This window comes from Cibotium barometz, chromosome 10 (genome assembly GCF_041138505.1).
Source record: "Cibotium barometz isolate CiBa-2024 chromosome 10, ASM4113850v1, whole genome shotgun sequence".
Taxonomy (NCBI): domain Eukaryota; kingdom Viridiplantae; phylum Streptophyta; class Polypodiopsida; order Cyatheales; family Cibotiaceae; genus Cibotium; species Cibotium barometz.
In genome coordinates, this window is record NC_141055.1 from 23,551,945 (window position 1) to 23,696,123 (window position 144,179).

General features: G+C 42.2%; 1 protein-coding gene and 1 pseudogene across 3 annotated transcripts; one reads left to right on the forward strand and one right to left on the reverse strand.

Annotated features, from left to right (window-relative positions):
- The first annotated feature begins 23,642 nt into the window (after positions 1-23,642).
- Positions 23,643-101,717, forward strand: LOC147634680 (NAD(P)-binding Rossmann-fold superfamily protein). Of its 3 annotated transcripts, none has more exons than XR_015266775.1 (11): positions 23,643-23,943; positions 26,515-26,702; positions 27,417-27,483; positions 53,519-53,547; positions 54,674-54,882; positions 80,825-80,943; positions 81,039-81,155; positions 81,263-81,338; positions 81,839-81,992; positions 101,070-101,316; positions 101,350-101,717. XR_015266775.1 is itself a non-coding variant. In XM_086803820.1 (11 exons), the coding sequence occupies exons 3-11, from the start codon at positions 26,517-26,519 to the stop codon at positions 101,217-101,219; spliced, it is 1,107 nt and encodes a 368-aa protein (XP_086659946.1). In that variant the 5' UTR covers positions 23,786-23,818; positions 23,877-23,943; positions 26,515-26,516; the 3' UTR covers positions 101,220-101,717. The 3 variants fall into 3 exon arrangements, 2 of the variants coding, with proteins under 2 accessions (XP_086659947.1, XP_086659946.1); XM_086803820.1 differs by having other exon boundaries at positions 23,786-23,818; positions 23,877-23,943; positions 101,070-101,717; XM_086803821.1 differs by lacking the exon at positions 81,039-81,155 and having other exon boundaries at positions 101,070-101,717.
- LOC147634681 (uncharacterized) lies at positions 51,633-53,471 on the reverse strand (annotated as a pseudogene).
- Positions 101,718-144,179: the final 42,462 nt, after the last annotated feature.

Here is a 144,179-nt window from a genome sequence, read left to right on the forward strand (position 1 = left end):
GTCAAGAACAGATATCCTATTCCTAAGGTAGATGATCTTCTTGATAAGCTTAGAGGATCAAAGGTCTTTAGCAAGATTGACCTAAATTCTGGGTATCATCAAGTCCGTATGACTCAATCTGACATTTTCAAGACAGCTTTTAGAACCCAAACTGGTCATTATGAGTTTTTGGTTATGCCATTTGGTTTGACCAATGCTCCAGCTACTTTCAGCCGTATGATGAATTGCATATTCCTTAAGTTTCAAAGTTTTGTCATAGTGTTCTTTGATGACATTCTTGTTTACAGCAAGGATCGACAAGAGCATGAACAACACTTGGAACAAGTGTTCAATCTTTTGAGAGAAAATGAATTGTATGTCAATCCTGAAAAGAGTTCTTTCTTTCAAGAGGAGATTGAATACTTAGGTCATATAGTGTCGGCCGAAGGGATTCGTGTAGATCCTAAGAAAATTGAGTGTATTGCTTCTTGGCCTACGCCTAGAAACATACATGATCTTAGATCTTTTCTTGGCTTATGTAGTAGTTATAGGAAGTTCGTCAAGAATTTTGCTCTTGTATTGCTCATCCTTTGACTGAACTCCTTAAGAAAGCTACAAATCTCAATTGGACTGAAAAGCAAGATAAATCTTTTGCAACACTCAAGAATGCTTTAACACAAGCACCAGTTCTCACACTACCTGATTTTCAAAGACCATTCTTTATAGTAGTGACTGATGCTAGTGGCAAAGGATTTGGAGCTGTTCTTATGCAAGACAACCATCCTATTGCTTATCAAAGTAGAAAGCTTAAGCCTGCAGAGCAAAATTATAGCACTTATGACAAGGAATTAGCAGCAGTAGTGCATGCTTTGAAAATCTGGAAGCATTACCTAATGGGCTCTGAATTTCTTATCAAGACAGACCAACAAAGCATTAGGCATTTGCTTACGCAACCTCTTATTTCGGATAGGCATATCAAATGGGCAGCTTTCATTCAAAGTTTCCAACCTATGATTCAATATCAACCTGAAAAAGAAAATGTTGTTGCCGATGCTTTGAGTCGAAGACCAAATATCAACAACATTTCTATAATTGAAAGTGAACCATTTGTCCTCATGAAAGAAACTTACGAAGTTGATCCAGATTTTTCTCAAATATGGATCAAATTGCGTGAAAACAATTGGACACCTCAAGGAAGTTATTCTCATAATGATGGCTATCTTTTCTTTGAGAAAAGATTGTGTGTTACTCAACCTTAACAGATAGCTTGTCTTGGAAGAGATGCACCAACCACCATTTGTGGGACATAGAGGAGTTTCCACAACACTTCAAGTAGTTTCTCAAGAATTCTATTGGCCTCATTTGAAGAATGATGTAGCTAAGTTTGTAGCTGAATGTAACATTTGTCAAACAATCAAAAGCTACAAAGGCAAAGCTTTAGGATTGCTTATGCCTTTACCTATTCTTGATAGACCATGGGAACAAGTGTCTATGGACTTCATTACTGGCTTCCCTACTACTTCCAGTCACCATGACATGATTTGGACAATACTGGACAGATTTAGTAAGCAAGCCTATTTCATTCCATGTAAAAAGACACTAACTTCTCAGCAAGCCGCGAACATATTTGTTAAGCAAATTTTTGTTTTTGTAGTCACTTTTGGGTTGCTCTTTTCTCAAACTTGGGCACTAAGTTAGATTTTTTTACGGCATTCCATCCGGAATCGAATGGACAAACCGAAGTCACAAATAGCACTATCTTTGATATGCTTAGAGCCTATGTTTCCCAGCAACCTAGTGCATGGGATAAGTACATACACCTACTCCAATTTGCTTATAATAATACTCCTCATACTGCTACTGGTCGAGCACCATTTGAGATCATCTATGGAAGAGCATTTCCTATTCCGGCTACTAGACTCTCTCATAAGATTGAAGCAGCCGACCAATATGCTAGAGACTTTGATCGCATTCTATCTGAAGTGCGTGATTGTATTGCAAGAGCTCAAGAGAAGTATACATCTCAAGCAAATAGGAAGCGCAAAGATTTTTCATTTCAAGAAGGTGATTATGTACTTTTGAGAATTGAAAAGCGTCGATTAAAGAGTGTGGAAAAATTCCCTGCAGTGAAGCTAGCGCCTAGATATTATGGGCCATTTAAAATCCTTCAAAAGATTAATGATGTGGCCTATAGACTAGAGCTTCCATCTAATTGGAATATCCACAATTCTTTTCATATCCATCTCTTGAAACCTTTTCGAGGAACACTTCCTACTCATCCACCAACATATGAGGAACCACCTCTTATTGAAGGAGAGGAAGAAGTACTAGTTCCTGATGCTATCATTGACCAAGAGATAACAACAAGAACAGGTAATCAATACTTCAAATATCTTTTGACTTTTAAGAATCATCCACAAGAAGATGCTAAATGGATGCCTGAGAAATTTTTCCGAGTTTACCCTGAAATTCTTCATTCTTTTCAAACCCAGCAAATCCGCAATTGAGGACAATTGCAAACTCAAGCAAGAGGGATGTCATGAGAATATATTTTAAGTCCTCTAGAAAAATATTATTTATCCCCTCTTGAGTAATTTGGGGACGCCTAGATTACTCTTGCGTCATGCCGGCTAGGTTAATATCGTGGGTGGCACCACTATAAATATTAATACGTGCGGTATATGACGTATGTTTAAGGCCACCTATGATTATTTCAGTTAGGTTTGTATGGTAGGGTGATTCCTGGGGTACTTACGCCTGGTAGTCATGAGTTGGTGATGATTTGTGCCTGTTTAATATTTGTGGGATTAATTTAATAATTAATTGGGCTTATATTTTCAGGTGATGAAGACTATGGGAATTGAAGAGTTTACTTTGGAAGAAATGTCTTGGATCATCACATTTCATTTTTGGCAAGCATAGTAGCTTGTAATCTTATTAAATGATTTTTCCATTTTGAACTTTAGGAAAGATACATTTATTTTTGAGGAATTTATTAAAGCCTATGGCTTTACCCTAGTCCCAGTTTGACACTATTTTTGTTAAAGAAGAGTGCCGTGCTCTCTAAAAAGCACATCTTGTATTTTGGGGGCTATGGCCTAATTTTTGGTGAAAAGGAAAGCTAATAAAGAAATACGCTTGTGTGGGGAGAGGCCACGCACAAGAGGGGGGAAGATTGCACCCAATATGGTCTTTTTGGAGCTAAGTATTTTTGTTTAAGTGTTTAATTTTTCAATTGATTTGATTTAGTTGAAGCTTACAAGCAATGGTTTTTATGATTGAATTAATTCTCTACTTTTCCACAATCAATTCCTAGAATAAGATTCCGGTTGCATTGATAGAAAGCAATGCTTATTGAAACCTTTATTTTTACTTGTCTACTAGAAATGTTAGGTTTAATACATCATTAAACATCAATAAACAACCTTGCATATGAAATTCTCACTATTGGTTGGACCAAGCTAATCCTCACTTTTATGGAACATATTATAGACCACAACATAGAACAAGAGCTTGATAGAAAGCATTGCTTATTGAAACCTTTATTTTTACTTGTCTACTAGCAATGTTAGGTCTAATACATCTTTGAACATCAACAAAAAATCTTACATATGAAATTCTCACTATTGGCTAGACTAATTTATGGAACATATTATAGACTATAGTAAAATAGGGACTATTGTTTTGGAAGGATAATAGTGATGTTCACAAAAGAAGATTGTAACTTCTACAAGAATCTTTTGTGATCTATCTTTATATTAGAGTTTACCAATTGAGACATTGAGTACATAAAAGATATTAATGATATTTTGAATTAGTTACCATTCTATGTTTGCAAATGAATAAAAATTTAAATTGAAAAATACTTTGCATTATTATATATTGGTATCACTCATGGTTTTGCTTGCTTAATCTACCATAAGATGCTTTGTCATCTTACTCACATAAATTGACACACTTAATTTTTGAAAGACAATGTTGGAACATATAAATTAGCCTTACCATGTGCTTAATATCAAATAGGAAAAGTCTACAAACTTAGTGTACATAGTTGCTTAATGCTAGTAATAGAGGTCATATTATTTTTAAGTTTGGTTAGCCTAGTGTGAAAACTAAGCACTTGTATATAAGTCATTTTTAATAATAAGCAATACATAATCACTCCCTTGTAATATTACTTGTGAGTTCTCCTTTTTCTCTCTTCTTGCTTGCTTATATGCTTTTGAATCTTGCTTGCTTGATGAATGCATGATGTTAGATATATTTAATTGTAGGTTTTTTTCTTGCAATTGCTTCTTCTTCTCTCCCCATCTTTGTGAGAGAGAACCATCTCAAAGAACCATCTCTTCTTGCCTCCATCTAGACATTGAGAGCTTTTTCTTCACATCTTTGGCATTGAGACCATTCCCTTCATCCCTTTGGCAAGGAGTATTTTAGTGTGATAATAAAGTGAGGACACAACGGACAAGCTAGCGCACACCATAATGGGAAGTTGCATTTTCGGCTTGAAGGCAAGACCCAATAACACATGCTTTTGCAAGGCTAATATAAGCTCTTGATGACTTGAACATATTTGTTGCCACTATATGCAAGGGACTAGCCTAGGGCTTAACTCCAATTTTTTGTCCATTCCAAGCTATTGGGATCATCTAGCATTGCTCGATGTTGATTAGGAGGTCACACTCTAAAATACATACAGTTTTGAAGCATTAGACGTGTTTGTTTGTTGCTTTTGATTTTGATTTTGATTTTGAGTTTATTTTGCATTAGGGCATTCTATGTTCATCTATTTATTAGTAGTATAAAACATTAGTTTTCCCAAGAGACTTAGATTTTGTTGTTTTGATCTAATAATTAGTTTAGCAATTGTGATTAGGAGTGGAATCCACTTTAAAAACATGAGCATTAAGCTCCATTAGGTTAGATTAGAGTGAAATTATCAATTTTTAATTGAAGAAACACCATGTCTCCTCCTTTAAATAGCCTCTCAGATCTCTTTATGGCTGCATAACTCTCTTGTCGCTCGAGATCTTGCCGAGATTAGCTTGACTTGATGATCCATTTCATCTAACACATCTACTTTGTGGCCTCAACTCTAATCAAAGAATTTGACCACGTCAAAGATGTAATACATTCTTACCCATACAAGGCCTTGAAGGGAGATATTCCCAAGCTTCTATGTTAAGAATCAAAGATGTAATACATTCTTACCCATACAAGGCCTTGAAGGGAGATATTCCCAAGCTTCTATGTTAGATTTTAGGATTCTGTAGAATCTTCATTCTATACTCTACTATCCGGAGTGTTACACTGACCATATACTATGCCACGCCTTTACGCACGAGTATGAGAAGAAGCATTTTGTTGAGGCTAAAGTGGTAGATGCCGAGAGCCAAAGGGACAATCTAGTTCGAGGGAAGGTTACTGGGCAAGAGGTGAAACTTCCATGTTGAAATGTGTTATAATCATCTACACCATATGCCAATTTGGTAGAATGGGCAAACTCACCTCATAGTAATCTACATCATTGGTTGTGAGCTCGTAAACCTCCAGATCTTCTATTGTATCCATTGCCTCTTCTACTCTACAGGATCTAGAGTTTAGCTCGATCAACCGTGGCCCACGGCTTTATGTTGTCCCATTGCAAAGAGATGCTATCCAAGATTTTTTGGTACTTCATCTCTAAACTTGTAACCTTTTTCTAGAAGTCTAGGATCTCTTCTTGCATCCAAGATTTGTCACCATTTAATTGCACAACATCTTCCCAAGGAACAGGCCCAATTCTTTAATGTTTGTGGGGAGCTTGAAGCCTTACTATAACAATCACCTTATGGGAATCCACCACTACTAATCCTTACTCTAAGACTATATGACCAAGCAACACTTCACTGCTTCCTACAAAGGCAAATTTTTCAGATTCAGACTCAATCTAGTTTCTCAACACTTTTCCACGCACATTGTCAAGTGTTGAAGATGCTCTGAATGCTTTCCAGACACTAAAATCATCCACAAATACCATCATGAATGGGTAAGATAATCATAAAATATTTCTTGAAGCATTCTCCAGAAAGTAGCCGAAGCATCCTTTAATCCAAATAACATTGGATTAAACACCCCCCATTATGTGATGAAAGCTACTTTTACTTTATCTTTAGGAGCCATCCACACCTAGTTATAACCACTGAAGCCATACAAAAATGAATACATTTCATGGCCACGAACTACATCTAGGAGGGAATCTGTGAATGGTAGTGGACAAGGATATGTAATTATGGCTACATTTAATTTTTTATAATCCACACACATTCTCAACTTTCCATTTTTCTTGGGGACTATCACTGCTGATGTGAGACCTAGTTAGCTTTATCTACTGGGTAGATGAAACACACTTTTAACAACTTATGCATCTCTTCTTTGTCTTGTCAAGAATAATTCAAATTCATCCGCGGTACCTTTGCTATGCCGGATTAGAAATGCATCTTCATTAAGTTTGATTTTATGTTGATAAAAACTTGGGTCAATACTCTTCAAGCATGTATAGCTCTAATCAAATGCATCCTTATATCTAGATAGTAATTCTTACAATTTTTTTTTACCTCCATTCGTCTGTGAGTTTGGCACTTACCCGGACCATCCAAGGATTATGTTCATCTCCCAGGTTCAAAAAGTTCATTCTCTTAAACCATAATTCTTTTTTGCATATCCCTCTCATGTGCTTCTTTTGTAACTATCTATGCTTTAATCTGTGCTGGAACCTCAACTTCCTCTTTTTCTTGAAGAACTTGCTTGATTGTGTCCCCAAATTTGTTAGTGCTACTAGAACCTCAACTTCTTCTTTTTCTTGAAGAACTTGCTTGATTGTGTCCCTTATACTTGCTAGTACATGATCTACCATCAATTGGTACCACAATAACTGACATGACATCCGGTTCATATTGGGAACTATCCATTCAACATCCACATCAAACAAGGAAACTAGATCCGGATTCTCCCCTTAAGAATTTTTCTCTCATTGTCCTCCACTCCTTCCAGCCAGCTGAGTCCTTTTGCATAGAGAGGATAGGGATGAATGGATCTGCTTTTCCAAGATCCAAATTCTCCCTTAAGATTTTTTCTTCCTCATTGTCTCCCTCCACTTCTTCCAGCCAGTTGAGTCCTTTTGCATAGAGAGGGTGGATGGATGGATCTACTTTGCCTTTGGAGAGCATGGATACTTTGACCTTTTTCTACCCTTGCGGATGGTATGTTTCCAAGTTCTGATGAATCTTTCCATGTTGTAGCCATGGTTGGCCCAACAACATCTGGAGTTTTCCTTCATCCATAGGATCACAAGAGAATGAAAATCAGCAATTAGCTACCCTAATTCATTAGCCCAACATGGACAATGCCAACAAATATAACTCTTCATCAATCTACCATCTTAATTGCAAATGGTGTCAGCTACATCTTTGTGATAACTAAACTTTGGGCCATTTCTTTTGATAGCACATTGACACCATACACTCCATCCACAAGGATACCATACACTGTCTGACCCTTGAATACGATTGCTACCTTTGGGATTACTTCCAAAATTGGTTCTAGTGATCTGCATTGTACTAAATTATCTAGGTGTTGGTGGATTGGGCTTCCACCAATCAATTTCTCCACAGGTATAATCCTAAAAAATTGTTATCTCAGTAATTCAGCACTAAACAAAGGAATTGATCCAATTTGATGTTTTACTTCTTTTTCTCCAGATCCTCCCACACATTAGATTTGGATGCTTCTTCAATTAGCTATCCCTTAATTCAAAATATTTTAGGTGAAATATCTATCCCTTCCTTGACAAAGTATTCCATAAGGGTCTGACAAAGATGCACTGAAGGATGGCCTAGGAGATAGTGAATAATCCATGACTTAACTAGCAAGGGAAGATGATCCACCCAAGCCAGATCCATGCAAAGGATTGCATGATTCTTAGAACATCAAAACCAGAGCATGTTCAACAAATCATGATTGAGACATTCAAGGTTATGCGATACACATATTACTAAACATTACAACACTTATGAATACAAAGCTGCACATAATTACAAAAGTAAATTACACATCTGACTTTGTATTTATGTACCTTCTTTTTGCATATATCAATGCTTAGCTCATTATAGAACAGTGAACAAAGCGTCACCTTGGATCCCGCATGACTATTCATATCTTATTTCTAAGCTACCCCTAAGCTAAGGTTAATAAGGCTAAGGGTTATTTTATAAGCTAACACTATTGAGGGTTGATTAGAATTAAATCCAACTTCTAGGAGGAAATCTAAAGAAAGTGGGATGACTATTGACACTTGATTAGAATTAAATCCAATTTCTATGAGCTCGGAATTCCAGGACCCAAGTGGAGGCAACCCAAATATGTCAAGTAATCATGGACCCAAGGGCAAGTGTCACTAGAAACAACAAAAATTTAAGAAAAGGAATGTGAGTCTCCTGGACCCCTATGAGACCAAAGTTCTCATTAAAGAGGAGTTCTTGCTACTTTGGGTTTACAAGCTCAAAGAAATCAAAGGAGTTGTCATACACTCGATTGTGAAGGATGCTACCGACAACATGCACTTTTGTTTCAGTAGTTACCACATCGTGGAGTGCTACGAGATGCTTCAATCTATGAGCTCAAATGACTTTGTGATCAACCTCCTTGGGACCTAGATAGATAGCTTAAAGGGATCTAAGATCCAAGTAAAATACATGTGAAGGTAAAACAATCTCACAAATAGAATTTCAAGTTTTTATACCATAAATCTCTCCATCTTGTGTCTTTAGTAAAGCATGGCTGCATTGATAATAAACATTTTAATACCTTCTATGACGTTTATATAACGTATTATGATGTATAAATACCTTCTATGATGCTTATGTAACCTTGTATGATGTATAAATACCTTGTATGATGCTTATATAACCTTGTATGATGTATAAATACCTTCTATGATGTTTATATGACCTTGTATGTTTGTATATGTACCTTCTATGATGTTTATATAACCCTATATGTTCATATATACCTTCTATGATGTTTTTATAATCTTGTATGATATAGAACATTTTAATACCTTCTATGATGTATAAACATGTTATTACATAATAGTCTTATGAAAAACTTGTCATGAACAGCTTGTCATGTGAATTATAATAAAACTTCAACAGAAAACCCAAATCTTTACAAATGCATTGTAAGGATTTGTAAGCCACTGCAATATGATCAATACGAATTACAACCTATACATAGTGAAGGACAATATGCATGAACTAGCATGGACCTATTTTACTAGTTAAAAATGTCAAAGATGGGTGAACATCATAAATGGACACAACCTATGAATAAAGAACATGTAGCTTAGATATGGAGCAATTGCATCAATTGTGTCAAGCTACAAGCAAACTAGTAACGAGAAGGCAGCCTCTGCCACACAAGTTTTTTTACTTGGATACTTATTTGGAAAAAACTGTTGGCTACTGGCAAGGGGAAGTAAAGTATTAGGAGTGACAAAAATATAGAAGTAGAGAGAGATCGATGACATGCAACGTGCCTGATCAATGGCTGTACATCCATTGAATAAGGTGCTGTTTATATCATTGCATGGAGCTTCTCTCTCATGTACTATCACAGTACTCCGTACATACTTGAAGGCAATTCAGTATAGTGCATATCTTGCATGCTGTGTTTGCTACTTGACACAATCTCTTGAAAATAAGCCAATCTCACAAGCCCAGCCATTGTCCTTTGATTTTCTTTTTCTTGTAGTGGAAGTTCATTATGCCAAGTTTCTGTTAAAGGTGTGACACCAACACTGAAAAGAAAAGGCTTAAAAGTTTTTACATGGAAGTGTGTGTACTGCATGCATCTGCTACCATTGTGATCACATATAGACAGCCCCAGACCAAGCGCAAAAGACTAGCTATTTATTGCCAATCATTTAAGATAAATGTTGCGGCCAACCAATCAAGGTGCCCCGAATTAGGGAGAGGGTTAAGTATAATTAACTCATGTTAATTACACTAATGCAAAATTACAAAAAACACAAAAAATTTTGTGTGTGCCAAATCCTCTCCTGATTTCTGTTATTATCTCCATTTCTCCGTATTAAGGAGTCAAAATTGGAATAAACCCTATGCTAGGAAACTAATTCTATTATTTGTTTTACCCAATTCTTTCCATTTGATGCTCAATTTGACTATTTTTAGTTTCGAAATTGAAAAAATATGCAAAAATAAAAAAAATGTAAAATTTAAAAATTGGACTGGCAATTGAAATGTGAAAGAGAAATTAATCTAAATGAATTAATTGCAACATTCATAGGAAATGAAAAACAAGCAAAGATTGGACAATATGTAGGAATTTGAACAAAGTGCAGAAATTACAAAAAATGCAAAATTTGCAGAAAATGTAGAAATCAACTAGAATGCAAACATTTCCACAAAACGGACATATTTCCATTATTCATTTCTACCCTTTTCATGTAAACAAAAAATAATATTAAAACAGAATTCAAAGATACACACACACACACATTTCAAATGCATTGTGGCTATGCGGTGGGGTTATTCCCCGCAACGGCGCCATTTATGGGAAGCCCTTGCACCATATAGAAAGACCATATAGAAAGAGTGCATGAACTAGCTAATGTCATGGGGCCTTGCCTCACCACACTTGGGAGCATAAACAGCTCAAACCGAGAGGTTGATCTACCATAACCTAGTCCACCATTACATAAATGGGATGTAGTCACCTCGTTCATTACTCTTGCTCAGATTCTTATAAGAGAGCTTGTCGTCGTGCAACCACCCTCCAAGGTCTATTTCAACGCCGCCTGTGGTGGCAGTCCAATGGAAGCTCGACCCTCCTCTATCACTCAATTACACACTCTCTCACACACATACAAGCAAGTACAAAATAGCTCAAACATGCAATATGCAAGCAAGAAAGAAATAGCATAAGAGCATAGAGAAGAAGAGCACTCTCTTGAATAGCATATAAGAATGAATTGTCACTATACACAATGACCCTTATCTTGGTCCATAGCCTTCACACCTTGGGCAGCCATATTTAAAAAAAAGATCCATGGCTAACCACGTCCACCTAGGCATATGCAAAACCCTAATCTAAGAATACAGTCTCCAATATTAATCACATGGCATGCCTTTCATAGACAAGCAAGGATCGCACACGTAAAACATACAATGATGCTGGAGAGGTATCCGATGAGGGATAACACATGTTCTACCCAAATAGCCCATGCACTACCACCCAATGTCTTCCTACATTCTACCCTCAACTTGTGGTTATGCGTAAATTGTCTAAGCCATGTTCATGCTATAGCACTGGCTACCCGATTGGCTAGTTTTGAGTTCGCTCAGCTAGCCCGCATAGTCGACTCCTTACGGGTTGGTATTTGGGCCAAAGCCCTAATTGACTAAGCCGCCACCAACTCCACCTTCTCATGCATGTCAGGCTACCATCTGCCCCCTCTTCTCGTGCGACATAGCCATACACTAGTTGTTTTACTGCCGATCCCTTTTTGCCAACATCAAAGGGAAAAAACAAAGGGCAAAAAACTATCAACTATGTCATGGTTTTGTGCTCATCAAGGAGACAATGTTTAACCTACATGACGGTGCTTTTTCATCTTCTGCAAATTCATCTTTGATATTTACATTGTAAGGAATTTCACTACTTTCATTATTTATGTGGATAGGATTTTGGATAATAGCTTCTCATTTTGTTTTAGTAGTAGGACCACCTTGACAAGATGATGTAAATTTGTAGGTGTTTATATATATTTTTAATTAAAACTTTTGACTCATTTCAATAACATATACATAAGGGATTAGGGTTTCTAACCTTATCTTAAATTTTGTATGCCTGGATCATTAATGAATTTTGAGAAACTTATTCATATGCTCGGACTCTAATTGCTTGCATAAGAAGGCCACTCATGCCTCATTATGTACCGATAAAGTGCAGCAAGTAATCCCAAGCCTCTTTTACAGTTTTACATGAGAAAATATAAGTAATAATGCTCCTTTTCATGGAAAATTCCACCAATGCATGTGCATGTGCATCCCTGCCATCCCACCAATACATGTGCATGTGTATCCCTACCCTCACACCTCGCTTGTTCCATTGTGGGAGGTGCAGAGGCAGATGCCACACTTACATTTGGACTAGTATCACCATCCAAAGTACTTGTACTATCCTATACTCGCAAAGATAGGGCATGGCTCAATGCCAATGATGACATTCTAAATCCCTTTGGTAACCAATACATGAAGTATCATATATGCCAACAATAGGTAGTTATCCTCAGTAAAAAGCATCCCAAAGACATCATTACCTACCATTTTAGCCTGCAAATAACTAATTTTGCCAATGATGACATTCTAAATCCCTTTGGTAACCAATACATGAAGTATCATATATGCCATCAATGCCAATGATGATATTCTAAATCCCTTTGGTAACCAATACATGAAGTATCATATATGCCAACAATAGGTAGTTATCCTCAATAAAAAGCATCCCAAAGACATCATTACCTACCATTTTAGCCTGCAAATAACTAATTTTGACACAAAATGCAAATATCCTAACTACTTACAGATATAGTCAATGATCGTCGAATGTTACAACTGAGATGGTTGCCACCAGTAGATCACTACTGAGACGATGAAGGAAACCTGGAAAGTGTATGAAAAATGGCATAGTGTAGACTGTGTAAATGTAACTAGAAAAAATGTAAAAACAAATGATAATGTTGTTGAAGCTATTGATGAGATGAGCTTAAAGATACAATGTCAATAATGATGACGGCCCTGCCTACACACTTAATGCTATTGTTATAGTGCAAAATCTGTTAGAATTATTCGCATTATTTAGAAGTTATGGATTTATTTGATGGATATTTATTTTATGTGCAAGCAAGACTGATCACCTCTAACTTGTCACATATTTTGAGCTTATATTGTGAATGTCAGGTGCAGATTGGTGGCAAGGCTAGTGTGCGGGATGTGCATGGATCCATTGGGCTTGCTTTGACGGAAATCTATTGACGCATGGTGCATGGCGATTATTTATTCGATAGTGGCAGTGATATTTTATGTGCACATTAGTGTGCAACATTTTGATATACATTAGTTCTATTTCATGAGTGAACCTTAAAGTTTTCACATTCTTGTATTTAGGCTTATGCAAGCCCAATGTGGAGATCCATATTTTTGGCTACATGTATTTCTGGCTCTTGCTTCTTGTACAAGGAAATATATTTAAATACACCATGAAGAGGACGTGAGCAGTGCACTCTCATGGTGGGGGAGATTTAACCCATTCTTGTGTCACGTGCAAAGCTTTCTTCTATTTTTTGAGCTCAAGTATTTCTTACAAGTTGATTTTTATAGAGGGCTAACCATGAGCTTCCAATATTGGTATCAGAGCAAAGGTCACCAAATTGAGGTATTACATGAGGTTTTCATATTGTGGATTTCTGTGGTGGATATTTTAAATTTGATATTTTCTTTTGTGCAAAGGTCACTAAATTGAGGTATTGCACGTAGTGTAGTTGTTTAAATATGCAAAGGTACCGACTTTGAGGTATTGCATGTTTAGCCAACTGAGGACAGTTGCTTTTCACCAGGGAGGAACGCCATAATTATTTGCATTATTTGGAATTTATGGATTTATTTGATGGATATTTATTTTATATGCAAGAAGCGAGACTGGTCACCTCTAACTTGTCACATATTTTGAGCTTATATTATGAATGTCAGTGCAGATCCAGTGGGTAAGGTTAGTGTGTGGGATGTGCATAGATCCATTGGGCTTGCTTCGACAGAAATCTATTGACGCATGGCGTGTGGCGATTATTGGCAGTGATATTTTATGTGCACATTAGTGTGCAACATTTTAATATACATTAGTTCTATTTCATGAGTGAACCTTAGAGTGTTCACATTTTTGTATTTAGGCTTATGCAAGGCCAATGTGGAGATCCATATTTTTGGCTACATGTATTTCTGGCTCTTACTTTTTGTATAAGGAAATATATTTAAATACACCATGAAGGGGACATGAGCCACTCTCATGGTGGGGGAGATTTAACCTATTCTTGTGTTGCGTGCAAAGCTTTCTTCTATTTTAGCTAGAGTATTTCTTTCAAGTTGATTTTTATAGAGGGACAACTGTGAACTTCCAATAAAATCCCAAAATCAAACAAAAGTAGTTTGAACTAGCACTCCCTCGAGATGTCTGCAAAAACCTTATAGCATGCAAACAAGCCTCAAAACGCTCCAAACGTACAAAAATGTTGTTAACATAGTTAACAATACACTATAGGGAATACCTTCTCCACCTAAGAGGATAGCTTAATTTAAGACAATCAAAAGAGCAGCACAAGCAAAAGATGAGAAGGGGGTGAGAGACAAGAGAACCTACTTTGATATTAATTGTTGGAGTGGAGATCAAGGTAGCAACACATACATAGATACAACAAATGAAAGAGAGATAGATAGAAGTATAAGACTCAAAGTAGAATGCTGAGAATGAGTGAAGTGGAAGTGAAGTGAGATAAAAAGGTCACTTTTACACACTCATAAGAGTGTGTATATAAGCTCGAGGGAAAACCTTCTAAAGAGGGAAAGAGTACCCAAAGCCTATGTCCACATATCAATACCATATAAATGGCTACATTTCATGTAGTCCATATGCTTGAGGAAAAACCTTCTAAAGAGGGAAAGAGTACCCAAAGCCTATGTCCACATATCAATACCATATAAATGGCTACATTTCATGTAGTCCATATGGTCTTGCCTTGTGAAGCCAAACTTGTCGTTCTATCCCCCTTGAGCACGAATGTATTAGGTTTCTTAGGTTGGGTTTTCTTTCCCTCTTTTGGTGGTGGGAAGTCCTTTTTAGGTGGTTGTCCACCCTTTGATTGGTTAAGAGACAACCCTTTCTTTGTTCTTATCTGAGAGTCTATGCAATTATTCCTTAAGGTGTTTCACATGCACCTTCTTAATGGTAATACAAGCTGCACTACCTCTCAAAAAGTGGTGTGAGGGTAGAGATCAAGGCATTCTTGGTAAATGGGTTCCAAACCCGCTCGTTCGCATCTTCTCCTCCTTATCCACCTTTTTAAAGAGTAACTTTAAGAAACACCTTGAGAAACTCTACATGATAAGTTTCAAAATTATCATGCTCCTTTTGCTCTACTTTTTCTCCCATTCCTTGAGAATTTTTGTTTCAAAGTGTGGAGGCAAAAAAGTTCTTATAAAAGGCATCCTTGAAGCCCACCCATGTCTTTACCCAAAAGGTGGCTGCTTTGAGCAATGCAATCTCCTTATCCTTGGCCTCTATTTCTTGGAGGGACTAGCAAGAGGGCCCTTTGGAGATTCCTCCATGCATTATGTCCACAAATCATGCACAATCCAATATCAAATGTAAAAGTGACAAGTACATCCAGTAAGAGAACAAAAACCTTGGATCTAGTACCAATGAAACCGGGTTACTTAAAATTTATCACTTAAATACACTTAATCATTAAACCATGAAGATGATTGAAAAATTTATTCCACAACATTCTCTCCTCTAGTACTTGTTCAAAATACACAAAAGACCACAATAGGGCTGGAATAGGGTGACCCACCCTAAGGAATGTTATATTCCAATAGAGTGATGTACAAGTCAATTACAAAATGAATACAAAGTAAAACAAGTATTGGCCATGACCATCCAAGCAACTATGCATGCTAGCCAGATAAATCACATCTCGATGACATTGCAAGGGACAACCTCCACCCAAATGACATCACACGAGGAGAAAGCCCCTCTCTAATGCTACATAATGAGATAGAGAGGAGTCATAACCTCTTGTTCAAATGACATCAAATGAACAAGAGACTAGTGTGACAACACCCACAGTGAGAACTCCAAAGTTTTTAGGTGTGCAACATCACCCCAAAGATCTTTCAGTCAAAAGCCCCTCAAGGTAAGGCAAATTTATATGTTCTAGCACCATCTTACAAAAGATAAGTGCCCATTCGAGTGGGTAAGATGGAAAATGACCTAGGTCGAGAGAGTGAAACCATGTTAACCTATGCAGTGGTGAACAATGGTTTTCCAAATACATCCCAAGCTCGTTGAGATGTCTTATAAGACCTGATGTGGTGTAATTGATCTCTTTATTAACAATGAGACCAAAGCCAGTGCTTGGGAATCTCTAGCACCCCATCCTTTCTATTCCTAAGTAGCATGAGCAGGTGTTGGAGCCTAATGAGCACCTTGCCTAGAAGTGAAGTGTAATATATGCAGGACGGATGTCATCACTATTAGCAAAACCTTCTTTGTTCATCTTTTGTGTTTTTGCATAGTTCTTGATATATACAGTTCTTTCGCATGTTATATTGGTATATCAGAGCCTAGAAGAAGTCCTAGAAGTGCTTGAATTGGGAGCCCTAGGTAGGTATCATGGGCTATGAAGCCTCCACATGCTTAGAGTGGTAGGCCATGGTATAAGGATGAAGGGAGGAACAAGGAGTTATGGGTTTCAAAGAAGAGATCTATCTCTCACCCCAAGAAATGTACAAGGCTTCAACCCAAGGAGTGGACAAGAAGAACAAGTGACACAGAACATAGCATTAGAGAAGGAGCAATCCAACAAAGATTGAAGAAAGAGCCCAAAATAAAATGGGTGTGTTGATGATTGAGGTATGCTAGGAAAAGGAACAGCCAAGTGTCAAACTCACAAAGAGTGCCTCAAGTTTCAGAAGCAAGAAGTCCACATGGAGTAAAGGGAGGATGTAGTCCACATGAAGTAAAGGGATGAAAAAGAAGGGTTCAAGGCTTTAGCACAAGGAGGGGACAAGAAGAATAGGTGCATGCAAAATAGAGCATTAGAGAGAATGGAGCAATCCAAGGTTATAGAACAAAAGGTTTTCAAGACAAAATCCAAGTGGTCAAGAGAGGGGGCTCAAGTTTTTGAACTAGGATGCCAAGGATGGAGTCCACATGGAGTAAAGGGATGATGGTAGTCATCCAAGATCAATTGGATTTCCATCATCAAGCTTAGTAGGTTACATGTATAGATGTGGATGTCCTTAATCCTCTATTTCAGCTAGGATTTATGATCCTTTTAAGGTATTAACCACTATGTTTATGGGGTTTTTGGATATTTTGATGTCCAAGGACTTGGCCAATAGCAATCGGGTATATGTAGGGGTAGTTCCATGAGCCTATAAATAGGCTAAAGTAGTTCACTACATAGTCATTCCTCACATGTTAGACATGTCGTAATAAATTACTCTAGCCTCCTATAAATAGGCTAGCGCAGTTCATTACGTAGTCATCTGATTCCTCACAAGTTAAACATGTCATAGGCATAGATGATGTTACCTTTTGGAGGCCATGATTATCTAAGATCTATGTACATCATCTTGATAGATGTATGCATAAAACATTTTTTTAGTGGCTTTCTCTATTCTCTGTGTTCATCTTTGCATTTTTACACAGTTCTTGATACATATAGTTCTTTCACATTTCTTTGGCATGTTACACTTTGTCAACCTCAGATGTGTAATGTACCTTCTCAAGTAGGCTGTTTGTTGTATTTGACTCAAAGCTACACGCATCGTTCAATCTGTAAGCCACTTTGTAAATCTTATGTATCTAGTTTTTTGTTCATATAATATAAGATCGTTAGTTAAACCTTGTTTTGCCTTCCATGCATGGTCTCAATTTGTAAAGAACCATACCTTCAAGTGATCTTATACAAATGGCTCAATGCAATGAACATGTAATACCAATGTTGGGTGTGGAAAATGTTAAGAATTTACACATTGATTTGGATTTCTTTCAATCATTTCCTTTTAAAACAAATATATTTTTGGCTCTTGTGCATTTCATGAATCATGAATGTTCTTTTGAGGTCCTAAAATCTATGGTTGTTTTAAAGATTGAGAAGCCCTGAAAGGTGGAGCGAGTGACACCTTGCATGTTTGGTGTTATTTTTTCAAAGCCAATGAACTAAGCTTACATGAAACAGCACTAAGAGAGTAAATTGATATGATTCTTGAGACAACTTGCAACTCTAGAATGTTAATACTTCATGTGTATGATATGGTTGCAAAGCTTATGAATTGGACTTTAATGTTAATTAGCTACAAGAAGCTTAAGAGGATTGAAGATATGACTTATAATGCAAATGCTAGTGGAAGTAATGTGAAGGTGATTCTAATGTTTGACATGATAACATGTATCTTTCTATTCCCAAACCAAGACAATATTGCATCTCATCGAAAGAAGATGATATCTTAAACGAATAAGTGGATGCGGAAAGGATAACAAGGAAGAAAGGTACATATTTTAGGATTGTAGTTGATACACCTTCCAATCCATGCTCTTCTTGCAAAACATTGGTCTTCAAGAAATAATTCCAAAAACTTAATGAACTTGGCCTCGCTGTGCAAATAGTTGTAGCGATGATAACATTCGTTTACAAAGAATCAATGTATGCAACAAATGTTAAACCTTGGTAGGATTCCAAAGTTCTTTGGAAGTTCCATAATGCAAATAAATAATCCTAATGAATCCAAAGTTCTTTGGAAGTTCCATAATGCAAATAAATAATCCTAATGAATCCATTAGAAAGCTTAATCCAATCGAGGCAAGACTAGTGTCCATAAGGATACAACTTGCACAAATTTGAGAATTAAACTACAAGGGACAATATGGATTGTGAGGAAGTGTGATAAATGTGATGGTGGTAAATGTGGAAAAAGAACAAACAACATTGCCATGGTTCTTGACTGAGGAAGCATCCATATTGGTGGGCATTAAACACAAGCTTAAACACAAACATTGTTACATAAGTGGGATTGTTCGACCATTGCTAACAATGAAAGTAGTACATGAGCTTATTTCCACACCACTGTATAGGGACAACAACGTGATTCTTAACGATCAATGGATTAACCACATAGCTTCACTAGAATAAAAGCAACAAGAATTCATTCCTACATCTATGGAAATTGATGAGGGGCTTTCTAATGAGGATAACTTTGAAACAAACACATTGCTCCATAGATTATACACATCACAACAAGTTGTTGACCATAATGATTATGTGACACATCTTGCATCATCCGAGGGGTTTTTCCCACTTAGCCTATTCAAAGATGTATTTTGTGAAGAGATCTCATTCCCAACATTATTCTTTGGGCAACAGAGAGCATACCATAACCTATGCCATGATCACTACCAAGCAATTGCAAAGTGGGAGATAATGAATGAAGATAGAATATTTGCAAGGAATGTAGAAAATCTATTCTTCAAAACAATGAAGATAATGATCTTGAAGATTCTATCGTCTACCTAGATGCGTCTTCGAAAGGCACAATTGCATAGGAAGCAACTTAATGCACAAACGTACGAGAAAATACAAACATTGAATGATTACTAATCTCAAGGATAGGGTATAGGGACTGCGAGGCTTTGCGAACATCAAGTGACTACAAAGAAAATTTGAAGAAGAAAGTGTTTGGCATGATACGACAACTTGGACCCCCTGCATTCTTTGTCACATTCTCATGGGTTGAGAGACAATGGATAGATCTTGTAGAATGCCTTTAAAGACTTAATCCAGATATCTAATGATCAGCAAATTAATTAGAAACATTGTATATTATTCGACATCTTTTTCATTCAGACCCCGCCACAACTACAAGATATTATGTCCATCGTTTTCATGTAATCAAACAAGAGTTAAGAAGGGATTGAACAATCTTGGGCAAGATGATTAACTTCTTTTTTGTCAGAGTTCAAACATAGAGGTAGTCAACATGATCATGGCCTACTATGGATTGAAGATGCACCAACATTTGGATGGTCTTCAAATGAAGAGATAATTGCTTTCATAGACAATAATATATCTGTCGATAGCAATAGCTTACATGGAACACTCTGAGAGGCACAAATCCACCATCATCGACAAGGCTACAAGAAGGGCAAAAGATCATGCAGGTATGACTTCCCAAAGCCACCTTCACGTAGAACTTTGATTTTACAACCAATTGACAAAGAAAGAGAGTTCCATCAACCTGATCTTGAAGCACTAGAAAAAAAAATCACGAAGTGCCTAGGTGATCTTGACTATGGAACAAGAATTTCCTTTGATTAACTAGCTAGAGTTATTGAGCACAACAGAAGAGGAATACATTTAGGCATTGAGACATTCCATCACAAAACCATTCATCCGAATGAAAAGAGAGCCAAAGGACATCTACACCAATAAGTTCAACCTTAAGCTATCTTCCTTGTGGGATGCAACACTAACATACAATTCATTTTGAATGCACATGGTGTGGCAGCTTATTGCACATCCTACATGACAAAAGTAGATATAAGCACAACAAAGGCCATGAAAGAGGCATTTGAATATTGTATCAAAAATAATCTTCCCACATTTGAGCGCCTATGGAAACTTGGGAACATAATTAATTAAGCTCACAACAAGCTGTTTACATTGCACTATCACTCCCTCTAACAAGCTCCTCAAGGGAATTTACATTCATCAACACTAACTTCCAAGATAAGAGAACACTTTTACTAAAAAGAAAAGCAGCCTTGAAATCTCTAAGCAATGATGACACCAACATATTCTTTGAAGATATAGTGCAGAAGTACTCCAAATGTTAAAGCACATTGGTAAACATTTGCTTAGCTGAATATGCAAACCTCTACAAGACAACGAATGGCAAGGAAAGAAAACTAAAGAAGTCATGAATCATACATTTTGTGCAATTCAATCAACACAAGGATCCAATCCTCTTCTACCATGAGAATTGCCTCCTCTATCTACCATTCAAAGGCTGTGAGGACACTATTTTGATACGACACATACCAAAAAAACATAAACATCATCAAGCAAAATGCAGAGAAATTTACAAAGACAACAGTCCCCATGAATAGAGATCTTGAGGAGTCAACGCATTCATTGAGGCAATAATAAATAATCGATGCAACTACAATATTGGGCTAGACATAGAACAACACAAAACCCGGCCAAACAACAATCATTCCATGCATAGAACTTACAAATTCATGCCAAACTCAGAATACCACAATGTAATTAGAACACTGAATGATGAACAATGACTAGTCCACAATGACATAATGCTTTTAAAAAGATTGCAACCAGACAAAGCCATTCACCTCTTTTTAACTAGTAGTGTGGGCATAGGAAAAACATTCACACTTCACCTCATAGTCCAAGGACTCCTTCGACACTACGCACAAACAATCGACAATTATATTGACTTGCCCACCAACAATGCTTCTCATGGCCTACACATGCAGAGCTGCATTCAACATAGGAGGCACAACAATTCACTCACCATTGCATCTTCCATTGATAACACACACACAAACCAGTCTAATAGGTGAGAAACTTAACAGCATTAGTACATTGTATAAGAACCTGAGACTAGTTGTTTTTTATGAAGCATTGCTAATTGGACAAAACATGCTAAATATCATTGATACTCATCTACAGTCAATCAAATGAAACCATGTAGAAGCATTTGGTGGATTGGATGTCATATTTTGTGACCTTTGCCAAGCTAGTCCAGTCAGTGAGACAATTGGATCTTCAAAAAATCAACATCTTCAACAAGTCTCATCGAACAATTGTATTGGCAAAACATGATTCAATGTTATGAGTTGAAGACAACAATGCGACAACGAGACATGAAACTCATAGATATACTAAACAAAATAAGAATTGGGGAACAAACCGACAAAGACCTAGGCTATCTAAACAACAACACATTCCATAGGAAACCAAACCCAAACACTGACATTGCACACCTTTTCTTCACTAATGCCCAAAAAGATAACCACAATCAATACATCTTCAACAAGCTCCTAGGAACACCTTACATTCTACAAGTAATTGACACAAAGCATAAGACATGCAATAGATAAATCAAGATTCCAAAAGATGCACAAGCAACAACAGGACTACATACAACATTAGCATTGAAGAAAGGCATGATAGTCGGGATATGTGCACGCAATATAGATATTCTTGATGGACTAGTCAATGGTGCCGATGGTATATTTCAACATGCAAACATATCAGACCCATGCTGAATACTATGGATTGATTTTCACACTAGCAACATAGGTTCAAAATGCCGGTATGAGAATTAGCATCTGTATGACCAAACAATATCACCAACATGGACACCATTGCACCAAATCACAAAGGAATTTCAAATAGGGAAGAATTCTTTGAACATAGTCACATGAAAACAATTTCCAATATAGCCAGCCAATGCAAGAACAATACACTGATCTTAAGGACTAACAATGGCAAGTGTAGCATTCGGTCTGCAAAAGATTCGAATTCATGGACTCATTTATACAGCTCTTTCTCGAATTGCATGCATAGATAATCTATTCTTGCTCGATAGAGTGCAAAAAGGACACATCAAAGTTGATAGCACTGTGCTTAGAGAAATAACGCGTTTGTAAACCACATCAAAATGGGAATGCAAACAAAGAACAATGCCATCACACATGTAATCCCATATAATCATCGAGTCTTTGAACATTGTTTCATTCAATGCACACAAAGAAGACATATTAGGAGACAATAATCTCATGGCTAGCTGATATCTTGTGTCTCCAAGAGGCAATCCCATAATTCAATGCACACAACGAAGACATATTAGGAGACAATAATCTCATGGCTGCTAATATCTTGTGTCTCAAAGAGACAAGGAATAAAACATCAAGAGAAGCTATACTTCCTAGTTACGACGACGACGAACTTTCTTGTTTTGATGGCTATGGCCTATCACTTCTATACAAAGAAACATAATGTCTGATATCAAGCAGAAGAATAGCAAAACAAGGAATATTGATACATGCCACCTTCAAGAATGAAAGATTTGACACAACGCATATGATTAGAACATACAAATCCCCTAGAACCAACATCAACACCTTTACAACCCTTCTACAAGATCTTCTAGTAGAATTACAAAACAACAACCCAATCATCATTGTCCATGACTTCAACATCAACTGGAAAGGCACAACACAATTTTCCTGCATTCTTGGCAAGACTCTTCACTCAATGTCATGCATTCAAGTGATCAATCAACCAACAACAATCCATGGATCAACATTAGACCACATCTGGACAAACTATTGCTTTTGGTCTGACCACTCGTCAACTTACATTCTCATTCCGAAGGACTAGAATCACTATCCTTAATAATCAAACTCCTCTTCAAAAACACCAAAGAGAAACAAATGGAGAGATGCAAACAGGCAAAGAGCTAGAAATAGAGAAATCCAAACAGACCAACAAACTACTTTTTAGAGTCCTTTAAGATTTTTTCTAGGTTTATGCATGCACGAATAGACTTGGATATCAAAAGCTCCAACCAATTTTTTTTTTTGCCTTTTCTCAATATGGTTTTCATTATCGATATGCATATGGGTATGCATTATGGGCTTGAGTGTATCTTTATGCTTGCCTTTATCCTATTATACTTATAAATATTACCACACTTTATTTGGTAAGAAAACCCACCTAAGTGGCAAACCTAGTGAAAATTTTCACCTTGTTTTTTTTTGTTTTGTTTTGTTTTTTGTTTTTTTTTTTTGTTTTTGTTGCTTGGGCTCTGGTACTGGTACAGGCCTTTTTATTATGCGCTATGTACATACGTGAGGACTGGTTTTTATATATATATATATAAATCTTTTGTTATTGATGTGGCCTTTTAATAAGGCAAAGGTATAAAAACCTGACGTTACAAACATTACTCAATTTTTTTTTTTGTTGGGAGGCGCAGGAAGCGATGCATGCAAAAGGGAGGAGTAGGGGTTTCCAAAGCCTTTGATGACTGCAATGGTTGCCTGGTAACTATCCATTGTTTTTTGTGTGTGTGAAGAAGGCTTACTACATCTTTGGGGAAAATCACATGGAGCACTTTCTCCTCTTCTTCCATACAACCCTTGCTAAGGCTGATTTTAGGGTTAGGTCTGGCTTATTTTTTAGGGTTAGGGTTTGGCTATGGCATCCTACAGATTGGAGTTTGTTTGCACTTATACCATTGTAGCTTAATTAAACACGATTAAAATATCTTAATGCTTAAATAGTTGAGTAAACGTGAGGCAAAGAGTGGAAAACTTTGTCGTGTTGCATTGAAACACATCAATTAATGTATTGAGGATATAAGAGACAAGAGAAGGATCTACGTAATGAAGGTGAAAGACCTTCGAGAGCAGCTTGCAAACATTGATGCTGTCATACCGGGATTTGACAACCGTGTTTTTTCGTGTGGAAAGCTTCCATGGCCATGGCCATGACCATGACTGTCATGATGGCAATACAACTAATTCACTCCATATAGTTATTCTCATTCATATTTAACATGTCCAACTGCTCCTTCAAGTAGGCAACACATGCACCTGATAAAGTGCTCCAAGGGCATGCCACACTAATTTAGGAGTGACGCATGAACGGATATGAGGAATGATGCTCCTCTTCACTGAGAGGGCAATGAATGCATGGGTGTGAGTCCCTGGCATCCCACCATCGTTGATCCATAGTAGAAGGTGTGGGTGCCTGAACCACAGATGATTCAGAAGTAGCTTTGTTACATGTAGCACTAGGAGCAGCTAGCTGTTGCCCAATTGGCAAGAGAGTATGGGCTTCTTTACTAGAAATCATGACCTATATGCAGGTACACACATGTGTTAACAGGTATAGTATAGTCGGATGCAGGTACGACTAAGTACAAACAATACGAACAAGTATGATGATTATAAGAATGCTGCATTGGGATGTATGGGTAGGTACAGACGTCATGCGTGTGTACGAACAAGTATGGGCGTTGAGCATGTACGGGCTGTACGACAACGGAGAACATATGGACAGGGAAAAAAATGGCACAATAAAGCTCAAACAGAGTGAGAGGCACATAACTCGATGATGATTACCAAGTAGAATGAGTGGTACAAGGTACAAAGGATACGTACACCCCAAATGATAAGTGTTAGAGAGTGTTCACATGCACGGGAAAAAAACCTACTAAAGAGGGAAAAAGTGCGCGGGCTAGTCGAGTGTTCACACACCATTGCTCATCATGACATAGATGGCTACAACCCAAGATATGGAGATGAAATACAATCACAGGAAACCTAAGCAGCCCTTGGGCACTAGTAGCCAGTCCAAACATCAACCTGAAGGATAAGTCCTAGGGGCAAGGGTCCTCCTAGATCCAAGCCGAGGGCAATCCCAATAAGTTCTGCAACAAGACGGACATCCTGTCGCTTATATGAGTTGTAAGTTAGACTTCGTAGAACACAATTACTTGGTATATGGTAGAGAATTGCTGTGATTAAGGACCTAAAACATTGGAAACATTTTCTAAATGGTTGCAAATTCACCATTTGCATGGATTATCAAGCACTTTGGTGGTTACTACGAAGCTTCATGGAGACATCATTGATTTTTTTAAAACAATTAGAAAGGGACCAATTCACCAAGTTCAAAAACGGGGTCCCCATGAAGCGTTGTGGTTGGACGAGGACTTCTTTGAGCAGTATTGGTCATTGTTGGCGGATTATCTGGAAGCAGTCTAGATCCTACCAACAAGTTAAGCAAGAGGGGATGTCACGCGCACTATTGTCCTAGGGTGCCACACCGACATTCCGCAGCTTCTAGAACAATCATTCACCTTTTTTGATTGACCAAGAGCACGTTGTGGGCCCGAGTCCAAGGGACAAGTTGCTAGGCACCATCTAGGTTTAGGGCCAGTGTCCGTTGTGCCTGTGGCAAACGTCTGTGTAAACCTCTTTGCAAGTTGTATAATGTTGTAGTGGCCAACCGGGCACTTATAGACTATTTGGTCGGGTGCGTGGGGAAGCCCAAGTGTATCAAGTCCTTATCCAAGTCCTGGGAAAATGTGTCATGTCAAAGTGTCAAAAGGTAGCCATTTATTTGGGAGCCTAACTAACCCAAATCTTAAAAGCAAGAAATTATTTGTTCCATGTATAAAGGCAACCATGATTTTGATCCAAACCTTTGGATTTTCCAACTTAAGATCAATAGTAAGATTTGAATATTATTTTTGACCTTTTTAAAATATTTTTTAGTAAGGTAAAGAAAATTTGAGGACTCGAAAACCTTAAACTATATACAATGCACTTGCAAGCTTTTCATTTTCACTCATAAAAATGATTTTCTCAATTTTGGGAAAAAAAACTATAAAAGGTGCAAATTCTAAAGATAACCTCATGAGGTTTTGTAGTCATGAGTTTTATGATTTGTGAAGAAAAATACTATCCATGAACACCAGGTTCTTTTTTACAAACTCAGCTGTGTATCTCACATACTTATAGATCACTCTTGATTCTGCTGTTGAGTCAATTAAAAACCATTTACGAGGATTAACTATGTCACTAATCATAATTGCAATTTGCAAGGGATGGAGGAGAGCACGAGGAATCTGCTGCACTGGCTCAACTTGTGGCGCATGGGAGTGATGTGGGTGGCAGCTATTCTCTTGTCTTACTTCAAACTGCTCTTATCAATATTTGCTGGCTCAGAAAGAGCTTTCCCGCGCTGCCTTCCTGACACCGACTGCCGCACCTTCGCTTGCATAGTGACTGGGGTAAGTTCTACATCTATGCATGTTTGTATTTAACGTCCCCATTTTTGTATGGGTGCGTATGTGCACACCTACTCAGACACTTATTTAATGCATGTATCTAAGTCCTAGATGTATGCATCCATGTATGCAAGCATGCAATTTGTGCATTTATATCTGTAAATGCATCACGTCGTACATCTCCATATATATAGGATGCATATATGAGTGATTGATTGTGTATGCATCCACATATGTAAGCATGTAAATTCATGCATGCATGTATGTGTGTAAATGCACGTATCCAAGTCCTACATATATTCATCCATATGAGCATGCACATTCATTCATGTGTGTATGTATGTTAACATTAAATGTATACAAATGCATGTATCCAAGTCCTACGTGTAGTCATCCATACATGTAAGCATGCACATTCATTCATGCATGTCTGTATATTAACATTTATTTGAATGCATGCTGTTACGTAGATTCACAGAGCCTCGCATGTGTGTATTCGCATGGATTTACATGGACTTTCTGTATGTATTAATACATCATCTTGCATGTTTTCATGCATGAATATGCATACATATATCTACATACATGTATGCACATACGCAGATTTGTGTGTGATTATTGCAATAATTTTCTCTATTCAGCAATACACAGAGTTCCAATCTAACATTCTTCACTCTTAGATAATGCCATTTAATCGTTCTTGTTTTCCTTTGATAGGCTTCTTCTGGGATTGGAAAAGCAACAGCAGAAGCTATTGCACTCAAGGGCTACTATGTCATACTTGGTATAAAACTAATTTATTATTTTGTCTTGTAAGATATGTTTACTGTTTAAGTATGTAGAGGAGGCGAGCCCATTGGCTCTAGTCTGAATGGTAACGCCTTGACCTGCCCATGCGGAAGACCAAGGTTTGAAGCCTGGCACCTGCATATATAATTAGTGTGTTTGAAACGGGGATTTCGAAGGATTGCATTCGAGCTGCAAGGCCTTTAAAGACTTCCTTCAATGTACCACCTCCGGCACCTTTTGGGGTCAGGAGAAGACTGCTCACATGATTAAGACTCACGACTAGAGGTTCACATGATTAAGACTCACGACTAAAGGTTCACTAACAACTAGACAGCTGCATGCCAAAGACAACATATGACACCACTAGACCTCAGTTTGACCCAGAAGAGCTCATTATGGAGGAGGTACACAAACAAAGGCTTTATCGTACATTTAGCACTTACTGACATGCAACTTAGATCTGGAGGAAATATGCTACTACATTTGACTTCGTACTAGATCCCAATGCTAATGTCACATAAGTGCATGAGCAGTGGATCTGTGGTTATACCTGGAAGGTACTTCTGGCTCCATGCGCACACAACACGGGTTTCCTGTGGCATCTTGGGTGTCTGTAACAACTACAAGTTTGGCCTCTCCATATCTGCTCATAGAACTTTCATACATATCTTCCACTTTTCTTTTATTTGAGTTTTGTTAAATTTTGCTACATGCCATCGTGCATAAACCTGATGGTTCAAAGTGTAGTTTCCTTTACCTGCTGCTACTTTCCTTTGTGGCTTTGAAGGAGGAGATGTGATATAGGGTCTGTTGCCGGTCTAAAAGCTTTTTGATTCTCATCAGCTCCTCTCCCAGCCATCTAGTCTCGAGGAGGAAGAGACCTAGGCATCTCTGATTGGATACTAAAGAGAGAAAGGGGACCAAAACCCTCTAGAAAAATGCAAGGACATCTTCCTCTGATCTCATAATAGACTGGACATGATAAAAAAGTAACGCTCCTTGAACTGGACCTTCCCTATCTTACAAAGCTCACAAATGTTACATGTTTTTTGTGTTTGTGGATGATAATAGAGCCCCGTCTCATGTTTTCTGTGTTTGTGTTAATAGAGCCCGGTCTCAATGCTCAAACTACGTGAGCGATACTTGTGGAGTTCAGGGTTAGGGTTTACACAGACTAAAGTGGATGGAAGTTCTCCATTGTGTGAGTGAGTGGAGGCGTAGTAAGAGAGAGATGATGAAGCTTAGAGTGTTGCACGACTCAATGATGTGTTCATCCTTCACCAAGTACAATGCTTTTATAGGCTTAGACCTCATCTTTTGACTCATCTTTTGACTGAGTCACACACATAGAGACAATGACACATGGCATGGGCTATGACATCATTGCTTACATACACACATAGAATCTAGCCTTAAGAGGTTGTTCACACACATAAGCACACTTACACACTAGATGTGGTTCCGTGCACATACAAAGGGCTTTTTCATATACCTGAAGCTTTGATTCCAATCAAATTCCATCCGGACCTTAGGTCAACAAGGCATGATAAAGGAGCTCCACCAGATCTGCACGCTCCAAGAGCTCCCCCTCAGCAAAAAGCCCCCCCCATCCTCGTAACTTGCTAGGTGCAACAATTTACACTCATGCAAGCGGTGGGGAAATGACATGAGAAAGCCTTTTATAACATTAAGGCCCTTTTACACACACAGAAAAAACACACAAATCTGACACACACATGATTATTACATCTCATTTTGGGGGACAACCCAGCTAGAGAACCCTTGACCCACACACAAATTGATTAGAAAGCCCAATCAGAGTCTTTCTTGTCAATGGAAAGACCATGTATTGCTACAGTGGCTGCCAGTTCTTGTTCAATCTCTTCTTGTTCTTCTGCCACAAGATGGGCATGATGCTTTTCTTGTTCCTGCTCCATTCTCTTGAAGCATTGAGCTTCTTTATGCCCAAGTCTCTTGCAGTAGTGACACCAGAATCCAGATCTTGCTTCCCTTTTTATCCTTCCATTTACTAATTAGGGCTTTGTCATGGTCAAGACTGATGCCACTGCTGTTATCTTCTTCCTTCAGTCTTCTCTTCCAAATCCAAGTCGAGATCAGATCCAAGTCCAAGGAACTTCGAGCTCAAAAACAAGGTGCACAGGTGATTCGAGTAGATGACGAAGTATATGTTGTTCAGTAGTAAGATCAATTCTCAATCCGGGGTAGGAGACAGCCCTCAAAAGAGGCCTCACAGAGGAGTAGGACCGCAGAAGTTCCGTGAGGCAGTACCGTAACTGAACGGTACAGTACAGTAATAGTGCACTAAGTGGCCTTAGTAGGCAGCGGTTCAGGTTGGTGCACAACAGATGTATGGTGCTGGTAGGACTGCTGGTGACGACAGCAGCAGCCAGGTGGCAGAGGTGCTGACAACAACTGGTGCTGGCTGGCGGCTGTAACAGCAGCACCGCCAGGCGTCGTTGGCAGCAGCAGCACCGGCGATGGTGGCACTGGCTGCTGAGATTAGGCGGCACTCAGCTGGTGGGCGGCTGCAGCGTTGGTGGCGGCTGGTGCAAAACAGGCTGTAGGCAGCAGGCAGCAGGCAGCAGCGCACAGTAGTAGGCAGCGGCGCAGGTTCAGTACTGATGGCACAGCCAGGTGGCGCAACCTCTGCAGCTGGTGTCAGAAGGTGGCGAACTGCAGGTGCAGACACAGGCGATGCTGGTGGCAGTGGCCTGAAGGCAGCAGGTGACGTCCAGAGGGAGGCGATGGTATAAGTTCCCACACTTGGGTGATGAAAACGATAGTGAGCTCACCACTTTTGATGTTGATGGTGATGATGAGTTTTACTTTTCCAAGAAGATGGCCACACTTTGTTGATGAAGTTGATGAACTTCATGCCTTGTCCGATCTTGTTCTTGATGCTCAAAGGGGTTCACGCTTCTTTTATACTTTAGGAGGGGATCCTGCTTTTTGCCCTAGAAAGCCATTATGCTTTTGCTTTGCTTTCCTCTTTTGCTTTTTAATAACAAAATATCACTCAACTTTTGTCAAAGTTCTTTAGCTTTGCTTTTCTAACTTTAGGGCCTTGCTTTTTGGCCCTGGAGCTGCTTTTTGGAAAAGCGGGTTTTAGCTTTTTGGTCTAGCTCAGTCTCCTCTTGCCAATGGTGCTCTTGGCTCGCGGTCAACCCAATTTGACTTTTTGCTTTTGTCTGCTTTTTGACCAAGACTAGTGCTTTTTCTTGAGCAAACCTTATGGTCCCTATCCCCATGCCTTCTTCCACGTGTTTGGTGTCCGAGCAAGGGTTCCATTATGTGAAATAGAGCTAGGAGGGCCAAATAGTTACATTCCCTTCCTCTTACATTGCAGTTGTCCTCAGTTGCAGATTGCAAGTGTTCCAAGTATATCCATATGTTCCAAGTACATCAAGCACATCCACACATCAAAAATAGCACACAAAGTCAAAGATATTTAAACATACATAAGTATGCAATGCACAAGTAATGATCCTCCTGTTCATGGATTGTCCTGTCTGGTTTCATCGGTAACCGTGCTGAGCTATTTGTCTCCCAAGGGAAACTGCTCAGACTATCCTCAAGGCCATCTGGTCACAAGGACCGCTCGAGAGTTCATCAATAGTCATCTGGGCCATCTAGTCGCATTGACCGCCCGACTATGAAATCCAATATAGTCATCTGGGCCATCTGGTCGCAATGACCGCCCAACTGTGAAGTCCAATACAGTCATCTCGGCCATCTGGTCGTAACGACTGCCCGACAGTGAAGTCCATTATAGTCATTTGGGTAATTTGGTCGCAATGACCACCCGCCTGTGAAATCCAATTGTAACATGCGGAAGCTTCGGGGGAGATTAGTAACTTAAATGCTCAGAAATCAGCACACGTTTCACGACGAGAATAACGCACAAAATTGAAAATAGATGTGCAGAAAATAGAGAGAGAGAGAGAGAGGGAGAAGAGGACACAGTATTAGGTCTCGAATACCCTCTGTAGGGCCCCCACCACGAATGGTGTATTTGATTTTATTAGAATGATGCAAAATTTGAAATAAAAGACTGAACCTAAACCTTCTTGGCTGAGATAGATCTCTGCCCTATGCGTTAGCTTCTCCCTTGGCTGTCCTGGCCCTTGAGTAGCTTCAGCACCTTATGAATTATGAGATGGATCGGGCTGAATTATGCCTTGGGTTTATATACCCCTTCTAGACCTAGTCGGCTGGCTGCTAATTCTCTCCACGACTAGCAAATTAACATTTAATGCTAAATAAGCCAATGTTTTCACACTATACCTTCTGTACTGGCCTGGTCGCCTTGTGGGCTGCTGTCCAGGCCTGCACAGGCTGCTGGGCAGCTCCTGGGCACTGGCTGACTGGCTGTTGGGGAGCCCTTTGGCCTGGCTGCTTGGCTGGGCTAGCCCAAAGGCCCTGCCAGCTGCCTAGCTAGGCCCCTTGGGCTGGTTGACAGCCTGCCCAGCCCATACTAGGGCTGGTGTGCAAGGCCTGGGGCCTTCCTGGCCCCCTTGGGGTGGCCCATAGCCTTCCCCATGCCCATACCTAATGCAAATCTACATCTACACAGTTGTCTGACATCTGGTTGCAGACCAAACACACAGAGCAACTGACATCATTCCAGAGGGAGACTCATAGCGCGGACTGGCACTGTTTCATGTGCAGGACAATGCACACCTGACCTCGGATGAATGGAGTGGAACCCTGGCTGACTCGTCCTGGACTGGGCTCACATGGGACCAGTGTTCCACCCCAGGTCTTGCACCTTCTTGTTCAGATATGTCTACGTGACATCCAAGTGCGAGATGCACGTGACATCCCCTTTTGCTTAACTTGACGGAAGATGCATAGCCTCCAAATAGTCCGTCAATAAAGCCGGATAGTTGTCGAAGAACTCTTTGTTGAGCCATACCGCCTCGTGGGTCCCTCGGTCTTGAAACTTTGTGAGGAACTGTCTTTGTCTTCGGCCTGAGCCATGTTTGAAGCGGTGCAAAAGGATTTGTTTTGGAACCATCACTTCAGCTTCATCAATGATATCTGGTTCCGCTTTGTCTTTCACTTCTGAAGGGATCAGACCTGCATATGGTTTTAACCAACTGACATGGAACACATTGTGCATAGTCCAACTCGGAGGTAGCTTCAACTTCATTGAAACCTCGTTAATCTTTCTTTGGATGGGAAAAGGTCCGAAGCTCCTGAATGACAACTTTGAGCATCGTGTGCCCACCTGTTTCAACCTTTGCTTCATAATCCGAAGATAAATCCAATCACCTTCCGAAAACTTCATATCCCTTCGGTCTTTGTTGGCCTGTGGAGTGTAGGCCTCCTGCGCTTTAGCCAACCTGTCTTTTGCCGACTCCAAAATCTCCTGGTAAGACTTCGTCAATTTGTTACTTTAAGTATTGAAGACGAGGTTCTGGTCAATAGGGACTAGAATGGTCTTCCAAACGCTGCTTCATATGGAGTCCTGCCAATAGTGAAGAAAAAGAATCGCATGGGCAGCTGCTGTGGAGGGTGACCAGCGGGGGGTAGGCGGGCAAAGTGACCAACACACTATGTATGGCAGCTCGCAACAGCAATAACCTTAAAAAAAGCATGTAACAATGATGAAACCTTGAAAAAAAGATTGCAATAATGACGAAACCCTAAAATCAGGTCACGAAACCCTAGAGAGAGGTATGTATACTGACGAAACCCTAAAAACGGGTTGCTGCAACTAAAAATGAGCTGTTGTAGAAAGAGTATGCACGCAAGATGTCACTTCCAGTGCTTGGGGAACTAGGGCCTTTGACACACTTGTTGATACCATCAATGCATATTAAAACATTTAAACATGGCCATAGTCTCAACACATATGCCAGTTAACCACATAACTGAACTGTAAAAGAGAGATGTGCACAATTGACATCGCATAGAGGCCAGAATGGGACGCCCCCCCCCCCCCCCCCCCCCCCCCTCTTCTTGGAGTATTTTATTACCCAAAGAGAAAATATCATGTACAAACTTTGAGGGCCTTCCTCTCCCCGTGGGAGATGCCAGATTATCCATATAAAAATGCCATAACAAAGCCCAACATGAGGCAACCATAAATTTCAGCCAGAACACAGGCTGAATAAATGTTGAGCCAACAATATAATCCATATACCTTCGTGTGGCCCCCAAAAACCACGGGTCTTCATGCAATAGAGCTGGTACAAGGTTCAGCTCTCCATTCAGCCGGTAAAGCAAGTACAATAGCTGGTACAATAGGTACAATGGTTGGTACAGCAAGTACACTGGTTGGTACAACAAATACAATGGCTGGTACAATAGGTACAATAGGTACAATGGTTGGTACAACAGGTTAAAGGGCAGGTACAGCTGGTACAGTGGCTGGCACAACAAGTACGGTGCTGTCTTGGCTCATAGAAGAGCCTCTCGATGGGTCTGAGCTCCAATAAGAAAAGCCCCAAACACCTCTGATCCTCAAACTCCATCACATGTCGTTATGGTCCAAAACCCTCTTGGAAGAGACACCAGTATCTCCCTCGTATCTCATAGTACACAATACATCAGCATATGTAGTGCTCCTTTGACTCCACTTCCTGGTGACATAGCTGACAAAAGCGGTCTTCTGCGAATGCCATGTGAGAGATGGGTGTCCGTGTATGTATAGACCGTGTCACAAAGCCATCTGGCGAGAGATGTAGAAAATGGTCCCGATAGTGGGCCATCTTCGTGCCTAGTGGTAGGGGGGGGCTGGACCATGTCCTTTCTACATCTAGCCTCACGATGTCCATCCTGATCACCCTATTCTGCTCAGAGCGACTAAGGTCAAAGAAGGGGCAGTCCAGGCTGTAATCAAATGGAGAGAGAGAGAGAGAGAGAAATGAAATGATATATTAACGTCTCTAAGAGGCCATAATGGCCTATGAGACCAAAATTGAGAGTACATCTGAAGTTGGTGTCTCATCAAAGAGAACAACTAAATGAGACTAAAAAGTTCAATAAACTGATTGTCCTACAGTTATAAGAACATAACTGTAAGACTCTGAGATGATACTGAGTAGAAAATACTGGAAAATACTGAAAAATGTATATCAGGTAGATCCATGTATGCTGATGAGTTGAAGTGTTGCCCTCTCCTTAGATCAAGTATCTCCGCCATGGGGCTGTCTAGAATGGAGAGGTCGTAGAAGCGAGGTAGGCGTCTCTGATGCCGAGCAATAATGGCTCTGATTTGGCGATGGTGAGGAGCCAGCATTAGGGCAGCCTGTAACGGTGGTAGAGGCTAGTGTGCAGTAAGAGAGCCTCCCTTAATGAAGAGAGAGGGCTCCAATTTATAGATTTGGGCTTCCCATGAGCTAAAATGGAAAGAGAAGGCTATGATGACAAGTGGAGAGCCACACAATAGCTGAAGTGACAAGTGTGAGGCCACTTGTCTCACTTTGGTCCACTTTCTTGCCACATGTCCCAACTAAGAGATGGGTCCTTTCATAAACTTTATCTCTAAAAATATCCCAACTGGTAGCCCATTTGTCGTAGGTACTTTGGCAACTCTTGGTATTTGCTCAATTCCAGACGTAATGGCACGAACAAAATTTCCATCAGAGTTGGGCCAAAAATAGCAACCCTCCTAGATTTTAGGAGTGTGATCCTTTGTATTCCAGGGTAATCCCCCATTCCCAAAACTTGTACTTTTTAAATATTTAGACGCCGTGGAGTCCACCAGACTCCTTTCATACAAGAAATGTCCAACCTAGTGACACGAACAAAACCGGGAAGAAGGAACTAGCTCTGAGACCATTGTTGGATGGAGTGGGAGCACTCCTGCACACACATAGACACACACACACACACGCACACACGCAGAGAACAAGCTTGAACAAAGAAAACGTGAGAGGGAGCTTGATGTTGGAAAAGTACTCAATAGATAATAGGTAGAGTGAAAGTACAAAGTACTAAGTACAAGGCTCAAGGCCCAGCACACAAGGGTGTGTTCCCACGGGGAAAAAACTTCTGTCCAGCCAAAGTAAAAAGTACCTATGGATAGAGGTGTTCACACCAGGCGTTCCCGGAGGCAAATGGCTAACAAGCAAGACATAAATATGTCTTTTTAGGGGTTTGCTAAAAAAATTATATCTTGTGAATGAGAGCGGTATTTTAGCATTTCTCTTTTATGGCATGTCTTCATGAATGTGGCAAATCTTAGAAAATTATTAAAATGATAAAAATAACCTTAAATATAATTGATAAATCACCATAAGTAGATGTATATCCAGCACTATAATCCAAACAGGAATTTACAAAGTAGGTTCCTACATGTGAGGAAAAAACGATCTCGACTCATTATAAATTTCTCCTAAAGCTTACATAGTATTTAAGAGATGAGAGAGAGATTTTTCATGATAAGAAAAAATATTGCATTAATAATTAATTCAATTAATTTTCTTTCTTAGAATCTCTTTTTAGTTATTGAGTCTTTGACACCCCTTGATGGCGGGCCAGGATCTTTTGAATCTGGGGCCGATGAGCTGGGGGTGGTTAGGGTCTGACGGGACAAGTGCGTCTAGCTCTCTGGAATATGCATGCCTGATTTGATGTGACTCCCATGGGCCTGTGATATATAGGCTCCCTATCCTCTGTGATGGGTGGGCTCTGGTGCCTCCCTCCAGGCTGGAAAGAATTGGTGATGATAAGCTGAGAGGAGGGCCATTGGGGACGAGGATCTTTGAGTAGTGACTCTTTGTGTTAGCTGAGCTCCAGTAGGAAGAGTCCAAGGCACCTTTGATCTGGGTACTTCATGATCCAGGTTAAGGGTCCAAAGCCCTCTCCCTGAGTAGATAGTGGATCGCCACTCGGACACTGTGAGGCATGTACACATCCATATATCTGGGTCGCTGAATGAATCCATCCACTGAGATACGCATAAATTGATCCCTGTAGTATAGCATCTTCGGCGGTAGAGGTTGACTGGGTGTAATCCAAGGCTCCTGAGTGTATCGCTGCCATAAATCCTGCCGATCCTCTCATTGTGAGAGAGCTGGATGTGTGGTGCATGTATATCATACTGGAAGGGTGGCAGGTGATCTATGTAGAGACCATGCTGAGTGAGCCACTCTATCATCTGTGAATACCATGATCTCCTATCTCCACTCTCTCTGAGCTGCCTGGACGCCTCAAAAGCTCTATGTGAGAGTCGATCTGATGGCATATCTCTGATCCTCTGTATGAAGCGGATCGTCTGGAAGAGGGCCTCTACTAGCATAGGAGGTGCGGCAAACTCCGCTCGGACAATGTCATGTGGGACGGAGGGTTTGCTGCGGATCATCCGTGAGAGTATGAGAATCTGAGGCCTCTCTATCGGAGACCATGTGGAAGTGGCGAGCCCAGGTGCCCATACTGCTGCAGCATACATCAAAGGGGGGGTGACTAGTGTGTCAAACAACCACCCCCTCGTGCGGGGCTTCTGGAAGTGTGCCTGGTGACATTGTCTCTTTAGCATGGCCAGAGCTGCATACCCTTGTGTGAGTCTATCCCTGGCTGCCTGTGCCATAGTAAATCTTCCTGGCGGAGTCGCAAATGTAATCCCCAAGTACACATATGAGTCTACCACCTCTACCTGTCCTCCTGCTAGTGTGAAGATGGCCTATCGTCGAACCGGCCCTGAGGTGTGGAAAATCATGACCTTGGTTTTCCCAAGGTTCACTGTAAGTCCCCTCTGTGGGCAGAAGTCATCGAGTGCATGGAGATGATGCTGTAGTCCCATCCGCGACTCAGAGACCAAAATAATATCATCTGCATATAGCATAATGTGGACTGTGGTACCTGAGATGTCTACCCCGTCCCCACGACCGTGAACAATGAAGTCAGCCATCTCATCAATGTATAGCCCAAATAGTGTAGGAGAGAGTGGGCATCCTTGCTTCACACCTATGGTGCTAGCAATAACATATGATAGCCCCCTGAGGCATCGTATGCGCCCGAGGACCTGCTCATATAAAGCATAGATGCCCCAAACCATCTCTGATGGGATCCCCAATGACTGGAGGCGCTAGAAGAGTCTCTCCCGTGGCACCGTGTCAAATGCTTTGTGGAAGCAGCCGATCTCCCATGCTGTAACCGGCGGATAGCTCTCTCTACCATCGAGGCGGTAAAGAAAGTAGAGGTGGTGGTAGGGCGGGGCTCCTGTGGCTGTGGTATGGGTGGTTGCTGAGGGATATGGTAGAGGCTCTTTGCATATGTGTGTCATGTGTGATCGGGGTACGAGGGCGAGGCTCTCTCATCCTAAGCCATGCATTGGCTATATCTCTACTCATGAGTAGGTGGTATATATCCCAGTCCTGTGCCTCCTCATATGCACGCCTCTTATGGCGTGTGAGGGTCTGTATCTGTCGGCTTGCGTGTCTCTGTGTAATGGTCCCCAGTGCTCTCTGGGCACGGAGGTGTCTATATAGCTCTCTGCACTCAATCATCATACCACCGATTCTGGGGCATGCTCCCAGATCTATCTGTGTGCGCAATGTGTGTATGATGGGGGAAGCTGCGGGTGGCGGCCGTATGTAGTAGAGATGACATCTGAGTGGTGAATGTGTCTAGAGGTGACAGGGGATCCATTTGGAGTAGCCCGTCATATACATGATGCTCATATATGTTTGCCAGGTCATGGGTGAAGTAGAAAGTGGTATGCGATGCCTATGTGGGCTGTGTGGGTGCTGGTGTGGAGCTCGCCAGTGACAGCAACAACAGGTACATGTGATCCGCACCGATAGGAGAGGAGGGGATGGTGAAAGATGTCACTGCCTGTGTGGTCTCCATGGACCCCATGATGTAGTCCACTGTGCTACCTCCCCCAGACCATGGAAAGCATGTCAGTGCTCCTGAATCCTGCCATTGTCTCATCCCGTTATAAATAACGAGATGGTGTCGGGCTCCCAACTCAAGTAATGATGACCATATCTGGTGTTATCCGGCCCCATGTCCTCTGACACCCTGCAAGCTCCGGTGTCCTCCACCTCTAGTGTGTGCATCACCTCGGGGTGCTCGAAATCATAAATGTCGCACTGTTGGCTCTGTGTCCGTAAGTCCCCCATAAGGAGGACTTCCCCAGGTTGGATTAGTGTATGATCTCATCTGAAAGGGTGGCATATGGTGACTCTCCCAATGGCCCTGTGTCGTCCTCCTTCTCTCTACTCTCCTCCTCTGCTGTCATGGCATATCTCGATCCTCTAGGAGAGAAGTAGCATAGAGCAATGTATAACACCTTGTCTGCCGAGAGTTGCAGTCTGATCCACATGTATCTAGCCTCTTGGTCACGTGCTACCACCCGTAGGCGCTTATGTAGCTCTCGCCTGAAGAGTACCGCTATACCTCCAGATGCTCTCGATGTGCTCTACCGTGTGGTCCCCCTGTGTGTAGACTCCCACTGATAACCCTCTAGTTTGGGTAGCCCCCTCTCTGGGCTCTAGTGTGTCTCTGTAAGTAGTATGATGTCCCGTCCCTCCACGACCTCCTCCATCCTCTCAGGATGTGTCCAAAGTGCTCCATTGCAGTTCCAAACTGCTGTGTATCTGTGAATTTGGATCCTCCATAGCTAATGTCCCATAGGCCGCCTGGCGCTAATCGGTGGCCTTGCCATCGATGATGACACGACCATCGCGATAGAATTCTCTCTTGCCCTCTTTCTGGGCCTGTAGGACTCGGCATGCATGTTTTCTTGTGTTCTATCTGCATCCTCGTAAGGTCGTCATCTAAATAGATGGGATCTCCCTGTAATCCTCGTAGAATCACCCTCTTCCTCATGAAGGTGGCCCTTTATGTCTCTCCTGCAAACTGTAGGATGAGGGCTCGCTTGCGTGTTGAGTCTTTCTCGGCTCTCCATGCTTTGGTGAAGGGGAGAGGGTCCTCTTCCCTGTAGCGAGCTTCGTGCATAGAAGCTGTCCATCTTTCTCAGGAGTGGAGTCGGGTGTCTCTGCTATACTTGTGATTCGAATGTTGAGGCGACGGGCCTGCCTCATCTTCTCCTCTTCAATGGTGGTGTGAATGATTTGGTGTTCTTCCCTTTGAGACTCCTCCCTCACTTCTTTACGGATGTTCTTCTTCACCACTTCAACCCATCCTGATTGCTTGGCTTCGAGTTTCCCTTCCATGTCTTTTGTGATCTCCTTGGAGACCATCTTCTTTGATGGCCGTGAGAGTGTTGCCATTGATCTCCCCTTCTTCCTTCTCGGTGTTCTTGACGGCTATCAGTTCCACTTTCAATGCATTCACCTCCTCCTTGAGTGCCGTGTTCTCTTGTTCAAGTTCCGTGACCCGTACTTCAAGGGCCATGATGTGCCGGTGTAACTTGTTCTCCACCTCATTGAGGTTGGAATTGGATGTCTTCTTGTTCTCCTTGATTAGTGCCTTCATTGCCGTCTCGAGGGCCTCGAGCTTCTCTTGGAGACTCGGAGCCATTCCTCTGCAGTGCTTCCCACAGGCAGTGAGGAGCAAGAGAGGGAGCGCAGTAGAGAGAGAGAGAGAGAGAGAGAGAGAGAGAGAGAGAGAGAGAGAGAGAGAAGAAAGAAGAAAGAAAGATATATTAACGTCTACGAGAGGCCAAAGTCGGCCTATGAGACAAAAAATAATACAACTGTGTTCTTCTGGTCATCGGAAGAAAAGAAAGAGTGTGCATGTGTTTGGATACAACTGTGAATCATCATGGATCGGTGGAGCCCATATACAAACAATATAAGGGGGGGTGGGGATGTGGATGGAATGCTAAGGCAAGATGCATCTCTATATGTTGAAGGGGTAGTACAAGCATGCTATGCAGATCTCCATCCAGTGCCATAAGAGGGATATAAGATATCATACATCGCCGATGCTGAGGCTGTGAATGGCGTGAACATGTACCCTGAGTCTGAATGAAAGCGAGCTAGCCTCTCCTGTGTCTCCATCTGGTGTCTCATTCGGATAGCTGCTATCTCTCGGTGACGGATTCGGGGTGCTCTATGTCCAGTCTGTCTAGGTCTCCTCCTGGCTCTCAATTCCTCTGCTCTCTGTGCGGTCACCCCACGTGGTACATCAGCTGGCACTGGCATAGCTCTCTGGAAGAAATCTGTGAGCTGGGACTGTCTCCCACCCCTAGTGGGAGCGGGTGTCTGGAGGAGTCTCTCTCGAGAACTATGAAGCTCTAGTAGTAGTCTGCCAAGCTGTCGCTGGTCCGAGGCCTCCATCAACTGATGTAGTGAGGAGTGCTCCTCAAACAATCCTGCATATCTATCTCTGACCCCCTGGTGGGCTCTACATCTACATACAAAGTGATCCTCAGTGTCCACCTCCTCGCGGCACAATCTGCATATCCGCTCAGCTCGGGGAACCTGTGCCGCTCTCCCAGCCTCTATCTCTAGCTGATGTGATGAGACTCGTAGCTGTCCAATAGCAACGCAAGAGCTGTGTGGCATGTATACATCCATGTACCGCTGTCGATGTATAAACCCATCCCCTGAGATGCTCATAAAGTGGTCCCTGTAATACAACATCTTCGGTGGTAGTGGGCTCTCTGGTGCTGTCCATGTCTCCTGTATGTAGTGCTGCCATATGTCCTTTCTCATCACTCTGTTCCTCTCATTGAGAGAGAGGTAACCCTGTGGAGCAGACTGATCATACTGAAAAGGTGGCAACCGCTCAATGTCTATCCCATGATGTGAGAACCACTGTAGCATCTATGCATACCAAGATCCAGTGTGTCCAGTCTCGGCCAGCTTTCTGGATGCCTCAAAAGCTCGGCGGGATAATCTCTCCGTGGGCATCTCCCTCATCCTGTATATAGAGGAGATCGTTTATAACAATGCCTCCACTGCCATAGGTGGTGCAGCAAACTCAGCTCGAACAATGTCGTGCGGGACGGATGGTTTGCTGCGTATCATCCTCGAGAGCATCAAGATCTGTGGTCTCTCCAGCTGTACTCATGTGGAGGCTGCAAGCCCTGGTGCCCAAACCGCTGCTGCTGCATACATCAAGGCTGGTGTCACTAATGTATCAAAGAGCCACCCCTTCGTGCGGGGTTCCTGAAAATGTGCCTGATGACACTGACGCTCAAGGCTAGCAAGAGCTGCATACCCCCGGGTCACTCTGTCTCGGACTGCCTGAGCCATGGAGAAGCGTCCAATTGAGCTAGTAAATGTGATGCCAAGGTAAACATAAGAGCTCACCACCTCGACCCGCCCTCCTGCTAATGTGAGAGTAGTGTGGCTCCTGACTGCGGGTGAGGTGTGGAAGATCATAACCTTGGTTTTCCCAAGGTTCACTGTGAGACCCTGCTGTGCGCAGAAGTCATCAAGAGCCACAAGGTGTCTTTGAAGCCCAACCTGCGTGTCGGATACCAAGACGATGTCATCAGCATAAAGCATAACATGGACAGTAATACCTGATAGCTCAACCCCAGAGCCTCCTCCCTGTGTGATGTAATCGACCACCTCATCAATATAGAGCCCAAAGAGCGTGGGGGAGAGCGGGCACCCCTGCTTCACACCAATGGTGCTAGCAACTATGTCGGACAAGCCTCCTGGGCATCGGACTCTCCCAAATACCTGCTCATATAGCCTGTATATGCCCCACATCATGTCTGAAGGTATGCCTAGTGTCTGTAGTCGCCAAAGGATGGAGTCGGCATATGGCCCTCCTAACCATAGGTGGGGTGAAGAAGGTGGAGATTGTGGAGCATAGCTCTGTGGGCTGTGGTATAGGGGGCTGTGCCGGCACATCATAAAGTCTCTCTGCATATGTCTGCCAGGTCTGAGGATCGGTAATAGGTCTGGGAGGACGGGGCTCTCTGAGTCTCCTCCAAGTAGCAGCAGCATCTCTGCTCATGAGCATGTGATGTGTGTCCCAGTACTGAGCCTCCTCATAAGCTCGCCGCTTATGGCGTGTGAGAGTATGCATCCTCTTGCTGCCTGCCTGCCTCTGGGTGATCTCCCCGCGAGCCCTTTGCACTCGAAGACTGCGGTAAAGGTTTCTGCACTCATCATCATACCATCGGTTCTGGGGCATGCTCCCAGATGTAGGTGGCTGTCTTGTCTGTATGTGGTATGGGAAACTCCTCGCGGCTGCAAAGTGCAGTACATGTGAGAGCTGGGAGGTGAGCATAGCCATGGGTGCCGATGGATCTAAGGCAAATAGCTGATCATGAACATGATAGTCGTACACATCGGTTAGGTCCTGAGTGAAGTGGAAAATAGTGCGTGGTGGCTGTATGATGGGTGGGTGGGTCTCCAGTAAGCTCCTGAAAGTGAGGGATAGGTATGTATGATCCGCCCCAATGGGGCATGGTGGTACGAGAGAGAGAGAGAGAAATGAAATGAAATGAAATGATATATTAACGTCTTCAAAAGACCAAAATGACCTATGAGAGAGAGAGAGAGAGAGAGAGAGAGAGAGAGAGAGAGAGAGAGGATTTTATTATTGTCTTCCAAAAGACCGAACTTGGCCTATGAGACAAATCAGTGTACCTGTGTGGGGTATCCTCTGTCATCCCAACAAAATGAAAAAGTACTGAACTAAAAAGCTGAATCTGGGTGTGCAATAAGTACAATGAGTGGGGGAGGTGATGGAGCTCTACTACTAGGAGAATGCAAAGCTATATGCATGGAGTATACAATCATGATATGCAACCTAGCTAGCTCCATCCTATACCATATTGGGGGGTATAGTACAAAATGACCTATGAGACCAAAAAGGTTACAACAATTGGTGGATCTGATACAATGTCTGTGTAAGAAAATCTAAAACAACTAAACAACTAACTGAAACTGAAACAACAACTGTGAGGAAAAGTAAGGTACTAGGAGCTCCTAATGGATAACATCTGGGAAGGAAAACTCCAGCAACAAAGGTAAGCATCATATACATCACTATCCAAAGATGTCTCTCATCGGTCGATGGCGGATATCCTCAATGTCCTCCATGGTGAGTACTCTGACTGGACGTCTCCCATGCTGTGCTAGTATGGTCCTGATCCTCTGTTGTAGTCTCCGCCGGTGTCGAGATGGGCCTCTCATCTTGGGGCGCATGGACCGCCCCAGCTCTATAGCCCGATCAATCAGTGTACCTCTGGTGCGGCTATACTCTGGGGCTAGCTGCAATGCTTGCTGGCTTGACTGCTCAATCTCTGGTCGAAAGAAGTCTGTAATCTGCCTCTGTAGGTGTCTCTCCCTCTCTGATCCCCTCCCTCTCAAGAGACCCTCCCTCTCAAGAGACCCTCTCTATGTCTACGTAGCTCCAGCAAGTATAATCCGAGGCATCTCTGATCTTGGTATCTCATGACTCTGGAAAGTGGTTTGAAACCCTCTCTGAACAGGCAGTGAAAACGGCCTCGTATCTCATAAGAGAGAGAGAGAGAGAGAGAGAGAGAGAGAGAGAGAGAGAGAGAGAGAGAGAGTTTTTGGCAGCGCAAGCAGGCCAGCACAGTGCGAGCACAGCAGCGCCAGGCGCAGCACAGTAGGGGGTGCGCAGCGCAAGCAGGGCAGTTCGGGCTGGTGGGTACGAATAGGCGCAGCACAGCGTGGACAGGGCAGCGCTAGGCGCAGCACAACCAGGGTACGCAGCGCGAGCAGAGCAGCATGAGCGGGTGGATACGAACAGGGACAGGCCACCAGTGCGTAGCGTGAGGAGGGGGCCTGAGGAAGGGTGGGTGGGATAAGGGGAGCCGACTAGTGCAGCGCCCAGGTAGGTGCGAAGCAGGCATCCACAAATGATCTTTGAGTTCAAAAGTGTTAAAACTTAGAATGTGTCCATGAAGTGACGAAATCATGGAAAAAACATAATATAAAGCCCAACTAGAGCTGAGAGAAAAAAACAGCCTTGCAAGTTCCAGTGGTACAATGGTACAATTATAAAATGTGAAGGGATCAAAGTGGGTCCTTGATATCTATGACTGTATAGAGGCTCTCCACATCCACTGCATATGGAGGGACACTTATGTATCTTTGAAGGATCTCTTGGATCTGAAACTGTCGGGCGGATCATCTCCGCGGATCAGCGGGTTTTGGGTATCTAGCTCACTGCACCTGGGTCGTTTAGTCTAGGGAGATGCTCAGGAGGTGGGATGGCACTTGTGGCACATGCATTGTCAGTGTGCACTGCTGGGTTCATTGAGTAGGGGCATGAGAGAGAGAGAGAAAGAAAGAAAGATTTTATTAACGTCTTCCAAAAGACCGAACTCGGCCTATGAGACAAATCAGTGTACCTGTGTGGGGTATCCTCTGTCATCCCAACAAAATGAAAAAGTACTGAACTAAAAAGCTGAATGTGGGTGTGCAATAAGTGCAATGAGTGGGGGAGGGGATGGAGCTCTACTACTAGGAGAATGCAAAAGAGAGAGAGAGAGAGAGAGAGAGAGAGAGAGAGAGAGAGAGAGTTATATTAAACGTCTACAAATGGCCAAATTGACATGTGAGACCGAAGTGTTACAATGTTTCCATGATATATCTCATCCTAGATAGTAAAATGGTAAATGCCTTGTCTCCACCACGGTTGCTCGATAAAGTTTGCTCTTGTTTGCTCTTCCTGCAAGAGTAAACCCACCAGCTCTTCAAAAGTGACGCGATCACCACCTCCTCTATAGAGAGGTTGAGAGAGGTGTGAAAGCCCAAGTAGGAAGGTGGTAAAGAATGAAGAGTGTTGGTGACCAGCTGTCTGTCTGGGATAACCTCATCAATGTTGAGCAATTGTTCCTGCAAATCTTTCACTTTGGTGAGATGATCCAATTGCCTCTTCAAGTAGGCAACTCTTGCCTCGTTGCGTACCTGATACATTGCTTCCAATGTGTCCCATGCAAGCTTCGATGTCTTGCAAGAACGAATGTGCGGAATAATAGTCCTTTTCACTGAAAGGGCTATCAATGACATGGCCTGTGCATCCCTGAAGTCCCATCTCTTCTGCTCTTGTGTGGGAGCAGGTTCTACTTCAGGAGCTCTTTGAGCACCTCCCCTTTGAGGCGTGGCTGGCTGTATGGTAAGTGGGCGTGTGTCATCACCACACACGATGCCCCAAAGCCCCTTCAGCAAATTACGGATCATGAAACTCCAGAGGGAGTAGTTAGATCCATCCAACTTGTCGTCCTGGGTGAGCACACCAAATACATATGTAGCATTTTGAGCCATGTCAACAAAATATACCTGCAAGCACACCAAGCACCAATGTGCACTGCCAGGCAACCAAATGTCCTGTGCAAATGTTTGTCTGCAAACTGAAGCAAGTGTAAACCTGCACCAAATTGTCCAATTACACACAATGTGTATACATATGCGACAAATCATAGCTGTAATGCCCAATTACATGCTCCAATCTGAAAAGCCCCAATTTTTATGCACTGCATTTGCTTCAATGTGCAGTCAATTGCCCAATTTTTACAAAAGCCCCAAATTTTTGCAACTGAAAGAGGCTCAATTTGCTGATTTTGACCTCAATTTGGAAAACCCCCAAATTCTTTGCAAAGCAGCATGTTCAATTTGTCATTAAATTGAGAAATCCCCCAAGGTATCCGAACATTGTATCAAAATGTCTGCAAATTGATTTGGGCAACTCTGCAGCAGATACTCTTCTTGCAATTTTGCCTCCTGCAAGTTTCTATGCAGAGGGGAATTTTGGCAAACCCCCAAAAGTTGCTGAACCTGCACCATCCTTTGTTTATTTTTTTTTATTTTCTGAAATAAAAGTACCTGCATGTGGCAGGGGACTATGGATGTGCAAGTGGAGGAGTTGCAGGCGCGAGTGTGTCAGGTGAGCAGGCACAAGCTGGCGACAGGATGGAATTGAGGCCGGACATGGAACTGCACGTGGCGGCGCGCTGTACAGAATTGAACTCTTGGTTGAGCTGCACGCTGTTGGGAGCGGAACGCCTCGACGGAGCTGAAGGCCTGGACAGAGCTCGATGTGTGGGAGACGGGGGCGTGGAGGCGTAGTCGTAGCGTGTACGGGGCTGTCGCAGCCGACGGTCGAAGATCTCTGCGTGCAGAGTCAGCTGCAGAGGGCGCAGCCACTGGGCGAGGAGGCGGCGGAGGTCCCCCCCTTTCTCCGCTTGGACCAGGAGGCAGAAAGCGGCGGCGGCGGAGGTCTGCGCAGTAGCGCCGCTGAAAAGGTTGTGCGGAACGGGCGGCGGCGGACCTCTAGCCACTAGTGCCGCCGGCTGGAGGTGGCGCTAGGAGGAGATGGACGGCAGCGGACGGAAATCCACAGGTGACGGATCTAGCCGACGGGAACTCACAGTCAACGGATCTGGCCGACGGAAATTCATAGGCGACTGCAGTGCTGGAAATCTGGTCGGCCAGGATTGAACTTCCAGAGGGGGCTCTGATACCAATTGTTGGTGTTGGACTCACACACTCACACACACACAAACCTGCACATTAGGGTTAGGTGCAAGATGGAGAAGCTCACACAGAAATGAGAGAGAGAGAGAGAGAGAGAGAGAGAGAGAGAGAGAGCCAAAAGTGTGGTAGCCACAAAATGCAAGTCAACCCTTGCATGTGTGTCACATCCATATAATATAGAAGTACAAAATATTATATGTAGAGTGTCCTTTCACACTTGATATCCAAGGGGAAAAACCACATGGGAAAAAGTGCCCTTGGTTAAGCCCTGTTCACACATAGCACTACCATAAGTGAGCATATGCCTACAGAGGACCCCTCTAGGGCGGAGGATTGGACCACTAGTGTGTCCTCTGGGAAGTATCATGTGAAAGAGTGCACAGAGTGGAAGCAAACAAGCACTAGAGTGTGCTGAGAGAGTGCAAGAGAGAGAGAGAGAGATATGTAGCAACTATGCTGAATATACTGAAGTGAAACAGTCCCAACAAGCAAGAGACATAACAAGTCTCATAAGTGAGGGAAGCAAAAGAAAGACTAGACTATGGGAAAAGAGGGAGGCAAGCCCACCTATTTATAGGTAAGTAGGGCTGGCCGATCGGCGAATGGACACCTGAAACTATCCGACTGGGCATGAAGTACCCGACTTGGGAAAAATGCCAAAAGGGGACTCCAATGATGAGTAGAATCTGGGGATGAATGTGCTAACACCCCCTCTCAGCACCAGACGTTGAACATACTCCGAGAAGCCGAAGATGAGGAGCCAAGGAAGCCTGAGAAACCGGCTTGGTGAACAAATGTGCTGCATTCTCCGCTGAAGGACAATACTCCAAACACAACAAGAACCCGTTCACGAACATAGTGATACTGAATCTCAATGTGATTCGTACGAGCATGAAACATAGGGTTCTTGGCGATGGCCATGCAACTTTGATTGTCACACCAAAGAAGAGTAGATCTGATAGGAGGAAAGCCAAGCTCCCCCAATAATCTCCACAACCAAATCGCCTCACATGTAGCATAACAAACTGCACGATACTCCACCTCTGTAGAGGAAAGCGCCACAGTAGGCTGCTTTTTACTACTCCATGAAATGGCTCTAGACCCAAGTGAAAAAACACAACCGGTGGTCGAACGCCGAGTATCTGGATCTCCAACCCAATCTGAATTAGACCATCCAAGAAGAGTGCATCCTTGGCCATGGAAGATGCCAAAGTCCAGAGTACCACACAAGTACTGAAGAAGTCTAAGAGCACACCACCAATGCTGCTGACGGGGTTTGGATGTGAAAGAACTCAATAAGCTGACTGCGAAACAAACGTCCAATCTGGAGTAGGCCAACCAAACCAAAAAACCGACGAGAACGTCCCAGATCAATCCTCAGAGAAGCATCAAGAAGAGAGCTTCTCACTAGTATCCATAGGAGAAGATACTAATCTGCATCCAGTCATCTGAAATCTGCCAAGTATCTCCCGTGTGTACTTCTGCTGAGAGAAGAAAATACCCTTAGGGGTCTGCCAAATCTGAAAGCGAAGAAAATAATGCAAAAGGCCAAGATCCGTCATCTCAAACTCTATCTCCAAAGCATCCATGATTGAGACCACAATGATAACAATCAACCCCCTCCCAAGGAGGATATAAAGGTTTGAATTTGCATGAGAACGGCGCAGGCCGAGCTTCTGAAAGAACTCATCAATCCACTGGTACCAAGCCCGCGGAGCCTGCTTTAGACCATATAAAGCTTTCTTTAGCCAGTACACCTGATCCTGTTTGCATGGAACAACAAATCCCGGTGGCTGATCAACATAAACCTTCTGTGTAAGCTCTCCATTCAGGAAAGCCGACTTGACGTCCATTTGGAATACGGGCCATCTATGATGTCGTGCAAGAGCAAGAACGGTGCGAATGGTAGTCATCCGGGCCGTTGGAGCGAAGGTCTCATCGAAGTCGACTCCAGGGCGCTGAGCATAACCCTCGGCAACCAACCTCGCCTTGTGCTTGTCCAAGCTGCCATCAGCTCAGAACTTCGATTTGCAGATCTAGCGCACACCAATCACCTTACACTGTAGTGGCCTAGGCGCCAAAGTCCAAGTGCCATTCTGTTCAATAGCATCTAGCTTTGCCTGCACATGAATAATAGAGGACATGAGAGCATAGTTAACAAACATGTTGCCCTCATGAATTTGTTTCCCTGAAACTCTGGAAGATTGCCTAAGAGAACCAGGTGGAGGAGCAGAAGGAAGCTCACGTAACCCATAATCACGAACTGTCTAGAAATACCATCTAGGCACAGATATGCTCGAACTCGAGGAGCAGAGTCATCATCATCTAACTGAGAATCCACAGTTGGAGGTGTAACAGAAGTAGGGGGAGGAGGCGGAGGAGGCGGAGGAATACGAAGCTGACAACCCCCCTCTGAAGATGTAGGAGTCTTGTTGAACACTACATCACGGCTCATAACAACTTTGCTGGTCTACTGATCATCTAGACGATATGCCTTGGACACAGTACCGAATCTGAGAAAAGTCCTGCGCTGAGACTTCGAGTCCAACTTGGAGCGATGCTCCTTAGGTACATGTAAATACGCCGAAAACGAGCATGTACAGCGCCTCACTCAAAGACGTGGTACTCATAGGACCACATAAGTCTGCATGAACAAGAGCAAGTGATCTCGAAGATCTGTGTGTCGCCTCCTTCAGAAAGGCGGCTCAGTGTTGCTTCCCTTGTAAACAAGAGGAACAAATGGAAGATGGAGCCTTGATGGTTAGTAAATCCTTAACCAACCTATCCTTCGAAGCTCACTGCAAAAGCTGATAGCTCAAATGGCCAAACCAAGCATGCGAAAGAGCTGAAGAAGAACCAGAAGAAAGCAAAGCAGTCAACTTGTACAAACCACTATCTTAGACTCCCTGAGCCAAGATGCTACCAGTCTCCTTATCACGAATGGTAATCTCATAACAAGAGAAGATCACCTCCGCACCCTGAGCTGTAAGAGCACTCACTGACATAGGTTAAATGCCAAATCTGGAATGTATAGAACGTCAGAGAAGTACCTCTTGTCCTCGGAGGAACGGAAGATGGGGATGGTGCCATGTCCATGCATTGGCACGGAAGAAGAATCACCCAAAGTGATCTTGCCTGTCCTGGCAGTGAAGTCCTTGAACCAATCTCAATGGGGTGTCATGTGAGCAGTAGCAACTGCTATCCACAATCCACGACTGCGACTGAGAAGTCACAAGAGCAAGTACACGACGAGTACCTGCTAATAGAAGAATACCATCATCCTTCCTGGTCTGAGACACTGCTGTAGAGGAAGAGTTCTTTGCTTCTTTATCTTGCTTCTTCTTGTGACATTGGGGCGATTTATGACCCTTCTTGCCACAATAATGACACTCAATGTCCTTGTTTTTAGAAGATCTGTTTTTGTCTGTCTTTATTCTTGTCGTTATCCTTGGAGTTCTTGTTAGAACTCCCTTTCCCTTTCTTCTGTTGATTCTTCCCTTTATCTCGTGCAGCCAAAGCTCCATCAGAACCACCAGAGGTGCCAGTCCACTCCTCAAAGCGAGACTCAATCTGCATAATGGAGGGGAGAACTTCCTCCCAAGTATCTGGAATAGGATGAGGAGAAGAAACAAGAGACTGAAATAAGCATCAAACCTCTCTGGAAGCTTGGAGAGAAGCCGAATAGCCATATCCTCTGTAGAGATATCCTTGCCACAAACAGCAAGCTCGTCCCGAAGATCTTTCATCTTCGAGATGAAAGCAGATAAAGATGGAAAGGAAAAAACTGACAAGTTCATAAGCTGCTTTTCCAAAGCCAAAATTTGTCCCGATGACTTAATCTTATAAAGATTTGCAATGCCTTCCAAACTTCATGTGCAGCGTCTGCTGTACGCACATGAGAGAGAACAGAATCTTGACAATTCAGCATCAGAAAAGAGAAAACACGATGATTTGCTTGCCAAATATCAATCTGTGCCTGAGTCACACCACCAGAAGCAAGGGTGGGAGGGGTGGCATTGGCAGGTGTAACAAGCCAATCCTAGAGATCCACACCACGCAAGGCTGATTTCACCTTCACCTTCCACAAAGTGTAGTTGGAGCCATCCAACTTTGGTCTTGCCGTGAAGAGTCTAGACTATAGTGAAAAGGGGGGAGACGGTCCATCTGGAGGTTGTGTGCATCAAACCAGTCGGATACCTCTAAGTACCATACTGGCAAGGATAATGATGGCGATGGCGCTGATGAGGTGGACAGCAGTCCAGCCAACCTAACCTGCTCCCTCTTCCTCTTCTCGTAAGCTGATCCCTATCGAGAGTGTATACATGCTGGATGTAGGTGATGGTTTGAAAGAGGGCATCTATGGCCAGTGAGGCCACCCCAAATTCTGCCAGCACAACCTTATGTGGCACCGACATCTTACTTCTGATCATGCGTGACAGCATCATGATCTTTAGCCTCTCTATGCTCTTCCAGGTAGCCTTCCCTAGCCCTAGTCCCCAAAAAGTTGCACCATACATGGCTGCTGGGCGTACCAAAGTGTCAAAAATCCCTGGAAGTGGTCTTGGTGCTTCTCTAGATGGGCTAGGGTACGTGGCCTTGTGCTAGTCAATCAGTGACAGCCATGCCATGGTCATGCAAAAGTGGGGACTAGTAAAGGTCACTCCGAGGCATACATACCTCTTTCCACAAGGGCATCCTTGTACAAGAAGGATAGCTGTGATAGATGTGTTAACAACCATGAGAGAGAGAGAGAGAGAGAGAGAGAGAGAGAGAGAGAAAGATATATTAACGTCTCCTAAAGGCCGAAATGGTCCATGAGACCAAAACAAGGTACAACTGACGATGATGATGTCTCATCATAACAAATCTGAAAGAAAGAATGAAAATAGTAACATCCTAAGAGAGCTAAGAGCTGAAAGCTGAACCGCTGAATCGTCGCGGTAAACTCCTCCGGTGGTGGGCAATGATGGCTCGAATGTGCCGATGGTGAGGGAGTCCTGGACGCGATCCTCGTGGTCGTGGGCGTCTCGTTCTATAGATGGCAATGGCTCTATCCAGGGTGACTCCTCTGGAGGGTGGTCTGCCAGGTAGGCCTGTAGATGGATGGGGGAGTAGAGGTTGGTGGGGTTACAGTGCTGGCTCTGAAAAAATCTGTGAGGGCTCTTTGTCTAGGCGGCTCTGGTCCCACTGCCCTCCTGTCCCTCAATAGGCTCTCTCTGTGGTGTCTAAGCTCAAGTATGAAGAGCCCTAAGCACCTTTGGTCCTCAAAGTCCATGATCCGATGCAATGGTCCAAAGCCTTCACGGAACAGGCAGTGGTACCTCCCTCGGATCTCATAGTAGACAGTACAACGACATATATAGTGTTCCTCCGACTCCACCTCCCTCCTGATGGCAAAGTTGGCATATGCGGTCCTCTAGTGATATATCCTCATATTGACCTGTCTCTATCCTTAGCCGGTGTGAAGAGGTGCGAATCTGTCCAATAGCACTCTGAATACCATGTGAGAGGTGTGTGTCCATGTAAGCATGGCGTATAATAAACCCGTCCGAAGAGAGGGGTAGAAAATGACTATGGTAGTGTGCCATTTTCATGCCCAACGGCTGCGGGGGCCTGACCCATGTCCTCTCTGTATCTAGTCTCACAATGTCCATCCTGATCACCCGATTCAGCTCTGAACGGTTGAGATCTAAGAATGGGCAGTCCAGGCTGTAAGCAAAAGGTGGGAGTGCATCAATACCCATGCCATGCAAGGCCAGCCATGTGCGCGTTTGGGCATACCAACACTGGGTGTCTCCCTCATCTGCAAGCTGTTTGGAGGAAGTGAGTGCTAGGCGAGGGTATTTCTGCTGAGGGAGCTCCCATATTCTATGGAGAAAAGTAACTCCACGGAACAAAGCCTCAGTAACCACTGGGACAGCCCCCATCTGTGCCCTGATGATCTCATGTGGTACAGATGACTTGCTCCGAATCATGCGTGCAATCATCATCACTAATGGCCTCTCCATATGCTGCCATCATCACTAATGGCCTCTCCATATGCTGCCATCCATCGTAATAGTCTCTCTCTGGTCCATCCTGTCCTGCCAATGGCTCCCTCCTCTTATGGAAAAGACTAGGCCCCCATATCTCCGCTCCATAGAGAAGTGTCAATGTAAGGAGAGTGTCAAATAGCCATAGTTTCGTGCATGGTTTCTGAAACTGTGTGTCTGCGCACTGTCTCTCAAGTGCCCCCAAAGCTGCAAATCCTCGTGCTAGTCTAGCCTCTGCTGCCTCCCTCATAAAAAACCGTGGCCCTCTGAAGGTCACCCCCAGGTACACATAGGATCTGACATACTCAACTGGCTCTCCTCTAAACGTAAACTGCGTCTCTGTTCTATTCACCCATGCTTGTGTGGTATTAAATGTCATAACCTTGGTTTTAACAAGGTTCACTAGAGAGAGAGAGAGAGAGAGAGAGAGAGAGAGAGAGAGAGAGAGAGAGAAATGAAATGTTATATTAACGTCTTCAAAAGGCCATAATGACCTATGAGACCAAAAAGTTACATCATGGTGGATCTGATACAATGTCTGGATAAAAAACCAGAAAATGAAAAATAAAGAGAGAGAGAGAGAGAGAGAGAGAGAGAGAGAGTCATCTTAAAGATCTAACATCTGAATGCTTAAACTTTGCAGCTGGTCGATCGATGTCACGTTTATGCAAGGTTCAAATTCTCTCTCTGTATGTGTGTCTGTGTGAGAAAGAAAGAAAGATATATTAAGCGTCTACTAAAGACCCAATGGGCCTATGAGACCAAAGTGGTACAATAATGTCCATGGCATATCTCATCATGGAATGGAAAATAAAACAGAATGAAAACATAAATATAGCTATCTCACTGGGGTGATACAAAACTGTCCATGGAAACTCGTCATGGAAAACTAAGAACATAAAAACATGGGAGCAACATCAGCTCCGAGAGTAGATGGTATACCACTCTCCAAAATGTCAAGCATGGTGTTGACGAGTATGGCCGAGAGGTCTCCCTCAGCTGTGTCACGTGGAAAGGTAGCTCGATGGCGGTGGAGCATGTCCTGGATCTGGAGCTGATGAGGTGATCGTGGCCGACGGGGGGGTCGAGGGCGTCGGGCGCGCTGGAGTGCAGAGGCTTGGTCCGAGGTAACTCCTCTCTGGCGAGGTAGGTCCAGAGCAGCTCGGGAGGGTCCACAAGATCCACTACGTCGGTTTCCTCCACCTCCTGGGTCCGGAAGAAACTGGTGATGGTTGGCTGCCGAGGGAGGGGACGGGGTGGCTGGGGCCTGTGTCTCAAGTTATTAGAAACTCACCATAGCTCCCTATAGGAGCACCTTTCTAGCATAAGGCTAGACCAACGGGTTTTGGATGATGGCTTCTCATTTTGTTTAGCAGGACCACCCTGACAAATTGATGAAAATATGTAGGTGTTTGTACATCCTTTTTTATTAGAAACTTACCATAGCTCCCTATAGGAGCACCTTTCTAGCATAAGGCTAGACCAACGCAATGCCTAAACCACCAGCACCATTTATCGGTCAAACTAAGGTGCCAGGATCTGCACCCACATGGGAATGATCACCAATGGTTGTAATCCTCACATATATAGCTACTAGTTGAGAGTGTCCTTGACTTGTAGCCACTTTATACTAGCTCAATAGTTTTTAACTACCAATACTCGATTGCTCCACTGATTAGCATTAGTCGAACCTCCTGAGTTGAGCCATTAATCAGCATTTGTCTATACCTCATTAGTACTGCAAGTCCAGTGATGTATGTAGGCATATTGTAAGATTGTCGTTGTGTGCTTTATAAAGGTGGTTGAAGAACTTCAGCTGCGGCACAAGAGAATTTCAGTGAAAGCAATGGAGGTCGACCTATCTTCTACAGCTTCAATTTTGAAGTTTACTGAAGCTATTGAAGAGCTGTTGAAGACACCGCATGGATCTATGTCACTGCAGTTACTTATCAACAATGCTGGCATACTTGCTACAACTGAAAGAAAAACATCAGAAGGATGTGAGTGGTATGGTTTTCTCATCCCTTCTATTTTTATTTTCTATTGTTTGTCTCAGTAGACAAATATCCTTTGCTGGTGGTGGGATTTGAACTTGGGCCCCTGGGCGACAAGCATGAGCAGTTTATTGCTAGACCAACTCACCGGCAACGGTATTTTTTAGTTAAGTAATTTATTGGAAGATGCGTGTCAAATCTTGTAAACCAATTTCTACTCTGTATGATAGGTAAGGGTGAGATAGTCTACGCTTTGTGAGCTAGTTAAGCCACAGCGATGAGTCAGGTAAGGTGCGGAGACAGTTTCAAGGCATGAATTGTGTTTGATGCATGATTAGGGCAAGGGATTTAAGTAGAGGGGTATAATGATTCAGGGGAATCATTCGATTGAAGACTTCACGTTTTGTATAAAGAAAGTAGAGAAAAACTTGTTGCTTTGTGAAGGTTGGTCTTTCCTACCATGAGTCTAGCCACGTTAGTACACTTTAACTCGCTATTTGTGAAAAGTTATCCCAGGTAAGAGCCTCTCGTGATGGTGTCGGTTTCCCTTCTTGCGAGAGGACTTCGCTGATAGCTGATCCAATAACATCAATGTCTACTTCAAAATCTATATGCAAAATTTGGTAGTTGAAGGATGGGTGCATGAGCCAAGGCATGATTGTCTGCCTTCTTCATATATCTTGAATGAGCCTATGCAAGGCTGTTAGGGAATTAGTCAACGCAATCGGCATGACAGTCCCTACTTGAATTAAATGTCATCTTTGAAATATCACTCTTTTTTTTTTTAACTCTGATTTTCTAATCACTTGACTTCATGTCAGTCTTTGAGTTTCATCAATCTCCTAGAACTAGGATACTTGTTTTTCATAGTGAGTTGATTTAGACCTCTATAGGTGATGCATAACTGGAAGGTTCCATCCCTTTTCTTCCGAAATAGTATCAAAATTCCCTAAGGTGATACACTTGGGCCTGATGAATCCTTTCCTTATCATTTGACTGATTTGTTTTGTCGAGTTCTATGCACTCAGGCACTAATATTTTTCATGCCTATTAGCCACTAGTTGTGTTCTTTGAATAAACCCTATCTCGTAGTCAATTTTCCTATGTGAATGGCATTTGAGTAAGCTATTCCATGAAGAGATTCTCTAACTTTTGTTGTCAGTCCCTGGTCCCTCTTTTTACTATCATCATTGACTTGAATAGAGGAAATGATTTGTCTGAAGGGGCTTTGTGGGGTCCAAAGGTTGAAGGCCTGGGGGTGCAGGTAGAGGAAAAGCCAAAGGGTGCAAGCTGAACAGAGAGAAGAGAGAGATGTTGCTGAAATAGTGTTTTCTGTACATATGTATCAAGATGTACATAGATCCTATCTAATCATGGCCTCCAAAAGGTAACATCTATGCCTATGACCTGTCCCACCTCTAAGGGATTAGATGACTACACAATGAACTGCTCTAGCCTATTTATAGGCTCATGGAACCGGCCCTACCTGTACCCGACTGCTGTTGGCCAGGTCCTTGGACAACAAAACACCCAAAAATCCCAAAAACAGACTGGTTAATGCCTAAAAAGGCTCCTAAATCCTAGCTAAAATAGAGGGTTATCGCTTCTCCTCGTAGGTGGGTGGCTCTCCTGGAAGAGTGACGGGCAGAGAGCCTCCCAATCTTGGAATCCACCACCCAGCTAGCAAAGGAGTATCGTGTAGAGCTCTAATAGAGGAGCTTCCTCCGAATATTCAGGAGGGGGCGATCTGCTGCTCTGTAGTAATGTAAGTGCCCACGTGGCACCCAAGATAGCGAGCCGTGATGCCACTGGAACCCATTGAAAGGCCTCTATTGTTGCCAAGTTGGCGTGGGAGAGGCGCCAACCCAAAAGCCACATGACTTGTGCCAGTTGATGTGTGCACCAGAGGCTAGGTGGAACTCCTCGACATCAGTGAAGCTGGAGGTTTCCTTCCAAGCCGGAAGGTAAGTTGGAGTATCATTGGCGAACTTGCATCAAGAAGCTCCTCCAGGGTACGGATGGGTAGACTGATGCTCTTAAGCAAGTGTCCTGCTGCCAAGGAAACTATTGATCACCTCCGCTGCGACAAAGGAAGAGAAAAGGGCCAAGGGGTAGTCGTGCCGCAATCAGGAAGTGATCACCCCTCACGCCTTGTGTGAGAACCTGGCTATTGGGCTGAGGAGCAAAAGAGCAGAAACCATCAAGCTGAAAAACCCATCCGTAACATCGTACCCTCCAAGAAAATCCAATCCACCTTGTCATAGCCTTTCTTGACGTCAAGCAGTAGGGCTACGATATCCTCTGTGCTTAGCTGGGCAGGTGCCACCGTCTCCGAGAAGGTAGAGATGTTATCCAAGATGCTTCTATCCCGAATGAAACCCGTTTGGGTGTCATAAGTAAGATCAGGGAGGTGGGGCTCGAGTTGCAAGCTGATCGCCTTGGTAAGAATTTTGTAGGCTGTGCCAAGGAGAGTGATGGGATGTCACTGATGAATCTTCAGCCCTCTTTGGGGATAAGATGGATGAGACCAAAACGTATGTTTTACTGGCCTAAGATAAAGTCATATGTCTAGGCATTCCTGCCTTAACATGGGAATCCATGATCTTCTGTTTACTCCAAATTGTAATGTATTTCCTCTCTTTTTCACCTCTGGTGCGTATGTCTGGAGAGCACTCTATTCTTGGACTGAAGGGCTTCCCTGTGGGCCGGTTTGTAGTAGTAGAGTGCTAGCAGGTAGGGCCCATGAAGCGGAGTACAGGAGGTATGCAGGCAGGGCAGTGGCGTGCTGCAAGGAGGAGAGGAGATTATTATGTCGTTGCCTTGGGGGCTTGAGCAAGGGTGGGTGGGAAAAGAGGGGCAGAGGGGCTCGCGCGCAGGTGGCACACAGTGAAGAGGGCGCAGAGAAAGTGTTGGGCGGCACACAGTGGAGGGCACAAGCACATAGTGAAAGGGAGGCGGAGGGGGTCGTGCGCAGCGTGGCACACAATGAAGAGGGCACAAGGGAAGTGGCGGGCAGCGCAGCACTTAGTGAAGAGGGCGCAGGGGAAGAGAGAGAGAGAGAAATGAAATGTTATATTAACGTCTTCAAAAGGCCATAATGACCTATGAGACCAAAAGTTACATCATGGTGGATCTGATACAATGTCTGGATTAAAAAAAAAGCCAGAAAATGAAAAATAAAGATGATACTACTGGCACCTAGTAATGAAACTGGAACTGGAAGGTAAACAGAAACCCTTATAGGGTGTGAATATAGTGAGGGGGGGGTACGCTATGGAGGTGAGTGGAATATAGTGAGGGGATACAATATCATGTGGGACGGAGGGGTACACTATGGAGGTGCCTCCATCTCATAATATGTGCCGCATCGAACGCTGGCGGATCTCCTCAATATCCTCTGTGGTCAGCACCCTGACTCGGTGTCCCGCATGCCTCGCAAGAATAATCCGAATCCGCCGCTGCAACCTCCGTCTATGCTGGGATGCCCTCCTCCGTAGTCGTGGGCGTCTGGACCACCCAAGCTCAATCGCACGATCAATTAGTGTACCTCTGGTGTGGGCGGTATCCATGTCCTGCTGCTGCTGTGGTCTGTAATGTGCCTCTGAGTCTGGCTCTCTGTGCGCCTAAGCAGGCTATCTCTATGTCTCCGCAGCTCAAGCAAGAACAATCCCAAACACCTCTGGTCCTGGTATTCCATGACTCTGGAAAGTGGTCCAAAACCCTCTCTGAATAAACAGTGGAAACGACCACGTATCTCATAGAGAGAGAGAGAGAGAAATGAAATGAAATGATATATTAACGTCTTCAAAAGGCCAAAATGACCTATGAGACCAAAAAGGTTACAGCAATTGGTGGATCTGATACAATGTTTGTGTAAGAAAAGCTAAAACAACTAAACAACTAACTGAAACTGAAACAACAACTATGAGGAAAAGTAAGGTACTAGGAGCTCCTAATGGATAACATCTGGGAAGGAAAACTCTAGCAACAAAGGTAAGCATCATATACATCACTATCCAAAGATGTCTCTCATCGGTCGATGGCGGATATCCTCAATGTCCTTCATGGTGAGTACTCTGACTGGACGTCTCCCATGCCGTGCTAGTATGGTCCTAATCCTCTGTTGTAGTCTCCGCCGGTGTCGAGATGGGCCTCTCATCTTGGGGTGCCTGGACCGCCCCAGCTCTATAGCCCGATCAATCAGTGTACCTCTGGTGCAGCTATACTCTGGGAAACTTTTATTAACGTCTTCAAAAGACTAGGGTCTATGAGACAAAAAAAGGTGTTACAATGTATCCAAGTGTTACACTGATCCTGGTAAAACAGAAAAATAAAACACTGGAAAAAGACTGCTAGCTGCAAATGCAAGTAGCATCCTCAGGAATACATCATCAGGAATAGAATAGCACGATGACCCAAGGTCCAAGGAACATCAAGCTAGTGTGGTTGGTGGAGAGGTCTCATCATCATCCTCAGGAACTGTGTAAAGGGCATCAATGTCCACATGTCCTGTATGGGTATCTCTGTATCGCTGGAGCATCTCTTGGACTTGGAGCTGACGAGTGGAGTGTCTATGCGGCCTAGTAGGTCTTGGACGCCTAGCTCGCTGCATCTGAACTGACTGGTCTACTGTAACCCCGGGGAAACGGAGAGGCTGTTGTGTGCACTGTCTGGGTCGTTTGAGAGGTGGGGGGGTCCTGGGTGGTGGGTTCCTCTGTCAGGCGACGGGAAGAGGTTTCTTGGATGTGGGAGAAAAAAGCTCATGATCCGAGGCTGCGCGGTATCTGTGCCTGGACGTTGTCGGCGTGATCCAAGCAGCTGGTCCATGTGTTTACGCAACTCCAGAAGGTAGAGCCCAAGACAATGTTGATCCGGATAGTCAATGACTCTGGATAATGGCCTAAAACCCTCTCTGAACAGACAGTGGAATCTCCCACGTATCTCATAATACACTGGGCATCTGCAAACATAGTGTCCTCAGTCTCCACCTCCAGGGAACAAAGTGTGCATATGCGGTCCACTCTTATCAATATCCTCAGCTCTCCTCGTCTCCACTCTAAGCCTGTGTGAAGAGACCCAGATCTGCCCAATAGCTATCCTCATGGCATGTGACATATGTCAGAATAGGTACCCAGGCTTCTAAATGAAGCCATTAGTTGTGAGCCGTAGAAACCTCTCTATAGAGTTGCATCTTGGTCCCAAGATGCTCGGGTGCCTCCAGTTGTGAGAGGCCAGGTCGTATGAGGTGGTTAATCTCCTGATGTGTGAGAGGCAAGAGGGGGGCATCCAAGCTATAGTTGAAGATAGTTGAAGGGTGGAAGGCTGTCAATCTGGAAACCATGCATCTGGAACCATCTCGACACCCTAGCATACCATGAATTGGGCTGACTATTTGTCGCAAGTCTCCATGATGACTCAAGTGCTAAGTTTTAGACATATGGCACAAGCGCGTTGGTCATATGAATATTCAGTGACTCAAGTCTATGCAGGCCCAAAATATTGTTGCAAGTTTGCCAAAGTTTAAGGTTGATGGTATGTATAAGGTATGTGAAGCATGCCAGCTTGATAAGTAGGCCAAACATGCTTTCCTACATGAAAATCATGTCAGTGCAAGGCCATTAGATGTCATACATTTAGATGTACGAGGATCGCCGAACACTGTAACAATTGCAAGTTGCAGGTATTATATTACATTCATTGATAGGAAAGTGTGGGTTTACTTCATGAAGGAGAATAGTGAGGTATTGTGTGGTAATTGTTAGGGTCAAGGGGGTCCCCAGCCTTGTGGATTGGGATAATGGTGTTGGTGGTCCAACAGGGTGAGAGGCAAAGGGCTAGGTTAAAGAGATCAGCAAGGAAAGGGGCAATGGTATTACAGGCATGGGAGATGTGCTCAGCTAGGAGGTCTTCATGGTCCGTGGCTTTGCGAGGCTTCATCTTTTTTATGGCTTTGGTTACATTTTGGATGGTGAACAAGGTGGCTGAGGTAGGACGAGGAACATGAGATAGATTTGGTGGAGTGGTGTTGGGAATTTGGTATAGGCTTTGAGCATGCCTATGCCGAACGGTTGGGTCTTTGATGGGAGTAGGAGATTGGCGCTCAAGGAATTTCTTCAAAGCCTCCTCGCTATCCTTGCTAAGAAGCAAGCTATAGAACTCATCCTCTCGTTTGATGAGAAAAGCCCTCTTCTTTCCGCGAGTGAAGCGTTGGAACCTCCTCTCCACTTGACGGGGGATGATGTGGCCCAATGCTTTGTGTTGGAGGACACTCTTTTGTACTGCCTGTCATTCCTCATTATACCGGCTATGGTGTGGCATGGATCCACAAGGGGGCTTTGAGGAAGAATGATGGCTGGTGGGAAAAGAGTTACTGGCAGCATCATGTAGAAGGTCAGAAAGCTGAGTAGTAATAATAGAGAGGGGGGCTGAGAGATTAATAGTTGAGCGGTATGAATCAAGGTTGGATTGGTAGACTCCATCAAGGGCATGATCAAAGTGTACCTTGGTGAATGATGAACCGGGGGTAAGGGCTGGCTGCTTGGGGACAGAAATGGCTATGGAGAAGGTGAGGAATGCATGATCAGCAAGAAGGGGTGGCGGGGAGATATGGAAATCATGAATGTAACGGGTCAAGGTTGGGGAGCCCATGAGATAATCCATCGTACTGGAACCTCCTTTATAGGTAAAGCAAGTGAGGCGACCCGAGGCTGGCCATTGGGCCAGCCCATTGAAGATAACCAGCCCATGTGCTGATCCCATCTCTAAGAAGAACCTGCCAAAAGCTGTGATGGGACAGACATCTTGTGACACTCTCTGGAAGCCCATCTTTTGCATATCCACATCCCGTAAGAGAAAGTCATCTCCCCAAAACTCAAAGAAACTAGTTTGGGAGCTCTGAGTGGGTGCATTGAAGTACCCCAACAATAGGATATCTCCCTCTGTGTAGAGAACTCCAAGATGTCAGCATACATGTCTAGAAATGGGGATTTCCCATCAGTGGGTGAAAATCTGGAAGTTTCAGTTGGGAAGTAGCAAATGGCTATGAAGATGGGGTTGCCTCCTGACTTGAGTCACATGCAGCATGCCTGCTCGTCTTTGCGAGCCACTGAAATGATGCTGCGGAGGTGTGGCTTAAAGAGGACAGCCACCCCTCCCCAACCTCGAACTCCTCCACATGTCTGTCTCCCCACGGTATGTTGACTCCTAGACATATCCGGAGATCTCTAGTAGCCCCCTCTCAGGACTTTGGTGAGTATCAGTGTAGAAGACCATCTCCTTGCCTGTGTAAGTGTTTGAGAAACCTCATGGGTTTGACCTTAGCATGCCATCGCAATTCCATACAGCCATATGTATGCCATGTGTGGTCCCATAGACCCCGCGTTCCTATTCGGGCCGTGAGTCTAAGATGATGGAGCGGCCATCCCTCCATATTGCTCATTTGCCTGCCTTGCGAGCTTCTAGAATGGCTGGCATGGCTGCCCTTCTTTGTTCGAGTTGAAGTGGCGTGAGATCATCCCCAAGGATCACTCAGGGTGTAATACCTTTGAGCTTCCCCTGGTGTTTAAGTTCGAAGAGAGAGAAGAAGAAGAAGAAGTAGAAGAAGAAGATATATTAACGTCTTGCAAAATACCCCAATGGGTCTATGAGACAATAGGTGTACAATGTGTCCATGGAATCTCATCATGGAAAAGAAAACATGACAAAAAAGAACTAACACTAATCCCTAGGTAAATGTAGAGATGTATGGATCATCATCGTCATCCTCATAATGGAGGACCAACCTCATCATCATGGAGAGAGAGAGAGAGAGAGAGAGAGAGAGAGAGAGAGAGAGAGAGAGAAACGAAATGAAATGAAATGATATATTAACGTCTCTAAGAGGCCATTGTGGCCTGTGAGACCAAAACTGAGAGTACATCTGAAGTTGGTGTCTCATCAAAGAGAACAACTAAATGAGACTCTAAAAAGTACAATAAACTGATTGTCCTACAGTTATAAGAACACAACTGTAAGACTCCGAGATGATACTGAGTAGAAAATACTGGAAAATACTGAAAATGTATATCAGGTAGATCCATGTATGCTGATGAGTTGAAGTGTTGCCTTCTCCTTAGATCAAGTATCTCCGCCATGGGGCTGTCTAGAATGGAGAGGTCGTAGAAGCGAGGTAGGCGCCTCTGATGCCGAGCAATAATGGCTCTGATCTGGCAATGGTGAGGATGCCGTGGTCGGGATCATAGTGGGCGTGGCCGACGAGCACGACATAAGATAACTGCTCTATTAGTGGTGACTCCCTGGGCGTGGTCGGTGCCCTGATGGCCCAATGGAGGAGGTATCAAAAGGTGTGTGGGCTAGGTTGCTGGTGCTGGTACCGAAGAAATCTGTCAGGTCCTCTGTCTAGGTATATCATGGCTCGGCCTCCTGTCTGCCAAGAGGGTCTCTCTGTGTCTCCTGAGCTCAAGTAGAAACAATCCCAAGCATCTCTGATCCTCAAACTCCATGACCCTGCGTAACGGCCCAAAACCCTCTCGGAAGAGGGGGTGATTATCTCCCTCAGATCTCATAATAGACTCTACATCGGCAAATGTAGTGTTCCTCTGTCTCTACCTCCTGGTAGCATAGCTGACAAACGCGGTCATCCAAGATCTGATGCACATATCTCCCTGTCTCAATCCGCAGCTGGTGTGATGAGGTCCGGATCTGTCCAATGGCACGTCGTATCCCATGTGATAGGTGTACATCCATGTACGCCGGGTGGGTGATAAAATCATCCGGTGAGAGGTGTAGAAAACGGCTCTTGTAATGAGCCATTTTCGTTGCCAAGGGCTCAAGGGGGCTAGTCCATGTCGTCTCTGTGTCCACTCTGATGATATCCATCCTGATCACGCGGTTTTGCTCTGAGCGGGTGAGATCCAAAAATGGACAATCTAAACTGTACTGAAAGGGTGGTAGTGCCTCTATCCGGAAACCATGTAGGTCAAACCATGATCTCATCTGAGTGTACCAACAATGAGTATCTCCATCCTCTGCCAACTGTATGGATGAGGTCAATGCCAATCGGGAGTACCTCTGCTGAGGGAGCTCCCATAGCCGTTGTAAAAAGGTAACTGCCTGAGATAGGGCCTCGGTTACTACTGGTGGGGCACCCAACAGCTCAGCCCGAACAATCTCATGTGGTACTGATGATTTACTCCGAATCATGCGGGCAATCATCATTATCAGTGGTCTCTCCATTTGCCTTCATCCCTCATCTGACCCTCTCTGAGATCTGTGATGTATACTGGGCCCCCAAATTGGAGCGTGACAAGCGTATCAAATAGCCACAATTTGGTGCGTGTCTCCTGAAATTGTATGTGTGCACACTGCCTCTCAAGTGTCCCCAAGGCTGCATGCCCTCGAGCTAATCTAGCTGCTGCTGCCTCCTTCAGTGAGAAATGCGGTCCTGTGAAAGTAACTCCCAAGTAGACATGACCTGACGTACTCTTCCGGCTCCCCTCGGAAAGTGAACTGAGGCTCTGATCTCGTCACCCATGCCTGTGTGGTGTTAAACACCACAACCTTGGTTTTCCCAAGGTTCACTGTCAGATCTCTATCCGCACAGAAAGCCTATAATGCATCCAGGTGTCTCTGTAATCCCTCCGGAGAGTCTGAGATTAGAACAATATCATCAACATATAACAAGATAAGTATCAACACCCCTGCCAGGCATGCCCCTGGGCCTCCCAATCTGTCTACATAATCAGAGACCGCATCAATGTACAGTCCAAAGAGGGTGGGCGATAGAGCAGGCATCCCTGCTTCACCCCTATCGTGCTGGTCACCCTATCAGATAGTCCGCCTTGAGCTCGGACTCACAGACTCATACAAAGCATATATCCCCCATTGCATATCCAGGGGTACCTCAATGTCATGCAATCTGTGCATAAGCCTGGCACGTGGTACGGTATCGAAGGCTTTGTGGAAGTCCACAAAGTAGCAGTATATCCTTCTCTTCTGTGCCCTGCCCTCTTCAATAAGTGCCCGAAGTGTCAGTATGTGATCCAAGGTAGTAAATCCTCTCCTGAAGCCAGCGTGTCCATGTGCTCAATGACCATGCCTCTTTGCCCATCGGCTTAGCTCCGACTCCAATATAGAGCCATATAATTTGGCCAAATAATGACCAATCATGATCGTCCTGTAGTTGCCTGGTACCATGGGGTCCCCACTCTTAAAGAGTGGTACAATGATATGCTCTGTCCAGCTTGTCGGGAAACCCTCACAAATGGCACGATTAAACACATGTACGATGAGCGGAGCCAAAGTGTCTCGTGCACATATGAGAAGTGCTCTCCAACTAGCCGATCATGATCATGTGCCTTTCCATTCTGTAACCTGTCGCATCTAGCACCATCCGCATAGTAAAAAAGGTGCTGCTAGCCGGTCTAGCTCCCAGTGGAGGGGGGGTGGGGGGCTGTCCTAGTGCATCATATAGCTCTCATTACTCATGATTATGCATGACAACATCATTACTTGTGGCCTCTCTATGCTCCTCTAGTGATCCTTCCCTAGGCCTGGCCTCCAAAAGGCTGCACCATACATAGCTGCTGGTCGTACTAGAGTATCAAAGAGAGCCAACACTTACCCTTGCAAGTCGGTTAGTGGCAACTGAGAGAGAGAGAGAGAGAGAGAGAGAGAGAGAGAGAGAGAGAGAGAGAGAGATAAGGAAAGATATATTAAGTATCTACTAAAGACCCAATAGGCCTATGAGCCTAAAGTGATACAAAAATGTCCATGGCATATCTCATCATGGAATGGAAAATAAAACAGAAACAAAACATATCTATCTCACTGGGGTGATACAAAACTGTCCATGAAAACTCATCATGGAATACAAGGAACATGAACATGAGAGGAGCATCAGCCCCCAATAGATTTGTATACCACTCTCCAAAATATCAAGCATGGAGCTAATGAGTATGGCCGAGAGGCATGGTTGTTTCCGTATGGCGTACGGTGACATATCGTACGGCACGATACCGTACGGACTCATACGGATTTTTTCAGAAAAAAAAAAGTTTAAAATTTAAAAAAAAAATTTACTTTTTTTGGTAGGTAATAGTCTTTCTTTTGCTTATCTATGGCTGTTTGAGCCTCCTCTGTACTATGATGCTTCCCTCCTTTCTAAATTACTCCATATCTGGACTTGGAAATACCTAAGTTTATAAGTATTTTTTAAAACACCGTATTTTATCGTATGATAAGAAATTTTTTTATATCGTACTGTATTTTCCCATACGGTAGCGTATCGTACGAATCGTACTGTATCGTACCTGACAACTATGCCGAGAGGTCTCTCTCAGCTATGTCACGTGGAAAGGTAGCTCGATGGCGGTGGAGCATGTCTTGGATCTGGAGTTGATGAGGGGATCATGGCCAAGGTCCGGGGGCCCGAGGGCATCGGGTACGATGGAATGCGGAGGCCCGGTCCAAGGTAACTCCTCTCAACTGTCCAGAGCAGCCCGAGGTGGGTCCACAAGATCCACTATATGGGTGTCCTCCACCTCCTAGGTCCGGAAGAAACTGGTGATGGTTGGCTGGTGAGGGAGAGGTCGGGGTGGCTAGAGCCGAAGCTCTCTCAAGAAAGTGTCTCTGTGTTTGCGGAGCTCAAGTAGGAAGAGGCCTAGGCAATGCTAGTTCGGGAAGGCAATGATCCTGGAGAGTGGACCAAATCCCTCATGAAATAGACAGTGAAACCTCTCGTGAATCTCATAATATATTGGGCAGCTGCATATGTAATGCTCTTGTGTCTCAACCTCTTTGTGGCATAAGCGGCAGATCCCCTCCTCTCTGGGTCTCTGTTTGTGCTCCCCGGCCTTGAAGACGCACTCAGCTCTACTTGTCGCCACTCTGAGGTAGTGGGATGAAACCCGTATCTGGCCAATCGCAATCTGCATGGCATGAGACATGTGAACACTCTGGTAGCCCGGCTGCTGGATGAATCCATCCTCAGTGAGCATGAGGAAGTGATCTTTGTAGAAGTGCATCTTGGTTGGGAGCTCCGAAGGTGTGATCCATGTGCAGTGGGTGTAGAAGCTGAGAAGATCTAACCGGATAACTCGGTCGGTGTTCTCATGAGAGAGCCGGAGAAAAGGGGGAGTCTAGACTATAGTGAAGGGGTGGTAGGCGGTCCGTGCGGAGCCTATATACTGCGAAACAAGTGAAAACGAAGACATACCATACTCCAGAATGGCCCTCCAGTACTAGCTGTCTTGAGAACTCCAGAGCAAGCCTCGGTGCAATGAACTAGCATTGATCACTCAAGGCATGGAATGATAACATGGGTGTAGGAGCACCATCCATGAGCAAGAAGAAGGGCAAGGTTGCCATGAAAGCTTGTTAGCTTGTAATTTGGATTAGTATGAGTTAATTGTGATTAGCAGTTCACATTGGCCTATGTACCATGGCTCCCTTTTCAATTAATGTCCATCCTACTTAGCCTTTGGTCCATGAGCCTATGTCCCTCACTTACACTTGGCCCCTTGGCCCAATACAACTTATGCTTGGCCCTTGGTCTCATGTGTACAATGTGTCCACCGCTTCATTACAAACTATCCCCACCCAAATAGGTGTGTACAATGTGTCCACACCTATGTGTCCACCGCTTCATTACAAACTATCCCCACCCAAATATGTTTCGGCCTCGAAACATGCACAAAGTAAAACGATAGTATGGATGGTTTGCATAAGCATCAACATGAACCACTTCATACTTTTTTGCCAAAGCTGTCCAAAAGAGCATGATTTGAGCCTTTGAGACCTCCAAAACTTCATGTAATGCTCCCCAACTCATTGTCAATCATGGCTAAGAAGTGTATATGTCAATTGCATTCATTTGAACCTCTTTTATGCCTCATAACAGTAAATTACAGCAAGCTGTTTTTCACTGTTTTGACTTAAGAATCCACCTCGGATGCATCAAAAAGGTATTCCATCCCCTCCAACATAGAGACGGTCTACCATGTTGCTTCATCTTGAGGTAAATCTTTTCACTTGACAAGGTATTCACGCAAAGTGTGGTTGCGTAACACCTTCTCTCTTTCTCCCAACACCTTCTTGGGAATGTACTCCACTATGCCATCTTCACTCATGGGTGGAAACTTATTCAATACTTGCACCTCCTGCCCAACATATGCCTTCAAATGTGATACGTGAAAGACATCATGTATCCTTGTAGTAGATGGAAGTAGCAATTGATAAGCACTTCACCAACCCTTCTCAATACTTTGTATGGCCCATAATAACGGTGTACAAGCTTTGTGTAGGTACTGAAGGCACAGGAACGGAACGGAATGGAAATGAAATGACAATACAAGTGCAAAACAATGATAACCAAGAGTACTCACATGTAGACCAAGAGAGCTTGATGTTGATTGATTGTCTAAGACTAGAAAGTACAATGCCTTTATAGGATAGGCACACACACTCTAAGTGTCACATGTATATGGGATAAATCCCAATATGCCACATGGCACTTACACAAAGACTAGACATAAAACTCACTTTAGACACACTAGAACACTCACTTTGACTTCATGTTCTAACACCCCCCGATGAAGGCAAGGTGAGAGACTACTGGAATGAGCCAAGAACAGAACATGGCAATGACGGACTACCAACCTCCAAGTTAGAACTAGACATAGTTCCCACACAATCTCAGAGGCAAGTGAGCATGGCTCAGAGGCTAGTGAGCATGGTACAAATGACTCAGAGGCTCATCATGCATGGATGCATGAACAACTCAGAGGTCTAGACAACTGGAGCAACCTGAGATCCTATCAAAGACAATACATGACTCCACAATACATCCCCCTCCTGACTCCATAACAGAATGGTGGGGAGTCAGACACGAAAAAACAGGAAAGATTACAACATTTTAGGAGGACAATCCAAGGCTGTGAACCTTTATTGACTCAACACACATGATTTATTTGCATTCATTTTAGGGGGACTCCCAAGGCAGAGTACCTTCAACACACTCAAAAAACAAAGTCAAGATCATCCGGTGCATAGACCTCTTCATCAAGAGAGAGATCTTGGATGTGAGCAGTGAGAGCATGATTTGGAGTAGAGGTGTCTGCATCGTCTTCGTCTTCGTTGGATATAGTCCCAACCAAGTTGGCATGGTCTTTAGATTGTTGTTTGGCCAGCTTCTGGAAGCAACGATCTTCGGTGTGACCAAGCTTTCCACAGTAAGTGCACTTGAAAGGTTTGAAGTTACCTTTCCCTTTAGGAAACCTCCCTTTAGAAAATAGTGCATTGGCGTCAGGAGTATCAATACGCCTTCTTTCATGATCAAGAAGCATAGCAACCATGTCATGGTAGCTCATGCTTGCCACTCTTAATGCTGGTATAATCTCCCGATACTTAGGAATTTCTTCAATGCTCGTGAGGAGCACCGCGACTTGGTCTTCATCCCCAACTGGGGCCTTCAACGCAGCAAGTTGAGTGATGAGAGACTCCATATGATTCAGATGAGCGAGAAGAGAGTCCTCATGCTTCATCTGGAGTTTGAAGAATTCTTGACGGAGGAAGACCTTAGAATTGATTACCTTATTGCCAAAGAGACCTTCAAACTTCTCCCATAATTCTTGAGCAGTGGAATCAAAGTCAAGATGATGAATAACTTCATCACCCAAACCCAAACCAATGAGAGAAAGGGCTTTGTCGTTTAAATTCTCCCAGTGTAGAATTTTCTTCTCATCCGATTGTGGCTTTTTATCCTTGCCACAAACAACATTCCACACCCCGTCTTTCATAAGGATAAGACGCAACTTTGTTTGCCATGTCGGAAAGTTCTTACCAGTGAACTTTTCAATGAAGGCACTTGTTTTCGAGGACTCCATGGCAATCAACTTGCAAGTAGCAAATTCAGAGGTGGAACCTTGTGAACGTCAATACCTCGAGTAGGAAATGAAGCAGGTAGTTGGAGTAGATGAAGCAGGGCAGCGGCCTGTTGAAGATAAAGCAGGGCAGCGGCTTCATAAATTCGTGGGCAGCTCCATCATCACGAACAGATCAGCATCAATTCAGGACAGCAATGTGGGGCAGCTCCTGCATTGTCTCGAACAGAAAATTACGGGCAGCAGCTGGGCAGAGTGGCGGCCTGAACAGGAGCGGCAGCAGGACAGCAGAGTGTGGCGGCCTGAACAGGAGCGGCAGCAACAAACGGCTTGTTGCAGAAATTCGTGGACAGCAGCAACGGCCTGTTGGAGAAGACGCGCAGGAATGTGGCGGCCTGGATTCAGGGCAGAATCGGGGCAGAATATGGTGGGCAAATCTGCAGCAATAGAGGCGGCCTGATGGAGCAAAACGTGGACAGCAGCAGCGGCCTGTAGAAGAGACAGGAGCGGCTTGCAGGGCAGCAACGTTGGGGCAGATGGTGGGCAGCAATTGGAGCAAACGTGGAGCAGAAATCGGGGCAGCCACTTGGAGAAGACGGGCAGCAGGTAGTAGAGGTCTTCAAGATGGAGGAGAGCATACTCTCTTGCACTTAGAGAAAGAGAGAGAGGGCATGGCTTCTCTTTTTGGCCTCCCTCTCCTCAATCTCTAGGAGCAAAGGAGCAGTGGCTCTGATACCACATGAAGGCACAGGAACGGAACGGAATGGAAATGAAATGACAATACAAGTGCAAAACAATGATAACCAAGAGTACTCACATGTAGACCAAGAGATCTTGATGTTGATTGATTGTCTAAGACTAGAAAGTACAATGCCTTTATAGGATAGGCACACACACTCTAAGTGTCACATGTATATGGGATAAATCCCAATATGCCACATGGCACTTACACAAAGACTAGACATAAAACTCACTTTAGACACACTAGAACACTCACTTTGACTTCATGTTCTAACACTACCTTTGAGAGATCCATATTGAGTCTTAGGTATCCTCAAGAACACAAAGTCCCCTTCTTTGAATTTCGATGGCCTTTGATATGCATCTTCATAATGCTTCATCTTCTCTTGAGACTTCTTGATGTTCTCTTTGCATGTTTGCAAAAGAGTTTGCATTCTTTTCACTTTCCCCCTTGCATGTGGATTTGCATTCTCTTGCTTGAATGCTACGATCGGTACATGCACCTTGTAGCCATACATAGCCTTAAAAGGTGACATTCCAATACTACTATGATAGGTGCTTTGTAGGCGAACTCCGCCAAATGCAACCAATCGTCCCATGCATGTTGCGTTTCATAGCAATAATGCCTCAAGTAAGTCTCAAGCCACTTATTGACCCTCTTGGTTTGAGCATCGGTTTTGGGGTGATTGGCCGTGCTAGGAGTCAACTTTGTGCCCATGCTATCAAATAATGTATGCCAAAATGTGCCCATAAACTTCACATCTCCGTCACTCACTATTTTTTGCGGCATACCATGCAACTTGGACACATTTTCCATGAATTGGTGTGCCACCATAGATGTTGAGTGTCTCACTTTTGTTGGTACAAAATGGGCAGCTTTTGTCAATCGGTCAATTACCAAATAGATGCTATCCCATCCCCTCTTCGTAGAAGACAAGCCGGTAATGAAATCCATAGCAATATGCGTCCATTTACCCTTCGGAATAGATAAAGGCTAAAGCAAACCACCGGGCTTGTGTGTGGGATCATTGTTGAGTTGACAAGGCATACACTTAGCAACATACTCTTTGACTTCCTTCCATTGACCTTTCCAATGAAAGCTCTTCCTTATGGCATCATAGGTTTTGAACAAACCCAAATGTCCTGCCATGGGAGTAGAATGCATTTCACCCATAATCTTTTTCTTGAAGGATGAGTAGGGTACAAGATACACCCTTTCCTTGTGACAGAGGAGACCGTTTTGTAACCGAAAATGAGGTAAATCATCACAAACACCATGCTGTAATTTCTGCACTATTTGTGAAGTCTCACCATCAAACATATATTCCTCTTGAATCTCCTCAATCCAATCGTTATGTACTTCCGCGATGGCCGATAATGAACATGTCCACATTCTAGAAAGTGAATCCGTCACCACATTTTTCTTTCCCTTCGTATATGTGATCTCAAAATCATATTGTTGAAGGGTAGGCAACCACCTTATTTTCTTAGGTGAAAGATTTGATTGTGATAGGAAGAATTGAAGAATCCTATGGTCACTTCGTACATAAAACTTGCTTCCATAAAAGTAGTGATGCCATTTCTTGATTGCATGCAAGACAGCAATCATCTCTTGGTCGTAAACATGTATCCCCATCTCTTTGTCATCAAGTTTGCGGCTTTCATAAGCAATGACCCCGTGGTCTTGATACAACACGGCACCAATGCCTCTTCCACACGCATCCGCTCTAATAATAAAAGGCTTGGAGAAATCCAGGCATACCAAGATAGGTGCCGAAGTAAGCATTCTTTTCAGCTCATCAAAACTCTTTTGTGTTGTTAAATCCCAAAAGAATGCCTCCTTCTTCAACTTATCCATCAAAGGAGCCGCTATATGTGTATACTTCTCAATGAACCAGCGATAGAATGATGAGAGACCTAGGAATCCCCTCACTTGAGTGAGATTGGTGGGAGTAGGCCAATTCTTCACACATTCCACCTTCTTGGGATCCACCTTTATGCCATCAATGCTCACAATGTGACCAAGGTATTCCACCTCTTTTGCCATGAATGTATACTTCGTTTCTTTGGCATACAATTGGTTGGCTCTCAATGCATCAAATACTTTCTTCACATGAACTAAGTGCTCCTCTTCACTCTTGCTATACACCAATATGTCGTCAAAAAACACCAATACAAACTTGAAGAGGAATGATTGTAGCACTTTATTCATCAATGCTTGAAAAGTGGCCGGTGCATTACATAACCCAAACGGCATCAACATTAAATGATAGAGACCTTTTTCGGTACAAAATGCCGTCTTGTGCTCATCCCCACTTTTCATTCTTATTTGGTGGTAACTGGACCGCAAATTAATCTTGGTGAAGACCCTTTAATTCATCTAAGAGATTATCAATTCTTGGGATTGGGTACCTATTCTTGATGGTGATTTTATTAACATCCCGATAATCTATGCACATTCTAAAAGTCCCATCCTTCTTCTTCACCAATAAAACGGGCGATGCAAATGGTGATTGACTCGGTTCCATCCAACCTACATCCATGAGCTCTTTAACTTGCCTTGCCACTTCATCTTTCTCCACTTTTTTTTTTTTTTCCCAGAAAGGAGACTTCTATTAAGTATAAATTTTTTTTAACGAAATGGAGATTTCACACCAAGAAAGGTGGAGATCTCAACCAATCAGGAGCCCTGTGCTACCAATAGGGTCCCGAATGAGAGGACGTGAAAAAGATACCAATGTCCCACTCTCTCATAAACTGGCCGCGCTTCCTCTCCGCAGCCCTCGAAGATCTCTGGATTCTGGCCCAAGTAGCCATGATGGTGTGAATAATATCACTCCAAATCTTGCAAAGACACTGAGAAACAAGAACGGGAGTACCCTCAATAGCCTCGGTGCATCTAGCCTTCTAGATATTCCAGGCTGAGATGCTAGCAATAATCTCCCAAGAACTGTCTAACCTCTGTGCCGGAGGGACAAAGTGTGAAAGTGGCAAATCCTGAAGACAACACTGCTGAGCAACTCCTTGCCTAACCATAATGGCCAAGCTCCTGTCAGTCCCCTTGAATCTCAGCTGTGGCCCAGACTGTGTCAACCAAATGATAGAACCAAAAGAAATGATAGTCTTAATCCTACCAAAGAGGTGTGCAATCGCAGACCAAACCCTGTGTGCTTCCCTGCATTTCCATAAACAATGGTAAACTGACTCCGAAACTCCTGCACATCTAGGGCATGCTGGGCAAGCACCAGTAACTGACCTCCATTGATTGGTGGCCAGACCACCATGAAGAGAAACCTAGATAAAGGAGGAAATCTGTGGCTATCTATAAGAATGCCACAATCTCCGCCAAAAAACCCTCTAAATGTCATTTGATAATCTATATGGAGGTTTGTTGACCGGCCTTGCATTCGGCTCTAACTCAATGGCACGATCTACCTCCCTCATCGGTGGCAAGCACTTGGGCATATGAAACACATCTTCATACTCCTTAAGTAGCTTCTCCATGCCCACATGTGTAACTTTGCTCTTTTTTTCATTGTCCTCATCCTTACAAAGCTGTAAAATGTAAATATAGTCACTCTTTTAATTCCCTCTTGAGTTGTGTGCTATTGATCAAGGTTAACTTTGAGGTGGCAAAACCATGCAATATAATGGTCTCCTTCCCATGCATAAACCTCAAAAAGCCTTGTTGCAAATTCATAGAGAAGGTTCCAAGAGTTGATAGCCAATCACACTCCAAAATCATATCAATTGGTCCCATATCTAGCACCAACAATTCAGCTTTACAAGTGTACTCCTTTGAGAGCATCAATTTTACATTTTTGCAAATCATTGTGCAATCCATGTTATCCTCGTTTGCTATCATCCACTACTTCCGAATAAACCATGTTAATTTTGACATTGTGGGCTTTGCACTCCTTCCAATGGTCCTTGTTATACTTCCCACCACATTTGTAGCATAGGTTTTTGTCCCTCATCTCATTGATGCGGTCTTCCCTCACAAATTTGGTCTTGGTAGCCCTATCATTGGTTGGCTTTGCACCCACTTGTGAAGGCTTTTGAGAAATATTTCCACTTTTGAAACCACCTTCATTGTATGCTTTGCCATCACTACTATAGACGGTAGGAAATTTAGGTACATTGGGAGTGGTAAAAGGTGGCTTTGTGAAAGCATTTGACCCATAATCCGGCCAGCCCGCGACAATTCACCCATGTATTTACATACTTTTTTTCATATACCTCGGCCAAGATCATTGCATCCTTGAGAGTTGTTGGTCTTTATGCCTTCACATCCGTTCCAATTGCATTCTTTAAGCCCTTGATATACTTCACTATTTTAAACTCTTCACTAGACCCTTCAACATGAAGCATAAGTTTGAGAAACTTATGTGTATACTCCTTCACACTCGAGTATCTTTGTTGTAGATTGTTCCATTCACAAACCATTTTATCTTTGTGCATATTGGAAGTGAATGCGTCTCTCATATCTTCCTTGAATGCATCCGAACTTGTGGCCTCGTAACCTTGTGATTGGAGATGCCTCCACCATGCATAAGCATATCCTTCCAAGTGTAAGGTAGCAAAGTAAACCATAGCTTTCTCACTTCGAGGGTTCATCTCAAAATAAAGATCCAATTTGTTCACCCACTCCTCAAAGATATCATTGTTAGTGCCTTCACCACTAAACTTTAAAAGGACAATCTTATCTTTCACACCTTTGAATTCATCTCCATTCCCATGACGATCACCACGCCTACACATAGGCCCATCCATATAATGATTGTAATCCTCAAACTCACCAAAAAGATCTATCTTAATATGAGGTCTTGAAGCACCACCTTGATGAGTTTTCCCCTTGAATGAAACATGACCATCACTCCTTGGGACTCTTGAGCCTTCATTTGGAGATGCATGACTGTGACGATCTCCACACCTACATATAGGCCCATCCATATAATGATTGTAATCCTCAAACTCACCAAAAAGATCTTCCTCGATATGAGGTCTTGAAGTACCACCTCGATGAGTATTCCCCTTGAATGGAACATGACCATCACTCCTTGGGACTCTTGATTCTTCATTTGGAGATGCATGGTTGTTGTCTTTGACTTCATTGGTGTGTATGGAAACATTCGGTTGCACATAGCACTATAAGTAGAATGAAAACTTGGGTGGTGATTCTCTTTGTCTTCAACATGAGCTTGTTGAACATTGTGAGATGGTCCACCCTTGTCTTCATCCTGCGAAGCATAGTGAAGCGTGGACCATTGAAAGTGACACCAAGGTAGACATAGGATGAGACAATCTCCATAGGATCCCCTCTGTATGCGAAGCTCAATTTGGATGTGAAGGGGCGGGAAGTATTGAATACCATTACCTTGGTTTTACCAAGGTTAAACAGAGAGGTCTCGATGAGTGCAGAAGTCCTGTAAGGCATCCAACGTCTTTGAAGCCCCTTGGCTGAATTTGAGAGGACGATGTCATTTGCAGCCCAGAGTTTGGGGCAATGTGTGGCCAATCATGATCGTCCTGTAATTATTAGGATCAAGTGGATCTCCGGCTTTGAGGATGGGGGTGATGGTGTTAGTGGACCAAGATGATGGAAATCCTTCACAAAGGGCTCTACTGAACATGTAGGCCAATAAGGGTGCGAAGGTATCATCGACATTTGGCAGTGAGTCCCTCGTGATCGTGGGCTCGCCCATTACGTAGTCTACGAATAGCCTTGAGGACCATGCCCTTTGTGAAGAAGATGGAGGTGGTGGGGAAGGGGTCTAGAGGTGGCTGATGGGGTATATGATAGAGGGAGTGTTCATAGGAGTGCCATGTGTCTGGGCAGGTGAGAAGTGCGGAGGGAAGGGGAGGGGGGGGGTGCAATGTTCTTGGAGTTTCCTCTAGGCCTCTTTGCAGTTTGGCCCTAATAAAAGTTGGTATAACTCATTCTCTTTATGAGCGTAGAACTCCCGTTTCTTGCGTTGGGTGAGCTGTTGAGAAATCCATTGCGCTTGGCACTTCGTGATTTGCCTGATCTGTACCTCATGCTTAAGACGGGAGCGTGTGGCTCGGCATTCGTCATCATACCAACAGTTCCGGGGCATGGAACCACAAGGTGGCTTTGTGGTAGACTGCCGCTTGCAGATGAAAGAAGTGGCGGCGGATGTGTGGAGTATGGTGGTGAGTTGTGATGTGAGGGTGGATAGGGGTTCCACATCCTGGAGTTGGCAGTAGATGTGCTTCGAGTAAACGAGGTCAAGCTCGTGGTCAAAATGGACGTGGGTGTAATGTGAGATGGGGGGTGGTGGCGGAGGGACGGGTGGTGTGCAGGTAAGAGTGAAAGAGAGGTAGGCATGGTTAGCTTCAAAGGGGGGTGGCGGGATGGAGAAGTCGGGGAGAAGGTGTGCCAAAGCCGGAGATCCCATAAGGTAGTCGAGGGTGCTAGTACCTCTTGAGTGAGGGAATGAGAGGAGGGTCATCGGGACATCCCGTTATAGATAACAAGACCATGTGCAACTCCCAGCTCTAAGAAACATCTCCCATACACCATGATCTCCTCACGGTCCTGTGATGATCTTTGCAGCCCCACATCCTCGTCCTTCTGGACGATGCTGAGAATCTGTCGGAGGTGGGATCTAAGAGGACAGCTACCCCTCATGAGCTACATACTCCTAATGTGTGGGTCTCACCTCGGAAAGCTGACTCCCACTCATATCCGGCTATGTATGGTAAGTCCCTCTCAGGGCTTTGATGAGTCACTGTATAGAAAGTGGCATCCCTGCCTGTGAGAATCTTGCTCAAACCTCTTGGATTTGACCACAAGGTGCCATTGCAGTTCCATACTGCTAACCTCAAGTGTTTGGTCTCATAGCCCTGCGTCCCTATTTGGGACGACGCTTTGTGCTAATGACCCTACCATCTCTGTAGATGGCCCACTTGCCCGCTATACGGGCCTCATGAACTGTCAACATTGCCTCACACCGGTGTGCCACCTATGTTGGGGTGAGATCATCGCCCACGTACACTTGTGTGCCCCTTAGGGCAGCCCGTCTATCTAAGAAAGCCTGTGTGCTGGTGGCATCAAGAAATCTGATGATGAGGGGCCACTCTCGTGTCATATCCTTACCTGCCGTCCATGTATCTGCAAAGGGCGGGCGATCCTGCCCACTCCTATCTCTGGCAAAGAGTCATGGCATCCGCCTTGGGGGAAGGCCCCACCTGTACCCCCCCCCCCACTCGCACATGGAGGGACCTATCCTTTATGCGTTTCTCCTCCTCGAGAGTCCCATGTATGATGCTCTGTGGGGGTTCTTCACCACCTCCACTCAATCTTTCTTGGTGGTCTGCAGTTCTTCCCACAACTTATCACTCGCAACCTTCAGCTGCTCCAAGTGCATCCTTAGACCCCCTAAATATTCAGTTTCCCTTCCTCCACTGTATGGTCCTTGACCATGGCTTCCATTTCTGCTCAGAGTTCCCCTATCATTGGGGCAGCCTCTGGCATTTCCAGTTGTTGCATCCGGGTCTCTTTCAACATCCAAATCTCCTCCTCCTTGATTCACCTTTGCTGCCAATTCTTCAATCTTGTTATTCTTGCCCTGTTTCTCCTGGCAAAGGCCTTCCAACTGTTTTTCATGTTGGTTTGGTGTTGTCCTCCACTGTCTTGATGTACGCCCTAGTTGCTGCCTTGGGGGCCTGAGCAAGGGTGCGTTGGATAAGGGAGGTGGAGGGGCAAAGACCAGCGTAGCAGGTGGCGCAGGTAGGGAAGAAGAGAGAGAGAGAGAGAGAGAGAGAGAGAGAGAGAGAGAGACCCAATGGGCCTATGAGACCAAAGTGATACAATAATGTCCATGGCATATCTCATCATGGAATAGAAAATAAAATAGAAAGAAAACATGAACGTAGCTATCTCACTGGGGTGATACAAAACTGTCCATGGAAACTCATCATGGAATACTAAGAACATAGAAACATGAGAGCAACATCAGCTCCGAGTAGATGGTATACCACTCTCCAAAATATTAAGCATGGGGCTAATGAGTATGGCCAAGAGGTCTCCCTCAGCTATGTCACGTGGAAAGGTAGCTCGATGGCGGTGGAGCATGTCCTGGATCTGGAGAGAGAGAGAGACAGAGAAAGAAAGAAAGATTTTATTAACGTCTTCCAAAAGACCGAACTCGGCCTATGAGACAAATCAGTGTACGTGTGTGGGGTATCCTCTGTCATCCCAACAAAATGAAAAAGTACTGAACTAAAAAAGCTGAATCTGGGTGTGCAATAAGTACAGTGAGTGGGGAGGTGATGGAGCTCTACTACTAGGAGAATGCGAAGCTATATGCATGGAGTATACAATCATGATATGCAACCTAGCTAGCTCCATCCTGTACCATACTGGGGGTATAGAATGGTATACATCAATGAAGGGGTGTCCACAGCTCCCTGAAGAACATGCCTGGGTCTGCTCTGAAGCAAGCCAGTCGCTCCGCACCCTCTTTGTGAAACTGAGCTCTGATCTCTGTCATCTCTCTCTGGTATAGGCGTGGTGTCCGAAAGCCAGGTGTCCTCTGTCTCTTGCGGGCTATGAGTGTCTCTGCTCTCTGGAGAGTAATTCCCTGCTGTGTAGGGGCTGGGAGTGGGGTGGATCTCTGAAAAAATGTAGTAATCTGTGTCTGTCGTCCCCCCTCTGGAGCTGTCTGAGCCTGTAATGATGTCTCTCTGTGACGCTGTATGTCTAGAATGAATCTCCCCAGTATGTGCTGGTCTGCTGCCTCAAAGATCTGGCGTAGGGAATGTGGCTCTCTGAATAAAATGGGATACCTCTCTCTGATGGCTGTATATGCTGTGCATCTGCATACATAATGCTCCTCACTCTCCAGCTTCCCTCTGCACAATCTGCATACCCTCTCCTCTCAGGGGATCCGTGCTGCTCTGCCAGTCTTGATCTCCAATCGATGTGATGAGACTCTAAGCTGACCAATAGCTACTCAGGAGCCGTGTGGTAAAAAGCCCTCCATGTATCTAGGCCTCTCTATAAATCCATCATCAGTGATACTCATGAAGTGATCTCTCATGAGAGAGAGAGAGAGAGAGAGAGAGAGAGAGAGAGAGAGAAATGAAATGTTATATTAACGTCTTCAAAAGGCCATAATGACCTATGAGACCAAAAAGTTACATCATGGTGGATCTGATACAATGTCTGGATAAAAAACCAGAGAGAGAGAGAGAGAGACTCAATGATGATTTGATTGATGTCTTGAACCTTCACCAAGTACATGTTTTTGTAGGCTTGAAGTGTTATCTTTTGACCCATAGAAGTCACACCCACACTGAACTGATGACACACGACACACTTATCCTATCCAGATACGTAGGGGGTGTTCAAACTTCACACCTACTTAGTGGCCCTAAATCCTAAGAGATGACACATTGTGTTGTAGGAGCACTCGCATGAGGGCGCATTACACTTGGGAGGGTAGGCAAAGAGCACATGGGTGCCTTTGAGTCAGTGAGGACATTTTCCTCACACATGGTGGCGTGGAGCAAGAGTCAATTAAGTTCAAGCTCTCTTACACCTTCGTTTTCCCCGGGAACACATTGATGTCATGGACAAATGGAGTTATCTGCACATAGCCCACAACCAGCGACCCATTGACTGACCTCATCAAATGTAGATGCATATGCATCATTGGTGGCCACATCGAATGCGGGAGTTGTTGGTGCTTCCACGTCACATTCCAAAGTGCCCTTGGGTACGGCAGATTCTGGACACTTGGGCAAGTCAGAAAACTGACGCCAACATGAAAAGGATATTCAGAGATCATAGAATAAGATTTGGTGCAAGAACTCATCTGCCATGGTTGTCCAATGTGTACATACTCTATAAATGCAGTTGATGTGTGTAATACATTGCATTACTCGTGTAAACGGTCTTACGTGGTTTGAGCATTTGAAAAGGCAGTTGGTAAAATAGAGTTTGCGCTTATTGAGCAACATAGTTGCATTCCGTACCCATACTCATCCAATGTGTACCTTCAGTACTTTCCGTACCACTCCATACGTACCGTACCTCATACGGAATCCAGATAAGGTCTTCGTACCAAATATGAGGTTCAATGTACAACACTTATTTGGCCCGCTTTTTAATTATTTTAGTAAGCTGTTAATAGATTAGTTTTCATTTCAGAATTACTATTGTCTTTCATGCTATTTTTGTATGGATGCTAGATATTTCTTATTTTACATACTTTATGTACTCGTACCGTACATGTCCCATACCGCACTGTACCTAAAGTACTCAACCTTTATGTTGAGCACCTTATTGAATGCTTTCACCTTGTGCAGTATGATAGCAAGCAACTATTTGGGACATTATATACTCACTCAGCTGCTCCTACCTCTGATGCAAAGAAGTACACAACCTGCCCGTATAGTGAACGTGGGATCTTTTACACATCGTTGTGGTAAGGAATTTCCCAGCCAAAATCTTACTATACATCTATATTGGAGAAGGTTTTTGTGCTTACTGTTTCACCTGATTGTGTGCCCATGTGCACAGTTCGAAGCTTCGATGGGCCCCTTCCCTTTCTCGAAAAAGGGGAAATGCAGAGACCCACAAGCTCAAAAAATAATGCTCCAGTTTATCAGATTGCCCATATCTACGAAATATCAAAATGTATATATTTCAATTATCTACTTAACACTCGAGTATGCATTTGAATAGAAGCATGCTAGTGTCTTGTTGAAAATGTGGACCATTTGCTGAAATCTCTCAAATGCCAGTATTTATGATATTGTTCACTTACGAGCTGCATCGCCGTCTCAATGCTGGTTCATCTTCAGTTCACGTAACTGCCATGTAAGAACTTGTGCTAAACTTAAGATGTATTTGTAGCATTCGGTTTCAATAGGATATCAGCTTTAAGGTAGGAGATTGAATTAGCCTTGTCAGCAGCAGGCGCTTGCCTAAGTAACTAACATAACATGCTGCACATGAGGGGTGTGAGTTTGAGCCGTGTCATTTACATGTGTGTGTGTGTGTGCATACACGCAAACACACACTCATGTATGTGCACGTGCATGTGTGAATGTACATATATATATAGAGATACATCTCTCTCTCTCTATATATATATATATATATATGTGTGTGTGTGTGTGTGTGTGTGTGTGTGTGCACTGTGTGTATATATATACACATATCTCTCTTTCTCTCTCTCTATATATATAGATAGATACACATATATATATGTGTGTGTGTGAACAACACCCCCCCCTACACACACACACCAAAAAAAGAAATTTGTGTAGCAACAGAATGGTCAAATGTAATGTGCTGCTGCTTTCCTTTTTGTGCAGGGCTGCAGACCCAGGAATTGTACATACAGAAATTCTAAGAGAGCTTCCTAGTTGGTTTTCATCATGTGTGACCACTTGTCTCAGGATCACACGGCTCATGCAATCACCGTCAACTGGGTGTAAAGCTGTGGTCGATGCAGCCTTGGCTCCTTCAGTAAGTTTTTGCACCAATAATGTTAGCACCTTTTCAGAGATTCTATAAGAAATCGATAATAAGATCACATGGTTTTCAAGGCATATCAGGTGCCAGGTGACATGACACAATTTGTATTTGTCTGCCCATGAACCCATCTAATTAAATGCTCATAACTTGTGGCCAGTAGATATGCCAAGAGCCTTGCATTAGTGAGCCCCAATAGGTTGGGACAGAGCAGACACAGAAGTGAGGTGTGGTTTGGTAATGGGAGGCACGATGCACAGTATGAACGGACCTGGATGCCTGATGGATGCTCCATTTTCTGGTCAGACCAACACATTAGTAGATTGACTCACCATCTTGGCCAATCAGCCACACGCAAGTTGCATGGCAAGCTTTCGTAATAGTGGTTGTCTCGTGAACTTAAGCATTTTTCTCATGAAAGTATAGTTGAGAGTGTCTTTTTGAGCTGCTCTAAGTTGTATGGCCCGTCCTTAGATTTCATGAACTTTAACACCTTTGTTATTGAAGCTAGTTGACAAGGTCCTCTTGAGCTGCTCAAGGTCCTCTTTGCTTTGCCTAGACCAGTAAACACTGCTTTCCATCCCTCCCTTCAGTATCAGATTCCCTGCCTCTTTCTTTTTTTCTCTTCATCCTTCCTAGTTCCAATTCATGTTTTGTGATGCTTATCTTTACCTTTTTATGCATTTGTTGAGACTTCTCGATGCTTGTCCGCACTTTTGCAAATGTGGTATTCAAGTCTTGCACATAGGTAAGCAGTACAAGCAATGAGAGGACCGCCTAGCTCCCCGAACCCTGACCTGCGCCCCTCCGCCTCTGTGGCTGCTTCGCCCCCTCCTTCCTCCGCCTCCCTTCCTTCCTCCATCGCTGTGCCCCTCCGCCTCTGTGCCTGCTTCGCCCCCATCCACCCTCCGCCTCCCATCCTTCCTCCATCGCCATTCGCCCCTGCCTCTGCCCGCCCTTCTTCGCCCTCCAGTTTGTGCTGTTTCGCCTCCCCTCCTCTCCCTGCCTCCCCTCCTTCCTCCGCCTCTTCCCTCTGCACAGCCCTGTTGTGCTGCCCTTCCCCCGCCCTTCTTCGCCTTTGCGTCCAGCCATCTCCCCCTTGCTTCCCTTTCCTTTTTGCTTTTCCCTTTTCCACCCTCCCTCCCTTTCCTCCGCCTCCTTGCCTACCTCTTCCCCTTGGTTCGGATTGCTCCTCATCCGGGTTCAAGTCGGCCTTTTTCTTCGATTAGCATCATGGCTAATCATTCTCCCTCGGCCAGGCGAACAATTGTTTTTTCCGAAGCCGAGCTTGCGGTCCTCTACGCCGAAATAGAGAAAGACTCCAAAACGACCCTCATTGCCAGAATCTTTGGATCTCACCCACCGTCCCGTCTCCAGGCTCGGGATTGGGTCCTGGCAGCTCTGCCCTCCGACCTCGCTCTACACTTTCGAGATGTCAGGTTGCTTGGAAGAGGTTTCTTCCAAGTGGATTTTGATTCTGAGGACGCAGCCTCAGAGGTTTTTAAGGGCAGCCCTTTGCCATTGGGCCCGAGGAAGATATTCTTTCTTCCCTACTCCAGCTATTTTGACCTTGTTGAGGAAGACCAGAACCGTTTCCCGATTACTCTCAGATTCCCAGGTCTTCCTCGTGCATATTGGCCTATGTTAGAGGCCATCGGGTCTGCCTTTGGGCTGGTTCTTCAAGTGCCTTTACTTCACGCCTTGCCAACCTCTTCTGCCCAGGAGGTCACTGCCTCGGCGGATGCTGTCCCCAGGGTCATGGTTCTTGCGCGTGACATTGAGCTCTTTGAGGACTATGTTTTGCTTCCGGGCCCTTGTGGCCCTTTGAAGCAATGTATGGAGATTGCAGGTAAACCCGATCAGTGCCGGGTTTGTCACCAACAGGGTCACTTTGCTCGAGATTGTCCTCGGGCTCGAGGTCGCAGGAGGCCTCGAGGTCGCAGGAGGCCTCGTAAGCATGCTTCTCAGGCGCCACCTCCCTTGGTTCCTTCCTGTCCTTTAGTCCGCCAGGTGTGGCGAGCTGTCTCTCACGCCCGCCTCCCTGGTGCGATTGATGGGAAGGCCTCCTCGGATCATGTACAGATAGATGATGTTTCTGGTCAGAGGGATGTGTCAACTGAAGCATCTTTGCAGAGAGATGATATATGAGATCAGGATGATTTTGTTGAGTCCTCTCTACTTGGAGGGGGCGATATGCAGGATGTTGAGCACAATGGGGATCATGTATTGCAGGATTTTCAGCATGATGCCATTGCCCTTGATGCCCCGCAGGGCGAACAGGTTTCTCATACTTATGCAGGTACTGTGCAGCGCCTCGCACAAGGGCACGTCAGTGGACTTTGCCCCGTGGATTTTCCCGTCCTCCAGCATTATGAGAGGCATCCTCAGGCTGCCCATCGTCTTCTTAGATTGGGGGTCAAACCCTCTTCTCTTCTATGAGAATCGTCTCATGGAATGTTCAGGGCCTTGGAGGGCTTCCCACCCGTGCTAGGAAGCGCCTTCTGAAGGACCAGCTTCACCCTGCTGTTACAGGAGGGTCTATGGATGTGCTTTTGTTGCAGGAACACAAATCGGATAGATCTAGGTGTGGCAAAACTGGTAAGATGCTTTCTGGCCACACCTTCTGGTCCTCGGCAGTTGGGACTAGAGGGGGTGTTTGTATTTCAGTGGCAGCATCTATTATACCTCATGTTATTGGGCACGGTGTTATCATCCCTGCTAGAGCGCAATGGATCTTGATCATGCATGAGGGTCAAAAATTGGATATCTATGCACCTAACGTGAGAGGTGAAAGGGTGGCCTTTTGGGACACCATTACAAATGTCATTCCCCAGGTTGATCATTGGATAGTGGGAGGAGATTTTAATATGGTTGAGCAACCTTCTGACAAGAAGGGTGGACATGAAGGGGGTTTACACCCTTTGGAGCGAACCTCATGGGAGAGGTTCACGCTTTCCTTTTTTGGCAGGGATTGCTGGACTGAGGATGATTTCCAGAGAAGGCCAAATTCCCTATCTTTCTCTTGGCATAACCGCAGGAGCGGGGATGAGAGCATCTTTGCACGTGTGGACAGGTTTTATGTGGATGATTGGTCCTTGGACAGAGGAGGCACCATTGCTATTATGCCTGGCACCACCAAATCCGATCATTGCCCTGTCGTTTTGTCTCTCAGGAAGCCTGGGGCTCGCTCGGCCTCTCCCCGTGTCCATATCCCTAACTCTCTTTGTCTTGATGTTGACATTTCCCTTGAGATCAGAGAGATATGGAGATCTTGTGACGGTCCTGATCCTCGTCATAATATTGCGCTAGCTCTTGAGAGGACCAGCCATCATTATTATAGCACTGCCTTGTCTAAGAAGAAGGAGGCTCTGGACAAGGAGAGAGCTATTAGTAGGCGTAGGATTGCTGCTCTTCAGAGGGAACATGAAAAGCATCCACATGCGACTTGGATTACAGACCTCTTGACCACAGTTAGAGCAGAGCTGCAGTTAGCCATGGACAGGAGGGCTGAGTTCGCCTTTCATGCGAACGAGGCCTTTTGGACTCAGATGGGTGGCAGATGCAACAAAGAGTTTTTTTCAGCACACAAGCCTTCCCATAGCAGGGATTCTGTGAGGTACTTGCAGGACTCACAGGGTGAGGTTCAGATTGAGCCTGATAAGGTGAGGGGTATTGCTTCAGAATTTTATCGGTCTTTGTTGACTACAGAGGTGCCCTCTCCTCGGAGAGATGTGGCACAGCAGAAAGTTTGGGAGTGCATGCCCAGGCTCATTACAGATGCTATGTGTTCTTCCCTGGATGCCCCTTTCTCGAAGGATGAATTCCTTCACGCACTGCATGCTCTTTCCAGTGGTTCATGCCCAAGGGATGATGGTCTTTCTCCCGCCTTCTTTATTCTTTTTTGGTATCATATTGGAGATGCTATCACTGTTGCCCTTCAGGAAATGAGGTTGTCAGGTATGATGCCTCCATACCTCACCATTTTTTCTTTCTGGGAAGCTGTCGAGTGGGCAAAGTCTAGTTAGCAGCCTCTTGCCATTCTTTTGCTTGATTTTGAAAAAGCTTATGACAGAGTGGATTGGGATTTTTTGGAGGGCACTATGGCACACATGGGATTTTCCCAAAACTGGATCAGAGGGGTGTCTTGCCTATACAGGGAGGCTCATAGCACTGTTTTAGCCTGTGGGGGGACGCGGTGAGCGTTTTCAGATTTCGCATTCAGTGAGGCAGGGCTGTCCCCTCGCCCCTTTACTGTACCTCATTGTAGCTGAGGCTATGAGCAGGTTTCTTCGGGCTGCCCCTGGTGTTGTGGGTCTCAGGTGCCTTTATGCACAGAGGAAGAGTTTTTGGACTCTGAGTTAGCAGATGATACGGCATTGTTCCTTGAAGCTTCACATGCTTGTTTATGTTCTTTCCGGACAGCCTTGGAGGCCTTTTGTTTGGCAGTAGGAGCTACTATCAATTGGCATAAGTCAGTTGGTTTTTGGATCAGTGATTCTCTTTTTGCAGATTGGGGTATAGATGTTGGTTTTACTTGGATTGAGAGAGGATGCTTTGCCAAATACCTTGGTTGTCAGGTGGGCGTTGACATCTCCCCTGCACAACAGTTTACTCCAGTGCTCTTAAGCATTAAAAGCAAACTTCATCACTGGAGTAGGAGGAAGCTCGACTTGGCCCCTAGAGCTTTGGTGGTTAACCAAGTTTTGCTAGCCACGACTTGGTTTATCGCTTCATGCTGGATTTTTCATAAGGGCTACATTGGCCAGCTTCGTCGCCTTATTCGGAACTTTCTTTGGTCAAGGCTTGATGGAAATGCACACACCAGGGCTAGAGTTGCTTGGGAAACCATTATCAGGCCTAAGCAGGAAGGGGGATTGAATATCATTGACCCTGAGGTGCAATGTAAGGCTTTGCGTTGTAAGCTAGTTGTTAGGGGCTTTCTTCCAGGCACTGAGCTGTGGAAGGACTTTCTCATGCAGCCGATCACAAAGTGTGTCCCTATTCGCGGAGGTGACTGGACTCTCAGCTCACGCTTTATTTTTCCGGATGCAGTTCACCGCTTCCCTTCATCCCCCTTGGTTAGGTCCCTCCTACGGGCCTGGGACTGCGTGAGGAGTTTTTTGGTACACATCCCCCCCCACCCCCCCCCCCCCCCGGCGCGCGCGCGCGCGTTTAGCGGAGGAAGTTAACCGGCAGTCCATTCTGTGGAATGATTTGATCTTAGATGTGCATGGTAGGCCTTTTGGGGCAGCTATGCATATTCTTTGGGCTGGCTGGGAGACCCTATGCCCCACAATGCTGGCTTGGAAGAGGTTTCAGAGCCTCACCGAGGTACAGAGATTGGATTTCATGCAGCATTTGAGAGGCTCTAGCCAGAGGATTGCACAGATTGATGGAGCCATCCCAACCACTGGATTACTGGGTCTTTCTTGGAAGGCTGTCATCATTCTTGGTTTGGGGTTTTTTCTGGGACAGGTGTTCCTCTTCAGGTTATGGGTCTCCCCTTGCCTAGGGAGGATGTTGTACTGGTCTTTTTTTCTGTACAGGATGGATGGCAGCTGGAGAGATGTGACGTGTAGGACCTTATTGAGGGCCCCCCAGATTCGTCCAGTCAGAGTTGTTGGCAGGTTAGGGAAGCACGTCTTTGTTGACCCCCCCCCCTTCCCCCCCCCCCCCCCCAAGGGATGATCACAGAGAATGTTAGCCTTTGGTTGTATGGTGGCTGCCCTATCAGACATTTGCATTGGGACCCCGGTGAGTGGGAGTGAAAGGATGCTTGTAACCCTTTGAAAAGCATGCCTTTTTTCAGTTATACGGTGCGGAATGCCAGACATCTTATCTTGGGACACATTCAGAGTGTCCCTACTCTTAGACCCCATTGGAAATCTTACTGCATTTCGACTGACATTCAGAGGGTTTTTTGGCGGAGATTGTGGCATTCTTATAGGAAGCCACAGATTTCCTCCTTTATTTGGGTTTCTCTTCATGGTGGTCTGGCCACCAATCAGTGGAGGTCTGTTACTGGTGCTTGCCCAACATGCCCTAGATGTGCAGGAGTTTCGGAGTCAGTTTACCATTGTTTATGGGAATGCAGGGAAGCACAGAGGGTTTGGTTTGCGATTGCACACCTCTTTGGTAGGATTAAGAGGGATGCTATGATTTCTTTTGGTTCTATCATTTGGTTGACACAGTCTGGGCCTCAGCTGAGATTCGAGGGGACTGACAGGAGCTTGGCCATTATGGTTAGGCAATGAGTTGCTCAGCAGTGTTGTCTTCAGGATTTGCCACTTTCACACTTTGTCCCTCCAGCACAGAGGTTAGACAGCTCTTGGGAGATTATTGCTAGCATCTCAGCCTGCAATATCTGGAAGGCTAGATGCACCGAGGCCGTTGAGGGTACTCCCGTTCTTGTTTCTCAGTGTCTTTGCAGGATTTGGAGTGATATTATTCACACCATCATGGCTACCTGGGCCAGAATCCAGGGATCTTCGAGGGCTGCGGAGAGGAAGCGCGGCCAGTTTATGAGAGAGTGGGACATTGGTATCTTTTTCACGTCCTCTCATTTGGGACCCTATTGGCAGCACAGGGCTCCTGATTGGTTGAGATCACCACCTTACTTGGTGTGAAATCTCCATTTTGCAAAATTTTTTCATACTTAATAGAAGTCTCCTTTCTGAAAAAAAAAGTCTTGCACATATTTATCCACTACAAATATTTCATCCTTTGTCTGAAGAATGGGTGGCAACACCACCTTGCCATACACAATCTCAAAACGCACCTTTCTAGTAAATGCGTGCTCGGTATTTTTGTATGCAAATTCTACAAGAGAAGCAAATGCTATCCCATGCTGAGTTCTGGTCATCTACAAAAATATTCAGCAAATCAAGCACAGCTAAATTTCCCCACACTTTTGGCTAGGCAAACACCTGCATACTGAGGCATCAATATCCCTACGCATGCCAAGCCAACATAAATATTTCTCAGAACCTATGCAGTGGCCATTATGTTTCTATGTCCTGCATATGGGGTTACTTGAGACAGTTCCATGACCTTTGACCTAAGATTTCTTACCACTCATGAGCGGTTTTGCATCGTAAGGCATCGCTCTCTTACCACATAAGAGGGGTCTGCTGTCCCATCCTCTATGGCAGCCCATATATGTGAGAAATCCTTATCCAAATGGTAAGCATGCCACATTTCGGAAAGGTCTCGGTGATAAGCAACAAAGATGGAAGCCACATGATGCCTTAGTTCACAAAGCATTTGCCTCTACCTTCTTCTTGCAGGGAGCGTACAAAATTTGAAAACGGAACATAGAGAGAAAATTTTCCCATCTCATCTACTTTTCAGATAATTTAGCTTGTGTGAGAAAGTACCTAAGACTTTGATGATCTATAGTGATGTATGTGGTCCGATAAGGACACTATCCATTGGAGGTCATCTCTTCTTCGTTACATTCATTGATGACCTTTTCCAGATTTAGTTGGGTCTATGCTATGAAGTAGAAGTCATAGGTATTTATGTGCTTTAAGCACTTTCAGCTCATGGCTGAAAATGTATCTGGACATAAGATTCAGACATTACGTACAGATAGAGGGGGGGAGTACATGTCCAAAGAGTTCAATGCATATTTGTTAGAAAGAGGCAGTTTGCATCACCTCAGCAAAATGGTGTATCTAAGAAAAAATAGGTCTCTCATGGAGATGGCACGATGTATGGTCAAAGGCCAAAGCTTGCCTCACAAGTTTTGGCTGAAAGCTGTCATGTGTGCAGTCTATGTTCTTGTCAGATGTCCGACCAAGGCTTTGATAGGAAGCCATCCGTGGCTCATATGTGTGTATTTGGATGCTTGACTTATGCTTTTGTGCCTAAGTAGCATTGCATGAAGCTTGATGATAAGGCAGTGAAATGCGTTTTTGGTGGGCTACCCTTCAGGGAGCAAAGGGTATTGTCTCACCATCTTGCCTCACAACGGATTATGGCTAGCAAAGATGTGGTTTTTGTGAAGAAGTCTTCTCAGACCTTTCTTGAGTGCAAAAACAGCCACATGTAGGCTCACAAGATCTCTTCGATACTCTTCTTCCTTTGTATGGTACATACTTGTGTGGCGTTTGGATACTCATCCTATGGTTGGAAATCAGCCCATACATGCTGAAAATCAGTAGCTAGACATGCCTGATGTTGAACCCATTGGTCAAGCAAATGTTGATGATGCAGTGTGGCAGAAGAAAGGACAGCCATGCACGAAGCTAAACCGTACCTCATTGGCTATTGCAAACCTTATGGGATAGCCATGTTCAGACTCCCTTGCTAGGGAAAACGCGTGCTAGTTCTCGGCGCTCGCCATGCATCTGGGCACTTAGTTGATCATGCTCTCATGAGCACCTTGTGCAATGAAGAGGAACCTGTTTCCTTTGAGGAAGCACATGAAGATGATCATTAGATGCATGCTATGCAAAATGAGTATGACTCAATTCTCAAGAATGACACATGGTATTTGGCAGATTTGCCTCATGGCAAAAAGGCCATTGGTAGAAAGTGGGTTTACAAGTTGAAGAGAAAAGCAAATGGTAGCGTAGTGTCAGGTCCTTTAAGATCCTTGGGAGAGATGGAGAATAGAGTACAAGTGACCGTCGACACAAGATTGGATTGACTCTTTCCTGAGTAGAATGTGGTCCTTGTACCACTCTCCAATATTTATATGTATTAGAAAAAGCGATATTTACACAAATTAAAGCATAAATCTTAAATAAACAAAATAAAATAAACAAGAGAGAGATGGAGAATAGAGTACAAGTGACCGTCGACACAAGATTGGATTGAATCTTTCCTGAGTAGAATGTGGTCCTTGCATCACTCTCCCATATTTATATGTATTAGAAAAAGTGCTTGCTTTTCAAAAAGATAATTCCAAAAACAAAGCACAAGCAAGTGCTTTTGAGTTTATGAGTGTGCAAGCTCTACAAAAATATAGCAAGCATTAATATAAAGTCTTGGGCATACTAAAAGTATAAAATACTATTTGGTATGTACAAAGGTATGTGGCCTAAGCTTTACAAAAATATTGATGTGTAAATATGAAACCATAAAGGTATTCATATGTCTTTCAAAATATCCCATAGTGGTTCAAGACATGTTCCCCCCGATCAACACATAATTTGCCACTCATTCTTCGCCTACATCCAAAATAATAATAGTCAGTGCACACAGCGGATTAAACACATTAATCCTGGTAGAAATCATACCAACGCACACAATTTGATTAAACACATTAATCTTGGTAGATGATATAAAAGGCGCATTCAAAAATAAAATATCCCAAAATAAAATAATGAGCATTTCCATAAAGGTTACATTCTCTCTTGCTTGGGTTGCAATTGACCTCAATTGCATGCATGATATGAATGGATGAGATTTTGGTAAGAATGGAAAAACTTTTATGGTATCCATTTAGCATATTCAATAGGATGATTCAAGAATGGAAAAACTTTTATGGTATCCATTTCGCATGTTCAATAGGATGATTCGAGATATTTGACTTAAAAGTGTTGCGTAGTGCGTGTAGTAATGGTCTCATGATCAATGATGGACTAAGGTATAAGATGTTCTTGTTCTATAATGTTGAAAGATACATAAAAGCGAGGAACTAATTTTACTGTAGGTTACTTTCTTATCCTTAATTTATGCTTTTATTTATTATTATTATTATTTTAGAAGCATAGGAGGTGAAACTGTATTTTCAATAAGTTAAAGCATACATGGATTATCAAAAATACCTTCATGTGTAGAATTACTCTCTTGGTCAAGAGAAAATTTGTGAGCCTGATGATTGAGTAAAAGATATCGAAGAATTGCGAAATCTTGATTCTTGAAGCTTTGATTTAATGTGCTCGAGAAATAACTTTTAATGTAGCTCCTAATGGTCTTGATACTCTTGATTTGCTAGAGATGTAGCACTTTGGATGTAGTCCTTTGGAAGAAGTGTGAAAGAAGTCCAAAATATGAAAATTCTTAATGCCCAAAGTGTCCTTGAACCCTTGATTTAATCTAATTCCCGACGAGTGAAAAATAAACCTTGTCGTCTCGCTTGATGTCGATAAGAAAATATATATATTTGAAGCCGATTGCAATCGAGAAAGAAAATAACTCCTTGATATTGGATAAACTGATATGTAAATTGCCGATTAGCAAGAAATCTGAGTGATTCAGAATTCGGTGAAGCCCAAGAAATATGTCAAAGTGGTTAAGATTTGTTGCTTTGATGTGTTGTCGTTTGAAAGCTTTGATTTAATCTGCATAAAGCAATGCTAGGAAAAATGTGAAAGTATTTGTTTGCCTTGATAAAATCTATTGGAGTTTCCCAAGTTGACGTAGTCTTCGTGAATAAATTGTTGGGAGTAACCTATTTTTATTCAAAAAAACTCACAACAAAAACCTTAGGAAAAAAATAATTAATTTACGCATTCTTGCATAAATTAATTAATCCACACTCAAAAAAATGTTTTTGTGCGATATAACAAACCTTTTTGCTTTAAAGCTTAAATACCAAAGGTTTAAAATAAAAGCTTTGAAATAAATTGTGAGCTTGCTGATTGCCGCCCTCAGCGCATAGCAAAAGAAAAGGCAATGGCACACGGTTGATTTCTGCACAAATGGGAAGAAAGAGGGAGAAGGGCATGTTTTCGTCGGGAGCACTAGACGGCAGCAAATATATATTCATATATTTTAAAGCTTTGAAAAAAATTAAAGCTTGTGAAAGCTTGCAAAGAGTGGCCAGCAATGAGAGAAAGGGCAAAATCAGCGCGGTGTTTATAAGCTTTAATAAAAACAAAAGAGAGCGCAACAGGGAGTAGAGAAAGAGATTAACAGGTAGCAACAAACAGAGAGAAAGCAAACTGACGACAGCGTAAAGGCGAGGAAGAAAAGAGATACATACATACATTAACTCTAATAACAGAAGCTTACTTTTAAAAGCTTGGCAATAAGGCTGGTCGGGCAGCGCACAACATCGTTGGTAATTTGGCGCAAGGATGATGAGGCGGCCAGCAGCCAGCGATGGTAGTTAGGTGGGTAGCACAGCACAAGAGTTTGAGTTAAGTTTCTTCTCTATCTTTTTTTTTTTTTTATCAATGGGAAGTGATGATGGCTGGCCCTTGATTATGCAAATTGCCTGTAGGATGAGCTTGCAAAACCAAAATTTGGATCCATACGGTTTGATTCTAGATTTGGAGAAGGTAGTTTTGCAAAAGAGGGATGGTTTTTGGTTTTTGCAGAAGCGGTATTTGAGAAAGTTGGTATTGAAACCTAGCCCTTGATCTTGATCTTGATCCAACTGCTCATAAGATTCCCATAAACCATACAAGCTTTGCCCAAAGGTTTTTATAGTCTTCTTCACTTTATCAGCTAGATCCAGTGACAATGGAAGCAGGTGTACTAGTCATAACTAGCAAACCTCCGTGCCTGAAATACTAACTTCCAATCTAGAGAGTGTACTAGTCATACTAGCTGGATCCAGTCACACTGGATGCGGGAGTACTAGCCATACTATCTAACCCCGGTGGAAAAGTACTGATCGTATCAGCAGAGCCCTAACTCTAGTCATACTAGAGTGTCATCTACTAGTCATATTGGCATCAATGCACATCCTGGCTAGTCATACTAGCTCTATATGATGTCTTGCATACATAGCTTTTGGATACCAAGGATGTCATACATCCCAATGAGCATGTCTAGGAAGCCAAATGTGGACATCAAACTATAGAACAAGGCCCTCTAAAATCCTTGAGGCTGAGACAATCCTCTATGGAAGTCCATGTGAGCAGAACACTTCGCGGAAGAAAAGCATAACCATCTCTTGAGCATCTACATCTGACTTGCAAGGAATAAGGTGGGTCTACTTACTCAACCAATCAATGACTGTAAGATTGTAATCTTTTTGAAAGCTCTGGCTCTTCGGCAATCCAACAACAAAATTTCTCCCATGGCAACTCTGAAACTGGAAAATGATGAAGCTTGGCGATTGCTTTCTTGGTGTTTGGCTTTTACTTCTAACAGACTTGGCAAAACGGTACATATAGATGCACATCATGCTTCATGTGAGGCCAAAAGAAGAGACAATACAAGTTTTCCAATGTAGGGCCCTCATGATGGTGTCGTGAGACCAGAACATCATGTTCTTCCTGCAAAAGCACCCAACAAAAATCAATGCCCTGGGCTACACATAGCCGATCCTTGTAGTACAACCATCCCTCCCAATTGGTGTAGCCTGAAGCAATGTCGTGCCCGCATTTGCTCTAAGGGTCCTTGAAGTTAGGGTTCTCATTGTACATTGCCTTCATTGGCACAAAATACTCACTATGGAAGCTCTCCACCGTGCATTGGATGTGGCCTTAAACTAAACGTGTCAACAACCACGTTCTCCTTACCTGGCACATAATCTATCCAAAAAGTGAATTTAGAAAGTAAGTGCTACCAATGAAGCTCGCAAGGAGAAATTTTGTTGTGGTTGAGTGAGCAAATATGTGAGTGACTGATGATTTGTGCGGGTGCGAAGCTCTAAACTAATCAAATAGTGACGCCACTTCTGAAGAGTGTGCACCACCCTTGTGAGCACCTCTTGATCGTACGTGGAGTATGGCATCTAAGCACAATGGAGCTTGCGGCTCTCATAGGCAACAAGATGTTTCTTTTGCTGCAACACTACTCGAAGGCCGCCTCCATCGGCATCGCTGAAAACCTTTAAGGGTTCATACAAATATGGCAAATGGAGAATGAGAGTAGATGACATAAGAACTTTGAGCTTCTCAAAATAGCCCTGCTCAACCGGGGTCCAACAAACTATCCGATTCTTTGTTGTTGCATCTATCAAATGATAGGTCTCCTAAGCCTAGTGATCCACAAACCATCGATAAAAGAAAGCAACCCAAGAAAACCTCGAAGCTCATGCACATTTGCCTTAACGGGCCACAACACAATAACCTCAATCTTCTCTGATACCATTGAGACTCCATCCCTTAATATAACATGTCTCAAAAATGTGATTTGACTAGAAAAACTTATGAGGGTGAATCTGTGACTAGTTGGCATTGATTAACCGTAAGGTGGTCTCCACATGCTTACCAAGTTCATCTTTGGTTCTACTGAAGAACAGGATGTCATTGAGGAACATGATGAGAAAGGGGACATTATCTTGTTGAAAGTGGCCATGGCATTCGCCAATCCAAATGGCATTACAAGGAAATCAAATACTCCAACTGAAGTCCATAAAGTTGTCTTCTGAATATCCTCCCAATGTATGCACCCCTAATGGTATCTGGATTTGAAACCCAGGTTATTAAACCACTTTGCCCTTCGAGCTGATCCAACAAGTCATCAATGCAAGGGAGCGGGAACTTGTTCTTGATGGTGAGCTTGCTCAACGCCCAATAAACCACACAAGACGCATTCTCCTATCCTCCTTAATCAAGAGAACTGTAGCTCCAAAAGGTGAGGAGCTTGGATGGACCAACCCTTTGGCCAACATCTCCTCGAATTGCTGCTTAAGCTTTGTCAGTTCAAGACAGCTAATCCGGTACCGGGCATGAGGTGGGGGATCTGCAACAAGGATGAGCTCAATGGCTCAATGCTAGGGTCCTTGGGTTTGGACAGGTAACTCCTCGGGTGCATTGCCTATCTACCACCAAATCCTCCAACTCGTCTTAGTTTATAGCCTTAACTTACAACATATATGCATGACCACCCTTATCCACTTGATCCAATGGTGCCACTTTGAACAAGCGACGACTGGAAAAATTTCCAAAGCTAGCGGGGCATCCTGCATTGTCTGAGCAACCCGAAACTGGTTGCATTCTTCAGCTTGCCTCGCATAGCGGTGGCTAAGACGGCACCACTAGCATCCATCGTCATAGATAGCGTCAACCAATCTACCATATCAAGATGATGTCCTTTGAGGCTCCTCACCAAAGAGTGGATGTCCATGGATCGTCCCTTGGCACATCACCATATCATGCTGGCCTAGGGTTACTGAGATCCCATGAGACCAGGTCAGTGAAGAGCAGGAGTGGTACTAGTGGGAGCGGGCGGCAGGCTAGATGCCGCTAGTGGCGTGGTCATTGTTGCAGCAAACAGACTGGCCTTCTGTTGATAAAACCGTTTACTTGCATGCCTTCAAGACCGATGCTTTCCTTGAATTCTTCCGAAAACATTGTCGTGGTAAGATATTCCGTGATGTCCTGCCATTCTGGATCCATCATCCCAATTGAAAAGAGCTCTACATCAGGAAATTAATGGGGTATCTTTCCGGATTCTTCCTCAGAATTCACTGATCTTGATAGATAGTCAGCACTAAAGTGTGTCTTCTCAAGCTTGTGGATGATTTTGAAATCAAATTCTTGTAAAAGAAACATCCACGTCATAAGTCCACCTTGAATAGCCACGTTATTAATGATGTGTAATAAGGCTTGGTGGTGAACATAATATACAAAGAAACTCCCTAGCAAGTAGTGCTGAATTTTTGCACACTATACACCATTCTGAGAGGAGCTTGCTCAGAGAGTGGTGTATGCTTTGTCACTGACCAAAAACTTGAGCTTGCTCCTTGCTCTTACCGTTTTGCTACTTCGTGTTCTTCGGACAGCCCTTCATAATATGCTCATTCGAGTCACAATAAAAGCATTGCTTGGCAACCATCTTGGCATCACGCTCTGTAGGGGTGAGGCAAGACACCGAGGCTCCCCGACTTGTCTTGTCCTTACCATCCTTGGCCTTGTACTTGCCACCCTTCCCTTGTCTTTGTCTTTTTGGTGCAATTGCTACTGAGTCCCTGATGTTGTGTCCCTGACTTGGAACTCTTCTGTGCGTTTCAACCTGATGTTCTGACTTGGAACTCTTCTGTGCGTTTCAAGGGTCATAGCAAGACAATACGCGTTCGAGAGATCACGGGGTCGATATGCACAAACATCTACATGCAAGGATAGTTTCAAACCAGTCGCAAAACGCTCAACATGCTCTGAGCTGGGACGGTCTTCGAGAGCATGATGAGAAGCTTCCAAAAATGGCAAGATAGTCGGTTATTGATTCATCCTTTCTCCTCAAGAAGTGCCCCCAATGTCGCTTCAAGTCATGATGGTAATCCATGGGTACATTTGCTTCAGGACTGCCTTGCAGCAATCCTCCCAACAAGTCATGGCATTGTACCTTGGATAATCTCACCACCACAAGAAATCGATCAATGCTGCTCAAACCCCTAAAACACATCAAACCGCTTTCTCCAACATAACAACTATCTCATGGATCGAGTTGGTGATGACCTCATTGTTGAACTTGAGAGGCTTTAGGAGCTTCATCAAACTAAGCTCGTTCCTTATGAGGCATGGATGAAGAACTTAGGTAGGGCCCCGTTGTCATTGTCGAGCCGGTGAGAGCGAATGGGAACTACTGGGAGAATCTCGTGGAGAGGGATTCCGTGAAGGAGACCGTTGGCGATGCAAATGACGCCTCTCCTGTCAACCAACCAGAGGTTCCGAATAACGACTGCTAGACTGGCAGTAAAGCTCATCTGGTTGCTTTATGCGTGCTTTGAGGGGAGTAGACAGGTCCACCCTGGAGAGTGACTTCGTCCTTAGAATCATCTGCCACTTGCCCAGAAGTGTGAGCCAAGGCGGACGCCAAATCTAGAACAGATGGTGCCATGGCAGAGAGGAGTCATCAAGGAAGGAGTGGCTCGTTCATGCACTTACCTATCTGCTTCTACATGCTGGAAAATGCCAACATGAGTGCTTTTGCATCCATGATGAGTAGCTAGAAACTGTTAATTAGTGAGAGAAACCAAATGAAACCTTCCCCCAAACCCAACCTTGGTTACTTGTGGACTCGGGGTCTTTTTACCTTAGCCAACTAGTCAATGCACATGGCTGCTAGAAAGGCAAAAATTTACAGGTGCCCTAGGCTAGTATACCACCATCTAACCAAGATCTCCAACAGTCCAACACGAGATTTGCAAGCTCACCACCCAACTGTAGGATAAGTACTTCGATCCACCCCCAAGCCAGGGGATAAGGTTTTACTCCACAAATACATGCCAGTCAGCATTGGTGTCCCATACCACTAGTGCTTGCCCGCAGGGGCCCTTAGCAAGACGATCTGTGATCTGCCATGTCCATTGCAAGAGTAGAAACTCTGGTCCAGCCACACAGACCCATCAGAAGTGCACCGCACGACTAACTACACAATAATAACCCAAGGCATGGGGCTTTTTAATTCTCTGCAAAATCTTGCTTAATTAGAGCATTAATTCTAAATTCCCCATCATTTTTTAAAATTGAGGGCACAAGTCAAGCATTAAATTGTTGCTACAACTTCCTATAGCATCATTTCCAAAAAGCCCTAATTTCTTGGAAACCCTAATTTTTTCACGCAATGAAGTGAATCTTTTATTTTCTCTAAAACTATGAGCTCTCACATGCTCATAGACAAGTTTAGTGGAGAAGGTTTCCACACCTAGCAAATGAAGATAAAGTTTCATTTGATGAAAGAAAATCTGTGGGGAGTGGTGAAGAGAACACTACCAGTAGAGCCTCTTCCTTTGATGATGGCAAAACCATTGTAGAAGAAGCAAGAACACAATAGGAACTCCTTAGAGCAGAGAGTGCATATGCCATCATTGCTCTTGGCTTGGGTGATGACTATTTGCATCACATTTCTGATCTTGAATCACCTGCTGAAGCTTGGGCAAAACTTGATTTGCTTTTTGGTGCTAATGCTAAAAACTCAAAGCTTTTGTTGAAAATTACTTTCTTTGAGTTACAATTGAAGACATGAGAATCTCTTGCTGCACATGCCAACAAAATGAGGAGTCTTATGACTCGATCAATGAGTTGTAGTCAAATTTAGAGTGTAACGGATGAAGATGCTATGGTTGTGCTTCTCAAAAGCATGCCTGAGGAGTATGACAACCTGGATACCACCATGAAGAATGTACCTAATCCAAGCTTACAGGAAGAAGAAAGAAGGAAGAAGTAAAGGTTATCAGAATCATAGAACAAGGCTTTGCTATAAAGTCCAAGGGCTCATACAAAGGACAAGCCAAAGGAAAGCCTCGCAGATTATGGGAGAAAAGCAATCACTTGGAAAAGGATTGTTTTAGCCTAAATCCTTGTGGTATCTGGTGGAAAAGCAATCATCTTGAAAAAGATTGCTATTCTAAGAAGAACAGTGTCAATGTCGCTAAAGAGCCTTCCACACATGAGGCCAACTATTGTATGGATGATTGGTCCTTTTAAAGTCCATTATGTGTGTTGTTTTTCTTATGTTTGTGTGAGCTAAAATCCCTGATTTGTCTCTACCCTTGGGACCCAAAGCCATGTGATTTATCCTTGACCAGGAAAGTTGGCATGAGAAACCATGAGCCTAGATTTATCCTTGACATAGTATGAGGCAATCCCTTGAGGGGTTTGTTGGAATCAAAGGTCTTGCCTATATATTTGTTTGTGTGTAGGTGCGAACCCACTCTTAGGAGGGGCTCACATAATATCTAGATATTGTGTGTGTGTTTGACATAAGCAATGATGTCATGAGCTGAACCTTTATACCTATAAAGGTATTGTACTTGATTGAAGAAATATACAAGTCACATCATTTGTAGTCGTGCAAATTCTCTCTCTCTCTCTCTCTTTCTCTCTCTCCCCTTTTGCACACACACACAAGTCATGGAGATCTTTTAGCCACCATAGCTTTGCTTTGTTTCCCTTAACCCTAGTTCCACACATGTCACGTGCTACAATCAGCAGAAAACCTTTCTTTTTACTTTTTGGTCCACTAAAACAGGGATCCTCCTTGCCCAGTCAAAGATGGATGCTTGGAATGGGTTTTTAGGATGCCAAGAACAATCGACAACTAGGTGCTTTTTTCATGCTACTGGTTAGCTGGATGTGTTTTCATGCTTGGCTGGCTGCACTGCACTAAGGCTAATGCTTCTTATTGTCTCCCTTTATGGAAGACGGCACATTATTAGATCTCTCTGATAGACCCTAATCCTTTCATCATGTCACATACATTCTGAGTGTTGCGGCTGATGCATGTGACAACCAGTCCTCTCTACTGACCTTGCGTGTTTTGACGTTCTATTATTGAAGATCCACCCATCTTTAAGCTTTGCCTTGGTGCCAAAATAGTTGATAGAAATCGGAGACTGCGTTAGGTGCCCACCATAGGTGCATGGAACAGGGAACGGGAATGGGAGTGTAGTATGGAACGAGAACGGGCAAGGGAAGGAAACGGGAATAGGTATGGAAGGCAGGGAATGGGAAATGGCGTTTCTGCATTCTATAGGGCAGGAACGGCCGTTTCCTGCAACCACGGTGCCCACCCCATGTGGAAGGTTCCATGGCTCTTTCTAGGTCTCGTTACCCAAAAGAAAGTGCCGTGGGCATGGCTGCTTTTGCTTGGTATTGTGGCACTTGCCTTAGCCTGTAAACACTGAGGCGATCCAAACAGCATGCAGTATGTTGGGCATTCTGCCATGCCTTTCAAAAGCCTGACTACTCACATTATGTGATCACCAGTGTGTCCAAACCAAGAAAATTACATACATCCATTGCAAGGCAACAATTCTAGTGTTTTAATGCACATATCAAGATTCCCACATAAAGAGGGTACTTTTTAACTCTATAGTGGGGCAAGCCGCAAGCCATGTTTTGAGCATGATCCTTGAGGAGCATTTATTAGGAGCATTCAGACACCATAGAGGTTACTTTATGAGACCATCAGCAGCCAGTGTGGGGTTGAAACCCATTTTTGAATAAAAACTATTATACCCGCCCATTTGATGGGCAAGGGAGGTGTGTGTAAAGACTCTCATACAATGTAATTATAATATTATTTGTCATGGAAGAGCATGGGAAATCATTTATTTTTGAAACATCAAAATCCTTTTGGTTCCATATCTTAACTAGGGATATTGAGAGCATGTGTCCAATCTTGGCATGAACTGGCTGGTTCTGCTTTGTACTGTTGAAAGCACATTGCAACGGGATTTCACCGACTGTGGAAGTTTTATGTTTGTTCTGCATGCAGGGATTGTCTGGGAAGTACTTTTTTGGAGGACATGGGCGAACTGTGGCGTCTTCTGCTCTATCATATGACCAACAACTGGCTGCCAATTTATGGGTATTATCGGGTAAGCTTTGTAGTGATGATGTGCCTCAGCACAAGTTACTGAAATGATCATCGACAATGTGCAAGACTGCCTGAAGTCAAGAGTTTAGTATAACGAGTCTGGGGGTTTGAAAGAGGGATTGTTTATGTTGTTGAGAAACCAAACCTCAGCACTGAGAGAGAGAGAGAGAAACCAAACCTCAGCACTGAGAGAGAGAGAGAGAGAGAGAGAGAGAGAGAGAAGCTTCCTCTATGTTTTGCTGCAACGTGGAAGTCCTAAAAGAGCTCAAGGCAAATAGGAGGCTTTAATTCAGTGACACAGCATGGAACTATCCTGTGTATACACAACATAGTAGGTTAATTCAATGTGGCTATCATCCTCAAGATTGGCATAGACGATTAGGATAACTTTGTAACAAGTGATACGCACACACAAGTCTAGATTTTAAATACAAGAAACCATTGATCATGGAATAGAATATGCAGTGGTAAACTGTTAATCCAATAGGCCCCATTGTGATGGACGACATTGTTGTCCAAATAAAGGAAAACATTGTGCTTGCTTCCTGTAAGGGCATTTTGAACCACAACTTTTGATTCCTCGGGCCTCACACCTAAGAAACCCTCCACCCCATGTTTCCACACAGGGTAATAATAAATAGGTCTAGTTTACGTGTTTTAATGAAATGTATACTTGTATACATATGCATGCATGTATATAAACATTATATGTATATGCTATGCATGATAGAGTTGATGAACCTACACTTCATGTTCGAACAGACATTGGAGTTAATGGTTGCACTTTTGAGTCGAAGTCTTTTTTAAAATTTAGCTTAATGTTTGGTTGTAGCTCTTAGTGCTTTACATCTAGAGTTTACACTTCTCTATTTTGCTATTCTGTTTTGTTTTTGTTTTGCTTCTTTTTTTCCTTTTTTCTTCTTTTTTTTCTTTTTTTTTTTGGGATCTCCATCTCTAACCCTGATAAAGGTTTCAAATGCCTTGTAGTATTTTCTCAAACCATTCAATGTAATGGCAACCAAATTATCATCTTCCATAGGGGCACCAATAGATGCAAGTGCATTTGCACATGCTTTAATCTCCTACACAAGGTCATTGATATTCATGTTGTTTTGAGACACACTGTATCTTTTTCTTTGACTACATTTTCTTTTGTTGAGTAGTTGTATCATACAACTTTACCAATGTATCCCATGCAACCTTGGGATTATTTGTATCTAGAATATGGCATAACATCCCATCTATCGCACAAATCAAGAAATAATACAGCACTTTGAATGCTCTCTCTGTCCAGTTCCTATGTGATGTAACCTGAGTTAGAGTTGCATTAACTAGTAGAATCCTTGGCTACATCTCCTCATCTTTCACCAAATTCTAAATTCCTTTTTCTTTCAAAAATTTTGTCATGTGATACTTTGGAATTCGGAAGTTGTTTCTATCAAGCTTTTTCTCAACAATCTTATTTGGACCATCACTCATCTTGCTATGCACAATTCAACACATAAATGCCAACTTGCCATCGAATACCCACTTACTAACACAAGCTTATATTTGGAAATGAGCCTTACTTAGCTTAAATACAACTCCAAAAAAATTTCAAATACTTCAACACATCCACATGAGCTCAACCTTGATGCTTTACATCCATTTGTTCACCATCCATTGTCCGGTGCAACTAGTCCAATATAGCTTGCAATGCCACACAATACCAAGTTTTTAATGCACAAAATCACTAAGAAATGATCCAATCAAGTATATACTATATGCCTTTACATCCATACATGCTCCATGTCACATATAAACATCATTTGAGGTCACTAAGTGCCAAATACATGCCAAATTTTTTGACCAAAAAATTATTAACAATCATATATTGACACTAATCTGCTTCAAAATCACTCCTATCTCATCTAAATTTGGGGCTTTGGCATTCATTGGCTTGGCATTAGCTGTTTATAGGCTCAATTTCACTAATTTTGACTAAATGAGTGAGTAATTAAGTGATTAGTGGCTTTATTTTGTTAATCATAGTTAATTGCTTTATTAATCCTTTGGTAATTAGCTCATTTTTGCTTGCTATGAGTTGTGTGAGCTTAGAAATCAATAGAGAGACACCGAAATGCTTCAAATGCACCTAGTACATGATTTTTCAAGCATCGAACATGAGATTTTTAAGCTATATAGCTTAACGAATTGCTTTAACATATTTTTTATCTAGAGAATTTTGTCATCTACCTGGAGGGATTTTTTTTTAAAGAGTGACACACCTCAATAGCTCATCAAATATCTTGTAGAGCTTGTGGACTTGCTTGTAGAGGTGGAACAAATGCTAGATTTTTGGTGTAGAACCTCTCTAATGAGCTCCTCTTTGTTGACAGTGAATACTTCACTCAAGTAGGCACTTCAACCTTGTTGGGCAAACATAGAAATCTTTCCAAACCTAACCAAGTTTCTCATACATTTGCTAATACATCTCCAATGCCAGATACATCAAATACTTTTCTAGATCTACTAGTACATATATGTCTCTACAGCTTCTATGGAAAGCTTGCAAAAACCTGTTTTTTCACTTGCTTTGGGTAGCCCACTCTTTGCTCAAGGTGTCTCAAATCACCTATAATCTGTTCAAGGGTATTTAGCTATTGTTTCTCAATAGGCCAAGCTCTTAGACCTGTTAATTTGGTGTGCTCCATTAGCTTCTTATTGCTCCACGTAACTTCAATGGAAACCTTCATAGCTTTTTTCTTCTTTTACTTCTCTTCACTCACAAAACCCTCATAAGAGCACCCCCAGGCTCTGATACCATTATAAAAGAATAGAAGTAAGAGGAGCACATAGATAAATGCAAACCCTAATATTCCATTATGCTAATAGCCATAGAGAGAAGCCATAGTCGCATTCTCTTATATCCACATACTCTACATAATGATAAGTTCATAGTAGTAATAACCCTAATGCTAATGTCCATACACATGGCCAGCTGGACATAGCCATTTATTATCCACACATGACTAATGCTAGCTGTCACATTGCACATGGCTACAACCGCTTGTCAATTAGCTTGCATTCGCAACAAAAGTTAGCTGCTTGGGATTCTTGTAGGAGGTGATGTTGCCATGCAACCACACCCGAAAGCTTTACTCTGTTGTGGCCACGACCGCACTCCAATTGAAGCTTGACCTTCACTCTCTCTCTCCTCATTCACTGGCATAATGGAGCACACAAGAGCTTAAAACACAAATAAGAAATAAGTAAGGGAGGAGAGGAAAAGAGCACTCACTTAGATTGGTGAGAGTTACATTTTGCTTCTTGTGTAGCTTCTAGGGTTTCGACTCTTGGGCACATCCAAAGTTAAAAATTAGGTCCTAGGGCTCATTTAGCCACTCTAGCTTGTGCAAACACCTAATCCACAACTAGTACTCTACACCTAAGATCTTGTGGTGTGCTTTAAAAACGTAAAAACTTGCAAAACATAGAAATTAATTTGGTTTGTAAATCTTATCCTAAATCGTTGTTTTTACCCAATTTCTCTATGTAAGGAGTCAAAATTAGGATAAACCCTATGTCTGAAATTCAATTTTAAGGTATATTTCACCTAATTCATTAAATTTAAAGTATTATTTATTTTTTTATGCAAAATTTAAAAAATAACAAAAAATGACAAAAAAATGAATTGGAGAAATCAAAGGATACATAGTTTTAAGGTGACATGAAAAACTAAACATAGAACTCCTAAGATAATAAAATAATACAAAGAAAACAAGAATATGCAGCAAAATCAAAGTTGTTTTGGGATTTCTTACTTGAACGAGAAAGAAATCTGGTGGAGCACTTGAACTGTTTCTTAACTTATTGCTACCACCATGAGTCCACCCAAGTGCTATCGACATGCTCACTCTAGAGCTATTGTAATCCTAACTTGCCGCTTACACCTAATTACCATTGTGTGGTTGCTATGCTACAAATGTGTGTTAGATTTATGCATACTAGCATTAGAGAGAGAGAGAGAGAGAGAGAGAGAGAGAGAGAGAGAGGGCTGTTATTTTGACACGTGTTCAACAACAATATTTGGAAAACTATTGGATTTCTTACTAAAAAATTTAATGACACTATGTAACCTTTGTTAATCTAATGTTTGTGAGATGGCAAATTTCTTTTTTTAAAACCTGGTTAGCCTTCTACGTTTTCTCTTTTTCCTTTTACCTTTTCTCTTTTTTTTTTTCTTTCTTTTTTACTTTTACAATTTTTGGTTTGTAGTTTAGGATTTTTTATTTCATCATAACTACCCGCAAAGGGGTGATCAACTAGTGGCCCAAATTATAGGTGGATTAAGCTAGTTAATTTATATTATTAGCACTAATGTAAAAATGTAAAATACCTACAAAACATATGGTTTATAAATCTTACCCCAACTTGTTGTTTTTAACCTAAATTTTTTCGCATGTAAGGAGTTAAAATTGGGATAAATCCTATATCCAAAAATTAATTTTAAGGTTTATTTCACCTAATTCATTAAATTTAAAGCTCAATTTACTACGTTTTGTGTAAAATTAAAAATTAAAAATTAAAAATATAAAAATTAACCAAAAATTTGAATTGTAGAAATCAAAGGATACATAGTTTTATGACAACGTAAAAGATTGAACATAGAATTCTTAAGATGAAGGAATGCAATGAAAACAATAATATGCAGCAAAATTAAAGTTATTTAAGGTTTTTTATTTACTCCTTTCTTGAAAAAACTACAAATATGATTAATTTAACCATTCACAACCTCTCAAAATGCATTATGGCTATGCAGTGGGGCTATTTCCTGGTAGTGTGCCACTTATGGAAAGCCTTGACACCATTTAAAGAATGTAGGAGACAACCCAATGTCATGGGGCTTTGCCCAACCACACTTGGCAACATAAACGGCTTAACCGAGAAACCAATTTATTGTGGCCTAGTACACAAATGCACGATCGGGGTGTATCACTCACCTTAAGAAAACCGGTTGCCTGGGATTCTTGTAGGAGGCGATGTTGCTATGTAGCCACACCCGAAAGCTCTACTCCCTTATCATATTCCAATGGAAGTTCGATCCTCACTCTCTGTCTCTGTCTCTCTCTCTCTCTCTCTCTCACTCACTAACTCACACAATGGATCACACAAGAGCTCAACACACACACAAGAGATAAGCAAGGGAGGAGAGAAAAAGAGAACTTACTTAGATTATGCATAAGAGAGTGAGTAGTGAGAGTTACATTTTGCCTCTCATGTGTGGCTTTGAGGGTTTACACTCTTGAGCAGCGAGAATTAAAAATTAGGTCCTAGGGCTCATTCAACCACTCTAGATTATGCAAACACTTAATCCACAACTAGTACTCTCCACTTAAGATCCCGTTATGCGCTTAATAAACAAGCGGCCATCACACATGCAAAATAATACAATATAAGCGCATTCTAATGATATCTAAAATTTCCACCAACTTCGTCCAAAATTGTTGAAGATGGTAAGGTGGCCGGCATCATCGTGTGGACGTCTTTGGCAGCGGTTTAATAGATATGTTAGCGGTACAATATGTTATAACCATTGTACTTCTTCAGGATCTATGTTAATGGTATTGCGTGGACCTTTGGTTCATCCCAAATTGGTGGGGTGAAAGTGGATAGCCATATGCCATCTTCAGGCTATTTTAGGACATGGGACATACGCATAAGTTAATGGGAGGTTTTATGCTTGCCTTTAAGTAGACATGAGTACCTACTAGTTATGTGTGAAGACACAATCTCTGTTCAATATTAGATGAGGATTTTACAAGGAAGATATTGTACTAGAAGTACAAGGCATTAGGATGTATGCGTAAGATGTGAAGAACCTTGTCATTAGATCATCGCATGAGAAGCTTGCCAAGTGTCCTCACTGTGCAACTGGTAGGTGATGTGGCAATTAACTGCCATGTCATATTGCCAAGTGCGCTGACAATATGATGTGAAAATTAACTACCACATCATTGCCAATTCATATAGTAGCTAAAATGGGTGTGGACAGTGTTCTTTGTTCGTAGCTAAAACGGGTGCAATCGGCTTTGTTCCTTACAGCTGACATCGGTGTTGCTTGTGCTCAACCACACAGTTAGTGCTATCGGCGTTATGGAGACGCCAATTTCTTTAGTCTAAAGACCTTATTCTTTGCACATTTACATGCCCAATTCTCTTATGTCAAATGTCTGTATCTGTTGTGCATGCTTATTTTTTTTAATTCTTACTCCACAAAACCAAAAAAATACCTCTTATAAATCCCTTCTATATCATGCTTCCATTAGTGTTTTTGGGCATCAAAAAGTTTAAATAATAAGTTTAAATGTTTCTAAAGCTCCCCACATAATCAATTTTAATTTGCCCCTTTGGTTTGAGCCTTTAATTGTTCAAAAAGCAAATTTTAGCATAAAACCAAAGCATATTTTTGAGTGGTTCATGATTAATCCTTGGTTAAGCTAAATAAAATCATTCGATCTCTCTTGTATACTGGGACTAGACACATTGGCCTTTATGTTAGACTTGTAAAATTAATTGGGGTCAAATATGCATAGTTGGTTCAAATGGGTTCTTCCCTAACTTGGAATCATGCATGGCTTCACTCATATATCAAAAAGTGTGTATAATGCATGCATTTCAAATGGGGTCTTCCCTTAAAAGTATATTTTTTTGGTGAGCAAGCAATTGAAATCGTACCACATAGATAGCTCTAACATTACTCTCTTAAACTTTCTTAAACTCTAACATTACTCTCTCTCTCACAGACACACATTATTGACACATGCGCACACCAATGGAGGACAAATGCTTGGTGGGTGCCGAGAACAAACACCCCAATAATCAACATTATTACCTGCACACTCATGACATGTTGCTTGTTTGTTTAAAAAGTGATTTGGAATGAAGAGGTATGAATCACCACATGAATGCCATGTTACCCCAATACTAAAAGTGGTGATTCATACCTCTTCACAATCTACCTCGTCAAAATTCCAAATCACTTTTTAAACAAATAAGCAACATGTCATGAGTGTGCAGGTAATAATGTTGATTATTGGGGTGTTTGTTCGGCACCCACCAAGCATTTGTCCGCCATTGGTGTGTGCATGTGTCAATAATGTGTGTGTGTGAGAGAGAGAGTAATGTTCGAGTTTAAGAAAGTTTAAGAGAGTAATGTTAGAGCTATCTATGTGGTACGATTTCAATTGCTTGCCAATTCCACAAAAATGCTAGCAACAAAATTGCTCGCCAAAAAAAAAGTACTTTTAAGGGAAGACCCCATTTGAAATGCATGCAGTATACACACTTTTTAATATATGAGTGAAGCCATGCATGATTCCAAGCTAGGGAAGACCCCAATTGAACCAACCATGGAAAACTAAAATGTATGTGCAACTAGAAACTTTCAATTTTAGAAAATTGAAATGCATGTGCAACTAGAGACCAGGTCCCATTGATGGTTAAAATCTATCAAGGTTTGAAAACTAGATTGGTTGTGCAAAGAGAAACTTCCAATTTCAGAAAACTGAAATGCAAACTAAGTCCCATAGACATTGCCCTAGTGATTACATTAGCTTTGATGGTTACAATCTGTCAAGGTTTGATACTAAGGTAGTACAGGAGGTATATTACATTGCTACAAATCCATGTCTGAATATCATCTATTTGAGACTGCCTAAAATAGTAGGCATGGAAAAATGAGTAAATCTTGGCCTTCAGTGTGTGTCCTTACCAAAAGGGATACTTTCGCAGACTAGCAAACATGCCTATAGGTGTCATAATGAAATGGGATTCTTTGAACACATCCCCTAAGCCATGTAGTAAACTTGCTTCTACCATGTATGGAAAATAGAAAGCCATCCCTTGTTACTTTTACCAAGTATGCAAAACAAAAGGCCATCCCTTGTTGCTTTTGCTTGTTGTTGAGGTGAAGCTTTGAAAACTACTTCGGTTTGGGGGCATGGAGTGCCCAAAATGTGTTAACATTTGTTTACAATCAGTGTACATATAGTCAAAGGAAAATGTATGATCATGGTCCAAACTAATAAGAAAAGGGCCTCCAATAATCCAAGCTTAGAAAACTATAACAACATGCTTGCCTGAAATTTACTTGTGTGTCAGTATGATGGCTTTGCATAGTTCTAGGTGTCAAATTTGGACAAGAGTTAGCAAGATCGGAATAAAATCTTTAAAAATGACCATGCATATCTAGATGTTCCTTGTTTTGACTCCATTAAACCTATTAGTTGTAAAGCTGCAAATTTGGCCACATCTTGGTTGAATAGATTGCTATGATCCAATGGACCCATGGTTGGAAACATAGTATCAACATGCCTATTAGATGGTGGCCTTTTTAGAGCAAAGTAAGGTGTCCAAAGTATCCAAGTCCTACATATATTCATCCATCTATGTAAGCATGCACATTCATTCATACATGTATGTGTATAAACATTTATTTGAATGCATGCTTCTACATAGATTCACAAAGCCTTGCATGTGTGTATTCGCATGGATATACATGCACTTCATATATGTACACATGTATCATCTGGCATGTTTGCATGCATGAATTTACAAACATACATGTAGGAAAATACACACATATTTGTGTGCAGTTTATTGTAATAATTTTCTCTATTCATAGCAATACATAGAGTTCCAATGAACATTCTTCACATTTAGAGAAGGCCATTTAATTGTTCTTGATTTCCTTTGATAGAGTTATTTTGGGATTGGAAAAGCAACAAAGCAAAAGCTATCACACTCAACTCTAGTAACAAACATGTCACAGATGATAGAGAATGCTATGACGGCAAATGCGTTACTATGTCATACTTGGTATGGTGAACATATTCTAGTGCTAAAACTAAATTATTATTTTGTTTTGTAAGATATGTATTGTTTTAGTATGTAGAGGAGGCAAGACAATTGGCTCTAGTCTGCTGAATGGTAATGCCTTGACTTGTTGTTGACATGTAAGACCAAGGTTTGAAGCATGGCACCTTCATATATAATTAATCTCAAAGGAAAAAAAAACATAGAGGAGGGGTGAACTCATTCCTCATGAGATAGATTAGCTCATCCTTATATATACATTTTAGACCCATCCTATATCAAGTTAATTTGTTAAATTGTAACCATAATATTAAGTGGAGAAGAGGTGGTGACATTTTCCTTCCGCAAGATTAACATTTTTTTTCTAACTTATCTTCTCTTGTGGATGGTGAAAAATATGTTTTTTTGCTTCAACTTTTGCAATAGGTGTTTTAGAAAAGGAAATTTCCACAGAATTATTACCGCCTTTTATTTAAGTTTTACAAGTTCCTTTTAATTAAATTTATGTAGTACCATGATTTTGTAGTTCAAATTTATAACTGTCTTCTCTAATCACAAATATTAAGTATGAGTCTATAACTCTACCTTGTTTTACTATTACACATTTTCTAATTTAAGAGAGTTTTAAATGTTGGTCATGATTAAGTATGCAAAATACACACACACACACACACACACATGAGAGAGAGAGAGAGAGAGAGAGAGAGAGAGAGAGAGAGTTTTAGATGTTGGTCATGATTAAGTATGCAAAATATACACACACATGAGAGAGAGAGAGAGAGAGAGAGAGAGAGAGAGAGAGAGAGAGAGAGAGGTGTTTAGGTAGGTGAAGCTTTGAGTCAACATTAGTGTTAGTGGGAGACAAGGTTAAGGATATTTGGTGTGGTTTTAGGGTTAAAGACATAAGGAGTTAGGGTTATGGGTGAAGTTTTGATGAAGGTTAGGATGGAGAGAGAGAGAGAGAGAGAGAGAGAGAGAGAGAGAGAGAGAGAGAGAGAGAGAGAGAGAGAGATGTTTGGGTGGGTAAAGCTTTGAGTTAATGTTCATCTTAGTGGTAGTAGGGCTAGGGATTTTTGGAATGTTTTTGGGTTAAAGAGATAAGGAGTTAGGGGTATGAGTGAAGGCTTAGTGAAGGTTAGGATTGGGGGGGGGGAGAGAGAGAGAGAGAGAGAGAGAGAGAGAGAGAGAGAGGATTTGTACTTGAAATGAAATTGAAAGTTGTACATGGAGGGTTGCCATTGATGAGGGTATTACATGTGCATGTGTGTGCATGTCGTGAGGTGCAAGATGTGATAAAAAATGTGATGCCCTGAGTGAAATATGCATGTGATGTTATGGGAAATGGGTGAAAGGTGTGCCCCATGTGTGTACTCCTCCAATCTCAAGGATTTCTCCAACTTATCTACTCTCTTCGACTCTCTATATTGCTTTCTTTGACATTTTTTCACTACAAGAGAAAAACTGAGGGGCGTTTTTACACCGAGATTTGTTGTTTGAGGGGTTGGTTATGGAGAAGTTTGGGTTATAAAAAAGAATGGTATCTATGCCATGGGCTAAATTTGTGCCTACCATGGTTCCCCCAATCTAAAAATATACTTGGATGATTGTTAGCAATGAAGGTATGGTGCATGCACACTTTGTAGTAATTTGGGAGCAAGCGACTAACTGTGGTCATTAGTTTGTCTCACGATTTTGATTATTTCTTTGGAGAATTGTGAGCAACTCTATTGAAGTGTGTTTGGCCGAGAAGCTTTTGCCAATGGTGGTGCTGCATTCATTATGCCAGGGTTATGTCATTAGTTTAAGGTCACTGCTGCTCAATGTGTTTTATGTGAAGTGCTTAGAAAAGAAGTGGGAACAATGACCCTATAAATTGACATGAGAAACAAAGTAAAGAGTAGCAATCAACAAGATTGCCTTGTCCCATGAGAGAGTTTTTCCTATCTTCAAATCAATTTTCAAGGATCGGTTACCCTTGCATATATAAATGTGATTGGTTTACTAGTATTGCTTCTATGATGTAAGGCCTTCCGAGGATATCATGGTGTATGACCCTCTTCTTTGGAAATTCATCATCACCACAAATGTGTGGTGAAAACTTAGTCTTAAGGTCTTAATATTTGCATCTTGTAGGATGCCTGATGGTTTAGATGTGTTCTTGTCAACAATGTTGACCCATGAGGCTTATGCAATCCCCAAGCCTCCCAATAATCCTTGGTAAGTATGCTAACACTAGCACCACCATCCAAGATTCTAGAGACCTTCATTCCTTTGTAAACGACACGTAACACAATGTTCATTTTGTCTCTTTAAAAGTAGTGTCCCAACTTGTTTATGGGAACTTTTGGATGTCCTTTGGTTTTGGGTATAGAGTGCTCATTGTGACATTTCTCATCCTTCTCCTCTTAAATTTCAAATTTATTTATATGGGCTCTTAGGTTCCCATTCATCTAGTTGGATAAGTCTCTCCAAAGTTGATAATTTCCTTGTAAAAAAGAGAACTTATCGGGATTGAGTTATGAGGATAAGAAGGTTGTGATGCCTATTATGTCCTACGGGCGATATATTTATGCTGCTTTGTTTTTACTCGCTTTGGAGGTGGGCTTGGACCTATCCCCACCCAATCTGCAAGTGATGTGCACTGAATTTTGCCTTAAGAGGTGGTTCCTATGAAGGGGAAAAACAAAGTCATCACCAATCACATTGGAGAAACAAAGTCATCACCAATCACATTAGAGAAAATGTTGTAATGACTATGATGGCCCATGAAAAGCTAACTTTCACCTACCACTGAGACCTGCCAATGTGTAAGTGATGTGCATTGAATTCTTCTCAGGAGGTGGTGCCTATGAAGGGGGTGAAACAAAGTCATCACCAATCACATCGGAGAAAATGTTGTGATGACTATGATGGCCCATGGAAAGCTAACTTTCACCTACCCACTGAGTCCTTCCTCACTTCATCTAGAAATGTGGGACCTCATTGAATTGGTTCTAGAGGCATAGGTTTAAAACTGGCTCTATCTACGGCCTCTATCTAGCAATGTGGGGCCTTGTTAAATTGGTTCTAGAGGCATAGGCTTCAAAACTAGCTCTATCGCCTCTTGAGAATGGTTATGAGTTTGATCAAGGCCTTTGGCATGCTCAAAGGTTCCCTTAGTGGTTCTATTATTGGCCTTGGAATAGAGCCAAGGATACACTCAAGCGAGGTTGAGGGTTCGTATTCAACCACTTTCTCAAGGATGGGCTCTAATTCAGCAGATACCTTCGTCACACGAGCTCTTGGGCTTGTTTCATATACTCTTTCTCCAACATAGGGTTGGCATACTCTTTGAACTTATTTGGAAGGTTTGCATAATCAATGGGAATAGTAGTGCATGAGGTGGAGGCAAAGGCAAAGATGGCAAAAACAATTTAAACTAGTGCATTTATAAATTAAGTTTTAGTCGATATATTTTGAGGAGGATTTTTCATACATAAAAATATACCTCCCATGAGCAATTGGTGCAAAAGAAACATTAAATCTTTTAGTGGTAAGGCCTTGTTTCTTTGGGAAGATTTGGTTTGAAAGAGAGTTCACTTGCTATATCTCTATAAGGGATGTAGCTTTAGAGCTTTAGAACTCTCATTTAAACTACTTTCAATGGTCATGAGATGTCATTATCCTTGACAATTGATCATGTGTTATGTTTTGGCATGCTCTTTGATGTTTTCTTAGTTTGGAACTTTGGTTGTTTTAGCCCTTTAGCCTTTTCAATCAGGGGATATTATAGCCTTTATGGCTTACACTTTAGGATCTTTAGCTACTTGTTTCAAAGTTGAAGCTTGGGATTACTACTTATAAGCAACCTTGGAAGTTCCCCCTTGGTTATACTACCCTTGTTTTGGCTTGGAGCCTTGTGTTGGCATTAAGGGGGACTATATGAATAAGCTCTCCTTATACACTCAATAAGTTAAGGCTCATCAAAGTTGTTGCCAATGCTTCTGTCACTAGGGTGACTGTCACTCTATTGAAACAATCCTTATAAGCATGGTCTAGACCTTAGTAATGTACACTCATGATACTTGTATAGTTTTGGCAGTAAATTGCATACTGAACCATATCTCTTCATGGAAATAAGTGTCGGTGTTCAAATTAAGGAACTAGCTAGGGCCTTAAGGTTGGCCCTTGCCCCTATTGTTGGCCTAATCAGTTGAGCAGATTTTCTCCCAACTCGTGCATACTTATGTCCTTGACTAGGACTCTTTGCTAGTGTTGGTTGGGCACCCTTAGATGTAGAGGCTTTGGATAATGCATCCCTTAACTTTGGGTTCAAGTGGACAACTTCTACATCCTTTTCTTGTAGATTTCCTATTAGATCTATTACCTCATGGCAACACTCATCAAAGATATAATGTGTACACCTATAGAGATGGTCCTGAAGCCTGTTGCTCTTAAGACCGATCACGAATCGATTGATGAGCCATAAATCATCTAGCCTTTCATTAGGGACTACATCTTAATGGAGATACTTGGTTCTTGCAATGTAATCCCACATTGTCTCTCCTTCCTCTTGCTTGAGGTTGGAAATTCAAGACCTCATAGCTAGCTTTTTCAAGTGGGTTTAGTGCCCTAAACCATTAGCCTACTTTGCCTTCCTTTAAGGTAAATTCCAAATGACTAGATCTTGGTGGGATATCATCAATACTTCCCATGGCTTTGCAAATTTAATTGGGCTTCTCTAGGTACTGAATGGGATCTCTAGTTCCATCAAATTTGGTCATCATCTTTGAGATGTGGATTGGCTATGTTTTGCCCAATTTTGAGCCTCTTGATGTTATGTTCCTGACAACCCCACTTTCCATTTCAAATTCCATTCTAAGCATGTCTTCGGTATTATTCAAGTGGGGCAATAATTTAAGGGAGTCTCTAGGTCCTATGTTTATGATAACCCCACTTCCCATTGTAAGTGGGTGTATAAGGTGAAACATAACAATGATGGTAGCATACGTAAGTACAAGGCTAGATTGGTAGCCAAAGGATATGCGCAGACACATGGGATTGATTATGAGACGTTTGCCCTAGTTGCAAAGATGGCAACTGTGAGAGCTATGATTGCGGTGGCTACACAACTAAAGGTTGGTTTTTACATCAGATGGATGTAAAAAATATGTTGTTGCATGGTGACTTGCAAGAAGAAATGTATATGGATCAACCACTTGGTTTTGAGGATACAGGTCACCCAGAGTATGTATGTAAGCTTTGTAGGGCCTTGTATGGGCTAAAGCAAGCTCCACAAGTATGGCATGACAAGATTGTTGAGTATCTTGTCACTATTGGTTTTCATATGGTAGATACAGGTCACTCTTTGTATGTGCGCAAGAGTGATAAGGGTATTGTGATCATCACTATCTATGTAGATGATCTTATTGTTAGGGGTGACAACTTGGAAGAGATTGAGCATGTGAAAAGTCCTCTTAAAAGAAAGTTTGACATGAAGGATTTGGGAGATCTGCACTACTTTTTGGGCATTGAGGTCATTCGCACACTTGATGGTATTTAGCTGTCACAGAGACAATATATATTAGACATGTTGTCCAAGTATGGAATGGTTGGTTGTAAGCCAATCTCAGTGCCATTAGATCAAAATGGCAAGCTCAATGTGCGGATGCAGGTTATGTGTTGGAGAACCCCACAATGTACATGAAGATTATGCAGAGTTTGATCTATGTCTCACAATCGGCAGAGTAGATTTGAGTTATAGTGTCGGCTTAGAGAGCCAATTTATGCAAGTTTCGCGTAAACCACATCTTGATAGTGTGCAATGCATACTTCGGTATTTGAGGACCACTGTTGATTATGCATTGTTTTATGCAGTAGATGTACCATTGGAGCTATATGGGTACACAGATGCAGATTGGGCAGATAGCATCTCAGACAGGAGATCTACCAATGGATTTATGTTTTCATTGGGAAGTGCTGCTATGACATGGAGCAGTAAGAAGAAGCCCACAGTTGCATTATCGAGTATAGAGGAGCTACAGTGGCAGCGTGCAATGCATACTTCGGTATTTGAGGACCACTGTTGATTATGCATTGTTTTATGCAGTAGGTGTACCATTGGAGCTATATGGGTACACAGATGCAGATTGGGTAGATAGCATCTCAGACAGGAGATCTACCAATGGATTTATGTTTTCATTGGGAAGTGCTGCTGTGACATGGAGCAGTAAGAAGCAGCCCACAGTTGCCTTATCAAGTATAGAGGAGCTACAGTGGCAGCGTGTGAGGTATCTTGGTTACTCAAGCTACTGCTGATTTAGAGCTACATGTGGAGAGAAAGGTTGTCATATATTATGACAATCTTAGCAATATACACTTGGCCAGGAACCCAGTTTTCCATGCGCGCACACAGGATCAGGTCGCTGATATCTTCAATGAAGGCCTTAAGAGTTGAGAAGCTCTGCAGATTTTGAAATATGCTTAGAGCTTACAAGCTAGAGTTGAGCTTGAGGGGGAGTGTTGAGATGTCAAGCTCAACATGAGCTGACACTCACGAGTTGCTTGCATGATCGTTGACATTTACATCACTAGTGGGTTTGGTAGCTACTGGCACCGACATGTCTTCGCCAAAGATTCTACAACTAGACTACACTGACTAGTCCACAACTACCCACTCCACTTTAGCATGTTCACATTATGGACCGCTTGTATCTACTCTAGTATGTGTGTTAGTCACTTTATCTCCTTTGCCGACCTCTTTTGTTGAAGAAGAAGAACAACAAATTTTCAGCCTCTCACCTTGTGTCTCACCTTGTGTGTTCTCTTCTAGGGTTTGTGAGTGTGTGTGTGTGTGTGTGTCTCCTTGCAAGAGCTCAAGCCCTTCTCCCTTGCATCTTTTCATATCAAGCCCATCGGCCTATCTCGAGCTAAGATAGATAGAAAAGCGGCCTTATATGCACATAAGGAGGTTCCAAGAAGCATATTGTGGGGCACTTAAATGCGAAAGAAGTCTTTTGGTGGAGCACTTGACCTGTTTCTTAACCTATTGCTACCACCATGAGTCCACCCAAGTGCTATCGATGTGCTCGCTCTAGTGCTACTGCAATCCCAACTTGCAACTTACACCTAATTGCCAGCGTGTGGTTGCTATGCTACAAATGCGTGTTATATTTATGCACCTTAGCAATAAAGAGAGATGTGTGTGTGTGTGTGTGTGTGTGTGTGTGTGTGTGTGTGTGTGTGTTATTTTAACATGTATTTAGCAATAAGATTTTGAAAACTATTGGATTTTCTACTAAAAAACTTAATAAAACTAAAATTAATATTTTTAATGCGAAATTGAAAAATAATAAAAAAACATAAAATGTAAAAATTGACCAAAAAAACTTGAATTGCAAAAACCAAAGGGCACACAATTGTAAGGCAGCATGAAAAACTAAACACGAAATTCTCAAGATAACAAAAGAATGTAATAAAATCAAGAACATGCATAAAATCAAAGTTGTTTTGGGATTTCTTATCTACTTGTCTCTTGTAAAAAATAAAAATATGATCAATTTAATCATTCACAAGCTCTCAAAATGCATTATGGCTATGGGGCTATTCCTCGACAGTAGCGCCACTTATGGGAAGCCCTGACGCCATGGCAAGAATGTAGGGAACAACCCAATGGGGTGGGGTTATACCCAACCACACTCAAAAGCACAAACAGCTCAACCGAGAAACCAGTTTACCATGGCCGAGTATATAAATGCACGATCGGGTGGTATCACACACCTCGTGAAAGCCAATTGCCTGGGATTCTCGTAGGAGAGGCAATGTTGCCATCATACAACCACACTCAAAATCTCTACTTCAATTGCTGCCACCACCGCCACACTCCAATGGAAGCTCAACCTTTACTCTCTCTCTCTCTCTCTCTCTCTCTCTCTCTCTCTCACACACACACACACACACACACACAATGGACCACACAAGAGCTCAACACACACATAAGAGATAAGAAAGCGAGGAGAGGAAAAGAGCACTCACTTCGATTATGAATAAGAGAATGAGTTGTGAGAGTTACATTTTGCCTCTTATGTGTGGCTTCTAGGATTTACACTCTTGGGAGGCCAAAGTTAAAAAGTAGGTCCTAGGGCTCATTCGGCCACTCTAGCTTGTGCAAACACCTAATCCACAACTAGTACTCTCCACCTAAGATCCCATGGTGCACATTTAATAAACAAGCAACGATCACATGTGCAAAATAATATAATATAATCACATTCCAATTATATCTGATATTTCCACGGACTTTGGCCAAAATTATTGAAGATGGCAAGGTGGCTAGCATTCGAAGTTGTGGATGTCTATGGAAACGGTTTAATAGACATGTTAGTGTGGTAAAATATGTTATAACCATTGTCCTTTAGGGTTTGTATTAATGTGATTGTGTGGACCTTTAGCTCATCCCAATTTGGTGGAGTGAAAGTGGTTGTATGTTGTCTTCATGGTCTAGGACATGGGACATACACATAAGTTAATGGGAGGTTTTATGCTTACCCTTAAATAGACATGAGTATCTACTAGTTATGTACGAAAACACAATCTATTAAATCTTAGATGAGTATTGGACAAGGAAGATATTGTATTAGAAGTACAAGGCATTAGGACTTGGTTGGGCATTAACTAGACTAGTGTTTGTAGGATGTCATTTGGTATGACATTTGAGTTGTGCTATGGCTAGGGTTGTTTATGGTAGAGCTTATTACACTTTGTTATTACTAGATGTCCTATTGGGATTCATCGCTTGGACGAGATTTGGATTGAGGGTAAGCAATTGGATCTTTGTAATAGGGTCTACAACAGGAGTCTTACACTGGCTTGGGTTGTAAGAGACAGTAGACTTGAGTAGATGCTATGGTCAGATGTTTAGATAGGCTTGTCTCCTTATGCATTCATGAGGACGTGAATTGAACAGAAGGGGGGAGTCTATTATGTCTCACGAAAAGCCTAGGATTAGGACTAAGGGCATGTGCTAACCCATGATTAGGGTTAGGGTTGATGCAAGATTAGGGTTCTAGTTCTAGGTCAGATAATCCTTGGGCATGGTATGTGGAGACCTTACATTGGTATCAAAGCAGGATGCCATCTCGTAGTATGACAGTTAAGTTATGCTATGGGTCTAAACTATGGTTATTATGGTGGAGCTTCTTGCACTTTGTGATTACATGTCATATTGGGATTCAGCTCTTGGATGAGAGTTGGATTGATGGTAAGCAATTGGATCTTAAAAGGGTTTTCAAGAGGAGCCTTACAATATCTTGGGTAAGTGGAAGTAGACTTGACTAGATGTCATATTGGGATTCGGCTCTTGGATGAGAGTTGGATTGATAGTAAGCAATTGGATCTTTGCAGGGTCTACAAGAGGAGCCTTACACTATCTTGGGTAAGAGGAAATATACTTGACTAGATGCTATGGATGGATGTCTAGGTCTAGGGATTCACTTACATAGGCTTGTCTCCTTATGCATTCATGTTGAGGATGTGAATTGAACAGAAGGAGGGAAGTATGTTACGTCTTAACATGCCTAGAATTAGGGCTAGGGGAATATACTAACCCACAGTTAGGATTAGGATTAATCCATGATTAGGATTAAGGGCTTTCCTAGGGTGTGGAGACATGGAGGGTTCACACGTAGGCTAAGGGTGCTAGTAGCAAGAAGAGGTCTAGGTTGGTTAAGAGCTTATAATTAATAGTCCAGGGCTAATAATGGCTAAAATCTTACAAATAAAGTGGAAAAGCTTATAAATAGAGGGCCAATAATAGTCGAGTTATTATCATATAAGTGACCTTATAGTCACTTATTAGAGACAAGCAAATAGTCATCCAGTGGCCCGGGCTACTAAGGAAGGGTGCAGGATCTCATGGCCATGGAGTTGCAAGGTCCTGGGTAGTTCAGCCTAGTGGTATGGGATGTTAGGTTGGGGCCTATCGGTACCAAGTAGCCCACGCGGGAAATTAGACCTCAAGCTCAAGGGTGGTTCAAGGTATTGAACCTAAGGTTGGGTGGTGTTTCTAGCCGTGATCCATTATGGTCATGTGATATGTACGACAATATCAAGTCTATGAAACCTACTTAAGGTTTTAGTTCTAGGTCAAATAATCCTTGGGCATGGTTTGTGGAGACCTTTCTCCTCTCCCCCCCCACACACACAAGCACACACATGCTTATATATTACATATTTAATGTATGGAGAGATAAAGAGAGTTGTATAAATGTTGCCCTCCCCCCTCCTTTACACTGCATCATAACCTGCTCTCGCCCTGGTATCACCAACTTCCTCCCTCTGTTCCACCCATTCCCCTCCTTTTCCCCACCCTATTCTTTATTGCTTGTGTCTATCGGGTGCCTTAATTGCAAGCTACCTTCGCTCCGCACACGATGTCCATCAGCCTATCCCTAGCTAAAGCACAGAAAGAAAAGCAGCCTCATGTGTATGTAGGAGGAGGGTTCCAAGAAGCATGTTATTGTTGTGCAGAGGCCTTAAAATGAGAAAGAAGTTTGTACTAGAGCACTTGACCCATTTCTTAACCTATTGCTACCGTCATTTCTTAACCTATTGACTTACTCGCTCTAGTGCTACTGCAATCTCAACTTGCCGCTTACACCTAATTGACATCGTGTGCTTGCTATGCTACAAATGTGTGTTAGATTTATGCAGCTTAGCATTAGAGAGAGAGAGAGAGAGAGAGAGAGAGAGAGGTATTAATGTCTGTAGAATGTAGATTTATGCAGCTTAGCATGAGAGAGAGAGAGAGAGAGAGAGAGAGAGAGAGAGAGAGAGAGAGAGAGAGAGGTATTAATGTCTGTAGAATGTAGTACGGTGGGACTTGAACTCCTGTGGATCATGGTCTTTATAAGCAACAAGATTTTGACACGTGTTTATTAGCAACAAGATTTGGAAATCTATTGGATTTCTTATTACCACATGTTTATTAGCAACAAGATTTGGAAACCTATTGGACTTCTTACTAAATATTTAATGAAATTATATAATCTTTGTTAATTTAATGTTTGTTAGATGGAAAATTCTTCTTCTTCTTCTTGCTTGGCTGGCCTTCTACCTTTCCCTTTTTCCTTTTACCTTTTCTCCTTTTTTTTTGTTTTGCTTCTGCAGTTTACAATTTTCGATTTGTGGTTTTCGGTTTTCGATTTCAACACAACTACCCGAAAAGGGGTGGTCAAGGTTTTTGAAAAATTTTCAAGATTCCCTTTTTGTTTTGGGGGCCTAAAGTCTACACACATTAAATGCGGCCAACCAAAAGACTTCCAACAAGTGGCCCAAATTACAAGTGGATTTAGCTAAGTTAATTTATGCTATTAGCACTAATGCAAAAACTAAGTTAATTTACGCTATTAGCGCTAATGCAAAAATACAAAAAAAAAACTGCAGAACATAAAAATTAATCTAGTTTATAAATCCTACCCCAAATTGTTGTTTTTAATCCAATTTCTCCATGTGTCTATCAATCACCTCAATTTCAAACTACCTTTGCTCCCCATGCTATCCCTTATTGGGTGTGTCAAGCCCATCATCCTATCCCTAGCTAAGACAGACATAAAAGTGGCCTCATGTGCACATAAGAGGGTTTCAAGAAGCATGTTGTGAAGCACTTCAACGAGAAAGAAGTCTGCTCTCGTGGAGCACTTAACTTGTTTCTTAACACCTATTGCTACCGTCATGAGTCTACCCTAGTGCTATTGACATGCTTGCTCTAGTGCTACTACAATCCCAACTTGCCTAATTGCCATAGTGTGATTGCTATGCTACAAATATGTGTTAAATTTATGCAGCTTAGCAAGAGAGAGAGAGAGAAAGAGAGAGAGAGAGAGAGAGATGTTATTTCGACATGTGTTTAGCAATAACAAGATAAACTATTAGATTTCTTACTAAAAATTTTAATGAAACTATGTAACCTTTGCTAATCTAATATTTGTTAGATGGAAAGTTCCTTGCTCTAAAACTATGATTATAGTCATTAATTAGACAAACAAAAAGATAATCGGGAGTTTCAAATGTATGTTAAATCAAATGAGGATTCACAAACTTATATACATTATAAAACTACCTCGATCGAATGAGGATTCACAAACTTATCTATATATGAAACTACCTTTGTGCTTGTGTGATGAACAACATTTTATTAAAGACTTCATTGAAGATAAAAAGAGGTTTTTTATGGAAAGGTGGTTTAGTATGCCTTCACACAAGCTATCTTTGGTTATCTTTTATTCCCAACAAGTACTCATGAACCAATTTTTCTTATTTTGCAATCACTTTTAAGGACTTTTTCCACATCCAAGTTAATTGGGCCTACAAGTTGAATAGTCATTTAATGTAGGAGAAAGCCTTGCATTCTCATGATCTTTTGCAAATGTCATACTGATCATAATGGCCAAGTTTTAGAGAGAAATCCTAACTATTGGCATAATTAGGAAAATCTTAACCAAATTTCAATTAATGCAAAAGGCCAAGTTAATTGTGCCTACAGGAAGATGCTCTTATAGATGAAGAAGGAAGTAACTAATGTTTAGTTATTTAGTTTTAAAGTTTGTTTGCATTAGGACATTCTAGTTACATATCTTGGAAGGGAAAAAAACCAAGATTCCATTGGTCTTTTACATGACTTTGAAGCCATACGGCTTAGATTTCATTCTGTTAAGCGAAGGAATAGCTTAGCATTTGTGATTAGGAGTGGAATCCACTCTCACAACATAAGCTTTGTGCTTCATTAGGTGTGGATTAGAGTGGGAAGTTCATTTTTCTTTATGTATTTCATATTTTTTCATGGATTATTGAAATTGGTAGCTTAGAAGCATGCAAAATCAAATTAAAAACACTTAATCACTTGTAAATACATCTTAAACTAGTATTAATAACCTTAATCATCCCTTATCAAGTCAAAAAAATCTCAAAAAACTTTAAAGACTAGGTCTATCCAACCACCTCTCAACGAGAAGACGTAAGTTCATAGTCACGCACAAAAAAGACGTGAATCCACAGTCATGCACAAAAAAGACATGAATCCACACTCATGCACAAAAAAGACATGAGCATAAATGGTAATAGACATGAGATGTGAGTGTGAGGTATAACACACCTGAGCATGAGCTATAAGAGATGTGGGTGTGAGCTATAATAGATGTGAGGAGACATGAGTCATCAACCAGGAGATGAAAGCATGAGTCAAAGTGTTAGGTGAACCTAATATTGTACCAGTCAATTAAATCTACCTTAAAGACTCGTTGGGAGACATCTACCCATGTCTGATCAAGATTTTCCTATTATACAATATGTACAAAATTCAGTTTTCAAGAAAAAATGTTTTACTTTATAACTATTGGAGCATTAGTACACTAATTTCTCAATAGTTGTGGCATGGGGCTTCACACATTGCCTGGAATCCATGCCTATTTCATAAAAGAAAAAATGTAGTGGACCTACTTCATTAAAATACATGAGTCGTGAGTCTAGCTCACTAGACTAGCGTGAGCCATTTTGTGAAAAACTAAGAGACAAGAGCCGTGAGCCCAACTAGCCCCGACGAGACATGAGACATGAGATGTGTGTCCACAAAAAATGAAAGATGTGAATCATGAATCTAGCTCACCAAACTTGACACGTGAGTCATTTCATCCAAAATCTATGACATTCAAGCATTAGCCCCATGAGATATGAACCGTAACTTTGTGTGAGCCAAGGTTGCTCCAAATTCATGTGAGTCCACAAGGTGTGAGACATGAGTCAACTAGTCATGGGACGTGAGTCAGCTTAAAAAAACATGTAATCCATTCAAACCTGCTTCAAGAAGCGCTAGAAACCAATTTACTAGAGTGAAGAAACCCTTTGAAGTGCGGACTTAATCCAAACTAATTGTTGGAAACAATTGTACCTCAACAAACCCACCTAACCTTTGATACTAGCAAACGACAAGCACTTAACAGAGTGTTCCCCTATTAAGAAGGAAAGATTCCTTTGGTAAAGAGGTTTGGAATGAGATGATCCATTTAAACATAGATGTGAGTGGAGGAACATCGGAACCTCTAGAAACAAGAGGCCAACGATATTTTGAGCCCCAAATTCACACCATTAGCCCTAGAAATCGTGCCATAAACTTTGTGAAATGATAATTATCTTTGGGTGAAGCTCTAGTGAAGGACAGGAAGCAAGACTAGGAATATCAAGGCTTGCTCCCTCAAAAAGGGGTCAAACCATGTCTCAAATGTTTGGTGTTAATCTTGAGCCAGGTTTATATTAAATTGACTATGGCCAAGTAGCCCAATAACCACCACAGTTACGCCAATCGGGACATGTCTCTTTTGGTATACAATTAGGGACCATCATTTCATAAAACACCCAATAGACAGTGCAAGCATGAGCACATTATAGAATCTTCTTCACTACGATACCAAGTTCTAATTTCTCTCCATTCAAACAAGGAGTAGGGAACATGGGAAGGATAAAGATCCAATGCCATAGACTACCTTAAGCCCAAGAGTTCCACGTGACATATCCTTAGTTGTATAATAAGCTTGCGACCTTAAAGTTAGGTTGGCATAGGAAAAGTGCCAATGGAATTTCCACAACCCAATACCATAGGGTAAGAAATTCCACAAGAGAAATCACATGATGTGTCCTTAGTCACAGTAAGCCTACAACCTCAAAGATAGGTCGATGTAGGAAAAGTGCCAATGGAAACTGTATAACCTAATCCCATGGGCAACAAATTCCAAACCTTGAAACCAAGGGTTACATTCCATCACCACATGAATATGCCAAAGACATGCTTTGGAATATTCATAAACATCCAATAGCTTTCTTGACTTCAGGCAATGGCACCAAATCCCAAGTCTCATTTCTGTGTACAATGCATCCATCTCCTCATCATCCATAGCTTTCTCCCAATACACATTTCCAATAGCCTCATCAAAACATGTGGGCTCTACAATCTGCACAACTTTTGCCATCTAAGCATAGTGATGTGCCACATAACCATCATAAGTCAACCTCTGCATAGGGTTTTTGACTCTTCCAGATCTTCATAACTTTGCATTCATAGCTTCTCATTGCTGGAATCCCAAGCTCCTCACATCAAGGCTCATCTCCGAGCCACTAGACTCTCCATCAACAATAGAATGCCCTGCATAAATATCAGGCATACTAAAGGGCTTAACCACTTTCTCTTTGCCTTTATGTGATGTACTCACTACATTTCTAGGACTGGTATTATGACATAGCCTGTTGCCACTCCATGGTCTATTAACAGAACCGTTCCATGAGGACTTTCCTGGTCCACTCAATGATTGTGATTGCTGACTTGCATTTTGTGCAACCACATTTTTACTTACATCAGTCCCAATAGCATCTTTTTCAATAGCATACCAACTACGTATCTCATCAAATACATCCCTGCTTACCCTCAATACATGTGTAGCACGATTATAACATCTATATCCCTTTTGCTCAAGGAAATACCCAATAAAAACACATTTTTTTCCCTTTGGATCTATCTTAGTACGCAACTCATTTGGCACATGCACATATGCAATACATCCAAAAACTTTCAAGTGAGACAAATCAGGTTTCTTGCAAGTAAACTTATCCTTTGGCATTACATTATGTATGGTTGTAGTAGGAGTCATGTTCATGATATAAACTGCTATAGACACAACCTCAACCCAATAGCTATGCGGCATATTCTTCTCTGCCATTAATGCTCATGCTATCTCTGCAATGTGCTTGTTTTTTTGCTCAGCAACTCCATTTTGTTGTGGAGTGTATCTGCATGTAAACTATCTCTGAATGCCATTCTTCTGTAAGAAATCAGAGAACTCATTGGATAAGTATTATCCCCCTCCATCTGACCTTAACACTTCACATGTTTTCCTGTCTGCTTTTCAGTCACTCTGAAGTTCTGAAAATGAGTGAAAACTTCACTCTTCTCCTTTATGAAATACACCCACACTGTCCTCGTGTGGTCTTCATCAATGAATGTTACATAGTACTTGCAACCACCTATAGACATAATCTTCGCAGGACCCCATACATCTGAATGTACAATATCTAGTACATTCCTACTCACATTTCTTTCATGTGGAAACACATGCTTTGTTTGCTTTCCAAATTGACATGCTTCACATACTTTCTGCATTACCTTCAATCTTAAACTTAGGCAACCCTGTCATAATTTCTTTAGTCTGGCATAGACCTCATTCTTCGCATACCTTCAACCTTAAACTTAGGCAACCCTGTCATAATTTCTTTAGTCTGGCATAGACCTCATTCTTCGCATACCTTCAACCTTAAACTTAGGCCAGCCCTGTCACAATTTCTTTAGTCTGCATAGATTTCCTTCTTTGCACATTTACATGCCCAATTCTCTTACGCCAAATGTCTATATCTGCAACAACTCCTAACCATTTGTTGCAAATATTGCAACACTCACTTCAGGCATATTTACTTTTAGTGCAAACATTCTTCCCACTCTATTGCCTTTTGCAACCAACCTGCACTTATCTTCAAAGTCTTCTATATAACAACCATTAGGGTTAAATTGTACCTACAAACCCTACTCAATCATCTAGCCAACAGAAACCAATTCTTTGTAATGTTTAGAACATAAGGTACAACCGCAAGGTACTTCACCTTACCATCCTGCATAGACAGTGGCACATCTCCAACATGGGCAATTGGATGAGCACTGTCATGCCATGTTTCAACAAAACCTGGTCTTTAAAGACTCTTCATTTCCTTGAACCACTCACCATGACTTGTCATGTGGTTCGAAGGACTTGAATCAACATACCATACATCATCTTTACATGCTGCTACAACATTTCTAGACACAGCATTGACTACATGTTACATAACAAACAACCTCTCATTATCCTCATTATTTCTCCTAGAGGACGCATAGTTATTTTGCTGCACTTTTCCATTTTGCATGTCATTTTGCTTCTTATAGCAATCTGCTTGCACATGTCTAGGCTTACCACATTAAAAACAACCTCGTATATCATTATGCTGCCTTTGCCAATTACCACGACCTCTTTGACTCCCCCTGCCTCTAAACTGGCCTCTTCCACCTGTTGTTGTTGTTGTGATTCATGGGGCTGTTTTGCTACTGCTGCCTTTGCCAATTACCACTACCTCTTTGACTCCCCCTGCCTCTAAACTGGCCTCTTCCACTTGTTGTTGTTGTTGTTGTGATTCATGGGGCTGTTTTGCTACTGCTGCTAACCATAATTATGATTACCACTTTGGCCACGTCCACGTCTACCTCATCCTCTATTGAACTTGTGCAGAAGGACAACTGCTCTGAACTGTTTTTGTTTTGTGAAGATTGTTAATCTTCATCCAAATTCTTCTCTTCAATGATCAGCATTGACACCAAATCTGTAAAGTTAAGAATGTTTTTCCAAGTCTGAATAGACGTCTTAAATCATCATCATCAATAGAAACACCAATAGATACAAGGAATTCCACAATGCTCTTAATCTTCTTCAAGGCATAATCATTCACAGACATGTTTTTCTTCTCCACAATATGAAGCTCATTCTTCAACTGAAGCTTTCGTACCTTGGTGTTACTTTTCATACAGCTTCACCAAGGTGTCCTATTCCTCCTTGGGTGACGGCATCCTATATATGCCCAATCATGGGGTGTCATATGTATGCTAATAGAAAGCCAATACATGACTTTCCTTGCTCCTTGATTCCAATCCTTGTATTCTTTTATATCTGTAGTAGTTGGATTAATCTCTGGTATCTCTAGTGCCTCCTCATGTTCACCTTTAATATTCACCTTTAATGTAGTCCCAATAACCTTTTCCCATTAGAAAATTTGTCAATCCAAACCTTTAATGTTATTCTTTTTAAGCTTATCTACAACAATCTGGTTAATTCCATTATTTGACATCTTGTCTACAACATAAACTCACCAAAAACAGCACTCTTGTTTGTCCTCCATAAACTGTTGTATTCTTTGCAGCGGTACTATGCTACACCCAAACTGTCACAACCAGTGACCTCAACTTGTATACATACACCCAATAGCACTTGTATGACCTCTTTGTAGTACACACAGTGTCTACACAACCAATCACCCTTTCTGCAGTACCAAATTTGTCCATAAATTGCTGTATTCTTTGCAACGGCACTATGCTACACCCAAACTGTCACAACCAGAGTTTGGGTGTAGCACTTGTATGACCTCTTTGTAGTACCCATAGTGTCTACACAACCAATCACCCTTTCTGTACCAAATTTATCCACAAACTGTTGTATTCTTTGCAACGGTACTATGCTACACCCAAACTGTCACAACCAGTGACCTCAACTTGTATACATACACCCAATAGCACTTGTATAACCTCTTTGTAGTACACACAGTGTCTCCACGACCAATCACCCTTTCTACAGTACCGAAAATAGAATTTTATAAAGAATCAAAACTTACCTGCAATGCACATGAGCGCTTGCGAACTGAAAAATGGAGGTCCATACACACCTGAAACGCATTTTTGGCTAGAAAAATTCTGTCTGAAGGATGATTAAGTTGCTCTTAAACTCCACTCCCATGAAGAAAGCTCCTCAATCGGAGTTCGTTTGCTGGTGCCTCCCGAAGAGCTCTCGACTACAAGGGTGTAATAGCCAACACAAAGGGGGAAGAGTAGATGAAGCTCTTACGCTCGTATCGCTTCCTTTGCTTCTCTTACTTGCTGCTCAGATCTTAGCATGAACCAAGCTCTGATACTATGAAAATATGAAGGGGAGAAGGGAGCTTGAGCTCTTGCAAGCACACACACACTCTCACAAACCCTAGAAGAGAACACACACTCTCACAAACCCTAGAAGAGAACACACACAAGGAGAGAGGCTAAAAATTTGTTGTTCTTCTTCTTCAACAAAAGAGGTCTAGAAAGGAGATAAAGTGACTAACACACATACTAGAGTATATACAAGTGGTCCATAATGTGATCATGCTAAAGTGGAAAGGGTAGGTGTGGATTAGTCAGTGTAGTCTGACTCTAGAATCTCTAACGAAGATATGTCGGTGCCATACTAAACCTGCCAATGATGTAAATGTCAAACGGCCACGCAGGTGCCTCGTGAGTGTCAGCTCTGTAAGATTCCTCCCCCAACCCCTTTTTGATGTCTAGTATCTTCCCCTGTAATCAATCCCTCTTCAGAAATATAAAGGCCTTGTTCTAACTATTTTAGCCTAGAGAGAGAAAAATATGCTAGAGAGAGAATATTCAGATTATGAATATTTTTGGATAGAAAATTAACTCATCTTATTAAAATAAGTTCCCCTGAAATAGAAATTCAAAAAGAATTTTCCAATGTGCAATTGGAATTAATTGGAAATAAGTATAAAGAACCTTAGTCTAAGGGTCTAGATTTTCAGAAATTTTTAGATTATGGTCCAATTAAGGTTCCTATGGGCCAATAGCATCAATCCATGTGTAGGGAGGAGATAAATCCAAATTGTAAAAAGAAAATACCCAAAAATGAGTAAATGCTCACATGAGGTGAAGAGTTGAAAATGTACAAGGTTTATTAGTAAAAAACTATGAGCAATATTAAAATGATTCCATTATGACTCATATGTAAGGAAGGAGAGTTCTTTAAAGGAGGTGCATATTTCACATAAGATGAAGAGTTGAAAATGTACAAGGTTTATTAGTAAATAAACACATATGTAAGGAAGGGGAGTTCTTTAAAGAAGGTGCATATTTCACATAAGATGAAGAGTTGAAAATGTACAAGGTTTATTAGTAAATAAACACATATGTAAGGAAGGGGAGTTCTTTAAAGGAGGTGCATATTTCACATAAGATGAAGAGTTGAAAATGTACAAGGTTTATTAGTAAAAAAACTATGACACATATGTAAGGAAGATGAGTTCTTTAAAGGAGGTGCATATTTCACATAAGATGAAGAGTTGAAAATGTACAAGGTTTATTAGTAAAAAACTATGAGCAATAAAATTTTGACACATATGTAAGGAAGGGGAATTCTTTAAAGGAGGTACATATTTCACATGCTTGAATGAGTTTTAAACTCAAAAATAATGTGATATTTTTATCTCTCATCTCTCTTGAACCAAACCAAATCAAAATGGAACCAAACCGAATCAAAAAGTAACCAAACTAGGTCCAAATCTAGTCCAAATTCAACCAAACTGACTTGGAAAATTCTAGAATCAGTTTGTTTGGTTAGGAGCTCAAATTTTCCTATAAATAGAAGCCTTCCCTTGTTGAAAAAAATATAGTGTCTTATGCCTTGTCACTCTACTCCACCTAAGCCAAAATATATAGTGTCTTATGCTTTGTCACTCTACTCCACCTAAGCCAAAATATATAGTGTCTTATGCTTTGTTACTCTACTCCACCTAAGCCAAATTAGATAGAGTCTTATGCCTTGTTACTCTACTCCACCTAAGCCAAATTAGATAGAGTCTTATGCTTATTACTCTACTCCACCTAAGCCAAAATATAGAGTGTCTTATGCATTGTTACTCTACTCTACCTAAGCCAAGAGTTGTGAATTCTTTAATAATTCACTAGTTTTTGATACTTCTCTCTTTCTTCAATCCCCATTGTTGGCTCCATCAACATACTAAACCAATTGATTGGTTGGGGGCCTCTACCGTGAATAAAGAATCAAGCAAATCATAAGGTAAGTATATTGAATTTTGATCTTTTCTATAATTTCTCAATGATTCTCTCTTCTCAACCCCTCTCAAGCTTGAGAAGCTTAATTGGTATGGTTTTTTAAATGCTATTGAAGTTAATTGGTGAATAGTAGGGAAGAGTTACATAATTTAATAAATGCTATAGAAGTTAATTTTCATTTATGTTTAAATTCAAATGGTTTTTATGTAATTTCTCTCTCTCTCTCTCAAGAAATGGTCATACTCATGACCCATTCTCAATCCAAATGAAGCTTTTCATAAAGCTTTTCCTTAATCCAAGATTAAGCTATGCTTGAGGCCAAATTAATGGCTTTTTGCTATGCTTTTAGTTTATGTACATTGATGATTCAATCCATTATGGATTGATGATCCAATTAGAGACCATTCTAATTGTTTTCTTAATGATTCAATTAGAGACCATTATGGATTGATGATCCAATTAGAGACCATTCTAATTATATCCTTAATGATAAGCTTTATCCATTAGAAAAAAAAAATTTGAGATTTATCAGTCATAGTAGCGGAGCTATGGCAAAATTTTTATAGAAATTACGCATAAAATAAATTCATTCAAAGCATAAAAAGAGGACTTCCTACCATATTCTAGGAACTATCATCCTAGATTAATTAAAAGAATTTTATTATGCATGGAGATGTGGATGTTTGCATGTAGATGTAGATGTATAGTTGTAGATGTGGATGTGGAGGTAGATGGATGCATGTAGATGTAGATGTATAGATGTAGATGGGAATGGAGATATGGATGTATGCATGTAGGTGTAGATGTATAGATGTAGATGTGGATGTGGAGGTGGATGGATGCATGTAGATGTAGATGTATAGATGTAGATGTGAATGGAGATGTGGATGTATGCATGTAGATGTAGATGTATGGAGGTGAATGTGGATGTGGATGTATGCATAGAGATGTAGATGTATGCATGTAGATGTGAATGTACGCATATAGATGTGGATGTATGGATGTGAATATACGATATGCGATGTGAGGGAATCTAAAGTGATGAGATAGAGATGATGTGATGGGATGAGTATACATATAAATGGAATATGGAATAAGTAATGTAGATTGATGAGGGATAATGTGGAAAAATGAAAGTTAAAATAGAAATTGTGTTATAAACTGTTTGTAAATACTATTTGTAAATGCTATTTGTAAATGATTGTTTTATGTCAAGAATGCTGGGGGGAGCATTTTGACCGTCTTGTGATTAAAGTCGTGATGGTAAAGTTGCAACTGCTGACGGGGAGTCAATGAAGGACGTCTCGCATAGCAAGGTCGGCCGAGGTCTTGACCAGCCTCGGTGCGATTAAAATGGTGAGCTTCCGGTACGGTGGATGAGGGGCCAAGGAAGCGGCCTATGCGTGAAGCGCTAGGTTACCTGCGAAGGATCCTAGAGGGTGCTGACCATACGGTGCTCGGGCTCTGGGTTGCCTAGGATACCCACGCGTGCGTCGAGGAAGATATTGGAACAGAGTTGGAGTTGTTTTCTGAAATCGAGCATGGATCTGGTTGATTGACCTTGCTGGTCTTCAATGGATGAGTCCATGGCTCCTTATATGGATCTGTTGGTTGATCTTGCTGATCTTCAACGAGAGTCCATCTTGTTAAGTGATTATATTGCCAAGTATTATGGGCTAGGAACTATCGAAACGGCTCCTGAGCGTTCTAGTTGCCAATGATGCCATAGATACTCTGATGAAGGAATGATGGGAAATTAAGAATCAATTGGATAAATTGGAAGATGGTGATCAAGGATACTATGGTTTTATTAAAGGATTGTTTTAAACTGGTTGAATCTGGTTGAAAAAAGGCAATTTCATATTGGGTGTGTGAGTGGTGTGACTAGTTTTATTTTGCATGAACATCCGGCTAGGGGGCCTTGGAACTCTTTTCCTTGGTACCCGGGACAAAACCTAACCAAATTTTTAATTGGATCCCATCACTACAGTGGTTGGGCGGTTGGCTAACCCATGGGATTGGATGGGGTTAGGCTGGACTGATGGATCCGTAAATCGAGACTCAAACTTTTGTTTTTACGATAGAAAAAAAAAAAAAATCCCGGACAGAAACTGTTCTATGGATAGGAATCAACGGCTGTGCCTCTTGAATGGGGAAAAAAGCGTTGATCCCAATGATCCAAGTGCAAGTTTCTTCCTTGAACTGACTAAGTATCTTATAGATGTAATCGGATCATCTCGATCAGAAATGATCTTGACTACGTTAGAGTAAAAAGTTATCCTGGTGGAATCGCCCGTGCTTTCCGGTAAAGGAAGTTTTTCCGGGTTCGGTTTTGGAACAACCGACGGATTAGTCTCTTATCCGGATATCCGTGGGCGAGGCCCCGAGTGTGGGACCCCTGTCCCGCGCGAGAAGCGCTACTTCCGCTGCCAGTACCCCGAATCCGTTGCTCGGTGGGAACAGGGATCTTACAGTTGGTATCAGAGCCTTTGGTTAATAAAGATCGACTGAGAAGATAAATATATCAAAAATTTATCAAGAAACACAAAAAGGTTATAATTGTGTGAGATAATTCATACAATTTGATATCCAAACTGGAATTCGTAAATTGGTAGTTGGGTCTTCAGATGGAAGTACCGCAATTATATAGAATCCTTGACTTGCTTGAGGCCTAGACATGATAGTAGTTACCTTATAATCCCAAGGGCCGTGACTACCCGTATATACCGAGAGTATACTGCAGCTCTTTACTGACAGTATATACGAGTAAATCTAAGACTTGAAATTATAAGCGTTAATGCTATCTAGATGATGAATTCGAATGTGATTGATATGATTTATAATTCTGTTTGAGAATTGATGAATTGATTTGGATTCTGATTGAAAATGCTGATTGAAAATTCTGATTGAAAAATGATGACTTTTAAAAATTAGTTGAAATATAAGGAAACCACAATGAGGGGGAATGGGACGAGTCCCTGTGATGATATTCATAACTAGAATGATGATAATGAATTCAGCAAATCACTATGAGATTAGTGGGTTGTGCTGTCAGATTGCAACTGTTAATACTTGACCGGTAGATCAAGTTAAGGGATGTCAAATTGAGAACTTGCTTGACTGAAAATTCCGTGGAGGAATGTTCCGAAGGAAACTTTTCGGTCTAATGGACCATTATCATGTTAAAGATATGAATGACATGATCTGAATGAATTGTTATTTAATGATGAGTTCTATATAAGGGATATTTATCCCAGTGTTCTGTTGGGTTGACCAGAATATAAGGAACCCTAGAATAAAATTGGATCTTAAGAAAAAGAGATGTCCTCTACCTTGCGAGATGAGGACATCTTGCACTTTTTAAGTGGGGTAGGATGTAAGATTCCTCTCCAGCCTTCGAGGTATATAGGAGTAAGAATCTCCCTTTCGGATCTTATAATTATTCCCTCTCTAAAATAAAAGAAAGTTTCTGTTTAAAAAAAGGAATACCCTTTTCCTAAAATACTTCTCAGGAGTCACGCCTATTTTAAGGATTTAGAACAATGAGTTTAGAAGTGAGAATCGGTGTTTTGGATACCAAGGTTTTGGTTTTCATTCGAGTATGGCCCAAAAGAAGTTCTTTATCTCTTGGGGAGTATAAGAAGTTATCCCCCAGATATTGTGATCCTTACATCTGAATTCAATGAAAGTAGGTGACTTAGCCTACAAGTTTCTTTTATCTCCTCATCTCAAAATTCTTAATGCCTTCTATAGAAAAATGTGCCAAACCCAAATCATGGAAAGACGGTAAAACTTCAGTGGCAAGTTACCGTTGGCTTCTAGGTTACGCTAGCTCCTTCCTTTATAAGTCGTAACTTTTACTTGCCGCTCACAGTAATCTTACTCCCATCAATCTCCTTTCTTTCTTAATCTCCTTCATGGCGGCCTGGCAACAGGAATTAGTTTTATCCCTGATGATTTCTCACCTTCAAGACGCAAGAGAGTCTGTGAAGAAAGACTTTATAGAACAGTATGAGCGCTCACTTTTTTCCTCACCTAGGAACTTCTGTAGCGCAGACCAAATGGCGGACCTATCAAAACATAACTAGGGTAACACCCTGGGGTCAGCAACACTTTCGTAACAATGTCCACTTGGCCATGGTTATTGAAGCTTTGGGTTTGGGTCCCCGATACTACTGTGTCATGAGATCAAGGCATCTTGGGTTTTCTGAGCGGGTCTTCTTACTGGCATGTTTTCTTCCTCATGAGAAGATATGCCTTTACCCCGTTTTTGGCTTGCCTCTCAGAGGTCCTTTTGTTAGATCACCTCATACCACTGAGATAGGTGCGGCAATAACCAGCAGAATCATTCCCATAGATGAGTTACCCTATACTTGTGCAGCTTGTGAAGACTGCTTTTGTGACCATATGATGGACGGGCTTATGGAAGTGTAAAGAGTTCTTCTATCTTTACTGTATAAGTCCCGTGAATGAATAAAGTTTAAATCTTGTTCTTATTTTGAATCTTGCTCTCTTTAAGACTTTTCTTGGTGGTTAATCGTGATTAAAATTTTTCTCTAAGTCTCATATTCGTGCATCTTGCGAAATTATTCCAAGTTACGAGATGAGGACATCTCGCGTTTTTTAAGTGGGGTAGAATGTAAGATTCCTCCCCCAACCCCTTTTTGATGTCTAGTATCTTCCCCTGTAATCAATCCCTCTTCAGAAATATAAAGGCCTTGTTCTAACTATTTTAGCCTAGAGAGAGAAAAATATGCTAGAGAGAGAATATTCAGATTATGAATATTTTTGGATAGAAAATTAACTCATCTTATTAAAATAAGTTCCCCTGAAATAGAAATTCAAAAAGAATTTTCCAATGTGCAATTGGAATTAATTGGAAATAAGTATAAAGAACCTTAGTCTAAGGGTCTAGATTTTCAGAAATTTTTAGATTATGGTCCAATTAAGGTTCCTATGGGCCAATAGCATCAATCCATGTGTAGGGAGGAGATAAATCCAAATTGTAAAAAGAAAATACCCAAAAATGAGTAAATGCTCACATGAGGTGAAGAGTTGAAAATGTACAAGGTTTATTAGTAAAAAACTATGAGCAATATTAAAATGATTCCATTATGACTCATATGTAAGGAAGGAGAGTTCTTTAAAGGAGGTGCATATTTCACATAAGATGAAGAGTTGAAAATGTACAAGGTTTATTAGTAAATAAACACATATGTAAGGAAGGGGAGTTCTTTAAAGAAGGTGCATATTTCACATAAGATGAAGAGTTGAAAATGTACAAGGTTTATTAGTAAATAAACACATATGTAAGGAAGGGGAGTTCTTTAAAGGAGGTGCATATTTCACATAAGATGAAGAGTTGAAAATGTACAAGGTTTATTAGTAAAAAAACTATGACACATATGTAAGGAAGATGAGTTCTTTAAAGGAGGTGCATATTTCACATAAGATGAAGAGTTGAAAATGTACAAGGTTTATTAGTAAAAAACTATGAGCAATAAAATTTTGACACATATGTAAGGAAGGGGAATTCTTTAAAGGAGGTACATATTTCACATGCTTGAATGAGTTTTAAACTCAAAAATAATGTGATATTTTTATCTCTCATCTCTCTTGAACCAAACCAAATCAAAATGGAACCAAACCGAATCAAAAAGTAACCAAACTAGGTCCAAATCTAGTCCAAATTCAACCAAACTGACTTGGAAAATTCTAGAATCAGTTTGTTTGGTTAGGAGCTCAAATTTTCCTATAAATAGAAGCCTTCCCTTGTTGAAAAAAATATAGTGTCTTATGCCTTGTCACTCTACTCCACCTAAGCCAAAATATATAGTGTCTTATGCTTTGTCACTCTACTCCACCTAAGCCAAAATATATAGTGTCTTATGCTTTGTCACTCTACTCCACCTAAGCCAAAATATATAGTGTCTTATGCTTTGTTACTCTACTCCACCTAAGCCAAATTAGATAGAGTCTTATGCCTTGTTACTCTACTCCACCTAAGCCAAATTAGATAGAGTCTTATGCTTATTACTCTACTCCACCTAAGCCAAAATATAGAGTGTCTTATGCATTGTTACTCTACTCTACCTAAGCCAAGAGTTGTGAATTCTTTAATAATTCACTAGTTTTTGATACTTCTCTCTTTCTTCAATCCCCATTGTTGGCTCCATCAACATACTAAACCAATTGATTGGTTGGGGGCCTCTACCGTGAATAAAGAATCAAGCAAATCATAAGGTAAGTATATTGAATTTTGATCTTTTCTATAATTTCTCAATGATTCTCTCTTCTCAACCCCTCTCAAGCTTGAGAAGCTTAATTGGTATGGTTTTTTAAATGCTATTGAAGTTAATTGGTGAATAGTAGGGAAGAGTTACATAATTTAATAAATGCTATAGAAGTTAATTTTCATTTATGTTTAAATTCAAATGGTTTTTATGTAATTTCTCTCTCTCTCTCTCAAGAAATGGTCATACTCATGACCCATTCTCAATCCAAATGAAGCTTTTCATAAAGCTTTTCCTTAATCCAAGATTAAGCTATGCTTGAGGCCAAATTAATGGCTTTTTGCTATGCTTTTAGTTTATGTACATTGATGATTCAATCCATTATGGATTGATGATCCAATTAGAGACCATTCTAATTGTTTTCTTAATGATTCAATTAGAGACCATTATGGATTGATGATCCAATTAGAGACCATTCTAATTACATCCTTAATGATAAGCTTTATCCATTAGAAAAAAAAAATTTGAGATTTATCAGTCATAGTAGCGGAGCTATGGCAAAATTTTTATAGAAATTACGCATAAAATAAATTCATTCAAAGCATAAAAAGAGGACTTCCTACCATATTCTAGGAACTATCATCCTAGATTAATTAAAAGAATTTTATTATGCATGGAGATGTGGATGTTTGCATGTAGATGTAGATGTATAGTTGTAGATGTGGATGTGGAGGTAGATGGATGCATGTAGATGTAGATGTATAGATGTAGATGGGAATGGAGATATGGATGTATGCATGTAGGTGTAGATGTATAGATGTAGATGTGGATGTGGAGGTGGATGGATGCATGTAGATGTAGATGTATAGATGTAGATGTGAATGGAGATGTGGATGTATGCATGTAGATGTAGATGTATGGAGGTGAATGTGGATGTGGATGTATGCATAGAGATGTAGATGTATGCATGTAGATGTGAATGTACGCATATAGATGTGGATGTATGGATGTGAATATACGATATGCGATGTGAGGGAATCTAAAGTGATGAGATAGAGATGATGTGATGGGATGAGTATACATATAAATGGAATATGGAATAAGTAATGTAGATTGATGAGGGATAATGTGGAAAAATGAAAGTTAAAATAGAAATTGTGTTATAAACTGTTTGTAAATACTGTTTGTAAATGCTATTTGTAAATGATTGTTTTATGTCAAGAATGCTGGGGGGAGCATTTTGACCGTCTTGTGATTAAAGTCGTGATGGTAAAGTTGCAACTGCTGACGGGGAGTCAATGAAGGACGTCTCGCGTAGCAAGGTCGGCCGAGGTCTTGACCAGCCTCGGTGCGATTAAAATGGTGAGCTTCCGGTACGGTGGATGAGGGGCCAAGGAAGCGGCCTATGCGTGAAGCGCTAGGTTACCTGCGAAGGATCCTAGAGGGTGCTGACCATACGGTGCTCGGGCTCTGGGTTGCCTAGGATACCCACGCGTGCGTCGAGGAAGATATTGGAACAGAGTTGGAGTTGTTTTCTGAAATCGAGCATGGATCTGGTTGATTGACCTTGCTGGTCTTCAATGGATGAGTCCATGGCTCCTTATATGGATCTGTTGGTTGATCTTGCTGATCTTCAACGAGAGTCCATCTTGTTAAGTGATTATATTGCCAAGTATTATGGGCTAGGAACTATCGAAACGGCTCCTGAGCGTTCTAGTTGCCAATGATGCCATAGATACTCTGATGAAGGAATGATGGGAAATTAAGAATCAATTGGATAAATTGGAAGATGGTGATCAAGGATACTATGGTTTTATTAAAGGATTGTTTTAAACTGGTTGAATCTGGTTGAAAAAAGGCAATTTCATATTGGGTGTGTGAGTGGTGTGACTAGTTTTATTTTGCATGAACATCCGGCTAGGGGGCCTTGGAACTCTTTTCCTTGGTACCCGGGACAAAACCTAACCAAATTTTTAATTGGATCCCATCACTACAGTGGTTGGGCGGTTGGCTAACCCATGGGATTGGATGGGGTTAGGCTGGACTGATGGATCCGTAAATCGAGACTCAAACTTTTGTTTTTACGATAGAAAAAAAAAAATAAATCCCGGACAGAAACTGTTCTATGGATAGGAATCAACGGCTGTGCCTCTTGAATGGGGAAAAAAGCGTTGATCCCAATGATCCAAGTGCAAGTTTCTTCCTTGAACTGACTAAGTATCTTATAGATGTAATCGGATCATCTCGATCAGAAATGATCTTGACTACGTTAGAGTAAAAAGTTATCCTGGTGGAATCGCCCGTGCTTTCCGGTAAAGGAAGTTTTTCCGGGTTCGGTTTTGGAACAATCGACGGATTAGTCTCTTATCCGGATATCCGTGGGCGAGGCCCCGAGTGTGGGACCCCTGTCCCGCGCGAGAAGCGCTACTTCCGCTGCCAGTACCCCGAATCCGTTGCTCGGTGGGAGCAGGGATCTTACAAGCTCCTATTGATCTTGACATCTCAACATGACACACCCAATAGGAGGGGCAACATGGGGATCGAAGGTAGGGTACAATTAAAGCAACTGATAGACACATACAGTAGAGAATAGGGTGGGGTGAAAAGGGGAAAGCAATGTGACAGAGAGCAGAAGTTGGTGAGATAAAGAGAGAGCAGGGTGACTCTATTCGTCGTCGCTACGGTGTAATGAAGGGTGTTGGAAGACCCTTGCACCATGGAAAAGATGTAAGAAACAACCACTTGTCATGTGGCTTTGCCCAACCACATTCGGGAGCATAAAATAGCTCAACCGAGAAGCCAATGTTCCATGACCTACCTCACAAATGTAGGGGTAGGGTGTGTCACTCACCTCAGGAATACTTGTGTTTGGGATCCTTGTAGGTTGCACCCCGTTAGGAGCACCTAAGTGATCCACTCTGCCATTGCCTCTGCACTCCAAACACAGCTCGGTGCTCTTCACACTCAATGTCATTAACTCACTCTCTCACACACATGTAATGAGCACACAAGACCTTAAATCAAAATAGGTAAGCAAGACACAAAAGAGCAAGAGAGTAGAGAAGAAGAGCACTCTATTGATGATGTCGATGAAGATGTGTTGAAGCCATATGTTGGATGCATGTTTGTGTTGGAAATGTCAGAGGTCTTGTAAGGTCTTCAAGGCAACATGGTACTAGTAAGGTGTTCTTTTGATAAATAAATAAAATCAAAGCCCAATGCAAACACCTAACCAAGAGCAGTTGAGGAAATATTGCTATGCCGATAAAAATTTTCTAGTTAATTAAGATAAGGGTAATATCAAGGTTGGTCCAAATTCGATCTATACTAAGATGGAGCAAAGAGGATGCCTTGGGTTATGACCCTAGTCCCTACACACACTCACTTTGAAGAAACCATCTCTAGCTATTATCTAGCCTCATAAATGAAACTGCTAATTATTACATACTTTTGTCTTGATTTTTTTGAAGAAACCATCTCTAGCTATTATCTAGCCTCATAAATGAAACTGCTAATTATTACATACTTTTGTCTTGATTTTTTAATAAGAAGATAAAAATGTAAAAGTAGGGCACCACCCCATAAAGACCCAAGCAATGGCCCAGAGACCTCATACAAAAGTATCTAAGAACAAGTATCTCTACAATGATGGTTTTTTTTAAGCCCTTTATTAGTAGGTTTTTAGCCACAACGTCCCATCCCAATAGTCCCTCAATTTTCCTACTGGCTTACGAATGTAATGACATGAATGGAATTTTCATTTAGGGTTGTTAAAAAATAGTAATCCTCCTAGATTTTAGGAGTTTGATCCTTTGTATTCCAAGATAATCCCCATTCCCAAAGCTTGTACTTTACAAATATTTAGATGTCCTAGAGTCCACTAGACCTCTTTCATATTGAGAAATGTCCAACAGGTTGGTGGTGACATCATTGTTTTACTAGAAAATTTATCCATTGCCTAAGGACAAAGCATTGGCAAGCTGTTAAGCATGTGGTCAAGTCCTTATAGGGCACCCAATCTCTTGATTTGTTCTATGCCCAAGGGGTGATTTTGAGCTCCATTCTTACACTGATTTAAATTGGGCTAGTGACTATTACACAAGGTAGTACACAAGGGGAATTGATTTTTCCTTGGGAGCTCATGCACATCATGGTTGAGCAAAAAGAAACCTACTGTGGCTACATCTTCATGTGAAATTGAGTACAAGGTGACATGCACTACTACAATTGAGTGTGTATGGATGAGGAGATTGATGGGTAGATCTTCATGGGAGCCAATAGACACCCACTCCCATGAAGATGAGATTAATGAGTGTGTATGGTTGAGAAGATTGATGGGAGTCAATAGACACCCACTCCCATTCTCAGCATCACTAATAGTTAGACTGCTATGGATGCAGCATGGAATCCAGCCTTCCATGCTAGCACCAAGCACATAGAGATACATTATCACTATGTCAGGCTACATGTAGGGGAGATTCTTTGGTTTACTATCCTACACATGAGAACATTGCAGATTTGTTTATAACTAAGGCATTGCCTAGAGGAAAGTTTGATGGTTCCACAAAGCTTTGAGCTTTTTCCCATTTGGAGATTTGTACATATTCACATTGTCACTACAAGGAGGCTTTGTAGGAAAACACATAGTGGTAGTGCTATATTCACGCTATCACTACATGGAGGCTTTTTACCTTCTATATTGAAGGGTTTTTCCCCCTCAACCACCCGATGTGCAAGGACACCATATGGATATCATTTTATTATTATGCATTTTTATTATCATTATGGAAAACATTTTATTATTATGCCTTGTACTTGTGATTATGTACACATAACCTTATGTTACGGGTCCACATAATGCACTCCCATTGAGACCGTTCCCAACTCTTGATCCCATGTGGGCCATTTCCACCTTGCCTCAAAACCATCCTTGACTTGCCTTGAACCTGTAAGTTTAGAATTTGTCTTACAGTGTGTTGAAGGATTATAGTCTTCTTTGTTGCAATCCCAACAAGTTCTGCTTGGTCAACTAAGTCCCAAGTTTCACCTACTTCAAAGTTGTGTCTCAAGCTGTACCCTCTTGTTTTGCACGCTCTTTGCATATGGGATTGATTTGAGTGCTTTCCATAACCAAGTTTTCAACTTCACTGAGACAACTGCCACCCACTATGCCCCACCCAACTACATGCACACTACCACATGTATATCTAGCTGGTCTTGAAGTGCTTTCCACAACCAAGTTTCTTTTCAACTTCAGTGAGACAACTGCCACTCTGCCCCACCAACTGCATACACACTTCCACTTGCACATCCAATTGTTTCCATCTTCATATCACCTAGACGAAGTCTCCCTTTAAACTTTAGTGAAGCAGCTACCACTCTGCCTCACTGAACCACTTGCACAACATTGCCACTTTGCACAAATAGCTATTTCCATCCTTTATTCCTCTTCTAGAGATAAACAACTCCGGTCCCCTTGCTTAACTCCAACTGTTCGTGTTCACCCTCTCACATAGAGTGATATGTCCCCACCATCACTACGTTGCGTGTCCTGCACTTGAGAGCTTACATGTAGTGTCTTCATTAAATGTGCTTTCCAAAGTCATCCAACTCGGTGTGCCTTATAGTCCATTGTGATTTGATCTGGCATGTGAACTCTTCATCATGGCTCTGGCATCTCATCAATGCAGTTGAGATCCCTATAAAAAGTGCTCTCGAATTACTTGGAAAACCTTCACGCTCAAAGAAACATCGATTGCTAGCAATCGCAGAATTGCACGAGATAAGGTTTTAAAGTAGTAATATATAAAAAAAAGGTGAAAAATACCTAAGGGTTAAAACCTTAACCCTTAAAAGTGTGGTGTAAAAGGGCCCTCTATAAGAGTAGTTCACATGGAATTTGAAAGTAGGTTTTCATGGGATCCACTAGCAAGGATTTTACCAAAATGGGCTTCTGCCAAGATAAAACAATCATCATCATCAATGTTCATCAAACACTATTGTGTAACCCTTATTGTAAAAGCGGCCAAATGAGCATGCTAGTGTTTGTGTGTGTGAAAAATAAGTATACAATTTATGTAAAAATAGTGCAACCAAATGAGTATGCAAGCATAGGTGTGCACAAGTAAAGCATAAGTGGCAACAAACATGAAGGCTATAACAAACATATGAAGGCTATAAAGAAAAGACACGATGAAGAAGAAAGAGAAGCGGTAAAAGCCTCGCATCAAAAATTCACCTCACTACCCATTTCTTAAACAATTTTTTTATATAAATTATTCTACTTCCTACAAAAAGCACTTGTAACTAGCCTTTGGGACCAATGACGTACCCAAGCTAGAAATTCATCCCTCACCTAGAGCTAAAGTAGCATTAAGGGGGGAAGTGCCAAAGTAGCACATGGTCTAAAGCTGCTCATAGCACATAGGGGAATGTAGAAAGTAAAAAGTCAAAATCATTTTGTAACCAACCACCTTGAGTACCCCAAAGATTTGGCACCAAAGGAGGGTGTTGAGAGGGTGGTGCCAAAGTTCACAAAAGGGAGTGAGTTAATAAAGGAAGAGTGAAAGCCTAAAAATTGTACCCAATCTAGCATCAAGGGGGGGGGGGGAGGTTGTTGAATGAGTGATGCTAGAGTGCCAACAAGTCACCTAGTCAAAGTTATCCCGTATGAGCAAGAAAAGCCAACATGTACTCACCTCATATAAAAGAGGGTCATTTCAAGCAATGAAAACATATCACTTGCACTTATCTCAAGTTTCACTATGTGCCCAAGTTAATCTATCTTGGAGTCTAATATTAACTTGAGTGCAATTTAATTAGCACACACTCATCTCATCATGAGTTCACTTCAGTATCACCCATCTTAGATTAGTCATGTTAATTGTGTTGTTATTAGATTAAGATTAGTATCTCATTAGGAAGTTGATTGTCATTAGGAGATGTTGATCCATGATTCTCAACATCCTTAACTTGCCATTGATGCCTCAACATATTAGATTTCTCATAGCTTTCTAGCTTCTTTTCTTCATGAACGGTTCCCACATCAAGCTTTTCCTCTTGCCTACTCGGCATATGCCTTGCATCAAACCCATCTGGCATGGCCTCCTTTTCAACCCATCAGCACGGCTCCATCAATATCCAAGCCTTCCACACAAATTCGACTTCACCAGCTCAGATCCGTCAACCTGTTGGCTTGTAATCACTATTTTT

Bases quoted from the DNA above. Each gene is read 5' to 3' on its own strand.
- LOC147634680 (XM_086803820.1), top strand. From the start codon at position 26,517: ATGGAGGAGAGCACGAGGAATCTGCTGCACTGGCTCAACTTGTGGCGC. The intron at 27,484-53,518 runs GTATAAAACTAA...TAAACTTTGCAG, and splicing joins GGGCTACTATGTCATACTTG to CTGGTCGATCGATGTCACGT. The intron at 81,156-81,262 runs GTATATATTTCA...CTCAAATGCCAG, and splicing joins TATCTACGAAATATCAAAAT to TATTTATGATATTGTTCACT.